A 144179-nucleotide genomic window follows, 5' to 3' on the forward strand; every position below is an offset into this window, starting at 1 on the left:
GCACAGAAAACAAGCAGGGGGAATGTTCACGTAACACCCCCATCAATCAGCCCTCACACAAAAGTATAACCATAAATATCCGTGGTGATACAACATGAAGGCTTGGGGCTCCTGTTGTGGTGCAGTGGAAACAAATCCGACTAGGATCCATGAGGTTGTGGGTTCGATCCCTGGCCTCGCTCAGTGGGTTAAGGATCTTGTGTTGCCGCTGCTGTGGCGTAGGCCGGCAGATGTAACTCCGATTTGACCCCTAGCCTGTGAACCTCCATATGCTGTGGATGGAGCCCTAAAACACAAAAATAAATAAAAATTTAAATTAAAAATTTTTTTTAAAATGAAGGCTTTTCAAATGGCCACACCTCCTAAGATCTTAGAAAGAAATACAACATACATTTAGGACTCACAGAAGTCCAAGGGTCAAAATAGGTCAGAGACAGTAGACCTAATGCCATTATTATAAATTTGAGCTGAGGAAAAATCCATTACCCAATGCACCTGATGAGGAACTGAGGAAGTAGTATGGAAATGTACCATCTTGTATGATAAAACACTATATAAAGGTATTCTGACAAGAGACCAATGACATTTATATTGTAAAAAGTTCTTTTCCTCTTCAGAGAACACTAATTAGAAAGAGATCCACAGCTATGGAGTATATTACCTGAATGAATCAGATAATCTGTTGACCACATGAAATAATAAAATTAACAAAACCTTATAGTTGTTTACAACTCAAATTACTTGTCAAAAAATAAGAAACTTAAATGTTTCTCAAATGAATGTCATTACAACATTAAATGATACATCAAACTCACCAGAACTGGAAAGAGAGATAAAATGTGTGGTATATTAACGGCCTTCTGATCGCTTCTCTAGATTCTACTGAAATAAGTAATGATTCAGTAGGAGAGAAAGAGAGTTTTTCTGAAATTCACCTTAATATTGAGTATCAGGCAATTCCTATATATTTTGTCTTTTATTATTATAGAGATAGGAATTATCATATATGTCAGGTAAATAACCCAATGTAATATGGCTACCTTTTTAGAGGGTTTTTAATATAAGGATTCCTCTTTACTATACACAAAATTCTAGTTGGATTAGGTTTTCTGGAAGAGTTCCCCCCCCCCTTTTCTTTTTAGGGCCACACCTGCGGCATATGGAGATTCCCAGGCTAGGGGTCTAATCAGAGCTGCAGCTGCCAGCCTATACCACAGCCACAGCAATGCAGGACCCAAGGCACATCTGTGACTTACAGCACAGCTCAGAGCATCTCCAGATCCTTAACCCACTAAGCAAGGCCAGGGATTGAAGCTGCATCCTCATGGATACTAGTCTGGTTTGTAACTTGCTGAGCCACAAGAGGAACTCCTGTAAGACTTTTCTTCTGATTTATATCTTAAAATACATGTCCTAAGGGCTTCATAAAAATGGACTTGTAAACCTAGAACAAATGCTGAACAGGATTAGGTTTTAGAGTTTGTTAAATACAATAAACCAAATTCAAATGCTCAAGAAGACAATGGAACAGAAAACTAAGATGTTTCACATCCTGAATTACACCAAATTCTTTTCTGCATATACTGAGGTGATCATTGGAGTGTTCTTCTTTAGTTTATTAATACAATATATAATAATAATTGATTTTTTTGAATGTGAAAACGACCTTGCCCTCGTTAAAGAAACTTTCTTTAATGGCTTTTGTGTCCATTCCCATTTCCCCAGGAACTTTCATTTCTTAATTTGTAGCAGTGGTAGAGGTCCCTCATCCTCTTGAATTCCTTTCACCTTGTTAGAAGTAAACGTGTTGCAATCCAGACATCAGCATTGGATTTCACAGCAGAGGATGCTGAGACCAAAGAAAGGGGCAACTGGAAGACTATGGAGGAGGTCATGGCATATATATTAATAGGACCAGGAACCTTTCATTGCAGGAAAAGTCACATTTCCCTCATACACATAGATACATAACTCAGACAAATATCATAAGCAAAATACAGCATAGTGAAAATGAGAAGATTTTTGATACTAAAAGTAAACACTTACATTGTCTTCAGATCCAATGACAACCTATATCATTTGAAGAGCAAAGACATAAACATAATTTTGGTGACTACTAAGAATTACATATGCTGCAAGTTATTCCATGATCAAATATTTGTATAAACTGGAAGTAAATATTCCAGCATGGACTAATAAGAGCAACATATATACAAGACCCCTTTTGGTAAAACCAAGACTATCTTTTTATCAAGTAAAAGATTATCTTTCCATAATCTATAAGCTTGTGTATAAGAAATTATCCAATTACTACAAAGTTGAATATCCAAGCATTCATATGTACCAAGGAGTTCACAGAATTAATCATTTGTACTCATGAAATGATGCCTAAGACACCTTTCTCCATTAATTTGCTAAAGGTACACACAGAATTCAAGGAAATACTTCTATTTACCAGTTTATTAAAGGATATGACAAAAGATACAAATGAACACCCAGATGAAGAGATACACAGTGTGATGTCTGAAAGGGGTTCAAACTCAGGAGTTCCTATCCCCATGGAGTTGGGGTACATCACTCTCCCATTATGAGGATGTATTCATCCACCTGGAAGCTCTCTGAATTCTGTAGTTGGGGATTTTTTCAGGGGGGACTTCCTCATTTGAGCATGGTCAACCATCACCTCCATTTTCAGTCCTTCTCCCTTCTTAAGAGAATGGGGCGGGGCTGAAACTTTCAAGCCTCCATCATGGTTTGCTCTTCTGCTGACCAGCCCTCATCCCGAAGCCATGCAGAAGCCCACCCAGAGTTACCCCATGAGAAGAAAAAGACACACCTATCACCTAGGAAATTACACGGGTTTCAGGAGCTCTGTGCCAGGCAGTAGTGGCAGAGACCAATGTATAGTCTATTATCTCACAGAAGCATATTGGAAGTGGATTCCTCGCGTGCCTAAGCCTGATCTTCTCGGTCAAGAGGAGCCCCACATCTTCATCACAAGTGCCCTTGCAAAGGAAGCAGAAATCAGGAGCCACCATGATCTCCACTGATGCTACGTGTTCCAATGAAGGACCCTCCACACTGCTCAGGTACCCTAGTGGTCCACACTGGGGACCATAATGCCCCACAGACAACATCCAAAAGGGGGAAGACACTGTATCAAAATCAACAGTAGATGCCAAACATGTGTTCTTGAACATGAATGTTCCTGACAGTACAGCCAAAGGAAGAGTTCACCTAGGAAGAAAAAGTCACCAGGTGGTGATTAAAAATACAATCCCTAAGTGAATACCCAATTCCACCTGCCAAAAGCCATGTCCAATGCTATCACAAGGGAATTTCCTGTAAGAATCAAAGCACCCTTTCTAGAAAGTACCGGCAAGACGTGAGGCTCCAGGAGTGTGGAGGGGTAGAGGCGGGAAGGCAATGTGTCCTCTGAAGAAGAGACGATGCGGAGAACACACCAGCGATGGCAGAAAAGGCTGCTTAAGAGGACTCAAACCCAGGCCCGGGGCCTCCAGCCCCAGTGTCCACTCTAAGATTAGAATTTGCATTCCATTCAACCATCCCTAGCTTCTGGGTGTGCCACAGAGGTTTCTAGACTTTGGAGAATGGAGACTGTCCATCTGGTCAGAGTAAGAAGAAATGTGGACAAGACCATACACACAAAATTTAAAGAACACGTTTAACTTTGGGATTTGAAATGACTGCACTGGTGTGTCAAAATGTGTAGGTGTGTGTGTTTGCATGTGACCAGCATGTCCCAGAAGCCTTTGTGAAGCTTTTTTTTTTGTCTTTTTGCTATTTCTTGGGCCGCTTCCACGGCATATGGAGGTTCCCAGGCTAGGTAGGGGTCGAATCGGAGCTGTAGCTGCCAGCCTACGCCAGAGACACAGCAACGCAGGATCCGAGCCGCGTCTGCGACCTACACCACAGCTCACAGCAACGCCGGATCGTTAACCCACTGAGCAAGGGCAGGGACCGAACCCGCAACCTCATGGTTCCTAGTCGGATTCGTTAACCACTGCGCCACGACGGGAACTCCTGAAGCTTTTCTAACTTCAGCAGTATAAATGCTACTAACACAAACCATGTCATTTAGATGTTTAATTACTTGTCTTTTTTGTATTGTAACTTTTAAGTAATACATCATTTGTTTGAATTTTTGTGTCAGTTATTCTGAGTGAAGATGGCAAAGGTGGATGGAAACAATCACAAATTAAATATTCAATGTTAAGTCAGGATACAATAAGATTCTATTTCTGGGTTGAGGAACGTCAAAAACTTAACACATGGGAAAAACAGACTTAAGATTTGCAACCATGTGGAGGAATCTAAAGGACATCCTGCTAAGGGAGATAAGCCAGACAAAGACAAAAACGGCCCATTAGCACTTCCAGGTGACATCTACAAGGAAAAAAGTCAGACTCATAGAAACAGAGAGGGCAGGGCTTGTAAGCTAAGATGAGGGGAGTTTAGCCAAGAACCAAGTTGTGGTGAAGGTGGCATCTGTCGTTGTCAGCACTTGCCATTGGAAGATGATGTGTGAATAGCAAGTTAAGAAAGAGAAGGATTTCTGTTTTGATGCCAAAATCAGTCACTGGGACACATCACTGGATGTAGAAAATGGACTGAATTCAGCATCTATATCGGTTGAGCCACTGTACACTGTCTAACGTACCCAGTCATCTTCAGCAGGACTGTCATTACTCCACACAGACAGTGATCTCCATAGCAGTGCGGTGGTCAGACATGCTTGTTACGGTGAAGCTGGATGGCAGGGAAAGATTCAGCAAAAGTGTGAAAATCTTGCAACCTGGTCTCAGACAGATGACCATCAAAGGAAACTTTCTCTTTTTTCTTTCTCTTTTTTGGGCTGTACCCACAGCATATGGAGGTTCCCAGGCTAGGGGTCGAATGGGAGCTGGAGCCACCGACCTGCACCACAGCCACAGTAATGCCAGATCTGAGCCACATCTATGGCCTACACCACAGCTCACAGCAATGCCGGATCATTAACCCACTGAGCAAGGCCAGGGATTGAACCTGCGTCCTCATGTATGCTAGTCAGATTCGTTTCCACTGAGCCACAACAGGAACTCCAAAGGAAACATTTCATGATATGAGATGTATCAACACACAATGAAATGGTTAAAAAAAATCTAAAAACTACAAACTTACAAAAAAGGTTGACTGATAATCTCTGGACAAGTACTGTATTTTTAACTTCATCCCACTGGCCTCGTGGGCAATCATGTCTATGTTTGTTTTATTAGGGTAACATTTTTAGCCTTACTCAACATATGGATAATTTAGCAGTGGTTATTTTTTTATATTTTTTTGCTTTTAAGGGCCACACTGGCGGCATATGGAGATTTCCAGGTTAGGGGTCCAATCAGAGCTAGAGCTGCCGGCCTACACCACAGCCACATCAGATCCGAGCCTACACCTACAAGTCTGTGACCTACACCACAGCTCATGGCAACACCAGATCCTTAACCCACTGACTGAGGCCAGGGATTGAACCCTCAACCACATACTTTTTAGTCGGATTCATTTCCACTGCGCCACCAAGGGAACTCCAACAGTGGTTAAATTCTTGCTTATTAAAACACTTTGCATTCAAATTAGGAGCAGACTTTATGGAGAGTTTTTGTAATGGACGACTTCTTGGTTTTCTCTCATTCCACTCTGATATCACTGCACCACTTTCCTAATCAATCGAGCTGGGAGGGGGAGTGATAGGGGTTTAAATCCTAAGTCAAGAGAATCCACAGCTCCAGTCTGAGACAATCCTTACAGGAGGATGGATGAACTGAAATCTGACTGGTGTTTTTAACATTTATGAATGGTACATCAAAATACAACAAATATAAAACTTGGGAGTAGAGGCGTTTAAACAAACCTTAGAAACTACATGCAAGCCAGCAATGTGCTGAATGTGCTTCTTCTGTTCATGTTTCTTCTTCATACATGGAGTGGGTGTGCCTAGAAGACCTGTAGTTTTTCAATGATTGCTAAAATTCTAGAAGGATGTCTTCCAATTCAAGCTAAAAGCCTCCCTCATGCTTCATGTTCCTTATGAGGGGAAAACAAAAACAAAAACAATAGCCTTGCTGCTATCCACAAGTGAGCCTGGACATAAATACCAAGAAGTATCACAGAATACCAACACCAAGTAAGATTACTTGGAGAGCATGATAAAGTGAGACAAAATGACGGCAATTCATGATTGTTTTCTAAGTACAGGGAAAAAAAACAAGGTCACTGTGCCACCCCCCAAATACCAAACACTCCATTCTTTTGGTTAAAATGAATGACAGCTACTTTGTTTCCAGGAACGGCTCTTTCCTACCCATCAGCTTCCCTCCTGTCGGTAAGATTCATTGACAGATGAATCAGAGCTGCCTTGGCTTTCGGCATCTGATCTAAATGACCCACCACTTTCAGGCTCCTCCTCAAATCACCAACCTAAGCCCAAATCCTGCAGCGGCTTTCTTCTAACATCCTCCTCCTGAGACACTCACGGCAATGAGGAATACACCCAACCTGTTCTAGATTCCACTTGTTCTCAGGTGTGTTCCTGCTGGCTTTTGGCTGGAGAACATAGATGCGGGAATGATCTCATCCTAATCAGCTGACTCTGGCACCCCAAGGAGAATACCCCCATGCTTGAGCCTTTTTTCCTAAACACTTCTTACTCCCTACTTCCCCACGGAGGGCTGGCCCCCTGTGCTATGGCTGTCTAGAACCCCTTGCACTTCTCCCCTGTGACAGCCTCTGCATATCTTGAGGTGTTTCTCTAACTGCAATGAAAGGTCTTGCAGGCAAGAGTGAGGAGTGAAGTCAGACCACACTCCCAGTATTCTATTCCCTGATGAAAAGTGTTTTATAAATGTTTGCTAATTACACGGAGGTATATGGAATGATTGGCCAACGGGGACCTGTTGTATAGCACAGGGAACTCTGCCCAATATTCTGGGATAATCTATGTGGGAAAAGAATCTGAATGTATAACCGAATCACTTTGTTGTAGAACAGAAATTATCACAAACTTCTAAGTCAACTATACTTCAAAAAAACTTTAAAAAAGGGGGTAAAAAGTTTGCTAATTCATGGATATAGGAATTAAAAGCTTTCTAACCTACCTTCTGTATAGATCACCACTTGGTAATGACATCTCTCAAGCCACCGACATATTTTGAGAAGAATCTACAAGAATAAAATAGCATTAAAAATTGAAGTTTAGGAGTTCCCATCGTGGCTCAGTGGTTAACGAATCCGACTAGGTTGTGGGTTCGATTGCTGGCCTTGCTCAGTGGGTTAAGGAATCCGGCGTTGCCGTGAGCTGTGGTGTGGGCCGCAGACGCGGCTCGGATCCCATGTTGCTGTGGCTCTGGCGTAGGCCAGTGGCAACAGCTCCAATTAGACCCCTAGCCTGGGAACCTCCATATGCCGCAGGAGTGGTCCTAGAAAAGGCAAAAAAAAAAAAAATCCTAATTATCGAATCTAAGTCACTTATTTTACATTTCAAATATGAATATCCTTGCAGCTTTTTAAATTCTTCACTGCAAAATTTAGGTATTCACAAAGGATTAAAAAGCAAATTTTTTTCAAAATATTATTTCTGTTTTGACACAAATTCATAAAACGAAATCTATTACCAAAGAAGACATGTGATATAATTTAAATATGTAATCTGCAACAGCTACACATATGGTAAAGCTACTGTTCTAAAAATAAGGAGCAATTACCTCTTGTTTGCTTTAGCACTTAGTACGCTAAAAAGTCTGGAGAACCATTGGTTTATTAACAAATATATTTAGGGAGTTCCTGTCGTGGCTAAGTGGACATGAATCTGACTTGTATGCATGAGGACGCAAGTTCGATCCCTGGCCTCGCTCAGTGGGTTAGGGATCCCGTGTTGCTGTGAGCTGTCGTGTAAGTCTCAGACTCGACTCAGATCTGTGTGGCCCTAAAAAGACAAAAAAAGAAAAAAAGAATAGATCTAAAATGAAGCAGTGCAAAAGAACCCCATGTGCACTTTTGCCTGTTTGAAAATTACTTTTAGAATTATCGAAAAAAACGAAAATGTTTTAAAACATTATTTGAAAGACATGTAAGGGAGAAGGTAGAAGATATGCCTGCATACTTACTGTCTAATTATTTAAATTATAAATGTGGGGAGTATAGACTTTCAGTTATAAGAGGGATAAGGTCTAGAAAGTTCATGTACAGCATGATCATTACAATGTATAATAATGTACCATATACTTAATTTGCCAGAATAGATCTGAAATATTCTTACCCCCTCTCTCACACACACACACACACACACACACACACACACACACAGTAACTTTGTGAATTGATGGATATGTTAATTGGCTTGATGATGGAATGGTTTCCTGATTTCATTTCATGAAATGATTGTGGAATCATTTCACATTGTGTATGTCTATCAAAACATTGTGGTGTACAGCCTAAATATGTGCGACTTTTGTCAATCACACCTCAGTAAAGCTGGAAAAAATACAGACACAGCACTGCCCTCTTACCTCACCCTTACCGTTCTCTGCCTTAACCAGTGTGCTGCTATGATCTCCTTTGAACATGCCATGGTCTAGTCTCAGTTCCTTTTTATCTGCTGTTTACTCTGTTTTCAGACTCTTAAGATAGTCATATGGCCCTGCCCTGACTCCTGCTCTGCTAAAAAGGCACCTTGACAGGAAGAACTTCCCTGATTACCTTAAAAACAAACAAACAAAAAACCCCTGGTCCTCACCTCCTCACTTTGCACTCTTAATCCTCCTTCCTGCTTCATTTTAGTTTTTAAATGTTAGTTATATTTTTAAATAAAATAAATTATTTCAAAATTTAGATGTACAGAAAAAATCCAGAGACAGCAGAGACAGCTTCCGTATGTCTGTTACACAATTTTCCTTAAGGTTAACCTCTTATATAACTATACTACATTGGACAAAACTAAACAATTAACATTGGTATAATACCACACACTACACGATAGTTTTTAATTTTACCGCTTTTCCACTCATTTGTCTTTTCTAGCCCAGAAGCCAACACAGGGAGCTAGAATGCATTTAGTCATCAAGACCCTTTCCTTTTCCCAAAGCTGTGACGGATCCTCAAACTATCCTTGTTTTTCATAACCTTGACTCTTGTGAAAAATACTGATCAGGTATTTTGTACAGTGCCTCTAGTTTGGGTTTGTCTGACTAGACTGGGGTTAGTGGGATCCTCATCCCTGCAATGTCCCCTAAGAGTTCTATTTGCCACTTGATGGGGCAAGAGAAATGGGTCTTTTTGAGAGTGTCCTACACAGTGGGGACACCAGGCACTCACTCACACTCTTACTTTACCCCTTGGAAGAAATCATAGGCTGAGAAGATACGGCTTGACACTAAGCTATGCCACCTGGAGGACAGATGACATGTGTTAAGTCAAATTATTCCTCTTCCCCTAATCAGTGTGTCAAACTTGTATGTGTGTGTGTGTACATTTTACATATTACACATATTTTTACATATACACATATACACACTTTTTTGCTCCAGTGCTGCTGGAACTTCCCTAGAAACCTAGACTTCCTCAAAGTCTCTCTTACCCATGAGTGATTGTCAGAATCAGTGTTCTTTAGGGACTTCTGGAGCCCAGCTGAGCAGAGCTGGAGCAGATTCATGGGCTACTACAGTGTCCACAGGCAGGACCAATTCCTTCCACATGGATGGGCAAGACTCCTCCAAGGACCCTTGGTACGTGGTGCTGAAATCTCATCTCCCAGAAAGTCACCTGTGTCTGTGGATGAATGCCAAGTTGTCGTTGGGGGAGGTGGGTAGCAGGATCTGCATTTTGAAATCCTTTTTGTTAGGCGCATACACATTTAAAATTGCTGTCTTTTGGAGAATTGATATATTTATCATTATGAGAATCCTTATCAAAACAGGTGAGGCAAAAGCTGATCAACCTGAAAGGAGAAATACACAAATTCACAGTTATAGGAGGAGGTAAGTACTCTTCACTCAATAAATGATAGAATAGGTAGGCAGAAAATCACGTGAATCATCATGACTTCAAAAAGTCAGGTGAACACTTATGATTTCAAAAACCAACTGGAGATTACAAATTAAAGTACCACTATGGTGTAATTTTTGACTATTTTTTATTTCCATCTGAAGGGCAAGTGCAGTTTAGCCCAGTCTAGGGCTACATGGCATATAAAAGGGTTTCTTTAGCATGTAACATCAGAATGAAAAGAGGGGTAATATGGGAACAGTGGTATAGTACATTTGGGTTAATTGTATATTTTCTTGTGATAAGACTTCTAATAAGACTCATTATTTATGCACATACATAATATTGAGACAGAATTCCTTTTGTTCAATCAACTCTAATAGTGTATTGAGCATTCTCATTAACAAGTTTTCTCACCAGTGTGGAAGGTGTCCTTTGGTTTTGATTTTTGCTTCTAAACTAGAGATAAAGCTTGCAATCCCATCTTGCATTCACAGAAGAATAAGAAATTGTTCAATGTGTCCAATTCAATACTACAGTCATGTTTGCATGTTGAGGTAAGAAAAGCGAAGTGGAGAGAAAAGAGGATGGCAGAGAACAGAAAGCAAGTAGTCTCCTTTTGTTTTTAAAGCTAAGTATGTTGGTATGTTAACCAATTCAAAATCTGAATTAAAAATTCCTGCAGAATTCATTCTGCAGAAAAGGCTAAAGAAATGACAATCATGGCAGCAACGGCATTGTGATAAAATGTTAATCTTTTATTGAGAGCTCAATGGAAACGATGGGGCCACAGAGCCCCTGACATTTGCAATTGATCAGAAGTGGAGAGTCAACATCAAATAGCAGTTACTTCGATCTATAACAGCTAAAATAACTTTTATATAATATACCTCATAGGAGAGAAAAGTGGGCTTGGGTTTATTGAGAAATTGAAATTCAAGGATCATTCCAGAATGAAAACCAGTTCCTAAGGATCGATCTTGGCAAGACAGCTGTGCTTTACGTACTTTACCATTTGGTACATTATTAGAAATTAAGTGAAAATATCAGAGAAATGGATCAATTTTTTCATTCTAAGAAGTTATTGATTATAAGAGACATCATTGAATTTTAAGAAGACTAAAGGAGGAAAAAGAAATATGAGATTAAATATGCACTTTAATTTTAAAATTCATACTATCTAGAGATAGTAAATATGAAAAAACATGTCTAACCATTGAAGGAACACAGCAACAATCTCAACATACTGATCAATCATTAGATTACTTTAGTAGCCTCAATGGGGATGGACACCGCATTACAGAACAACATTAATAGACAAAAGTTAACTCTAGAGGAAAACAAACAGGAGATAAGGAGTCTGAAAACTTACTCTTAGAACTCAATGGACATATCTAAGATTTGCTAAAATAAAAAAATTTAAAACCCCACCAAACTCTAGGGAAAGTGGAAAATCTGGTTTCTCTAGTTTCCATGTTTATCAAATCCAAAAGTCAAATTTTCAATAAAAGGGATCAAGGCATACAAAAAACCAGCAATGTATAGCTGATTCAAAGAAGCAAAATAGGAGTTCCCACTGTGGCTCAGTGGAAATGAACCCAACTAGTATCCATGAGGATTTGGGTTCAATCTCTGGCCTCACTAATTAGGTTAAGAATGTGGTGTTGCTATGAGCTGTGGTGTGGGTTACAGACATGGCTTGCATCTGGTATTGCTGTGGCTGTGGCGTAGGCCGGCAGTCATACCCTGATTTGACCCCTAGCCTGGGAATTTCAATATGCTGCACCTGCAGCCCTTAAAAAGAAGCAGCAGCAAAATAAATCAACAGAACATGTACCTGAGGAAGCCCAGATGTCAAAATTACTAGACAAAGACTTAAAATAATTATTTTAAAGATGCTCAAAGAGCTAAAGGAAGACATGGACAAAAACAGAAAAATAATATGTAGAAAATAATATCAATAGAGGTTAAATTATTTTCAAAAAGAACCAAAAAGAAACTTTGAAGCTGAAAAGTATAATAATTGAAATGAAAAGTATCTCAAAAGGGTTCAAAAGCAGATCTGTGCAAGCAGAACAATCAGTGAACATAAAGAAAGAAATGAAATGATCAAGTCTAAGGAAGAGGAAAAAAAAAAAGAATGAAGAAAAATGAACAGATCCTGAGAGACTTGTTAAATATCAACAAGTGAACCAACATAGGCATTGTGGGAATGTCAGCAGGAGAAGAGAGATAGAAAGGAGCAAAATGAATGATTCCTGAAAACTTCCCAAATTTAAAGAACTGAAATGGCTATAAATGAATCTATATACCCAAGAAGCTAAAAAACTCCAAGTAGAAGAAACTCAAAAATACTCACACTGAGATGCATTATAATCAAAATATTGAAAGGCAAAGATGAAGAGAGAATCTTAAAAGGAGCAAGAGAGAAGTGGCTGACTCATCACATACAAGGGATTCCCAAAGAGATTACCTGTCAATTTCTCATCAGAAACCCTGAAGGCCAGAGGTCAGTGGGTTGATACAACCAATATGCTTAAAGGGGTGGGGGGGGATATCAATTGACAACTTTATATCCAATAAAACTATCCTTCAAAAATGAAGGAGAAATGGCATTCCAAGATTTTAAAAAGCTGAGGGTATTTATTAAGACTAGACCTTCCCTTCAGGAAATGCTAAAGGGAGTTCTTCAGGCTGAAATAAAAGGAAGATAGTAACCTGAAGCCACATAAAGAAATTGGGGTAAAGGTAAGTGCATAGGCAATTGAGAAAGCTACTATTACTGTAATTTTGCTTGTAGGCTGATTTTCTATACTCTAAAGATTTAAATTACAAATGCATTAGAGGAGTTCCCATCGTGGCTCAGTAGTTAAGAAATCTGACTAGGAACCATGAGGTTGCGGGTTCGACTCCTGGCCTTGCTCAGTGGGTTAAGGATCCAGCGTTGCTGTGGGCTGTGGTGTAGGTCACAGATGTAGCTCAGATCTGGCGTTGCTGTGGCTGTGGCATAGGCCGGAGGCTACACCTCAGATTTGACTCCTAGCCTGGGACCCTCCATATGCCATGGGTGCGGCCCTAGGAAAAGACAAAAAACAAACAGAAAAAACAACAACAAAACAAATGCATTAGAAATTATTAATCTATTATTATTGGGCACATAATATATAATGATGTAATCTATGGTATGAATAACAGAAAGTAAGGATGGAGCTGAATATTAGAGTTTTGTATGTTACTGAAGTTAAACTTATCAATTCAAATTTGATTTTTATAGCTTTGAGATATTAAATCTAACTCCCATGGTAACCACCAAGAAAATATCTATAGACTATATATATATATATATATATATATATATATATATATAAAGAATTGAGAAGAGAATCAAAACAATTCATTACAGAATGTCAACTAAAAATAAGGTAGTAATGGAGAAAAATGAGGGACAAAAAACCTACAGGCATACAGAAAACATATTTGTTTTCTGAAAAATGATACAAGTAAATCCCCCATCAGTAATGTTAAGTGTAAATGGATTAAACTCTTTAATAAAAAACACACAGGAGTTCCCGTCGTGGCTCAGTGGTTAACTAATCCGATTAGGAGCCATGAGGTCGTGGGTTCGATCCCTGCCCTTGCTCAGTGGGTTAAAGATCTGGCGTTGCCGTGAGCTGTGATGTAGGTTGCAGACACAGCTGGGATCCTGAGTTGCTGTGGCTCTGGCGTAGGCTGGCAGCTACAGCTCTGATTCAACCCCTAGCCTGGGAACCCCCATATGCCATGGGAGCAGCCCTAGAAAAGGCAAAAAGACAAAAAAAAAAAAAAACACAGATTGGCAGAATAAATAAAAGTTCATGATCCAACTATGTACTGTCTATCAGAGAATCACAATACTTCTAAAGACAAATTTGAACATGAAAGGATAGAAAAAAGACTTCACATAAATGGTGATTAAAATAGGGCTGGAGTGGCCATACTAATATTAAACAAAATAAGATTCTTAAAATCTTATGAAGAGGAGCTCCTTGGTGGCCTAGTGGTTAAGAATCTGGCATTGCTGCAGCTGTGGCTCCACTCATTTTCAACCATGTGGGTGGACCTAGAGAGTATTACGCTTAGTAAGACAAGTCAGAGAAAGAAAAATCCTCTATGTTATCATTTATATGTGGAATCTAAAAAAAAAAAAAAGTATGGGAGTTCCCGTCGTGGCGCAGTGGTTAACGAATCCGACTAGGAACCATGAGGTTGCGGGTTCGGTCCCTGCCCTTGCTCAGTGGGTTAACGATCCGGCGTTGCCGTGACCTGTGGTGTAGGTTGCAGACGCGGCTCAGATCCCGCGTTGCTGTGGCTCTGGCGTAGGCCAGTGGCTACAGCTCCGATTCGACCCCTAGCCTGGGAACCTCCATATGCCGCGGAAGCGGCCCAAAGAAATAGCAAAAAAAAAAAAAAAAGTATGTAACAATACAGAAACAGATTCACAGATACAGAAAATAAACCAGTGGTTACTGGTGGGGAGAGGAAAGAGAAGAAGAGCAAGATAGGGGTAAGGGATTAAGAGACACGAACTACTATGTGTATAAAACAGATAAGCCACAGGGATATATATTACAACGCAGGGACTAGCCATTCTTTTGTAATAATGGTTCTTTCAAAAGATAAACAAAATTGATAAACCAGACTGACAAAATAAAAAAACAGAAGACACAACTAACTAAAGTCAGAATAACGGTGGAAGTATTACTGTAAACCTTACAGGGGTGAAAAGGAATTATCAAAGGATACTATTAACAATTATGAGCTAAAAAATTAGATGACCATTAGAAAAATGGACAAACTTCTTGAAACACAAATGTTCTAAACCAACTCACAAAGAAACAGAAAGCCTCAACAGATGTATAACAAGTACAAAGATTGAATTATTAGTCCAAAACCTTCCAACAAAGAAAAGTCCAGGAACAGGTGGCTTTACCAGAGAATTCTACTAAACATTTAAAGAAAAATTAATATCAATTCTTCTCAGAGTTCCCACTGTGGCTCAGCAGGCTAAGAACCCGATACCGTGTCCATGAGGATATAGGTTCGATCACTCAGTTAAGGATCTAGCACTGCCACAGCTGTGGCATATGTCGCAGATGTGGCTTCAATCCAGTGTTGCTGTGGTTGTGGTGTAGGCAGGCAGCTGCAGCTCCAATTGGACCCCAGACCGAGAATTTCCATACATGCAATTGTAACCAAAAAAAAAAAAAAAAAAAAACAAAAAAAACACAAAAAAACCCTGCTCAAACTCTTCCAAAACACTGAAGAGGAGAGAATACTTCCTAAATAATTTTATGAGTGCTACATTAATTTATATTAAAATGAGAAAAAGAGACACAACTTAGAATAAATTTACAAGGAGATCCTGCTGAGTAGCTTTGAGAACTTTGTCCAGATACTCATGTTGCAACAGAACAAAGGGTGGGGGAAAAAAAATGTAATTGTAATGTATACATGTAAGGATAACTTGATCCCCTTGTTGTACAGTGAGAAAATAAAAAAAATAAAAATAAAAAAAGAGAGAAAAAGCTACCACAAAAAAAATCACAGACACATAGCCCTCATGAAGACAGATGCAAAAATCCTCAACAAAACATCAGTAAATTGTATCAAAAGCATTTTTAAATAGCTATTTACCATGACCAAATAGCAATGTAAGAGCGTTTCTACATAAGAATATCAGTCATTGTAATGTCACTTAATAGAAGGAGGAAAAAAAAAACACATGATCATCTCAGTTGATGTAGAAAAGGCACTTGACAAAATCCAACACCTTTTCTTGATTTAAAAAAAAAAAAATCCAAGAAATCTGGGAATATAAGGAAAATTCCTCAATATCATATTTACAAAAACTTCCAGCTAACATTATAACCAGTGATGGGAGACTGGAGTCTGTCCCCCAGAATAAAGAGCAAAGGCAAGAATGCCCACTACCTCTGCTGTTATGTAACATTCTACCGGAAGTTCTAACCAGAACTACCAGTCTGCATCCAAAACAGAGAGCCCAAACTGTCTCTTCTGCAGATGAAATCATCCAATAGATAGAGTACCCCAAAGAACCCACAAGAAAGCTATTAGAACTAATAAGTTCAATAAAACTGCAGAACACAAAGTTTGTCTGTTTGTTGTTATGGCCACATCTTCTGCATATGGAAGTTTCTGGACCAGGGACTGAGCACCGAATCCTTCAACTTACTGTGCTCACTAGGGGTCAAACCTATGCCTCCGCAGCAAACAGAAACACTGCAGATGGATTCTTAACACACTGCACCACAGCAGGAACTCCAAACTGGCATATGCACACTGTGGTATATGAAATGACAGGCCAATGGGGACCTGCTGTATAGCACAGGCAAGTCTGTCCAATATTCTGTGGTAGACTATATGGAAAAATAATCTGAAAAAGATGGGATGTGTGTACATATATAACTGAATTACTCTGCTGTACAGCAGAAATTATCGCAACAATAAATCAACTATAATTCAGTAACACTTTCAAAAATGAACAAAAGAAGTGGCAAAGTATACACAAAAATCAGATGTGTTTCTGTACACATCTGCTAGAATTACGCTGTTATTCCAGTAACTACGAAAGGATGTTAAATTGCGTCTTGGGCCATTTTCCGTAAATATTGAAATAACTGTAATTATTGTGGCTCTTTTAATCTATAAACAGTGGCTTACAGTAATAGTTTCTAAATGTTTTATCCTTTTTATTTCTAGGACAATCCTTGTTTTTTTCTTTCTCTTTCATTAGGTATTGAGTCTTAAAAATATGCGGCACACCAGGTCTTTCTCAGCATCTATTTCCAGAGAACCCCACTTGTGACAATGTTGGATTACTGAATTGTATGACGTTTTCAAGCCACCTGGTTATGACATTCTTCAACATCCCTAATCCTACTAGCTTCCAAACGTCTTGCCTTGCATTCCCTCTTCTACCACCGTATAATCTTTCCTATAAGTATAGTCCAGGTTAAACACAACATTTTCCACAAGATCTCTTTTTAGCGCCCCTGAACTTTCTTGTTGCACGGCCTCCAATCTGCTGCCAAAATACTTTGTTGTGATCTGTTAAGTTAGATTTATGAAGGAGTAAAAATCGAATAAAATTTTAATCACCATAAATTTGCTTTCAAGTTTTGAGAGACTAGAGAAAATAGACAGGAGAGTGATTGGACCTAGAGGGGAACAAAGTAAACAATGAATGGTAAATTAGGCATCAAAAGTGGAAAACACACTCGCAGACTAGTGGCCTGTAGTGTCCAAACAAGTCACGCAGCCTAGTGAACTGAGAAAAGCAGGACAAGCAGGCATGGTGTGTTAGAACTAAGAACACATTCACAGTTACATCTCTGAGGATGACCACACCTCCTCATACCTCACTGTAGAAATGCATAGGAAGTGGTGTTCCCATTGTGGCTCAGTGGTAACAAACCTGACTAGTAACCCTGAGGATGAGGGGTTCAATCCCTGGCCTCGCTCAGTGGGTTTAGTATCTGGCATTGTCATGAGCTATGGTGTAGCCTGCAGATGTGGCTCAGATCCTGTGCTGCTGTGGCTGTGGCTTAGGCCGCCACCTGCTGCTCTGATTCAACCTCTACCCAGGGAACCTCCATATGCAACACATACAGCCCTAAAAAGCAAAGCAAAGCAAAAAAAAAAAAAAAAAAAAGAAAAAGAAAAAGAAAGAAAGAAGAAGGAAAGGAAAAAAAAAGTATATGAATTAATGCCCCCGAGTAAAAATGTTGGAGTTCATACTCCCTTTAGGTGCTGATAGGCAGTATAGACACCACGTTATTTCTTCCCAGTGGTATTTCTGTAATACTCCTGATTCCATAATCCATGTGTCACTTCTTTGAGCTTAGCATGGCTCTCACTCTGGGACTCTATCTACACTTTAGCTTGAATTCATTTTGCCAGATGTTTTTAAGAAGAGGCATCACAGGAGATAACATAAGAACATGAAGGGACTGGCCAAGAGCACAAAGGAAGAAAGCTCGGAAGGGGCAGTTGGAATGCACGGCCTTGCAGACTAGAGCCCTACTGATGTCTTCTACTCTACCTTGAGACTTCTCTTTCTGTTAATATTACATTTTACTGTACTTGCTGACATGACCATTTTCTTTAGGAATTATGAAGCAAAAATAACAACAACATCAACAAACACTCCTGTCAAAAAATTTTGGTAATAGAGTTTCATTTGAGCATATAGACCCTATTACCTAATTTTAAACTCTCAGTGAATTCTCTCTGTTCACAGTTGGGTCCTCTCTCTTTGGTCACCTTGTCTTGCATTTCTTCCCAAACCCTATGATTAGTCATCTCGAACACTTTGAATATTGCCTAGTGCACTGATTTATGTTGGCTGTGGTTGATTTCCTCTCCCCACTCTGTGCTTTCTACCTTTCTTTGAGGGATAACTATTCTTTTCATCTGGGAAGCCAGTGCTTAGACCAAAACATGTATGTTCTCCCCTGAAGTGCTTTCTGGGGGTCCCTCAATCAAATCGAATGACCACCTCTTCCAGATGTCCTCAGAACTTCCTGCGACCTCTAGGTTTTCTTGGTACACTGCTTATTTCTATTTTCCCCAGTTCATCTGTTACCATCCCCTCTCCACTTCAGCAGCTAACATGGGGTCATGCATATGGCAGACAATAAAGGGAGGCTAAGGGAATGAGTAAGAAGATAAATGAATACTTACTGATACCAAAGCACACTTCTAAAATGATGTATTTACTGTCCATCAAAATCTCTCTCTCACATTCTCAGTAGACAGGATTTTTTATCTATTTCGGAAAAAGAGAGTGGAATTTCCTCTTAGAAGGTATTTGATCTTTTAATTTGTGTCAAGGCTGCAGAATGTTTTTAGTCCTCTATTATAACAGCATTACCTTGTCATCAACAATAACTCAATTTCAGCTTTCCTGACTCCATAGGAAATACTATTCTAAAGTATTACCTCGTCATCAACAATAACTCAATTTCAGTTTTTCTACGAAAGCTGAAATTGAGTTATTGTTGATGACGAGGTAATACTATTCCAAAATCTTAAAGAAATATAAGTGCAACACAAGCCAGAACTTGGCAAGAACACTAAAATAGCTGTGGATATATTATTTATATACAAGCAAGCAAACAAAGCTCTAATATGGACTTGATAGCTTGGTAAAAGGCTGTGGTGTGCATTATACAGTTACATGATTCAGAGCATGAGTATTTCAGAGCCAACAGACACATTTATTGGAAGTCATGTAATTCTTTTTTTCTCTTTTAGAGAAATAGTAAACTTTATTTTATATATATGAAAATCGTCTTGTGGAAGTCATGTAATTAAGCACTTATTCCTAAATTATCAAGTTGCTACATTAAATTTTTACAATATATTTTCCAACTTTACAATATGTTAATTTTAAGATAGTTAATTCTGCTCTGAAGTTTGCTTATAGTAAGTTTGAGCTCATAGGGTTCTGTGATTGTTCTTAAAAATCACATGAGTGACCAATTAAAAGAAAAAAAAACTTAAAGAAGGGATACTAAAATACATAGGTGGATATACATATATATATATATAAATTCATGTTTATATGTATAGGTGTGTGCATACTAGATTTCTGTGTATGAATTTTCCAGTGTTCTGAAGGCAACAGAGAAGGCATCCAGTTGCTATGACTGTGGGAGCTAGAGAAGGTATCTGAGGTGAGGTGACATTTGCATTAATGAGAAACAATGGAGTTTCTGATGGAAAATACATAAAGCGCCTACTCTCGGTTTTTTATTACATGAAAATAATAAGCATCCCATGAAACAAGAACCATCCATAAACTTAAATGACATTAATTCAGAGAAGAATTAAACAAATACCACAGATCTACAAGGAGTGAGGCTCTGAATTGAGCCCTATAAAAAACAGAACACAGGACCTTTCATGGCTCAGTGGTTAACGAACTCAACCAGTATCCATGAGGACGAGGGTTTGATCCCTGGTCTTGCTCAGTGGGTTAAGGATCTAGTGTTGCTGTGAGCTGTAGCGCAGGTCTCAGATGTGGCTCGGATCCTGCGTTGATGTGGCTGTGGCGTAGGCTGGCAGCTACAGCTCTGATTCGACCCCTAGCCTGGGTACCTCCATATGCCACGGTCATGGCCCTAAAAAGACAAAAAGACAGGAAAAAAAAAACAAACAGGAGTTCCCGTCGTGGCGCAGTGGTTAACGAATCCGACTAGGAACCATGAGGTTGCAGGTTCGGTCCCTGCCCTTGCTCAGTGGGTTAACGATCCGGCGTTGCCGTGAGCTGTGGTGTAGGTTGCAGATGCGGCTCGGATCCCGCGTTGCTGTGGCTCTGGCGTAGGCCAGTGGCTACAGCTCCGATTAGACCCCTAGCCTGGGAACCTCCATATACCGTGGAAGCAGCCCAAAGAAATAGCAAAAAGACAAAAAAAAAAAAACCAGAACATAGACACTAAAAGGAAATTTGAAAGGTATTGCCTTGACATTCCATCTAAAGCTTATATTCAATACAATATCTATGACTCCTGGAGGTGAAAAAAAAAGGGCTTTACTTAAATTCATGCAATAAGGAAGACACTATCTTCTTTTTGGAATGATCTATAATAGTGTTACAAAATAAGAACAACTGTGATGAAATTTGCCTCCAAAAATTGTTATTTTCAGAACTGTCCCTAATTTTATTTTATATTCTTCTGTATCTTAAACACATGCAGCTCTTTAAATTAATAATTACTAGACTTTGTTTCTATATAGTCTACTATGAAGGTCAATTTATTCTAGAAATACTCAATGCCTCTCTTACAATGCAGAACAGATGACTGAACCAAGTGCTAGATATGATCTCTTTCTACATAGCTTTTTGACATTCTTCTATTTGTCTTTCCCCACTAATAGATTTTCTTGTATTTTTGATAACATATTTATGACAAACACAGAGAGATGTATTTTCATTTTAAAAGAGTCATGTTCTGTGCGTCTATATAGGTCCCTAGAAGTTTTAAAAGTCCATTAAAAGCCATTAAATGAATATAAAGGTTTAAGTTAAAATTTTGTGTGTGTGATCGAACATCTAATTCACTGGATGCCATTATTGTGAAGTATCATTAAAACTTTACAAAAAACATTCAAATTACCCAAAGGACCTACATTGCCTCAGGCTTCTTTGAGACACTTAAAAGAAAACATATATAAGGAAAAGTGAAAGGAAAGATGCTTCTTAGGAGAATTCAGTGATCACACAGCTTTATTTGTGATTTAAACATCTTACCATGACCTTCAGAAGACACAGTGGGAGCCTCTACAGTTCAAAACCAAGTTCCTGAAAGGACAGCTCCCATGGAGTGTAATGTGCTTGTCTGCGTAACTGTTGATTACCTTTGGGAACAAAGGCAGTAAAAAAGATTTAAAACTGCACAAAGAATTAAAAAGCAAGAAGTTGAAATCTTTGGGTACAGTATACATGGATTTCTTTTCTCTTTTTGGTCAACAAAAGTCTCCAGGTTTGCTGGAACCATTTGCATAAATATAACTTGGAATACCATTAGGAAAAAACAGCTTTTTAGGCAAGTCACTTAACTCAGACTGGAAGCCTATGGTCAATGTATATACGTGTGTATGTACATACCTAGTTTTGGTAACCAACCAAATGCTCCTTCTCATTAAAGTCTACCCTTTGTAAAATGAAAGCAACTTATTGCCCTCTGAATGTAGTCATAAAGAATTAGTGATAGTATAGTCTTGCTTTGAACAATATTGTGGATTGCCTATTTCTTTTGATGAAAACCCTGTAATATTTAAATCATTTCCACCAGAAATTTCCAAAGCAGTTTCTGAAATAAATGGGTTTTTCCTTTTCATTTCACATACAAACCCATCGACAGGTGATATTTTAGGGGGCAGTTGGTGATGAAATGGAAAGGAAGTCCCCGCTTTCCATAACATGTAGATTCTGTTACCTCCAAACATCTCACCATGAATTTACCAGAGGAAAGCAAAGGGACAAATGGGTCATCATTGGGGGAGGTGGAGAGGGAGGAGTGAGTGAACAAATAATTGTCTCTGAATGGTCTTTGCACTGAAAACATCTTCCTCTCACCTAATACTGTAGAAGCGCTCTCATTTTAGGATAATCATCTGTTCATACAGCCTACTTTCCCCACCACCTGTGAGCTCAAGGGGCAAGAATCAGGCCATCCTTACCATTCAATTCCTCCCACACAACACAACAGAAAGCTGACAGATACCAACTGATGAACACATGATAAGATAATGCTGGCGTGGCAGGAAAGTCTTCGGATGAGACTGCAGCGCCAGTCCACAACTTGACTGCTACATCACGAGAAAGCATAACCAAAAAGCACCCAGCTAAGCCATGTCGGCATACCTGTCCCACAATAAATGTGAAATAATAAAGAGGAAAAGCTTTATTTATTTATTTTTTGGACTGCCCTTGCAGCTAGCAGAAATTCCTGGGCAAGGGATGGAACCTGAGCCACAGCAGTGACCCCTGCATCATTTTGCACTCAATGCCACCTTCGCAGTTATTCTCCTTATAGATAAATGCACATGACTGCTGCATTATGTCTTTAACATAGTTATGGCTGAGCATATTTTATTGAAAATGATACATTTTAATTTTTCATTTAGGCACTACATACACTTAAATAAATACATATGAAATGTACGTGTGTATGAGTATGAGAAATGGTAAAAGAGACGTAAAAGACAGTTATCAATTTGATGATTCTCCACTCTATATTTTTACTTAATTGCCTAATCTGAGACAAGAAAGCTAGGCATTTTACATGTTTCCCTTGCCAGCTGGCCTGATTTAAGTTTTGGCAGTAGTGTCCTCCAAGAGATACTACAGAGGAAAGAAGTTTTCTTCATAATTCCTATATGCTCATTCGCCAGGCTCACAGGAGTATGATACTTTTCCTTACTATTTGTTTTCTCCAGTGCTCAGTGCCTTGGAGTGTGGCTGACAACAGCACTTTTTCTCCAGCTCTTGATTCAGGCAATAGCAGAACATCAGGGAGCCCCAAAGAGCAAAGGACTGTCCCAGTCCAGGTCACTGCTCCCTGGCACTCGCTTCTCAGCTGGATAAGCCACACCAAGCTGGCTACCTCATAGGCTAACCACCTGATCTTTACCGCACAAGTGGCCCAGGGCCACCCTGGCCTGAGCCATACACATATGTATGCTTGGCTTCTGCAGACCAAGGTCAATGTAAATCCAAGATTCAAAAGTGTCGACAGCAGTGCCCCAACTCCCTCTGCATGCTTGCCTACAAGCTTCTGCTCATGTGTCCAGACTGTTATTCCTGCTTTTTCAGTGACAATGGACCAGCTCTAGTGTGGGTCATGGAGTAAACGTCTCTCCATTGATGGTCTATAACCACATCTTATTCAACAAGGTCCAAATCCCACTTCCAAGTTTGTCCTCTCCTTAAGCCCTGAGGTACCCTTAGAGTTCACCTTCCATTTTTAGAGTTGTTTTTCTCTTATAACAGGATAATAATTCCCTATATGCCTCCTGTTTAAATCACTGTCTAATTTCTGTCTCCTGATTGGACCCAACTTGATAGCAAAAGGAGTTTCAGAAGATAAACCATAAAGATGGGATTTGGGAGTTAGTTTGCTCATGCTGTTGGGCTTGGCACAGTGCTGAGCTTCTGTCTAATGGAAGATGAGATGCTAGTAATCCATGGCATATAGTGATTTAAAATTTAATTAATCCACACTAACTACTACTATTAGTTGTGATGAAGTGCCAAATGGAACACGTGCTTTAGGAGCCCAAGTGACTGGTACCCTTGACCATTACAGCAGTGATGACAACTGTGGTATGGGATGAATCATTTTGATTATAGTTAAGTGTTTATATATACAAAGAACAAGATCAGCCTCTCTAATTCTCAGCTCAGATAGTCTGAGAACCACATGGCTTCCATGTCATTTTTTAAAAAATCTCCTACCTATTAGGACCAAAAAACTGATATTACTGTAAATTAAACACAAAATTCAACTGTTTACTGAATTACATAGCAGGTGAATTCATAGCCTTACTGTAGAGTTCCCTCAAGGAGTACTGAGAACAGACATTTCCTTGTTCCTGGTCTCACAGGGAGAACATTCAGTCATTAAGTACGGTGTTACCTGTAGGGTCTTTTGTTGATGTTCTGTATCAGACTGAGGATATTACTTCATATTCATAGGTTTTTAAGTGACTAAGTATTGATTATTCTCAAATGGCTGTTCTGCATCAATTGATATGATCATCCTGTTTTTCTTCTTCGGACAGTTACCATAGTAGATTGCATTGACTGATTTTCAAATATGAAGCTAGCTATGACTTACTAGCATAAAACTAACTTAATAGATTTAGTAGGGTCAAATCAAATCCCAGACCTTACACAAATCATGGAAGACTTTTATAAAAACAAACTAAAAGCACTGAGGAATAATTTGAATTAAAAATAACAAATGACACAGGGACTCCATGAAGGAAGGAGAATTAAAGGATTCTGCCGTAAGGAAACTGAAACAATAAAAATTTGAAAAAAATTTGAAACTTGAATGAGATAATAAAATAAATGTCAGAATAAGAAATGAAGTCTAAAGATAATCACAATGAAATAAAACAGAATTTAAAAGAATAACTGAAAACAGACAAATAAGGGAGTTCCCACTGTGGTGCAAAACAAATCCAACTAGTATCTATGAGGATGCAGGTTCAATCCCTGGCCTCGCTCAGTGGGTTAAGGATTGACGTTGCTATGAGCTGTGGTGTAGGTCACAGATGCAGCTCAGATCCCACGTTGCTATGGCTGTGGTGTAGGCCGGCAGCTGTAGCTCTGATTCCACCCCTAGCCTGGGAACTTACACATGCCACAGAGGTGGCCCTAAAAAGCCAAAAAAAGAAAAAAGAGACAAATAGAAAATTTATAGTCAATAAAATGAAAAACTCAAACGACATTCAAAGAAGAAAATAAAAATAACTGAAACAGAACTGGTGTGGAAAGAGTTAAGAAATTTATCTGACGAGTTCCTGTTGTGACAACAATCCAACTAGTGTCCATGAGGATACGGGTTCAATCCCCGGCCTCACTCAGTGGGTTGGGGATCCGGCACTGCCCTGAACTGTAGGGTAGGTCACAGACAGGGCTCAGATCTTACATTGCGGTGGCTGTGGTGTAGGTTCGCAGCTGCAGCTCCAATTTGACCTTTAGTCTAAGAATTTCCATACGCTGCGAATGTGGCCCTAAAAAGTGGGGGAAAAAAAAGAGGAAAAAAAATTTAGCTGAGAACTAAACCTATATAAAAGAATGGTATGTTAGAATGTTAGAGCTTACAGATGTAATGACTGAAATTAGTGGATGGGTTAAATGAACAGACTAGACAGAATCTGAATCTAATGGACACATCTAGGAAGAATACTGTGTCCAATTCTTCAGAATACATATTCTTTTCATAAATGTACAGAGAACTTATGCGAAAATTGGCCAAATGCTAGGCCATAAATCAAGCTTCTACAATTTCAAAGGAATGAAATCATGGGGTACTTTCTATGACCACAGCGGAGTTAATAAGCTAGAAATCAATAACCAAGTGGCAACTAAAAACACTTTTATGTTTGAAAATTGTGAAATGCCAATCTAAATAATCCAATGGTCAAAGAATAAAATGCAACAGATACTTTTAGATATTACAAGCTAAAGATAATAAAATAATCTACAATCAAGACTTGTGGGATGGCTGAGAAGGACATTTATAGCTTTAAATGTACATCTCTAAAAAGAATTGCTTAAAAGCAACAATCTAAGCAACCATCCATGTAAGCTAGAAAGAGAACAGCTAAACCAAAAGAAAGAAGGGAAAAGTAATAAAGCTGAGGGCAGAAATCAATGCAATAGAAACATACACAAAGTTTTAACATTGCTAAAACGAGTTCTTGGAAAGAGTACAAAATTAATAAACCCAGTGGCACTTTGATAAATTCTTCTTATAATCTGGAAACCTTCTACCAAGGGACATTTTCAGTTCAGAACTTAAAGAAAAAATCCCTACCCCCACACCCTATCATGAGACTCTGCAGTGTCCCTCATTTCATGTTGCTTTCCATTCCAGAACATTTACTTTATTTTATTTTATTTATTTAGTCTTTTTAGGGCCACACCCACGGCATTTGCAAGTTCCCAGGCTAGGGGTCTAATTGGAGCTGTAGCCACTGGCCTAGGCCACAGCCACACCAAATCTGAGTAGCATCTGAGACCTACACCACACCTCACAGCAACTGAGCGAGGCAAGGGCTTGAACCCATAACCTCATGGTTCCTAGTCAGATTTGTTTCCGCTGTGCCATGACAGGAGCTCCCCAGAACATTTATTTTAGAATGTAGCTAATAATGGAAAAAACAAACATGCAACTAATGATTTCTGGGCTTATAAAAAGGCGAGTTAGAATGTTTCATTCCATCAAAATATCCAGTTGTGAGGTCAAAAATCTAATTCATTCATTTAATACTTTCCAGCAGATATCACAGGACTGAAGATATTCTCTTAGTGCAAAACCTCTGTCCAGGACATTTTTTCTTGGTTCTGGTTTCAGCAGCTATGGAGAAAAAGCTCTTTAACTCTCTCCAGTAATTGTGTCACTTAACATAAAGACTCTAACAACAAGAAGTAAGAGAAAACATGAATCAGCATACTGATAATGATAGTATGAAGATACTTCTTGTATTTTCCAAACGTGATAACTGGAATACTGTTCACGTTAGTATGTCTTTCAGAATAAAAAATAACCTTTCTGAAGCCACTTAACTGATAAGAGCAAGAAAAAAATGACCTCCATGTCAACAGGAGCTGTCAACAAACAGATTATTGTTAGTCAAATGGTCAAGCTGGATCATTTGTTTTGTAACTTTACATCTTCTAAGCAACATGGTGGAGAAAGCTGAGGTTACAGTATTTGGAAAGCATAAAAAAACACAAAAACCTTGATCCTGAGGTAGCTACCGCATTTGTTGCATTTGTGACGTTTGAATGCATATGCTACTAAACAAAAAGAATTAGACACACACACATCCACACCCACTTACACAGACACGCACATATATACACATGTATATACACATATAAATAGAAAAGCAAACATACACAGAAACAAATACATAGATATATACACACATACATATCCACTTCCATAATGCCCACTTATAGATATGCACATATTTACACACTTAAACTTACAGATACACCTATACATGCATGGACCTACACACAAACATACATACTACACACACACACACGCCCAATCATGCATACACACTCACTACAATACGTTTGCATATGTCCAAAAAATAATTTTTAAAATTGGAGTTTTGAAAATGTGAAAGCATCCCTAATAAGTGCTACATTAAAACCAAGCAAAATATGTAAATGCTCACTTGGACAAGAGAGCTTTTAGCAAAAGAAACGGTCTTGAAAACACAGTGATTACTATGAACACTGAGTACATCTGTACCCTATAATAGAAAGCCCAAATATTCTCATTAGTAAAGCTGTTCCATTTCAACCCAGCCTCTTTTCCTATTCTGTCTCTACCCAATTCTCTCTTCTCCCCCCCATGATGTTTCAGCCCTGACTTGACAGGAGTAGAAGTTTAATGCTGAAAGTAGCCAGCATTTTATAGGCTACTGATTGCCACTGCTGCGCTATTAGGAGGAATAAAATTAGCTTCATAAACTCTAGCATTCCCCTCTTGTTAATGTCATTCCAGGTGTAGGGAGAGATAAAGAATCCCATGTTGTCATTGTAATGATATTAAAATAGACTACTGAGTATTAATTCACACTTGGAAATGAGAAGACACGGCAGCTAGAAACAAGCTCAAGAAACACTGGAAAACTATTTTTTGGCTATTTCATTCAGCTTCTTTTTGAGGGAGAGGGTGTTGTATGTGGAAATGAGCTGCCTCCCAATCCCATCGTGACATACACAAAGACCATCGCTGACTTGCAGTGACTCTCATCTATGCTGTGCAAGAAACAGATGCAGCATGGAGAGGAGATGGAGCAAAGCACTAGGATGGACCACTCCATCCCACTGGGGAAGCAGCAATCCAAAAAAAAAAAAAGCTTATTTCTCTAATATTCAGCAATTCCTAGCCAGGTGTGTTCTACAACTGAACACTATGAGAAGTGAAGCATTGCCAGGAAAAGCACAAGAGTAGATTCCTCGAGAGAAACCTCCTTGGGCTCAGACACATGTGCATTGTCTTGAGTTATTCTGCATTTATCCACAGAGCACAGAGCAGAACACTGAATAGTTAAAAGATAAAAGGCATCTTATTTTTCACTGAAAGATTCTTAAATTCTACCAGTGCAGCATGGCTAATAAATGGAATAACAAATATAACTTTCAAGTAGTATAATCCTCTTTAATAACCTTGAAAAGCAAAATTCTTTCCTCTCTGGAATTTTAAACAGACGATAGAGTCTTACAATCATTTTTAAATACGTAAATGGACAAAAAATTGATTACCAGCTTTGGTTAAAATAACAGTCTACTCTAAATCTAGGATTAAGTATAGATGAAACTTTGGGGCCTGAATTTTGGAGACTGAATTAAGGTAGAGCAGAAGCAGCAAGCATATGGTGTAGGGATGGTGGAAGTGAGGAATAACAGATACTGGGAGTGCAGAGGAGGAAAAGCCAATACCTGTTTCACCGTCTCCCTCTAGTTCTGCTCCAATATTCCTGGCTTGCATATTAATTACCATTTTGCAACCAAATGACTCATCAATCCCATGACTGCCTCCTTAGCGGATGTTTTGTGCCACTGATCTCTTGTACAACAGAGTAGTGGATAAACTCCACTTAGTGTATAACCTTATTGTATTCTTAGCAGTCCTTCATGCAAATCAGCTTATTAAAAGCTTACAACAAACACAGAATTCAGTAACTGTCCTACAAATTCTAGAAGTAAAAAAAAAAAAAAAAGATGTAGGAGGTGAGTTCCTATTCAATGGGCTAAAGGATCCAGCAGCATAGGCCTGCAGCTGCAACTCCAATTCTAGCCCTAGCCCAGGAACTTCCATATGCCACAGGTGCAGCTGTAAAAAAATTTTTTAAAAAGACGTAGGAGGGATGATTCATAGCCCAATTATTTTTTTAAATACTCTTTCTATAAACATTGTATATATTGGAAAAGATAGAATCATTGCCTTAACCCTTCATTAGTATCTGGCTGTGTCTGCTACAGACTGTACATAAACAGGGACACATGTTACCCAGCCCTCTGCTTTATGGGGGTCATGGGACTCCTGTGTCAACCACATGCTGTCACTTGTGGGGAAACAAGATCACACCACTTCAGCGAGGCCTTAGGGCTGTTGTGTGCCCCTTCCCCTGACAGCTCTAGGTTGATGGAGTGGTCAGAAAGAAGTGTTGATGGATATGTTCTTTAAGGACTGGATTAAATATTTTACCACAGTCACAGTACACATTTGGGGCATAAAAGACATAGCTCAAAACATTAAACATGGAAATAATGGGGACTTTTAGCATTTCCAATCATTGCCAAATTATCCTGATCCTGTCTTCCAATGACAGTCTTATTTCCTTTAGTCTTTGGCTGGATCATATCGTAGTTCTATTTCTTAAATGTTTGAGGGACCTCTATACTGTTTCCCATAATTGCCGTACCAAATGCATCCCCACCAACGGTGTACAAGGGTTGTCTTTTCTCCACACCCTTGCCACTTGGCACTTTAATCCCCAAACATCCCTGCATTGTACATATGCAGTGGAAGTAAGGGCACCAGGGAATGGAGAGAACAGCAATCTCCTTAAGTCAGTGTTGCATCTGGAAAGACACGAGGGGGGTTATGCCTGTCATTATTTTTAAGGGGATGGTAGAATGCTGATCACACACAGGTAGGATGCTTAAAGCAAACCCTGGGTGTGGACTAAAAAGAAAGAGGCACTTGCATGGAATATTCTACCTACTCATAAGGTAGTCCTCTTCCTAACCCAACAGTTCTGCGCTGGTTACATGAAGCAGATTAGCTACCACATGCCTTTCCCTATTTCTCATTAAGCAGAAGCCCTTTCTGTGTGAGAAAGGTCCTAAAGTGAAAGAATTTATTCTAAGATAACTTTCTTCATTTATCTTTTTATAGATAAAAACGTCAACACTGCATCAATTCAGCAAGCAAACAAACAAAAAACAGTTCAGGAAGCAGTTTCCCTCTAGTGTCAGGATTAGAGTCATTCTCTAAAATGTGCTCAAGCAAAGACGACTCCTTCCTCACTTACCCAGGAGGTACACAGCCAGCCTTCCTAGGATCCCTTGTAGGTGGCTTTTTGGGCAGCTCCCCGACAGCCTGAAAACCAGAGCAGTCAGAATGAATTTTGATCTCTCACAGTTTAACGGCTTCTAGCTTCATTCAGCCATTTCTTGGTCAAGCGCTTCTGAAAGATGAATTGTAAGCAGCTCCTTGGCCCCTTTTCTATTTGTTCATCCCTTTTTTCCTCAGGCCTTAGTAGATAAAACGACTTGGCAACATCTAACCTAGCTCCTGACTCCTGCCTTACTGAACGTACACAATGTTTTGCCTAACCTGTGGATTCCTGTCATGGATTAGAAGGAGTCAGATGAAGAATGAAGCAGTTGAAGAATGACCAAGGAATTTAGCACCAGTCAAAAGAGGTACAGTTTATTCAAGGTTACAGGTTTTTTCTTCCAGTGTTTTGGTAGTTTGAGTACAAATATTTTCACAAAAAACACTTATACAGTATTTTATTCTTTGAATGTACTCTGTATAAACGAAATCACTGCTAGCTAGCTTCATTGGGATCATCATTTGGGCTATCAAGCAATTGTCATGCAGAATCTAGAGTAGACCAAGCATCAAAAAAAGAGAAGAAGGAAAAGAAGGAAATACTTGTAGGTGTGGGTAGAGTAAAACTGAGGTGGCACTGCTGGTATATTAATGTCCTTGCATTTTGGTAGCAGCTTTTTATTTCCAATAATCTTGAAGTCATGAACCGTTGCTGTAGGAAACCCATGAGACGCAGATAATTAAGAAAAAAAAGACATCAGGGTCATCCCAAGCCCAAGATTCCCCGTGACCTTTGGCTATTGTTCCCCTGACAGAAAACTACGTGAGAAGGAGAGAAGTACCACCATGTGCTGAGTGCCTCTTAAGTCCACGTGTTTTCTCCAGCCACACCCCAGTTAACCTCTCCCCTGTGAGGCAGCTGTTGTGGGCATTTTACAGAGGTTCCTGTGGGTCAAGAAAATGGCCCTGGGTACTCTTCCTTGTGGATCCTGAGAGAACAATGGAGCTCCAAATCAAAGCATAATTCCTCCTCCATGTATGGTCAAGGCTTCAAATGAAATGTGAGACGTGTAACTGTTGTTTGACTAAGGTGAGGGGCAGGTGGGTCCCAAAATTCTCAGCATTACAAAAAGCTGAAGTGGATCCAATTCCAGAAGACTCTCAGAGGGAACCGTGCAAGCACTTGGGCTGACCAGTATCACTGCCCAAGGTGGGACCTGGACATCTTTTTGCCAAGGAACCATGTAGAGAAATGGTATCAACGGCAGAGCCCAGAAAGGCCTGGGTCAGGGGCTCCCTTCCACCCCTGACCAGCTCCCCACGCCATAATGCACGTAAGCCCCTCGCACAAAAACAGAAGCACAAAGAACCTTGGATTCCCACAGCCAAGCCTTGCATTGATGGAGAAATTTCTGAAACAAATTGAGGAATCTGAAATCGACTAATTATTTTCTGCTGTCGAGTGGGAGTGAAATTTTTGTGATGAAAAAAAAAATGAGATATTTTAAAAATTACAATTTTGCCTTCTTTATTGGCTTTTTGGACTGAAACTCTGGTGAAACTTAAGCACGGTTTTAGACTGTTGTCAAAACAGAAATGCTTTCAAAGCCTTATTGAAGTAGAAGTGACATAAAATAAACGGCACATGAAGTGTAGTTTCATAGGTTTTGACAAATGTGCGGCCATGAACCTCTCAGCCTAATTAAGATCGTGTGTACATCTATCGCCCCCACAGTTTCCTTGTGCCCTCTTGGATGCCCCTCCCTCCTGCTCCCCTCATTCCTCCCATTCCCAGGCACCCGCTGAACTGTTTTTCGTAATGACAGATTTATTTGCATTTTCTAGAATTTCATACACGTAGACGCATATAGTATTTTTTTTTTAGCTTCTTTCTCTCAGCATCATTGGGATGAATCAGGCAGTTGTTGTACCAACAGTTCCCTCTCCTCTACCCTTGAGTATTATTCTATTGTAGGGATATATCATATTCTGTTTATCCATTCAATTGTTGGTGGATATTTGGGTTATTTATGGGCTTTGGCTGTTACAAATAAACCTGCTATGAACATCCAAACACAAGTCTTTGTGTGTATATATGATTTATTTGTCTTGAGCAATATCTAGGAGTAGAATGGCTGGGTTCTATGATAGGTTTATGTTGGCTGTTTAAGGGACTGCCAAACTGAAAAAATGGTACCTTCTAAGAATATTAAAATCAACTCAAGGATTTTCACCAACTGCCAAAGGAAAGTATACAATCTTCTTATCCCTTTGTTTTCCGACAAAAATGTATTCACTTTCACCTAGAAAACAGGAGCTCCCTCCCCTCTAATACTAAAAACTTAATGACCAAAACAGGCTTTGTAAAAAAAAAAAAAAATCTCATCCCTTTTAATATTATAAGCCTTTGATTGTTACAACTATTTTTCACTCCTTAAAAAGCCTTTTCCTGCAATTCCAGACCCACAGATGTGGGAATGGGGTACTGTATCAAGCAGCCTCCCAAGCAACAGGACATTAATTACTGAGACAGGAAAAACCATGGCCTAATTATTATTAATCCAAGTCCATTTCTTTTTTTTTTTTTTTGTCTTTTTGCTATTTCTTTGGGCCGCTCCCGCGGCATATGGAGGTTCCCAGGCTAGGGGTCCAATCAGAGCTGTAGCCACCAGCCTACACCACAGCTCAGAGCAATGCCAGATCCTTAACCCACGGAGCCAGGCCAGGGGTCAAACCAGCAACCTCATGGTTACTAGTCATATTTGTTTCTGCTGCGGCCATGAGAACTCCAATCACAGACTTTTTCATGAAGATTTGTTCTTCCCTTTTTTTTAACCCTTAAACTGATATTTATATTACTTTTCTCCCATGGTATGCGTTTTTTAACACACACCATTTGGATCATTTACAGACTTCAAGACAAATCAAGAATCTTAGCTTTAAAATAAGTGTTAGATTTAAATTCCAACTTTATTGATCAGCTAATGGTGGTGATTGTGCAAGTTACACACTTTCTGATTTGTGTTTATTTTTCCATGATATAAGAGTACTACAAATCATAGAGCTGAATGAGGGCAGGTATTTGGGGCCATTTCATTCACTACTGTATAACCAATGCCAAGATCAGTGCCTGATATATGGTAGGCACTAAATAAATACTTATGGAGCATACAGAACAAAAAATGCAAGTATCCATTGTGGCTTAGTGGGTTACAAACCTGACCAGTATCCATGAAGATGCAGGTTCAATCCCTGGCCTTGCTCAGTAGGTTAAGGATCCAGCATTGCCATGACCTATGGCTTAGGTCACAGAAGTGGCTTGGATTCCGCATTGCTGTGGCTGTGGTGTAGGCAGGCAGCTACAGGTCTGACTCAATCTCTAGTCTGGGAACTTCCATATGCCACAGGTGCAGCAATAAAAAGCAAAAAAAAAAAAAAATTACGGCAATTATAACAACATGACCACCTTCACATGATTTGCTGTACTAGGCCAGTGGATAAGCAATACTATTTCACTTCCATTATATACAAAAGTGTTCTATTCTACTAGGAAGAGAGCAGAGTAAGTGATGATTTTAACACTGGAGAATTTGGAGGGAATTATTCCCAGGAATCCTAGACCTGGATATGATTTATTCCTGACATTAATCTTAACTGAAGCAAATGAAAACAGCAGCACTGATGGCCTTTTATTTCTTTCTGAAAGGTAAGGGTACTAGAAAAATGGATCATGACAGACTACATGAAATTCTATGCCAAGGAAGTAAGAGGAGTGGGTTAAGAATCAGACTTCAGTGGCTTGGGTTGCTGCAGAGGTACAGGTTCAATCCTTGGCCTGGGGAACTTCCACATGCTGCAGGTGCAGAGAAAGAAAGGAAGGAAGAATTTTACATGTCACCCTTTCCAGCTGTCACATAACCAAGTGTCACTCCTTAGAGAAATATGCCCAAGTCCATTCTAGTAAAGTGATTAGGGCACTGGAATCCAAACAATGCCCAAGTCACCCAATATGTGGTCAGAACCATATCTAAAATGCCTCCCATTTCACAGTAGAATTGCTTGTAAAGAACAAAAAACAAAACAAACAAAAAAACCCCAAAAAAACAGAAAAAAGGGAGCACAGAGACATACCTAGAAAAGAAAAAGGGAGTTCCCGTCGTGGCAGAGTGGTTAACGAATCCGACTAGGAACCATGAGGTTGCGGGTTCAGTCCCTGCCCTTGCTCAGTGGGTTGACGGTCCAGCATTGCCATGAGCTGTGGTGTAGGTTGCAGACGCGGCTCAGATTCTGCGTTGTTGTGGCTCTGGCCGGCGGCTACAGCTCCGATTGGACCCCTAGCCTGGGAACCTCCATATGCCACGAGAGCGGCCCAAGAAATAGCAAAAAGACCAAAAAAAAAAAAAAAAAAGAGAAGAAAAAGCACTCACTTCTAGGTGGGACTCACTGTGCCTGAGAGTTAGTAGGTAATCATGGTGCAGTAAGATGATTTGTCCAGCATTTTACTGCAAGAGTGACATACCTCAAAAATTCCTGCCAATGCTATAGTTCACATGCAGAGTAGAGGCTCAGAATGTGCAATGGACTCAGCAAGAAACAGAAACTATGGCCCCAAATCATCACCAGAGAACAAGGCAGCAGGTAAGCAGCACCTTGAAAAGTCCAAAATACGTAAAGATAATAAAGACAGCTTGGAATTAACTTCTGATGACGCATATTTTACTATTTACATGTTATCCAGGCTGTGTTATATTTATAAAACCAGGGAAGAAGGACAAAGAAAAAGTATGATGACACAGGCAGGGCCACCAAGTCAATGAGCAGAGCAAGAACTCTGGTTCCTGGGACAAGAACCTGAGGAGCTGCACTGGAAGTTACAGGACAGACTAAGTCTCAGGGCTCCTGGGAGAAATTCTGACTACAACTCCCACAGCTGTCAACCACTTCTGCTCTAAAACTTGCAGTAGCTCCTGCTTGACTTTTAGACGGTCTTTGAACTCTGTAGAACTCTGAGAAAGACAGACGCTCTGCGTAAGCGACATATTATGGAAGGAAGATGGGAATTTTTCTGTCTCCTGAAAAACTGTTATTCCTCCTGCCTCCTCTCATCCTCCATGGATGAAAGAATCTAGTCAGCAAAGGCACACTGCAGGGTTTAACAGTCAACAACATTCTAAAGAAATATAACCCTTCTAGGTTTCCTTCTTCTAAGAGCCCCTCCCGATGTCCCCTCCCAAGAACATCCATTCCTGAGGGAGAAGTGAGGAAAAGTCAAGCCCACTGTGCACACAGTTCTGCGTGTCTGGTCCAGACTGACCCACCTGTACAAACACTGACCACCCATTCAGAGAAAAGCTAATTCCTATGTTCATATCAATCCTAACTGAAGCCAGGCCGTCATTTCTGGAAATGTTTCATCTTTTACTTTGTTAAGACTTCCTTCAAATCCTTAAGAGTTTAGTGTTTCTTGTGTTTAGATACCATGTTTCTTTCCTATGTACATGGGACACTTTTGCAAGGAAAGGCAATTTTTCCTTGATGATTATGTGACAGACTCTTTGAATTGTTTTTGTTAATGGCATTTAATGCATATCAACCCTCCATGGTAAGTGGCATCATTCCCTATTTTAAATCTGCAGAAACTAAAACAGGGAGATTAAGCTGTCAGTGGACACTCCACCAATAAAGAACCCCCATTTTTCAGAGTTCTCTTGTGGTGCAGCAAATTAAGGATCTGGCATTGTCACTGCAGAGCCCAGGTCACTGCTATAGTATAGGTTTGATCCTTGGCCTAGGAACTTCCATATGCCATGGGCACAGCCCCCCCCCCCCCAAAAAAAAAAAATCCTTTTTTCACTATGCTAGGCTCCAAGAACAGAAGGCACATACATTTAACAACTAAATATACGAAATGAGCCATGACATACCATGATTAAGCCAGGACAGAGAATAGGTTATAAATGGACTTTTATATTTATATATTTATATTTTAGATTTATTTTTATAGTTATTAATATATATTTGTTTATTTTATATTTATTTATATATCATCTGAATAATATGGTCATAATTAAGAGAGAAATATTTTCAAAGTCAGAGGAATAGAATTTCCAAGCAACAACAACAACAAACTCATATGGCCAAGTGAGAGTTTTAGAGAAAAATTTTCCTAGCAAAAATATGTTATGTTTCCATTTGGATATTTATCTTCTAAAGAAATCTTGAATGCATGATATTACTGGGGAATGCATGGTTTTGTATTTTATGAAAACAATTAATTTCAGAATTTATAGTCTGTCACAATAGGAAGGGTGCTACCAACACTCACCCCCCCCTTCCTCCTCCTTCCTTTGTTGTTCTTCTTGACAGATATTTGCACTGTGGGCAAGCAAAACCTCAGTACTCTTTAAAAAATGTGCACAAACACTCATTGCTATATGGTTTAAATAATATATCCGATTAAGAATTTTACAAAAAGAGGGAGTTCCCGTCCTGGCGCAGTGGTTAACGAATCCGACTAGGAACCATGAGGTTGCAGGTTCGATCCCTGCCCTTGCTCAGTGGGTAAAGGATCCGGCGTTGCCGTGAGCTGTGGTGTAAGTTGCAGACGCGGCTCGGATCCCGAATCGCTGTGGCTCTGGCGTAGGCTGGCAGCTACAGCTCCAATTAGACCCCTAGCCTGGGAACCTCCATATGCCGCGGGAGCAGCCCAAGAAATGGCAAAAAGGCAAAAAAAAAAAAAAAAGAATTTTGCAAAAAGAAGTATTATGGAGATGGCAGAATTTTGAGTAAAAATTTACATATTAAAAATAAATAAAAGTATTTAAGTATCTTCAAAAAAAAAGAACTCTTGTTTGGTCTTTTCTTAATGGCATATGAGATTTTTTAAAAAAGATAATGATGAGGACATACATAATTACACCTCCTGTCCCTTCAAACTGTAAATCAAGAAGGGTTTTTATCCTGCAAGCTACTAAGTGGAATCATGTTAATGTTGTTTGTTTCCTTGAAGGAAATGAAGGCAAATTTAACAATTTTATCTGCTTCAGCGTTATTATGGGCTAACTAATAAAATAATCTAAAGTATTATTAAAGAGCTAAAGAACCACAGAAATGATGTGGAGCATTAGTGTAAAGATGTCATAGAGAGTGTCTGCAGAAAGTGTACGGTCTGGGTCTCCACCTGGAGTTGAAGATGTTGGTTAGCTGCATGTAAGAGAGCCACACTGGGGTCTAAGAAATTAGATTCAACAGTTCTAGAGACAGCAGAAAAGAAAGAAAATGCCATGTCTTAGCAAGTTTTAAGATATCTGCCGAGGGCAGAGCTTTCCTATTTCTGAATATTCCACAATTTTCTAGTCCGTAAGCCTCTGTGGCATCTACTAACTCCACAGAAGGCATAATCCTCTTTGTCACAGAGAAACTAACAAAAATAAGACTTTGCCTCTGGCCTTGAGAAACCCTATTACCTGGCTGATGAGGATGTAGAGGAAAGGGAATCCTAATACACTGTAGGTAAGAATGTATATTGGTAGAGTCACTATGGAAAACAGTATGGAAGTTCCTCAAAAAGTGAAAAATAGAGCTGCCATGTGATTCCATTGCTGAGTATATGTCCAAACAACAATAACAACAAAAAACAACCAAAAAACCAACACTGGGCATAAATCCTTCAGACAAAACTCTAATGCAAAGAGATACATATGCTTCTGGAGTTCCCATCACGGCTCAGTGGCTAACGAATCTGACTAGCATCCATGAGGATGCAGGTTCAATCCCTGGCCTTACTCAGTGGGTTAAGGATCCAGCATTTCCATGAGCTGTGGTATAGGTTGCAGACACGGCTCGGATCCTGCATTGCTATACCTGTGGTGTAGGCCAGCAGCTACAGCTCTGATTTGACCCCTAGCCTGGGAACCTCCACACGCTACGAGTTCAGCCCTAAAAAAAGAGAGAGAGAGAGACAGATACATACACTCCAATGTTCAGAGCAACATTACTAACAATAGCCAAGATATGGAAGCAACTTAAGTGTCCCTCAACAGATGAATGGATAAAAAACATGTGGTACATACACATATTACAGAATGTTAGCCATTAAAAAAGGATATTTTGCCATTTACAACAGCATGGATGAACCTGGAGGGCATTATACTTAGTGAAATAAGTCAGACAGAGAAAGACAGATACTACATAACTTATAAGGTGGAATCTAAAAAATAAAGCAAATAGACAATATAACAAAACAGAAACAGACTCACAAATATAGAGAACAAACCAGTGGTTACCAATGGGGAGAGAACAGGGGAGAGGGGCAAAATGGGGTAGAGGATTAAGAGGCATAAACTAGGAGTTCCCGTCGTGGCACAGTGGTTAACGAATCCGACTAGGAACCACGAGGTTGCGGGTTCGGTCCCTGCCCTTGCTCAGTGGGTTAAAGGATCCGGCGTTGCCGTGAGCTGTGGTATAAGTTGCAGACGCGGCTCGGATCCCAAGTTGCTGTGGCTCTGGCATAGGCCTGTGGCTACAGCTCCGATTGGACCCCTAGCCTGGGAACCTCCATATGCCGTGGGAGCGGCCCAAGAAATAGCAAAAAAAGAAAAGACCAAAAAAAAAAAAAGGCATAAACTACTCTGTATAAAATAAGTAAGCTACAAGGATCTATTGTACAGCATAGGGAATATAGCCAACATTTTATAACAATAACTTTAAATGAAGTATAATCTATGAAAATATTGAATCACTATGTTGCAGACTTGAAACTAATATAATACTAAAAATCAATACTACTTCAATAAAAAAGAAAAAGATGGCTTTGTCTTTCTTTATGGCCTTCATCTTAAAGTCTATTTTGTCTGATATGAGTATTGCAACTCCTGCTTTCCTGTCTTGTCCATTGGCATGAAATATCTTTTCCCATCCCCTCACTTTCAATCTGTATGTGTCCTCTGCCCTAAGGTGAATTTCTTGTAGACAGCAGATTGAAGGTTTTTGCTTTTTTATCCAATCTGCCACTCTGTGTCTTTGATTGGAGCATTCAATCCATTGACATTTAATAAAAGAAAATCATGGACTTGGAGAATAAACTTGTGGTTGCCAAGGGGAAGGGGGAGGGGGAGGGAATGAGATGGACTGGGAGCTTGGAGTTAAGAGATGCAGACTATTGCCTCTGGAAGGGATTAGCAATGAGATCCTGCTGTGTAGCACTGGGAACTATGTCTAGTCACTTATGATGGAGCATAATAATGTGAGAAAAAATTATGTATACACGTATGTGTAACTGGGTCACCATGCTGGACAGTAGAAAAAAATGTATTGGGAAATAACAATTGATTACAATTAAAAACAAAAAAAAAGATGAATAAATAAATAAATAAATACATTTACATAGCTTTAAAAGAAAAAAAAGAAAAAAGAAACCCTATAACCCGGAAGTGCAGAAACTTACGCATCAATATACTTTCAACTGGTAAGAAGGTGATTACGAAGTGTCATCAGCCCTCCTTTAAGGAAACTACTCTGTTAGAAATAATAGCCTATGATAACAACTGCGTCCAAGTCTCCAAATCACTCAGACATATTGCTTTGTGGTATAAACTGCTGTCAATCCTTCTACAGCTGCCAGCACCAACAGGCACATGTAGAAATGCTCACCATGAGACAGATCAGAATTGTTACTACTGTGTGATTTGGAAGAGCCCCCAAACTGGAAACTATGAGGTGCCCATTAAAAGCATAAAGGAGAGGAATTCTCGTTATGGCTTAGTGGGTTAAGAACCTGACATAGTATTCATGACGATATGGGTTTGATCCCAGGCTTCACTCAATGGGTTTAGGATCTGGTGTCGCCACAACTGGAGCATAAGTTGAAGATGAGGCTCAGATCCAGAGTTGCTGTTGGCTGTGGGGGAGGCCAGAGCTGCAGCTCCGATTTGACGCCTAGCCCGGGAACTTCCATATGCTACAGGTGTGGCCATAAAAAGGGAAAAAAGGAAGAATAAATTGTGAATACAAAGTGGAAAACAATACAGCAGCTAGCATAAATGCTCAGTAACATACATGAATACATAAACATACTATCATGTGAAAGGAACCCCTGACAAGAGAGTGCAAGCTGCACAATCTCACTCATATAAAGGATTAAAACAGGAAATATGAAGCTATGTGCAACTCAATGACCAAAGGACAAACAACTCAATTACAGGATTAAGCAAAGCGCCTGAATAGGTATCTTTCCAAAGAAGATACACAAATGGCCAACAAACACATGAAAAGATGCTCCACACATCATTATTCACTAAGGAACAGCAAATCACAACCATAACGAGATACGACTTTGTACCCACAAGGAGAGCTATAATCACAACAATGGAAAATATCAGCTGTTGGCAAGGATATGGAGAAATCAAACCCTTGTCCAATGTTAATGGGAATGGAAAATGGTACAGTCAGTATGGAAAACAGTTTGATGTTTCCTAAAAGAACTTAGAATTACTGCAAATCTACTCCTAAGTACATATTCCAAACAGGTGTGTATTTTTTAAATTAATTTATTTTATTACATTTTCTTTTTTTTTTTCCTACTGTACAGCATGGGGACCCAGTTACACATACATGTATACATAAATTTTTCTCCCATTGTCGTGCTGCGTTGTAAGTATCTAGACATAGTTCTCAGTGCTACACAGCAGGATCTCACTGTTAGTCCATTCCAAAAGCAACAGTTTGCATCCCTTAACCCCAAGCTCCCCATCCATCCCACTCCCTCCCCCTCCCGCCGGGCAACCACAAATCTCTTCTCCAAGTCCAGGATTTTCTTTTCTATGGAAAAGTTCATTTGTGCTGTATATTAGTTTAATACCAGTTATGAGTTCATGATACCAAACAGATGTGTAAATAAAAACTTTTATATAAATGTCAATAGCAACACTATTCACAATAGCCAAAAGGTGGGAACAAAAAAAGTCTGGAAGGACTATTTTTACTATCAGCGAAAAGCAACCATTTGTGGGATTTGGAATTCTGGTCTATTCTGACAGCTAGGGTCATCAAATTGTACTTTCAAAAAATTGTTGCTTTTGACTTGTATCCCCTCAGTACATGTCAAAATAGGAGCATCCAGCAAACTTGTCATTTTCCTAATTCAGATATCTGGATCTCACAATCTAAGTGAGATTAAATGTATTTCAAACTTATCTTCAGAGCTGGCTTGTTCCCAGGACCCTCCTTCACTGGCCTGATGTTTAATGAATCGCGTGCAAGAGCGCTAGCTGTTTAGGTGGTCACTGGAGCATGCAACCCCCTGAAGAGCGGAGCTGCTTATAGACCCTTCCTAAGTCTCTAACACCAACATCCTTTTTTTTTTTTTTTTTTTTTTAAAAACCTGCTTTAGGGCTGCACCCACCGCATATGGAAGTTCACAGGCTAGGGGTCAAATCAGAGCTATAGCTGCCGGCCTACACCACAGCCACAGCAAGAAAGAATGCAAGCCGTGTCTGTGACCTACACCACGGCTCAGGGCAACACCAGATCCTTGATCCACTGATCGAGGCCAGGGATTGAACCCTCGTCCTCACGGATACTAGTCTGGTTCATTTCTGCTGCACCACTATGGGAACTCCAACATCCTTTTCATCAACTCCAAAGGTTCAACTGCATACATCGTAAGACCCTTAGTGGACCCGTAGTGTGTCACACCTCACTGTCCTCTCCCCCTCAGAAGAGGGTTGTTTTGTCACTTTAACGAATCTAATAGGGAAAACTGAGTAAGGCCTGGGGAAGTTTATTTTTTGCACAAGAGGACACAGCCAGGATCCCCGCTGTTTCTTCCCCAATATTTGGCTGGGCTTCTGCTCCATTTCAGAGTTGAAGTGAGGCAATCTGTTCCCCTATCTCTTTCAGAATCCTTCCAGTCCACGCTACTATCACAGTAGGAGACGGAAGGGATATTGATGAGTACTAAGTAAAACATGAACTGTCAGGCACTGACAGTAAGAGCAGGGAGATCTCACTTTTTAAAGATGGAGCCCACTTGCAATGCCTATTTCACGTTTAAATATATGCAAAAGCTGAAGATTTTAAAAGGTAACTTAACCTTTGCTTGTTCCTGAAATGATGCTCTCCTCACTGCCGAAGTCTTAGAGCACTTGCAGTTACTTCACCATTTAAAAAAGGTCTGAGCCAGGAATTCACTGAAGGTGATAGATTCACACTGCACTTTTTTGGCACGCACAAAAGTGAAATCTTTTATTTTTATATATATCACTTTCCTCTACTTTTCCTTGACTGAGATTAGAGAAATAAGCAAAAGGCATCAATCATTCTCAAGCACTTATTGATTATCTGCCATGGACCAGGCAGTTATCTGGATCCTGGAGTCAGAGAATGAGTTACCTGCCAGCAAAGACCATAGACTCTGGCAGAAGCACAACAAAGATGTACCCAGTCAATAAATAATCGCCCACTGAACAGTACACGTGGAAGGCACTCTGCTGAGAACCGGGAGACTCAAAGATCAACGAATGATAGACCCTTTAGGCTTTCGGTCTACAAAGAGAGGATGCTAGACGGGAAGGAAACGTATGATTAAACACAGGGTGGTAATGGGAGCCATAGAGTGGAACTGGCTAATATACAAAATGCCTTAAGAACAACCAGTTGTAGGTTAATGATGCTGAGCTTTCATAACTATGTAGTATCTTACAACAGAAAACTAGTTCAAGAGCAAGATCGTGAATTCTTAGTCCTTTTACCAGACACAGCCTAGCATGCCAGCATTTAGAAAAAAATATGTTAGTTATCTATCACTGCATAACAAGGTACTTCTCACTTTCATGGTGTAAATATTCCTAATTTCATACAGAAATCTCTAAATACTAAACATGCTAGTTTTATCAAGAAACACGGAGTTCCCATTGTGGCTCAGTGGTTAACGAATCCGAAGGAACCATGAGGTTGTGGGTTCGATCCCTGGCCTTGCTCAGTGGGTTAACGATCCGGCGTTGCCGTGAGCTGTGGTGTAGGTTGCAGACGCGGCTCGGATCCCGCTTTACTGTGGCTCTGGTGTAGGCTGGTGGCTACAGCTCCTATTGGACCCCTAGCCTGGGAATCTCCATATACCGTGGGAGCGGCCCTAGAAAAGGCAAAAAGACAAAAAAAAAAAAGAAAAAGAAGGAAAAAGAAACACGTTTATAGAGCACCTGTGTTAATAACTTTTTTTTTCCCCACTTCATAGGCTAAGAATAACACTCTTCAGATGTGAATTACTAAAGTGGATAATAAGGATAATAAGCATCTTCTTTGTTCCGAAATGACTCCCTGTTAAAAGGGCCAGCATTTGAGGCCTTCTGATTAACATAACACTTTTTGTCTCTGACATTAATTTTAAAGGCATCACTTAAAAGTACAAATCTTCTATAATCAAGATGAAACAGTTTACTTAAATGTGTGACTTTTCATGGAGACCTACCTGTTAATATATTCCCTTCCCCTTCAGATACTTAAGGTAAATGACCATGCAGAAATGAGTAACTCTGATCTTTAGAGTACAATGTGCAGTTTTTGTTTCCTTGACAAGGTGGGTTAGAAAGAAGAAAACACAGAAACAGACTCACAGACATGCAGACATGGAGATCAGACTTGTGGTTGCCAAGGAGAAGTGGGGAGGAAGTGGGATGGACGGGGAGTTTGCAGTTAGTAGATGCAAACTATCACATTTAGAATAGATGGGCAATGAGATCCTACTATACAGCACAGGGATCTATATCCAATCTCTTGGGACAGAACATGATGGGATATGACATGAGAAAAAGAATATAAGACTGGGTCGCTGTGCTGTACAGAAGAAATTGGCACAACATCGTAAATCAACTGCAATATTAAAGAGAGAGAGAAAGAAAGAAGAAAACACTGGAATGAGGTTTTTTTAAATCTCCTAAGTAAAGACAAGGTATTTTTCTTTTGTTTATAACTACAACTGATTCTACTATTTTAAGCATAGTGTATTCGCTTACTTTTTTTTTGCTTTTTAGGGCCACCTTCTCAGCACATGGAAGTTCCCAGGCTAGGGGTTGATTCAGAGCCAGCTTACACCAGAGCTACAGCAATACAGGATCTGAGCTGTGTCTGCAACTCACACCACAGCTCATGGCAATGCCCGATCCTTAACCCACTGAGCAAGGCCAGGGATTGAACCCTCATTCTCATGGATCCTAGTCAGGAGTCAGGTTTGTTAACCACTGAGCCATGAAGGGAACTCCCTTTTTCTTTCTTTCCTTTCTTTCTTTCTTTCTTTATTGATATTCAGTTACTTTTGAACAAGAGATGACTGGCCTCAAAAATAAACATCCAATGTTCTTCCTAGGTAATTTTATCACAATAGTTTCTGAGAGAAAGGGGGGAAAGTCCAGGTGATACACTCAACATTTCCATTAGGAGAGGCAGCCAGAATACTGTCCTGATGATTTTCAAGAACAGGCGCCTTTGCTGCTGTCACCGACTACAAGGTCACTTGACAAGGTTCTGAGACAGCCTTCTCTGATTTCTCTCGGCAGACAGAGGCACTTTTTTCCTACTCTGTGATTGATTGCAGCATTACCTGGGTATTCTTAGTCCAAGCTCCCACGTGAAAGTCTTGAATAATTTGTAACTCCTGCCATAAGCTCAGCACCTGATTTATTACTCCTTGTTATTGCAGCTGCCTGTCTGTGTACAGAGGCAACAGGTAGTAAGAGCACGCAGAGTGCAGAGAAGTCACCATCCCCACCCGGCAGCCTTGACAAGACAGACAACAGACTTAGACTTTATATTATAAAAACTAAGTCCAAAGACCTAGTCGGTGTGGAGCTAGCCAATGCTACCACTCTACCTTCCCCAAGATGCTCCCTTTCTTTTATAGCCCTTACCTGTGCCCTTGCCAAATGCTTGACCCACAGTGAAATCATCCCCTGTTCTGTTCTATCACAAATAACCTCATTTAAAGATCTGAAAGGGAAAGAAAAAAAGCAAATAACCTCATTTCGAAATGAAAGGACAGAACACTGTAAATCAGCTATAATGGAAAAAAAATAAAAATCATTATGAAATGAATGGAATACAAGAGACCATCCAAGGCAATAAAAACATGCTATATTTAAGACCTGTATTTAAACCAATGAAGAATAAGAGCCAACATTCATTTGGAATTATCTATGAAGCATTTCTCACAAAATAGTCTAGGTCTATAGTTCACAGCAGAAATATTACTGTTTCTGAGCTAGATGTGTCCTTGTCACTAATCAACTTTTTTTTTTTTTAAGGGCCACACCCACGGCATATGGAATTCCCCAGGCTAGGGGTGGAATCAGAGCTGCAGCTGCCGGCCTACACCACAGCAACGCAGGATCCGAGCCATGTATGCGACCAATACCAGAGTTCACAGCAATGCCGGATCCTTAACCCACTGAGCGAGGCCAGGGATCGAACTCACGTCCTCATGGATACTAGTCAGATTTGTGACCACTAAGCCGTGAGGGGAACTCCTTAACTCTCTTCATGAGGGAGATTCTCAAACATTCTCCTTTATCGCATCTTTGCGTCATTTAAGAACAGCCCCTCCACAACACTCACCAAGAGATTCCTTTGTTGAATTGTACACAATTGTAAATTGTGTACAATTGCAAATTGTAAATAATTGCATGGTATGTACCAAAAAAGGCCAGAGAGAGAGAGAGAGAGAGACTCCTGCATGCTGCGTTTTCTCTTAGGGCTACTGAACTCTGATTCTCGGTGAGGTTAATCCTCCTCCAGTGTGTAGGAGCATATATGCCTTCAGGAGCCAGGGAGGTGGACTTTATGATTATCTTAATCCAGTGATAAATGTGAGAGGTCACCTGTTATGTACTGAACGTTTATGTACTCCCCAAATTCACATGTTGAAGTCCTCAACTCCAAGTGATTCTATTTGAGATGGACCTTTAGGAGGTATATAAGTTTAGATGAGGTCAGAAGGGTGGGGCCCCATCACGGGATTTAGTGTCCTTGTAAGAAAAGACTAGAGCAAGAAGGTGGCCATCTGCAAGCCAGGAGGAAGGTTCTCACCAGGAACTGAATATGCCAGGACCTTGATCCTAGACTTTTGGCCTCCAGAATTATGAAAAAATAAATGTGCTTTAAGCTACCTGGTCTAAATTTTTTTTGTTAAAGCAGCCAAGCAGATTAATATATCTCTGGGCATTTTTAAAGTGTGTTATCTTCTTTATGCTTCAATAACTGTACCTAAAGTACTGGATATCAGATTGTTAGTAAAGCTTGTGGTACTTGAAAACCTTCCACCCAAAAAGCAAACATAAGACACTTCTGTCTCAAGTGTCTGCACTATTTTGGGATATAGATTTTATACGGAAAAAGCGGCATAGGCTTTTAAGATGTCCTGGGTAGAGTCAGAGAAAAAGTAATTTAAGGTCAAGTTAATAAAGAAAAAAGTTCCTGGAGAGACTTTATCTCATTTTCACAAAACACAGCAGTAACAAAGTATTTAATTAGCTCCTTCTTGATGTACCTTCCCTCTCCACCAACATCAAAAACGCAGCATACTTGAAATAGTCTATGAGCTGATCCCCAAAAGGGCAGAGTTCCAGCCTGACTCAAATTTTGATCTGTAAGCTCATGGGTTATCATCCTACCTGTAGTTATTTAATGAGCACAGAGTTACCTGCTAAATTCTGTTATCTCTAAAGGTTTTTTTCCCTCCTTTTGCCTATAGAATAAAACCATTTCCAAATTTTATAAAAAGAAGCTGCCACATCTACACCCAAACAATCAGGCCTCACAATACTGCTTCTTGCTATTGTATAAAGAGGACCATCACTGCCTGATACTCTCTACACCACCCACACATTGTTTTTATTTTTGAAAAAAAATTAAATTGCCAGTAACAACCAAGGTCTTTTATGAGGACTAAAACATTCTGAATGTTTTATTTAATGAGAAACAAAGGATGTTATATGTGAAAAACCACAAAGACAACCCCGGGAAGAAAATTAATGTAGGTCCTATTCTCTTAATTATACTGTTAATTCTAATAGTGTGAAAATAACACCAGCACTTCCACATCGACATGCTGGGCACAGAGGAGGTCTTTTAACAAATAAAAAGAAGGAGGAAGACAATAGGAGAGAATAACCAGACACCTAAAGTAATTACTAAATGAATACAGTCATATAAAGTGATCATTATAACAGAGTACAAATCTCCCTAGAAAAGACTCATCACAAAGAGCTACTCCAGTATGGGAGAGAGAGAGAGAATTTCTGGCTGTAAGCCCCAGGGAAAAGTCTGTTAATTTTCTAACAGAAGAGAGACAGGAATTTACAATGGCATAGTGCAAAAGTAAAACAAAGAAGCAAGCATATTCGAGGTATCACAGGGGTAGGCAGGTGCCCATGTAGACAGAAAATTAAGGATTTGCATTAGTGGGAAAGCCTCAAGGAGTTGCTGGGGTAGGAAGCTGAAGGTTCCTACAATTAGGAACATCATCCCACACTTAGGACCAGAACCTTGGGGGTGAGGAGCTTAAGCCATGTACCCCCATATCTAGTATTTCTCTTATATACAACAGAATCCTAATAAAGATCATATCTCTGCTTTAGAATGAAAATTCTGCTGATACAGCATAAGACTGCAGAAAACAGAGGACAGAAAATTGTAGCAGCAAGAATGGTTAAGGGTCTCCCTAGAGAATTGGTTGTAACAACATAGAGTAAAACAGCAAAGCAGCCATTAAAAATCATGACCTTAACAAAAAATAATGCTACTTAAAAAAAACCAAAACATGTTTAAGACACTGAAAGAAAAAATTGGAATACTCAACTCTGATATTTCTATTTTTTAAAAGGATTGCAGATAAACGCAAGAAAAATGTTCATAGTCGACATACCATATGAAGTTCCATTTCCAGGGTGACAATGTGAGGTTTATGGACCTATTCATGTATCCTCTGAGGTTTCACACCGCTCCACACTGTAGAAGTAGACTTCACAAAAATATCTTAGCTAAGTCACAAAACAAATAAACAAGCAAATAACAACAAGCCCGGAGGGCAGGGAAGGGAATCAGTGTCTAGAGTTGTTATATTACCAAAAATGTTCAGCTTTCAACATCAGCCACAACAGCACGAGAAGTGCAAAGGAATAGGAATGTTTGACACATACTCAGGCAAAAAAGCAAGCAAAAGAAACTGTCTCTGTCTGAGAAGGGCCAGACGTCAGATTTAACAAAGACTTCAAAATAGCCATAAAGAAATACATTCAAAAACTAAAGTAAATCACGCTTTAAAAGTCAAGCCTGATATAAAGACAATGTTTTATCAAATAGAAAATACCAATAAAAAGGCAGAATTTATACAATTGATGCTAAAAATAAAAGTCTCCTAACCAAGACAAAATTAGTAAGGACAGTGACATCATATAAAAGGAAATATAAACCAGACAATGTTTAGAAAGTTTAACAGTATTGGAGTTCCCATTGTGGCAGCAGCAGAAACAAAGCCGACTAGTATCCATGAGGATGAGTGTTCGATCACTGGCCTTGCTCAGTGGGTAGGGGATCAGGTGTTGCCGTGAGCTGTGGTATAGGTCACAGATGTGGCGTGGATCCTGAGTTGCTGTGGCTGTGGGGAAGGCCAGCAGCTGTAGCTCAGATTTGACCCCAGCCTGGGAAAATTTAAACAGTATTGTCCTCACAAAGGTCTTTTCCTTGCTTATGCCAATGTCCATAGGAAAGTAGGTTCCTACTAACCCATTTCTGATTTCTTCCCATAGTCTTCCTTGAGCTTATCCAATAATTACTGCATCAATGCCATAGCTTTACTCACCCTCCCTATGGAAACTATCAGTTTAAGGTACCCCAATTTCCACTAACTCTGATTTGGAATTGAGGCCTTGTGATTCTCAATTTGTGCTGTAACTGTTTTAATTACGCAGACAGTTGCCTCAGGAAGTAAATCAGGTGTTATTTCATCAGCCTATTCTGCACTAGGAAGTGACATAAATATTCTCTGGTATTGTTGCATATGTTCCAATTTTTCCATTGGAAACAAAGAATCTGATCTCAAGAGCATAAAAGAAAAATCAAGTAGTCACACAGACATCACTACTTCCTTTTGGTCTGGGTCCTGCCCCCTCAAGGTGTGTGTGTTCACCTTCTCAGGGATTCCAACACAAGCTTGTGAATCAGATTCAAGGGACTGGAAACCCTGAGGAATTTTGCATGCAATTGTAGATGAGAACCACAGCCACCCCAACATTCAGCAACCACCACTATGAGCAGTCAGCAGCCATCGACATTAATGCAAGACCCTCCACCAGCAAAAAGATTATGACTGGCTGAAAGTTTAAGTGTTGGTTAGAATTTTTTAGCAACCAAGTTTTTCCTAAAGTTGAGGTATATACATTTTTTAAACATAATGCTAATGCATACTTGATAAACTATAGTACAGTGTAAAGATAATTTCTTATGCACTGGGAAACTAAAAAATTTGCAAGACTCGTTTTAAGTGATATTGTGATATAACCAAACTCACAAAATCTCCAAGGTACATTCATAACCCATTCATGACAGATCCATCCTCAAGACCAATCATCTCTGTGAGGGCTTACCTCCCAATATCAGCACACTGGGGACTGGGTTTCAACACCTGAACTGGGGGGTGGGAGGGGATGAGGGACACAAACATCTGGCTTACAGCACTCACCAAGGAGAAAGAAAGGGACAGAGTATGAGGAGGTAATTAATATTCCTTACTTTTTCAGCACGTCTAGAACTAATCCTGGACTCCATGACTATTCTGTAGGCGCTTCGTTGTTCTCCTCAGCTTGATTCACTTGTATTCGTAAGCACATCAAATTATTTAGAAATACATAACGGATGAATTTCTTATTTAGAAAATTCCTAAAATCAATTTGACTCTCCTTTTAGTTTCATGGGAGGAATTTAATTTTCTTTGTTGGATGTTCAAACATCAAGCATAAAGCTTTCTCCACCAATCCTTCAAAGACCCAAGGGTACACAAGTGGTAAGTTTTCCTACCTTGAGAGCAATAGAGGCCCATAAAGGTGGTCATAGTTCTCTAGGAAGAACTAATACCAAACCATCAGAAGCATAGCTCCATGCTCTAGAGCCACATAAATTTCTTCTCTAAAATGGTTCTGAACTGGTATTTGACGACGGAGAATGACTATCATTTTGTCTTATGACACTTCCTCCCTTGATTTGCTCATTGTGAACTTGATTTTATTTTTGGTCTTTGCAGATGTCTTACTTCTCTCCCTTTTTCATGATCATTTGTCCAAAGTTTAAGCCATTCTATTTTTCTCTCAGTACATCTGTCACCTGTGATTCTTCTTTTTCTCATTTTCAAGTCCGTTTCCCTAATCAGTGTCTCTCTGGCCTTGGCCATGAGCTTTGGTATTCACAAGGAACTTTAGGTCTTTTCTTTTTGACCAGTCTGAAGGCAGGCAAACTCATTATATTTTGCCAAAATACACAGTCACAGAACGAGAGAGACTAGAAGGACATCTATGAAACTCTCTGCCTGTTTGATTCTTTTAAGGATTATCCTTTCCTGTGCTTTTTTGTGAGGTTTTATTTGTTTCCAGTTTCAAAATCTTCAATGACATGTCCATATTCCCTAACATGCTCGCCAATCCTACAGGAATTCAGTAAGTACTTGTTGACCAGCTCACTGATTCTTTAAGAGCACATATGGTAAGAGAAAATTTATCTTGACATCTAACTCAATATTGTTTCTCTATTCAAGATTCAATTATTTTCCCTCATTACCTTGAGTTTCCTTCACAATAATCTAGTACTTGGAGCTCTAATTCTCCATTGTCTTACTCTCCTTAGTTTGTTGTTCAGTTAAATATATGTGTCTCATAATCTCATGATGTAATTGATATGCTTTTACTTTTTATTTTTACGCTGTTGAATGTTCTAAAGATCTACCTTTGTAAACTGCCATATGTCTAGTTTCCTGAAAATCAGCTACATGTTAGCATGGCAGGGAGGAGGGAGTGCAGGCTTAGGGAGGCAGGAGACAGGGAGAAGATAAAGCAGGGCAGGAGAGAGAGCAAATAGGAAGGGAAGTATTACTCATCATACCAACACTTGGCAGCAAGTTCAGCCAATTGCTCAATCACACAGGATAATTTTAGAGATGCCAATTGTACCACTATGGAGACGGTATGGAAGAAGAACCCATCTGCTGACTCCTTACTATTTTCTTTCTCTCACTGGTGTTAACTCACCCAAACTTCCAAGTTACAGCATCCAGATGCTAAAGGCAGCCACAGGAGCTCAGAGCCCGCATAACTACTGAATCAGTCCTGCCAGCATTCAGCAAAGTGATCTTCCTTGCCCAGCTGGCATCATGGTACAGAGTTTCTCCATCTCTGGTGATGAATTATGGTGGTGGCATCAGCAACCTGGACTATCACCCTGGGGACCAAACGAGCCATTTCAAAACAATTTTCTCAGCAAGCACGGTTAGTGCTCATTAACTGGGTCCTACATAGTACTCTTTATAGAGAAAAATAATTTAGTAGAGCCTTACATGCTGCCTTTTTCATTTTCCATGGAGAGCTAGCGTGTTCTTTGGCGCATGTTTTTTTTTTCCCTCGCCCATGTAGCCCTGCCCAGGGGAAGCCCCTCCTCCCTCTTCTGTCATAACTCTCAAAAGCATCTCCTTTGAAGTCACTGGCTAATTGATACTTTCCTTTCTCCATTTAGTTTGTTCTGACTTCCTTTCACAAAACACTGAAATGTTTTCCTGCATTTCTGTCTTTCACCAGCTGATTCAGTTACCCTGTGCCCAGTTATGCCCCTGAGGAATCAGAACATTTGCCTGGATTACCTGCCCAACACTCCATAGATCAGTCTGCTATTGGTGGACACTAGGGTCAAATACTGTATTTCACTACTATAAATAATACCTAATATCTGCACATATCTACAGTTATTTCCTTAGGATGTGTTCCTAAAAGTGAAAGTGCTATGCCACTGGTTACCTGCTGCTGAATTCTCTCAAAGGCAGTAAAGCACATTTATTCACATTCTTGACAATATGAAGTATTTTAAATGACCTTGTCCAAAGCATTTAACAACATAGAAAATAAAATAGAAACTACATAATATACATCTAGGTAATACTAACAGATACTCGATGCTATGTAGTACAAAATAGTATGAGATCCTATTCATTCATTTATTGCCTAGCCTTCATTTTTCAGGTTTTTTTCTCTAATAAACTTAACTAAGAGACCGTTTTTGTTTTGTTTTGTTTTTTAGGGCCGCACCAGCGGCATATGGCAGTTCCCAGGCTAGGGGTCCAATCAGAGCTACAGCTGCTGGCCTACACCACAGCTACAGCAATACAGGATCCAAGCTGCATCTGCGACCTACACCACAGCTCACAGCAACACCAGATCCTTAACCCACTGAGCAACGCCAGGGATTGAAACCTCAACCTCATGGTAACTAGTTGGATTTGTTTCCACTGCACCACAATGGGAACTCTGCTTTTTTGGTTTGCTATTTTGTAAGTGACTTTTAGATACACCCAACAAGCAACATACAAGTCTAAAATTACATATTGTATTTCCAAGAGGTACTGGAGGTTTGCTTCATAAATAAGTAAAACTGTGAATTTCTCATTAGTGAATGGGATTGAGAGCATTATCAACTTTCTATTAGGAGAGAAAGGTTTTATAACCTAATTTTCTTTTTTGGTGCTCAAAAAAGTCCATAAAGATTCTCCTTCATAAAAATTTACTCTTTTGGGGTCATGAAGCTACCCTCTGTGTAATTTCAGAATTCTCTTGATATACTATGTTTACTATATCATACAACAGATGTGCTAGTACCTAAAGCTGGCAGTGAATATGTATCCTGTGGTTTTAAATTCTTTAATTTTTAATATCAAAGTTTTAGTTTATGTTTACCTTCTAGCAAAGAGGTATATACCAGATGTTTGCCATAATTCCATTTCATTTTGCTTTTTTTAATCTCTACAATATTTTAGTATTAAATTGCACATGATCTGTAACTATTTTAACCGCATTAGACCTATTTTTAAAAAAATCTAAGTCATAAAGAACAAATGGGTTATCTAAGACATAGCAATGAGTACACAGGTTTAACTATGTTGAATCTGAAGTCTTCTATACCAAATGGGTCACAATACAATCAGATAAGTTCTTGAGAAATTACTGGAAGGTGTTCTATCATAAATGATTTTTTAAATTACTATTTCCCATCTTACTCAAAACTTTAATGTCTGACTGTAAACTCTTCATGTTATCTCAGACTAGCCTTTGTTCCATATTTACTCAGTAAGTGTAAAAAGAAAGCTTATTTTTCTTTTTGTAACATTTAATAACATAAAACAAAGAATATGTAGTAAATTATCCTGGCAGTAAATTATTGAGCCTGATTGCCATAAGACTCTTTCTCCTATCTAGTAATAGGAATTATATTAATGTGTCTACACAATGGATTAAGTAAATATGAACCAAAATAATGCTGAGACTTCTGGTTTTAAAATGGTGGAATAAAATGACTCTGTCTCTTCTCCTCCAAATATATCCCATATAAAAGGGAACAGAAAGCAGAAATATAAATCTGGTTCAATAAAAATAAGAGACACCTATGGAGTTCCTGTCATGGCTCAGCAGAAATGAATCTGACTAGCATCTATGAGGACACAGATTCAATCCCTGGACATGCTCAGTGGGTTAAGGATCTGGTATTGGCGTGAACTGTGGTGTAGGTCGCACATGCAGTTCAGATCCCACTTTGCTGTGGCAGTGGCATAGGCCGGCATCTACAGCTCCAATTCAACCCCTAGCCTGGGAACTTCCATGTGCTGCAGATGTGGCCCTAAAAAGACAAAAAAAAAAAAAGAGAGAGAGAGAAAGACATCTACCAAACTGAAGCACAAAACATGAGGACTTGCCAGTAAAGGTAGTTAAAATCAAGCCAGAAAAAATAAAGAGCCGGGGAGTTCCTCTTGTACTTCAGTGGTAATAAACACAACTAGTATCCATGAGGATACAGGTTCAATGCCTAGCCCCACTCAGTGGGTTAAGGATCCAGCATGTCATGAGCTGTGGTATAGGCTGCAGATGTGGCTTGGATCCTGTGTTTCTCTGGCTGTGGTAACAGGTCGGCAGCTGCAGCTCCAATTCAACCCCTAGCCTGGGAACCTCCATATGCCACAGGTGTGGCCCTAAAAAACAAACAAACAAACAAACAAAAAATAAAACCATCTCTACAGCTGCAAATCTCAGACAAAGCTGACACAATTCAGATCTCCAAAAAGAGGTTATTCAGCATGGGTGGGAAAACCATCAAACTCTTATTCCAGACAAAAGGAATAGAATAAAGAGGCTAAAAGCATACATTTCCTTAGGATTGGTCTAATGCCACAAAGTAGCAGAACAGAAAAGGCTAAATGAGTACCTACAGATATGCCATATTTGCAGGAAGCAATCTGTCCTTGAGGGACTTTGAAATTTGAGCAGCCTGACAGTGTCAATCTCTGTTGGCTTGGCAGAGTATCAGGGTAGAATGACTCATAAAGAAACTGAATCTTGTATCATATGGAGCTTCCAGGAAGAAGTGAGATGCCTACAAAAGTGAAATAGTGCCTAGTCCAGGAAGTACTGATCTCCTTCACACATAAATAATTTTCAAGGGAGCAAGCATCTGTATAACCATATAACAAGTTTTAGATGAAAATAGGGAAAACAAAGGAAATTGAATTGTACTGACAGGAAAAATAAAGTAGATAAAAATAATGAATAAAATATAACTATGGAATCAAAGGAATGCGTGAAACCAAGAGTTTAAAGCAGAGATATAAGAAAGAAAAACTTAGCAGCTAAGAAGGTGGAAATATGAAGTAACCAGCTCAGGATAGTTGTAAAGGAAAAAATTAAACTATCACAGACATAAAGGTCCCCCTGAAGGAAGCGCAAAGAAAAATTGACACTGCTGAAAACACAGTGAGAAATCTAGGTTTATTAGTAAGAAATGATAAAAGGGAGCAAAGTGAAATAAGAAAAAATCAAGAGTTGAATGTACTAGAGCATTCCAGTTCCAGAAATGAAAGAAACTGATAGTCTAAAAAATCACTTGCTATAAAAGATCTGGAGACTGACTACATTGTCCTATCTCAGAAGATACTTGCAAACTGAACACACACACCCACACACACACTAATACCAGCAAATGTGAAACTATAAAATATCTCTCTCTCCTTCCCTCCTTCCCCCTCATCACTCACTGTGAATAAAGTAGACATATTACAATAAGCCCTACAGAAAGGTACGTATGTTAAGACACCAAAATCTTTGGCCACAGCCAGTGGAGAACTGAGGGCTGTTTACCATCATGTGAGTGAAACTGAAGTGGATTTGCCAGCCTTGGTCAAGCCTGGAGATGACTGCATTCCCAGATGGAAGGTTGGTGGAATCTCAGGGGAGACTGTTAGCCTGAACCATCCAGCTAAGCCACTTGACACACGTTATCCATTTAAAGCTTTTAGATTTTGGAGAAATTTGTCATATAGTTGCATATAACTAATACAACTGCAAATGGAGCAGAGAAAAAGACAAAGTCAACAAATATATCGAAGAGAAATTATCCAAAATAAAGCATGAGGGTAAGAAAGTGAAAAAAAAAAAATCCCCCACATCTTCAAACAAAGTATGAGTGACATGTAGGAAAACATTAAGTAACTATAAGTAATTTGGAGCCACCAGAAAAACTGGGCAGGGAAGTAACAACAACAAAAAAAAAGTCAATAAATACTGGCTGAAAATATGAAAAATTTCAGGAAAAAACATATCCTCAATTTGAAGAAGGTCAATAACTACCACATACTTTTTTAAAAATCTGTAATTAAGCCATTCATGCCCCAACTGATGAAAAAGCAAACAGAAAAATTCTAAAAGCAAATATAGAGGAAAAAGATTTAAAACACAGGGAAACAAATATGAAAGTGGTAACTGAACATCTCATTAGAAACAATGCAAGTCAACAGAATATTACATAGCAATGAAAAAGAAACTACAGTCATATGCAACAACATGAATTAATTACTCTTACAAACTTAATGTTGAGTAAAAGAAATAAGACAAAAAAAGATTTACTGTATGATTCAGTTTATCTGAAGGTTGGCATAAGACAAAACTAGTTCATGGTGACAGAGGTCAGAATAATGGAGTGTTGAATAAGCGAGCACAAAGAAGACTTTAGAGGTAAAGAAATGCCCATTATCTTGATCTGAAGGATTTATTCACATGATCTTCATCTTAATCCACCCAAAAATTCAACAGTCATGGAGCTATACACTTAAGATTTATATGCATTACTCATATGTGAATTATTACTCAATACAAATTTTATATTACAAACTTTTAAAAAGAATGCAAGTCAGGAGTTCCCATCATGGCTCAATGGTTTTGGAACCCGACTAGTATCCACTGAGGATGCGGGTTCGATCCCTGGCCTCACTTAGTGGGTTAAGGATCCGGTGTTGCTGTAAGTTGTGGTGTAGGTCACAGACGCAGCTTGGATCCTGCATTGCTGTTGTGTAGGCAGGTGGCTGCAGCTCTGATTGGACCCCTAGCCTGGGAACCACCATATGCCACGGCCCTAAAACGACCAAAAAAATGCAAGTCAGGCGGCAAAAGAACATTTCTAAAATAGTAAAGAAAAAAATCAACTTAGAATTCAATTTTCAATGCAAATATTCTTCAAAATTGAGTTGAAATAAACATTTTCTTTTTTTTTTTGCTTTTTAGGGCCGCACCCACGGCATATGGAGGTTCCCCAGGCTAGGGGTCTAATTGGAGCAATAGCTGCCCGCCACAACCACAGCAATACCAGATCCGAACTGTGTCTGCAACCTACACCACAGCTCACAGCAACACTGGACACTTAACCCACTGAGTGAGGTCAGGGATCAAACCTGCAGCCTCATGATTCCTAGTCAGATTTGTTTCTGCTGCGCCACAACAGGAACTCCTAAACATTTTCAAATAAATGAATTTTCCGTTGGAAAATCTGCTTTTTTAAAAATTATAAAGAAGCTCTTCAGACTGAAGTGAAAGTATATCAACTGGAAACATCTAAGAATGATAAATAAGCAGATACTTTTTTTTGTTTGTTTGTTATTGTTTATTCGCTATTTCTTGGGCCGCTCCCGCAGCATATGGAGGTTCCAGGCTAGCGGTCCAATCGGAGCCGTAGCAACCAGCCTACGCCAGAGCCACAGCAACGCGGGATCCGAGCCGTGTCTGCAGCCTACACCACAGCTCACGGCAATGCTGGATCGTTAACCCACTGAGCAAGGGCAGGGATCGAACCCGCAACCTCGGGCAGGGATTGAACCTGCAACCTCATGGTTCCTAGTCAGACTCGTTAACCACTGCGCCATGACGGGAACTCCAGCAGATACCAAACACAGAAGTAAACTATATGGCCCAATGGCACACAGGACTAGAGTGTAAGCAAAGAGTACTATTTTGTTTTACGTTTACAATGTTACATATAAAGTCACATAATATTATTTAAAGATAAACTGTAGTAAGTTAAAGATACATATTGTACTCTTTGCAGCTACTAGTACAAAAAATGTAAACAGTATAAGTAAAAATCCTATAGTTTAAGTGAAATGTAATACTAAAATAATGCTCAAATAATTTACTAGAAGAAAGAACAGAAATCAGTGAAATGGAGAAGAGAGAAAGCAATTAAAAGATGAGACAACACAACCATATGAATAATTACACCCAATGTAAATGGAAACAACATTCAAAATACTCCAAATTATTTTTTTGGCCACCCCTGCAGCTCCTGGTCTAGGTATCGAACTTGTGCCACACCAGAGACCCAAGCCACTGCAGTGACAATGCTGCATCCTTAACCCACTGTGCCACTAAAGAACTATTCCAAAACCTTTGTAAAAGATGATAGATAGCTGATTTGATTTTTTAAATTCCAACTACATGTTGTTTACCAAAAATGTACTTTGAATACAAAAGCACAGATGGTTTCAAATTAAGAGAGAATAACATGTACCATGGAAACACTAGCTATAAGATATTGTTGATATATAAAAATCAAACAATTAAAAATGGAATATTGCCAGGCATAAAGAGAAATATGTCATATTGATAAAAGGGTGTGTTTTGTCAAAAAAATGTGTATGTATCTTATAAAAGAATTTTATAATAACTGAAGCAAAAATTGATAGGACTAAAGAGAGAAATAGCAATGTATAGAGGTGTAAATTTCAGAAGATACTGGTGAGGTCAAAAATGGTTGCCTCTGAAGAGAAGGCTGGGAAAATAAAGGGCATATTCTAATTATTTCTGTTCTATACAAACACATCTATAGATGATAAAGAGATAATGAGAGGGATTTTTTTAGTATTTATTTGCAATATATAATTGTTCTTGTAGTAATGCAATTTTTTTAAAAACTAATTTCAGAAAACTATTCAAGGATCAGTCATAGGTACCAACAAACATCATTTCTATTCTAACTGATAAACTGATCCTGCTCAGTGAAAAAACACAACAAATCTATATATAAATCTATACATAAATCTCTCATAAATAATTACATAATATTACATAATTACATAAATATTACATAAACTACATAATATTACATAAATAATTACAAGAGAATATCATCCAGAATTGAAGAGGAAAAAAATCAGACATTCTCAAACAAAAACTGGAAGGATTTAATTCAAAGGATATCTAACCTATAAGCAACATTAGTGTAAGGTCTTTAGATGGCATATTGTTCGGTTTTAAAAAAAGATTTGGATCTAGAGAAAAAAATAAGGCCTACTAGGAATGGAACAAATGAAGAGAATATGTAATTTTTCATTTTAATTGTTCTACTTGATAATTGCTTAATGTAATAACTATAAAATATACTTTTTTTTTTTTTTGGTCTTTTTGTCATTTTCTTGGGCCACTCCAGCGGCACATGGAAGTTCCCAGGCTAGGGGTTGAATCAGAGCTGTAGCCACCGGCCTACGCCACAGGCACAGCAACACAGGATCCGAGCCACATCTGCAACCTACGCCACAGCTCATGGCAACGCCGGATCCTCAACCCACTGAGCAAAGCCAGGGATCGAACCCGCAACCTCATGGTTCCTAGTAGGATTCGTTAATCACTGAGCCACGACAGGAACTCCAAAATATATTTGATATTTTTACAGTGTATATAAAAGTAATATATGACACAAAGAATGAGAGCTATAAATTTGGACTATACTGTTATAAGACACAATGTGAAAAGTCATATGGCATTAGTGGGAGGTAGATGTAGAATACTTTAAAGTATATATTTATAACCCTAAGACAACAATAAAAATGTTTTAAATGAGTTATAAATTATGAGTAAATAGAAATACTAAAAAGCACTCAATTGAATCCAGAGAAAGCATAAAAGGAGAAAATAAGGGGAAATGGATCAAACAGAAAATAGCTAGCAAGAGGGTAAATTTTAATTTCACTATTTAATAATAACTTTAAATGTGATTCACACACATTAAAGACAATCAGATAAAATAAAAATGCAAGACCCAACTACTCACTGTCTATAAGAAACCCACTTTAAATATAACCTAGGAAGGTTAAAAAGTTAAAGGAGGAGTTCCCGTCGTGGCGCAGTGGTTAACGCATCCGACTAGGAACCATGAGGTTGCGGGTTCGGTCCCTGCCCTTGCTCAGTGGGTTAACGATCCAGCGTTGCCGTGAGCTGTGGTGTAGGTTGCAGACGCGGCTCGGATCCCGCGTTGCTGTGGCTCTGGTGTAGGCCGGGGGCTACAGCTCCGATTCAACCCCTAGCCTGGGAACCTCCATATGCCGAGGGAGCGGCCCAAGAAATAGCAACAACAACAACAACAACAACAACAACAAAGACAAAAAAGAAAAAAGTTAAAGGAGTGAGAAATATATACCATGGAAACACTGATAAAAAAAGAAAGCTGGTGTAGACATATTAGTTTGAGACAAAGACTTCTCGAACAAAAATAATCATGGATAGAGAAAGCCATTAAATAACAGTAAGGAGGTCAATTCTCCAAAAGACACAAACAATCTTAAATCTGTAATAATAGAAAATAATAGAAAATTATAATAGTAGAAAATAAAACACAGGCGGATATCTGTGAAAATGGTGGAGTAGCTAGCTTTAAGAGCCCATTCCTCCACAGAAACATAAAACAACCAAGAAAAACTGTCAGAATCGAACTCTAGAAAACAGCCAAAGGTTTACAGTAACCAACCAAATAGTGAATTAAAAAACTAATTAAATAAATAAATTGCAGTAAAATTTAATTTAATTCAAAGGGCAACCTTAATAGGCTGGGAAAGATTTTTAGTTTTTTTTAACCTGCTCTTTCCCCAAATCCCATCTCTGGCTTCATCATGGTCTCAAACATGGCAACCCATGTTCTCAGTGTGGGACTCTGGTCCCTAGTTCGGAAGGGAGTAGAAAACTATATTACCAAATTATTTTTGTCTGTTTTAACCCGAAGGACTGACAAAAGCACCTGTCCTTGTTTCATCTAACTCAAAAATCACTCAGAGGAGTTGCCTGGTGGCTCAGTGGGTTAAGGATCTGGTGTTGTCACTGCTGTGGCTCAGGTCACTGCTATGGTATAGGTTCGATCCCTGGCCTGGGAACTTCCACAAGCCATGGGCGCAGCCAAAAAAAAATCACTCAGAGTAGTAAAGTAGCAAGCATTACTTGAAAATTCAGTAAGGTAAATGAAAAACATACAACCACCCAGGGAAAAGATTTAAGACATGAAATAAAGAATGGACAGCCCAAAAGGAAAAGCTGGGAAAAGAGTTTCTTTGGGAAACCCAGACATTCAATAGCACCCAAGTATAAATGGATATAAAGAAAGACATACACATGCTTAGGGCAATTACTATGCTCAGAAAACACCTGAAAACCCAGACACCTATGGTCAATTAATCTTCAACAAAGGAGGCAAGAATATAAAACGGGAAAAAGACAGTCTTTTCAGCAATTGTTGCTGGGAAAACTGGACAGCTGCATGTGAAGCAATGAAACTGGAACACACCTTCACACCATGCACAATAATAAACTCAAAGTGCCTTAAAGACTTAAATGTAAGACAAGACTCCATTAAACTCCTAGAAGAGAACATAGGCAAAACATTCTCTGATATCAACCTTACAAATGTTTTCTCAGCTCAGTCTCCCAAGGCAACATAAATAAAAGCAAAAAAAAAAAAAAAAAACAAAAAACCCAATGGGACCTAATCAAACTGATAAGCTTCTGGACAGTAAAGAAAACCATAAAAAAAAAAAAAAAAAAAACCCTTACAGAAAGGGAGAAAATAGTTTCAAATGATGCAACAGACAAGGGTTTAATCTCTAAAATATACAAACAACTTACACAACTCAACAGCAAAAAAGCCAACAACCCAATTGAGAAATGGGCAAAAGACCTGAACAGACATTTCTCCAAAGAAGATATACAGATGGCCAAGAAACACATAAAAAAAAATGCTCAACATCGCTGATTATTAGAGAAATGCAAATCAAAACTACTGTGAGATACCACCTCACACCAGTCAGAATGGCCATCATTAATAAGTCCACAAATAACAAATGCTAGAGAGGCTGTGGAGAAAACAGAACTCTCCTGCACTGCTGGTGGGAATATAAATTGGTACAACCATTATGGAAAACACTATGGAGGTACCCTAGAAAACTATACATAGAACTACCACATGACCCAGCAATCCCACTCCTGAGCATATATCCGGACAAAACTGTCCTTGAAAAAGACACATGCACCCGTATGTTCACTGCAGCACTATACACAATAACCAAGACATGGAAACAACCTAAATGTCCATCAACAGATGACTGGATTAGGAAAATGTGGTATATATACAAAATGGAATACTACATAGCCATAAAAAAGGAACGAAAGGGTGTTCCGATTGTGGCGCAGTGGAAACTAATCTGACTAGGAATCATGAGGTTGTGGGTTCGATCCCTGGCCTCACTCAGTGGGTTAAGGATCTGACATTGCTGTGAGCTGTGGTGTAGGTCACAGACGCAGCTCAGATCTGGCATTGCTGTGGCTCTGGCATAGGCTGGCAGCTACAGTTCTGATTCAACCCCTAGCCTGGGAACTTCCATATGCCATGAGGACGGCCCTAAAACGACAAGACCAAAAAAAAAAAAAAAGAATGTCATTTGCAGCAATATGGATGGAACTAGAGACTCTTATACTAAGTGAAATAAGTCAGAAAGAGAAAGACAAATACCATATGATATTATTTATATCTGGAATCTAACATACAGCACAAATGAACCTTTCCACAGAAAAGAAAATCATAGACATGGAGAACAGACTTGTGGTTGCCAAGGGGGAGGGGGAGGGAGTGGAATGTACTGGGAATTTGTGGTTAATAGATGCAAACTATTGCCTTTGGAATGGATAAGCAATAAGATCCTGCTGTATAGCACTGGGAACTGTATCTAGTCACTTACGATGGAGCATGATAATACGACAAAAAAGAATATATACATGTATGTGTAACTGGGTCACCTTGTTGTACAGCCAAAAACTGACAGAACACTGTAAACCAGTTATAATGGAAAAAATAAAAATCATTATTATAGAAAAAAAAAAACAAAAAAACACCTGAAAAGACCCTGAACTCTTACCTCTGGCTGAAGTGAAAGCCAGAAGTTAAAGCTAAGAAAAACTTATAAACTGGCTAAGAATCAAAGGGATGCCCCAGTCCAGAGCCAATTTATTTTTTAAAAAATAAGAGTTTTTCTTATTTTTTTCTTTATATTCTTTTTCCCTCTCCTCTATTTTTCCCTCCTCATCTTTCTCTTCCTCCTCCCCTTCCTTTTCCTCTTCTCCTCCTCCTGTTTTCCCTCCTTCTTCTTTCTCAAGGGTTCTGAAGAAAATACTATAATGTGCAAAAAATGGGGTTTGAGACTGACTTGAGAACTACAAGCAATTTTCAGAAGACTCAGAATGGTTCCTTAACAGAAACTGACCAGGCAGTTTATAAAGTCAAATGATCCAAGATGTATTGAATATTTTGTACAGGCTAAGAACAAAATTTTACATCTGAAAAAACACCATCTGAAATGATGTGTTTTAATATTAAGTAAGCATTAGGGAAATGATTTGAATTTCAGTGACAGGAAAAAAATGATTTTAAAGCATAAAAAATTTTAAAGGAAAACACTTTGCATGTGGAAACTGACTCTTAAGGGTAAGAAAAGAAGAGAAGGGAAGTAAATAGTCTTCTAGGGACATTCTCAACATTACTTAAGTATAAGTGCTCCATTGTGGGGTGTTTTTTGCTATGTGACTTCTACTTATTGATAAAAGTTGGAGAAGCTACCTAAGGTAAAAGTCCTTGACCAGACTTCATTTAATAATAATAATAATAACAATAATGATGATAATAACATATACAAACAGCAAACTTGTTTTTAGGCAAAGAAGCCAGAAAGAAATAATTACTAATTGTGATTCTCCATCATTACTGACCAGAAAACCATGGCCATGCCGCTGAGCCCCTTCCCTGACAGCCCTCCAGCCTTCTTGGCTCTGCTTGAATCAGGCTCAAGCATACAGGAGCCGCAGTGAACACCACTGAGATTTGTTAGGCAGCACATGCCTATACACCACACAGAGCATAGACAAATCCAAAATAACCCAGGAATTGAATCTGAAGAGTCAGCCGACCATCATTTGAGGCTCATAAGCATCCGGCAAGCAGATCAACCAGTGACAGCACATCTAACAACAGCTGTCACCTGCTGTCATTATTCTGAAAATATCTTTAAATCTTTAAGAACTTACACTGACTGACCAATGCAATCTTCTATGACAGAATCCAAGAGACAAATCCCATGCATTTTGACAAGAAATACCACTCTTTACACTGAACAGCAGTGGCCACTGGCACCCACCCAACAAAGCTCACTCATCCTTCAACTTGAGGAAGAGACACTGGACAAAGAAAAGTCTCTAAACTGTTTTTGTCAGTTCTGCACATTTTGCCCATCACCAGCCCAGCCTTCAGCCCCTCTCCTTGGGGTTAATCTGTTCATTCCATTCTCCACAGTGACAGGATAAATGACTTTCTAGGACCACACAATAGAGGTGATGACCACTCACTACCACTTTTTTATCAGAACTGTCTGTCCCTTGTCTCTGAGCTATGCTCAGTGGTGCACATAATATGCACAGCCAAACCACACTTAGCACATGAGGATGTCTACTTGAATGACGCCTGCTAACCCTGGCCAAGTCCCAGTATTAGAGCATGGCTCATCTAGGGATGTTGATGATGGCTATGCCAAACTCTTCAGATCTTCTGGAATCACACCATTCCTCGAGTCCTAGTGTCTTCCTGGTCTTAGTCCAAAACATGTTGCCAGTCCTCCCAGGTAACAGTCCCTAAATACCTGTTGATCTGTACAGACTATCATATCCCCCAACACTTCATTTGTGGCACTTATATACTTCTGTTGGCCCTTATAGGTACAAACTGTTCTTTAGAACACAAAGAAATTGCAAAAAGGAGGTTAGCATGGAGTAAACATCACACCTTAGAAAACACTTTCAACATGAGATACAGCCACAGTGGACTTGGAAGCAGAGAACAATTGCAAATGAGCTGCATTTATACTCAGGCAAAGTCTGCGATGGCCTACACGCTTGTTTTGGCTGAGAGTGTAAGAGAGCAGTCAGAAAATGGGGGAAAAATATATATATATGCACATATATATTTTATTCCATTCTCCACAGAAATTTTTTTTTCCCCTTTACCTAAAGAGCCCAGATCCATGAGTGACCCCCTTGGAAAAGAAGTACCAGGAATCAAGTCACTTGGTCACTTAAATAGTTAAGAGTCTGAAACATGAGCAAAACATACACTTTAATTGTGTTACCTCTAGAGACTTTGGAGTTGCTTGGTAGAAAACAGCAATACCAGTGATCATGTGTATGATGTTCAGAGCCTGGCATGTGTGAGAGCACATGGCAATAGTCTTATGTCTTTACTGATTACATCTAGAAGAAAACTGCTGTCAAGGGAGGGTACAAATTTATCCAATTTAAATGCTCTGGGCCAAAAACTGTGGTTTCCTGTGAAATAGGAGTGTTATGGATCTACTCCTATTCTGGAATATCAAAACAACTGAAAGGCAAATCAATAGAAATTTTGTAAATTATAATTTGTTTCACATTATCTGAAGATTTATAACCATGACTTTCTCAAATAATTTAAACATGCATGTGTGGTCACAAGCATGGATTTTGGGTTTGGCAAATACTACATTCAGGCTACATATGTATGAGTTGGGTAAATGGTTAAAATGAGGTTAATACATTATTAGGGTTGACTTAGAAGACTGGAGAACACAGATTGTGTCTGGGACATAGAAAGCACTACATAGATATTGGTAATTCTTATTCTAGAAAACACTGTCTTAATTAAAATGCACTGAACCTACCCCTCATCTAACATGGGTAGATAAAATAAAAATTATCAAGGGGCTAGTTGACAGGGAAATATACTCAAGATTCTATAATTGGGAAAAAATGGATATATGTGTATGTATGGCTGAATCATTTTGCTGTACACCTGGAACTAATGCAACATTGTAGGCCAATTATTCTCCAATAAAACTTAAAAAATAAAAAACAAAAATAAATGCAGGAAAAAATAAAATAAAACCAGAGGAATCTATAAAAATAAGTTCCTCAAAGTTTGATTTTACAAGACAAAGCCATTTTTTCCATTTTGCAGAATCCACTTTTTTCCATTTTGCAGAATAATCATTTAAAGCTTTTGAAAGAATGACTATACGAACATAGACAGAAAATCAATGAATTTATTTACAAGAAATAAATGTGCCAAAATTTGGAAATACAAAAAGGGAACATACCAAAAATATAAGCTTGTTAAATTAGGAGTTCCCCTTGTGGCTCAGCGGGCTAAGGACGCATCACTGTCTCTGTGATGCTGCAGGTTCAATCCTTGGCCTCACTCAGTGGATTAACAATTCAGTGTTGCCACCAGCTGCCAGGCAGACCACAGGTGCAGCTCAGATTCAACCCCTACCCCTGGAACTTCCATATGTTTCAGGTGCAGCCATAAAAAGAAAAAAAAAAAGTTAGTTAAATTATGAGATTCTTATTTCGCCTAAAAATAGATTCTTTTTTGCCAATCTAGTTATCATAGGTTATCTTTTAAATTGTTATTTATGTCAGTGCATTTTTATGTAGCTACAGATATAAACTCCTTGCTGGAAAGTTCTAGGAGCAGAAAAAATACATAATTGAAATGTTAGAAGCTTTTGTCAATCCAAATTCTAACCAAAATTAATGTAAAATTTCTCTAAAACTGTAATCTGTTAGTGAGCATAACCCTACTTCCCAAAGTCCACTTAAGCATAAGCTGTAAAAAAATCACATCTAGTGTTGATTTTAATGTTAGGTTCACAACAAATTGCACTGTTCACCTGTCCGCAAGTCTTTTTCTGAAACAACTCTGCACCCTATTCACACTATTCTATTTGGCACCTTGTTCAGCCTCTTCAGCAGAACTGTACCTTCTTTCATCACTAGGAAGCTGCACAGGTCAGATGAGAGAACCCCTGGCTTCACCAGGGACATAGCTATTCTTTTCAATACTGTTTCATTGTTCAGTGAATCTTTTTGCATCTTTTGGGTTTTGGGCCCCCTCTTCTGGACAATATGTTTCACAACTGTACTTTGCTTCTGTAAAACCTGAGCTGAGCACATAAATGACTGAAATGTTCTAGGAAAAATGTAATCAAAAACATAATTTCTACCAGTTAAGGCTAATTCTATTACTATGCTTTGGGGAAACTTGCTTGTTTTTCTAAGTAACAAATTGCAAAACAGGAGTCAGTTGTTTCTAAGCTTGAGCCTATTTTTACAGAGGTCCAGAAAGCTTGAGCTCCCCTGCAATCAGAGAAGGTCGTGTGTACTTTAAGCACACGGGTATCTGAAATACAGCATGCTGCTAACTTTCAGCCTAGAACTCTTAAGTACCAACTATGAGCCTGGGTGTCTGTAGATAAGCACTCTCCTACAGAGAACACAGAGAGACAGACAGCAAAGAGGGTGCAAAATCAGTGTGTCACACAGCTGAAAGTAGCGCTCCTTAGGGACATGAGGTCTGGTGATATAAATCAGGCCATAGTGAAATCCAAGTTCATCAGAGCCCTTGGAGGGACAATATATACTCCATCATTTTTACAATCACACAAGAGCTTCCCAGCATACCTGAGCAAAGAGAGGCATCATGTATTGCATGCTAGAGTAATGAGGCTTTAGGGAAATGACTGGGGGTAGGGGCAATTTGGTCCCCAGATCAAGGTACTAGATTCTGCTTCAGACTCCCTACCACCTGAGTGCTAGACCTTGGGTTATGTCTAGGCTTCCTCATGTGTAACGTAAGAGAATTGGGTCTTAAGTGGTATCTTAGGTTGCTACTGGCTCCTGCTGTCTCCAGAATGATTAAGCAGATGATTGACATAAAATGAGCTGTGAACCTGGACCATAGCAAGCATTTGTCCAGGGTTCACATGGCTCCTAACAACTGGACACATCTGTGTGAATAAACCAAAAGCAACAGAGCCCAATACAGGACATCTCACTGCATGATGAAATGTGCTTATCATCAACCTCTTAGAAATGATTCTAAAAAAGTGGCCTAAGTATTGTGGGTGAAACCGCAAGCTTTGCTACCAGGATGAGAAGCCCAGTGCTGCACTTTGGCTCTGCTGATTTGGGCAGATGCTCTCAGATATCAGAAGCCAGGTGGGGCAGTGGAAGGCAAGGAGTGTTAATGTCAACATCACATCTTCATTAACAGTTGCATCATAAGCATCTTCATTGTTCTTGTCAATGCTATTTGCTAACAGATTGTTTTATTTTGACAGAATGGTGAATTTTGACAAAAAATAGCCTTTTATACCCAGGAGGATCTTTAATTCTTCAGAAACCAAGTAGAAAGACAGTTTAAGATCACCAATTTGAGATAGAAAACTAGAGCACCAAGGTTGAGGCAATCCATACGAAAAGAATAAATGAAGTTTCTTTCTACTGTTCATTTTTTTAACACCACAAACTCTCACCTAAAGACAGCCAAACATTTTTATTCTAAACTTATTCTATATTTACTTCATTCCGCTTAAGGGAAAGAGCAGATCAAGCATTGGATATGCTTCTCAACCTGAGGCATATTTACTGCTTCACTGTGCCCTTTCAACTTAACCAGTCCTTGAGCATGAAACCAAGACTTTCAAAAAATACAAGGAAACATCTTTACAAAAGCTTTCCATAATCCAGAATTCACTTAGGTAATTTTCACACAAGACAAAAGCTATATGAATTTCGAGTGATGGAAATGAAACATGTCATGCATCTATTACCACCTCATTCTACATGCTAGTTATATTTAAATATCACTCACATAATTTTGACAGCAATTAATCCTAATATGACAGGAAGTATCCTTTAAATAATTGTTTCTATGCAAAGGAGTTTTTGTTTGTGATGCTAAGTTTTATAGAGCAAAAGCTATGTGGTGGTAGTTTGTCTTACTGTTGTTTAGCAGCAGTGTGTGTTAAAAGTGTGTCCCATATAAATTTAGCCACAAGGAAATCCAATAGTATATATGCTGAGGACAACATTGAAGGCAATTTCTTACTGGGTCTGATTCTTGGCTGAAATCTGTTTTGACCATGGCTGATACAGTGCCACAGATGTGCAACCACTGCAGTTGCAAAGTAGTGGTGCTGCATTTAGAGGCTTAATAATTGCTTGATAATGATGATGATGATGAAGACAATGCCAACAATGCTTTTACTGCTTCTGCCTTGGGAGAATGCCCTAAGAAAACACTGCATTAATTTATGTCAGAGAATGTTTTGCCTATGTTTTGCTTAATCACCAGTGTCATGTAGTATATTTAAGTCTTTAAACCATTAGGAGTTTATTTTTGTGTATGGTGTGAAGAAATGTTCTAACTTCACTGATTTACATGCAGCTGTACAGCTTTCCTTATACCACTTGCTGAAGAGATGTTTTCCCATTTTATATTCTCCTGTACAAAAGAGGTTTATTTCTGGGCTCCCTCTTTCATTTCATTGATCCATATGTCTGTTTTTGTGACAATTCCATGCTGTTTTGATTACTGTAGTTTTGTAATAGTGGCTGAGGTCTGGCAGGGTTATGCCTCCAGCTTTGTTTTCCTAAGGATTGCTCTGGAAATTATGGATCTTTTGTGGTTCCATATAAATTTTCATTATTCGTTCTAATTCTGTGAAAAATGTCATGGACAATTTGATAGAGATTTCATTAAATCTATATATGGCTTTGGATAGTATGACCATTTTCACAATATTAATTCTTCCAATCCAAGAACATAAGCTGTCTTTCCATTTCTTTCAGTCATAGTCAATTTCATTTATCAATGTTTTATAGTTCTTAGCATATTTCTTTCAACTCCTTGGCCAGGTTTACTCCTAAGTTTTTTTTTAATGCAATTTTAAAAGGAATTGTTTCTTCACTTTCTTGTTCTGATAGTTCATTCTTAAAGAAATGCACATGATTTCTGTATGTAAATCTTGTACCCTGCTACCTTGCTAAATTCACTCAACAGTTCTAGTGGATTTGGTGTGGAGTCTTTAGGTTTTTCTATATGGTTTCATGTCATTTGCATATAATGACAATTTCACCTCTTCCCTTCCAATTTAGAAATCTTTTATTTTTCTTGTCTGCTTGCTATGGCTAGGACTTCCAATACTATGTCGAATAGAAGTGTGTTAATTATGTATTTTTTTAAATTTTCTATACTTTATAATGCATTAATATCCTGAGGCCCAGAGAGACTGTCCCTGCCAAAGCTAGCTAATTTCTTCAGATAGTAAACAATTTGCCAGGGAACACACCTTTTATGTGCAAACCAACCAACCTAAAGGCCATATTACAAACGACTTCTTTTATCTAACTTTTACACAACAAGACAAATATTTCCCCAGCCTTGAATCACTGCAGCTTCAGGTTAACAGGCAGCTAAAAACCATCCCTATAGAACAAAGTCCTGTGAAGTTTTCAAACTATTCAATCCTAAACTTACTCAAACTTGCCTATCCTGCTTTGTCTATTCTTTCTTCAAAGCAAAACAAAACAAAACACCAAAGGCTACAAATAAGAAAATAATTTATTTGAGGTCTTAGGAATCACAATTGGGAGACTCAGATTCAGGTAAAACTGAAAGAATGTTCTGGAGAAGAAAAAGAGCCAAGGGCTTATAAAAGTGAAAACCATGAGGCTGTACACTTGACACAAGAAAGGAAATATCTGTTCTTAAGGGATGGCTATCACAAGTTGTGTTAGGGTAAGGCTCTGGTAAGTAGATAGGCTGTCATGAGTTACATTAGGAAAAAAGTACATTATGTATCTTGAGTTTCTGGCAGATGTTCTGAATGCCTTTGTTAGGACAGTAAGTGGTAAAAAGATCAGATTCTATCCAGGCTGAGACATGCATAAGACACATTTCCTCAATGGCATCCTGGCTCCATTTTAGAAAGCTCTTAGCAATACTGGCTCCTATTTTTTCTTTCACACTTGCTATGGAAACTATAATAAAGGCTCTGAGCCATGTTCTCTCCTTGCTCCTCCTCTCCTCTGAGTAACCCTAGTGCTCACCCATCTAGCCCTGCCTGGCACAGCATGCACCCTGATCTTGGGAACTGTGTAATAAACTCTTTTTTCAAAAGCAGTTGTTTCTGAGTCTGTTACCTTATTATATCAAATTTTTAAAAATTATGGGTAAATCATAAAAGATTCTTAGGATGTTAGGTCAGGAGGATGAAATATGGTTGGTTCAAGCTGTATTTTGTTGACAAGACTTCACTAGCTATGGATTCAGCAATGAACTTGTTGCTTGAATCAGTGGGAATAGCTTTAACAGTTTGCTTAAGTGGTCTATTAAATCAAGGATTAGGAGTTCCCGTTTGGCGCAGCAGAAACGAATCCGACTAGGAACCATGAGGTTGTAGATACGATCCCTGGCCTTGCTCAGTGGGTTAAGGATCCATCCAGCCTTGCTGTGAGCTGTGGTGTAGGTTGCAGACTCAGCTCAGATCTGGAATTGTTGTGGCTGTGGCGTAGACCAGCAGCTGTGGCTCTGATAAGACCCCTAGCCTGGGAACCTCCATATGCCGTGGGTATGGACCTAAAAAGACAAAAGCCAAAAAAAAAAAAAAAAAGTTTAAATGTTGATCTACAGTACATAAGGTTGATATTCCAAAATGTTGAATAGAAACTTAAAGGAAGAAAGCTGAGGGCTACTGCAATTCCCCCAAAACTTAAAATAGAACTACCATACTATCAAGCAATTCCACTACTGTATATTTATCCTAAGAAAATGAAAACACTAATTTGAAAAGATACACGAATTACTATGTTCATTGCAGCATTATTTACAACAGCAACATATAGAAGCAACCTAAGCAACATACATATTGGAGTATTACCCATTCACAGAAAAGAATGAAAACTTGTGATTTGTGACACGTGATGGACCTAGAGGTGCTATGTTAAGTGAAATAAGTCACACAGAGAAAGACAAATACTCTATGGTTTCACCTACATGTGGATCTAAAAACAAACAAATGAACAAATATAACTAAACAGAAACAGAATCATAGATACAGAGAACAAATAGGTGGTTTCCAGGGGGGAGGAAGTGGGTGGGGAGAGATATAGATGAAGGAGATTAAGAGGTACAAACTTTCAGGTAGAAAATAAATGAGTCACAGCTATGACATGTACAGTATGGGGAATAGTCAATAATTATGCAATATTGTTGTATGCCAATAATTACGGTATTATTGTTGTTGACATATGACAACTGGACTTAAGCATGGTAATCATTTTGATCAACTGCAGTTGGCCTTGGGCACAGGACGGTCAGGGTAACCAGCTGTCTAACCTGGATATCCCATACTTGGCCTTCCTGGGCCAGGAATCTAACGTGTACCACCAGCAGTGACCCAAGCCACAGCGGTGACAATGCTGGGCCCTTAATCTCTAAATCATCGGGGAACTCCTGAAACATCTTTTATGCACGTGACTTTAAAAAAACATTACATTCAACTGAAGGTGGTCAAAGAAGGTTTTCCTTCTAACACTGTTCTTCATATATAAAACTAGAATTATTTGAAACATCTTTTATACATCTGTATTTACATAGTATGTTTCATACAGAACAGTGTCGTAAGAACATACTTTCCTTGAAGTAAAACTACTTGGATGAAAAAAAAAATTCTGTCAATCTCAGAGACATTTCATTTATAACAGAATGTATTTCATGCACCACACTGAGGTAAAATAATTAAGTCTTTATTCACATATATGATTTTGTTTATTATAAACATCTTTTATATGTGTCTTTATATAGTTCCTTGTAAAGATTGTGTTGATTACATTTTCACTAAATAACAAGGTACTTGCTCACATATACAACTCCCATTCTGATACACCTTTTATAATGTGTCTGCAACATTTCTAGATATTGCATCACTGGAATAACACTACCTAGAGGCCCGTAACCACTAGCACAGCTAGAAAACATATTTTATACTATGCTTCAGCACCGTATTTTGCTATACATACATATTCACTGAAACATCACTTTCATTATTCACATACATATACTTAGCATTCTTTTTTTTTGGTCTTTTTGTCTTTTTAGGGGTGCACCTAAATGCATATGGAGGTTCCCAGGCTAGGGATCTAATTGGAGCTGTTGCTGCCAGCCTATACCAGAGCCACAGCAACGCAGGATCCAAGCAGTGTCTGTGACCTACACCACAGCTCATGGCAATGCCGGATCCTTAACACAGTTAACGAGGCCAGGGATCGAACTTGCATCCTCATGTATACCAGTCGGGACCGTTACCACTGAGCCACAACAGGCACTCCGAGAAATGTTTTTAGATTGTGCTCCAAACAAGGGAAAGCCAAGAGGGCTTAGGATCGGTGGTAGTGCAGAGACATGAGGATATATCCATGATAGATCTTTAAGGTTATGGACTTCAAGGCATCTAAGAGATACATGCATTTTAGAAGCTGACAGTAACAATCCAGAGCCCATTCCAAAAACCTGTAATAGTCAATCGTTTCCTAACTCCTTCCTGCTGAAGAAATGTTTTAAGGATGTTTTAAATCTAAAATATAGTTTTAAGTCTGTGTTTAGTATGTGAATTTTCTGTTACCTAAACCTAATACGCCGTTACTAAAAATTTTTGTGAAGGATTTCCTTTTAAGTCTCTGTGTAAGTGGCTACCTTCTTTTCCAGGGTGTATCATCAAGCAATTAATAATTAGGGTCTGCCTCCACTAGTGTCTTCTACTCCTAGTCTTTGGAAAAAAGCCCCAAGGCCTCTGGAGAATAATAACAAAAGCCTGGTGTACTGGTAAGCTATGGTATCAAGCAATGCCTAGAAAGGGTCCATGGGGGTTTTAAATTTATCAAGGAGTTGCTAGACTTCCTCCCGAGTTTTAGAAGGCACTGGGACAAGATGTTCAGAACATTTACAGTTGCCCATTCATTTTTTTTAGCAACACTGTCTTAGGGAACCTACTGTTAACAGGGCCCAGCAGTACACTCAGGTAAGAATCACAAGATTGAAGATATATGAAACTAGAAGTTCCCATCGTGGTGCAGTGGAAACGAATCTGACTAGGAACCATGAGGTTATGGGTTCGATCCTTAGCCTTGCTCAGTGGGTTAAGGATCTGGCCTTGCCGCGACCTGTGAGGTAGGTCACAGACACGGCTCTGATCCTGCTTTGCTGTGGCTGTGGCATAGGCTGGCAGCAACAGCCCTGATTAGACCCCTATCCTGGGAACCTCCATATGATGCAGGTGCGGCCCTAAAAAGCCGAAAACAAAAACAAAAACAAACAAACAAACAAAAGATATGTGAAACTAGCCACTCCTCAACTAGCCAAACAGCTTCTTGCACACATAACACAGGTTAGTCAAAGCAGGGAATATCCAAATGGATAATGAACCACACCAGGAGCAGTCTATGAAAGAAGCATCTCAGCACCAGCATCAGTCTCTGATGCAGCAACAGGGTCCCTGAGGACAACCATGAGTGAGAGGTTGCCTTCTGTTCCCATAGATTCTGCAGCAGCATCTGTCTGAAAAAACTCTCAGCAGCACAAAGTTGGGAACTCCAGCAAAGAACCTTCAAGTTGCTGGGTTCACTGGTCAAATCTAAAGGAATCTGCCAAGAGGTTATAATGGTTACACCACAGGGGGTCTTGGCTCCAATCAATATTTATAGAATACTTTGTTCTACAACATATTTTCAAGCTCAGATGGAAACTTGAGATAGACAATATTGTGGGTCAGAAAACACAACTCAACAAATTTAAGAGAAGAAATCATACAGAACAATGTTCTCAGAATACAAAAGAATGAAGCTAGACATTAATAAAAGATAGCAAAAAATATGAAAATATTTGTGGATCGAACACATTTCTAAAGAACACTGTTGCTCAAAAAAGGTCCCAGATAGTCTTTGCTGCATAAATTAACAGAATAAATTAACAGAATATCACAAATTGTCTATAATAAAAATTTTGTAAAGTCCCAGATAATTTTATTTGTTTATTTTTGTCTTTTTGTCTTTTCTAGGGCCGCTCCTGCAGCATATGGAGGTTCCCAGGCTAGGGTCTAATTGGAGCTGTAGCTGCCAGCCTACACCAGAGCTACAGCAGCGCCAGATCCAAGCCACGTCTTCGACCTACACCACAGTTCATGGCAATGCCGGATCCTTAACCAACTGAGCAAGGCCAGGGATCGAACCCGCAACCTCATGGTTCCTAGTCGGATTTGTTAACCACTGAGCCACAACGGGAACTCCAAAGTCCCAGGTAATTTTAAAATAATTTCAACTAAAGGAAAATGAAAATACAACTTTTTTCTGTTTACAAGAAAAATATTAGGTATCACCATTCACAGCAATTCAATGGAATCAGATTTGTTCTCCAAACAAGTGTACATGTGACCTTTCCCTATGGAATATATTTACACTAAAATGCACTGCCAACCCTGAGACAAGTCTTAGAAAAAACACTGTTTGGTTACTTTCCTGAAGAGGCAATTCAATAACAATGTTCCTTTTTTTTTTTTTTTTTTTCCTTTTTAGAACTGCACCTGCAGTATATGGAAGTTACTCAGCTAAGGGTTGAATCAGAGCTGCAGTTGCTGGCCTATACCACACCCACAATTACATAGGATCTGGGCTGCATCTTCAACCTTGAGGCAACACCAGATCCATAAACCAATGAGTGAGGCCACGGATTGAACTCAAATCCTCATGGTCATTTTGTTGGGTTCTTAACCCACCTAGCCAAAATGGAAACTCTAGTAACAGTGGTCTTCCTTGTGTAAACTGACCACTGGACTATTAGAGAAAATAGGAATATGTGGTATTTTAACCATGCAAATGTATCCTCTAACCTGTTTATATAATGATAGTTCTTACATTCAAAGTGCATAATTCATACTACACCCAGACTGGATTCCAGTACAATAAAACGAAACATTGCCTTGCAATAGAAGTTTTCTTCATCCATTACCTTCACAGGATTTTTGTAAATTTCTAATACTCACTAAGTAGTCTAGCTGAAATCATAAGCGATTTCAAGGATTATCTCTTCTAATAACCAGTGACAGCTGAAATCTGGATGAAACTTTCCATATACAATATAGTGAGGGGTTTTTCTGGGAGTTTTGTTAATTGATGATTGATATCCTGTACAGAAACTTTCCCTGTGTTCTATTCATTGGTTGTTCCTTGAATTCTTGGATACTTCACTTCCAGGCAGTTTCCACCACATCCATTACATCCTCAACTTATCCCTTTTTATCCCAAGACCTGCCTTTTGGCTAAAAGCTTTCCTATACTCATTATGTTAATGAGATTTCTCCCCTGTAACTGTGACTTTTCTAATATATTCTTAGATGTGGGTGCTGTAACATCTATTACAGTTTTTGAAGTTCCCATTATGGCACAGTGGAAATGAACCTGACTAGTATCCAAGGGGATGAGGCTTCAATCCCTGGCCTCTCTCAGTGAGATGGGGATCCAGCACTGCTGTGAGCTGTGGTGTAGGGTGCAGACGGGCCTCGGATCCCATGTTGCTGTGGCTGTGGTGTAGGCCAGCAGCTGCAGCTCTGATTCAACCCCTAGCCTGGGAACTTCCCTAAGCCACAAGTGCATCCCTAAAAAGGAAAACAAAACAAAACAAAAAAACCTGTAAAATAAAATTTATTACATTCACAGGATTTCTCCATTTGTCGACTGTCTGATGTACTAAAAGATTCAAATTGTAGGTAAAGATGTTCCATATTCATTACTCACAGGATTTTGCCCCAATGAGTTCCTCCAAGTATTTTAGGGCTGACATCTGGATAAGAGCTTTGTCACATTCAACACATTCATGGGACTTCTCCCTTGTGAATTCTCTCATACAGATGTAGATGAGAATTTTTATGGAAGGATTTTCCATTCTTACTATACTCCTAAGGTTTCTGTTCTGTGTGAATTCTCAAATCCTGAATGAGACCTCATAAATTTTGCAGTTACTACAATCATAAGATTTCTCTTGGGTATGGACTGTGCTATGTATCCTGAGGTTTAATTTGTAGGTTAAAAATTTCCAATATTCATTACATCCATTGTTTCTCCCCAGTGTTAGTACTCTGATTATTATTATTTTTTTTTTTAAGGAATGACTCTGGCCTAAAAGCATTCCCACATTTAACACATTCCTAGGGTTTCTCCCCTTTGTGAGTTCTCTGATGCAGTGAGGTTAAATTTCCTATAGGAGTTTCCACATGTATTACACTCACAGAATTTCTCCCATATGAGTAATCTGATGTCTAACGAGGTGAGCCTTTCCAAAGGATTTTCCACATGTGATACACTCACAGTTTATCCCCTGTATTCCGATGCTTAGTGAGGTGATCCTTTCTATAGAAGGATTTCCCACATTTATCACACGCATGGGATTTGTTCCCTATGTGCAGAGTCTGATATTATTTTTAGGATTGATTTCTGGCTAAAAGCTTTCCCACATTCAATGTATTCATAGTGTTTCTCCCCTGTGTGACTTCTCTGATGCCTAGTGAGCGTAGCCTTTCTATAGAAGGATTTTTCACATTATACTCATAGGGTTTCTCCCCTGTATGAGTAATATGACATTTTGTTAGTGTTGACTTCTGGCTAAAAGCTTTGCCACACTCAGTGCATTCATAGGGTTTTTCCCCTGTGTGTCCTCTCTAATGCCAGGTGAGTTTAGCCATTGTAGTGAAGGACTGGATACATTTACTACACTCACAGGGTTTCTCCCCAGTGTGACTTTGATGATAAGTGAGGCAACTCATTCTAGAGAAGGATTACCCCCATCTATTCCACTCACGTGGTTTCTCACCTGTATGAGTAGTCTTACTGTATTTTTAGGGATGACTAATGGCTAAAAGCTTTCCCACATTCAATACATTGATGGGGTTCTCCCTAGTGTGAATTCTCCACTGCTCAATGAGGTTAGGCTTTCTATGGAAAGAACACTCATACAGAGTTTCTCCTCTGTGTGATAAATCTGATGTCTAGTGCGGTCAGCCTTTTTCTTTCTTTTTTTTTTTTTTTTGTCTTTTATCTTTTGTCTTTTCAGGGCCACAACCATGGCACATGTAAGTTCCCAGGCTAGGGGTCAAATTGGAGCTACAGCTGCTGGCCTACACCACAGCCACAGCAACATGGGATCTGAGCCCCATCTGCGACCTACACCACAGCTTACAACCCAGATCCTTAACCCACTGAGCAAGGCCAGGGATTGAACCTGTGTCCTCACGGATACTAGTCAGGTTTGTTACTACTGAGCCACAACAAGAACCTCCCCCTTACATCTTCTTTAGATAAATGTCCTTTAGATAAATATCTGAGCCCCATCTGCGACCTACACCACAGCTTACAACCCAGATCCTTAACCCACTGAGCAAGGCCAGGGATTGAACCTGTGTCCTCATGGATACCAGTCGGGTTCCTTAACCACTAAGCCACAACAGGAACTCCGAGATCAGCCTTTCTGTAAGAGGATTTTTGACATTTGCTACACTCATAGAGTTTCTTACCAGTGTGAGTAAGTAATCTGATGCTCCATGAGCTGAGCCTTTCTATAGAAGGATTTCCCACATTTATTACACTGATGGCATTTCTCCCTTGTGTGAGTACTCTGATGTATTTTTAAGTATGACTTCTGCTTAAAAGCTATACCACATTCAATACATTTATAGTGTTTCTTGCGTGTGTGAGTACCTTGATGTCTTCTGAGGTGACGCATGTAGGTAAAATTTTTGTAACATTCATTACATGTATAACGCCTCTCACCTATCTGGGTTCTCTGATGCAGACTGAAGTATGACTGAGTACAAAAAGTTTTGCCAAACTCATTATATTCAGAGATTCCCCCCATGTGAGTTATCTGATAATAGCCGAGGTATGACATGTGGATAAAAGTTTGCTCACATTTATTACATGCTTAAGGTCTCTCCCCACTATGAGTTCTCTGATGTCCAACGAGGTATGCCTTCTTAGAGAAGGGTTTTCGGGGTTCCTGTCAAGACACAGTGGAAATGAATCTGACGAGGAACCAAGAATGAGGTTGCGGTTTTATCCCTGGCCTCATGCAGTGGGTTAAGGATCCAGTGTTGCTATGAGCTGTAGTGTAGGTCACAGATGCGGCTTATATCTGGTGTTGCTGTTGCAGCGGTAGCTCTAATTAGACCCCTAGCCTGGGAACTTCCATATGCCGCAGGTGCAGCCCTAAAAAGAAAAAAAAAAAAAAAGGGATTTTCAACATTCTTTACATCCAAAGGGTTCTACTCTTGAGTTTTCTGAGGAACACTAAAGGTAGTCTGAGAGTGTGTAAGATTTAGTTTCATATGATGTCATGACAGAAGTCTCCTTTTGTGTCAAGTTTATGGGATTGCTAGGGCTGAATTAGGGCTTAAGGTGCTTTCAGTTTCAAAGGGCTTTATTTCTAAGTGAGTGCTCTAATGTTCTCTGCACTGTAACATCTGACTGAAAGTTTTCCCACCTGTTGCTGTATTCTGAAGTTGAGTAGAAAAGTATTGCCGCAAAGGTTTTCCTTGACTTGCCAGGCTTTTCTCTAAGAGGATATCAAGGTTGAACTCTTATCAAAATAAAAAAATATAAATGCTTTATGAGCCTTAAACAACTTGTTATAGGATGCAGCTTTTATATATATATATGCCCTATATTGACTACTTGGTTTCTACCCACCAAGTCTTCCCAAATAAACAAATTGCAAAGGTATGTTTCCTATACTCCATGAGAAAAAAGAAACAGCGAAATAATCAGGATGAACACTATATGGCTGGCATTTTTGAGATAAGGACATGAACAGTAAATAGATTACAGATGACTCTCTAAGTGGTTCACTCAAAAAACTGCAAAATGTACCAATGTATTGTTACATCATGATTTAATTTTAAGTTCACTAGCAAATAAGTATTCCAGTTCTTTCCAAATTTTTGGCTTCTTACAAATGTTTTATGAAGAGAGTCTTATTTTTGTCTTCCAGTGAAAATGAGTAACAAACTCTAGAAAATAAACCTGGGAGTGAAACTGCTGAGTCAAGGGGAATAGGAATATTAAATGATTTTAAAGACAATGCTATTCTGCTTTCCCAAATAGTTCATTAATTAATACCACTCCCTACTTGTAGATCCTTCACTGCATGGTATCATACTCTTGGTATCATAAACCTTTCACATTTTTGAAAACTGAGTGCATATAACATCATACAACACTGTAATATGAATGTGTACTTCCCAGATAAATGAGATTAAGAAATTTTTTATATATGCTTTTAATTACCTTCACTGAGAAATGCCTGTTTTTGGCCCTAACTCTTTTTATGGTTGCTTTTCTGCACAATAGTTTAAAGCTTAACTTATATTTGAGTCTCAGGTTTCTGTCTCAGGGACTGAATCAGTTAACATAATATTTTAAATATCTGCTCTCAGAGACCTTATATTCCAATGGAAATTAACAGAAAGGAAAATACCTAACAGTAGTATATTAGGTGATGACTGGTTTTGAGAGAAATAAAACAAAAGGAAGGAACAGACTGTTTGAGACAGAGGTAATATTTTAAATAGGAAAGTCATGGAAAGGCATACTAAGAAGATATATCGTCTTCAGATCTAAATTCTTTATTTATTATAGAAACTCAAATCCTTTCTGAGGTATATTTGTAATAAATATCATTTCCCAATATTTGATTTGTCTCTTCACAGTTAAAAAAATATTAACCTTAGCATAAATATACATACATACAGCTCTCCTGTCCATAACAAATACAACAGAGCAACTACTCACAAAACTATCATCCACCTCAAGAAACAGAATATGACTGAATCGGGGAAACATCAGTCTTACTTAAGCACAAGTTTCTGCATCATGATAGGTCACATCACTCATAAAATTTACAGTCAGGGAAGTTCCTATTGTGCCACAGTGGAAACAAATCCGACTTAGTATCCATGAGGATGCGGGTTCTATTCCCGGCCATGCTCAGTGGGTCAGGGACCTGGCATTGCATGAGCTGTGGTGTAGGTCCCAGACATGGCCTGGATCCTACATTTCTGTTGCTGTGGGACAGGCCGGCAGATGTAGCTCTGATTTAACTCCTAGTCTGGGAACTTCCATATGCCGTGGGTGCGGCACCAAAAAGCAAAAACAAACAAACAATTTATAGTCAGTATTTAAACTTATTTCTGTACTGTTTTACAACTCTCTTTTTGAGGCCTTTGGAATTTGATCATGAAGAAAAAATCTATCCATATGTGGAAGAAGATCTAACAAAAGCAATGAGATATAATCCTAATGTTTTTCTCATCTTGAAAAAGAGCTCAAATACATAATTTAATGCCGACAAATCAAGTAATAGACATATTTGACATTCGAAAACTAAAATCTAAGAGAAATTAGCTTTAAAGTTGAGTATTAAAATATGGGAAAGAAGAGAAAGTGACCATTTTAAATGTATAACTGGTTATACATGAGGTAATTAGGAAATACTGTCAATAATAAACAAATAACTGAGCAACTGAGTAAGGTTACTGCTTAAACCAAAGCAGATCCTAACTAAATTATTAGAAGCAAAACACACTTTTTTTTTTTGCCTTTTCTAGGGCCACACCTGAAGCATATGGAGGTTCCAAGGCTAGGGGTCTAATTGGAGCTGTAGCTGCCAAGCCTATGCCAGAGCCACAGCAATGCGGGATCTGAGCCGTGTCTGCAACCTACACCACAGCTCATGGCAATGCTGGATCCTTAACCCAGTGAGCAAGGCCAGGGATCGAATCTGAAACCTCATGGTTCTTAGTCGGATTCGTTAACCACTGAGCCATGATGGGAACTCCCAAAGCACACTTATTTTAAAAAGCAAAATAAACAGGCTATCATTCAAAAGTTGCTATAACATTTTACACACACACTCACAAAAAAAAAGTACAAAAGTAACTGCCAATCAATCAATATAATGGGCTACTGTCAACTATTTAAATGCTATTATACTACTACAACGTCCATGACAGTGTAAGAGAATAATGAAATATGTAAAACCACTGGAAATCCTACAAAATCAATGAAATAATGACTTTTAAGCATTCACACAAAATACTGACACTGGAAGACAAGGATCTCTGAGAGGAGGAAAAGAAACAGAATTTCTACATTATGGTTCAGAAAGAAGACATCAACTCACAGCCTGTTGATCTCAGGAACTATGAAGGCAATGTAGGGAGTTCAGGGCAGTTCAAACAGAGGAAAGAGGAGTTCCTGCTGTAGCAGACCAGGTTAAGGACCCCAAAGGGTTTTGCTATTAGGATTATGAATATGTACATTAGAAATTAAAACCAACAAAGATCTTTTTAATAAGACATCTAGGAGTTCCCGTCGTGGCGCAGTGGTTAACAAATCCGACTAGGAACCATGAAGTTCCGGGTTCGATCCCTGCCCTTGCTCAGTGGGTTAACGATCTGGCGTTGCCATGAGCTGTGGTGTAGGCTGCAGACATGGCTCGGATCCTGCACTGCTGTGGCTCTGGCATAGGCCAGCAACTACAGCTCTGATTAGACCCCTAGCCTGGGAACCTCCATATGCCACGGGAGCGGCTTAAGAAATGGCAAAAAGACCGAAAAAAAAAAAGACATCTAGGAGTTCCCATCATGGTGCAGCAGAAACGAACCCAACCAGGAACCATGAGGATGCGGGTTTGATCCCTGGCCTCGCTCACTGGGTTAGGGATCCAGCATTGCTGAGCCATGGTGTAGGTTGCAGACCGGGCTCAGATCTGATGTTGCTGTGGCAGGGGCATAAGCAGGCAGCTGTAGCTCCAACTGGACCCCTAGACTGGGAAATCCATGTGCCATGGGGGCAGCCTTAAAAAGCGGAGAGAAAAAAAAAAAGACATCTAGGTTCTCATGTGCTTCTGTACTCTGCATTCTGTTATGTTCCAGTAATGTAGTTACTTGGAAACTAAGCTGTCTCTTTGAAAATAGTGAAAAATGCTAATACCTCATTATAACAACAAGCTTTGACTTCAAAGTCTCTGAAAAAGTCACTGGCCTCCCAGGTGAAAGGACTGTACAGTCTTAATACACCTACCACACTCAGTGCCTTCAGGAATTCCTCAGAAATTTCAATGGGCACCCAGCCAAGTGAGCACTTTATTACTCCAGTGGTTAAGGTGTGGTGTGTGTAGATGTGGTAGATATATACAAAGATGTGGTAGATATATACAATGGGATATTACTAAGTCGTAAAAAACAATAATGCCAGAGTTCCCATCGTGGCGCAGTGGTTAACGAATCCGACTAGGAACCATGAGGTTCCCTGGCCTTGCTCAGTGGGTTAACAATCTGGCATTGCCATGAGCTGTGGTGTAGGTTACAGGCGCGGCTTGGATCCTGTGTTGCTGTGGCTCTGGTGGAGGCCAGCGGCTACAGCTCCGATTAGACCCCTGGCCTGGGAACTTCCATATGCCGCAGGAGCGACCCTAGAAAAGTCAAAGACAAAAAAAAAAAAAAAAAAACCAATAATGCCATCTGCAAGTACACAGACAGACCTGGTGATTATCATACTAAGTGTAATCAAGACAGAAATGCAAACATCTAATAATATCACTCAAATGTGGAATCATAAAAAATGACACAAAACTATCAGTTTTGTATTGCTCTCTTTGAAGTATCACAAGGAATTAGAAATTACCTTTTTACAATCATTACTAAATGCCTCAGAACAGTAATAAACTAGTCTATCCTGCTAGATATTTGAGACTTTCTCACGCTGCCTATGAATACATCTGTTCAATACTTCATGCACTCTTTTGTGACAGAGTTTAAGTATATATGCCTCTCTTGATCCTACGATATCCCAGTCTAGTTGTGAACAACCTTTTTGCTTTCCTAATGCGGCACTAAAACTCAGGTTTGTGGTTTCTCTCTTGCTGCAGATTCAGGCAGGCTTTCTGCACATGCTCACTGGCATCTACCAAAGCCTGCTCTTGCCAACACCCTGCAGAAAACATACAAAGAGCTAGTCACAAGGTGGAAGAATGTGTGGGTGAGACACAGGGATGCCCATGGGTCAGTTGGAAAATTCATGTGAGGCATTCTCAGCAGTTCAAGGAAAGGCTTCTCGATGGAGGCCACAAGGTACTAGTACAATCATCACCCTTCAGTAGTTTCTGTGGCATGGTATCTTTAGGTATGACTCCAAAAGCTTTCCCACATTCAATACATTCATGGTGTTTCTCTTAGTGTGAGTATTGTATTTTTAGGGATGACTTACGTCGAAAAGCTTTCCCTCACAGCATACATTCATAGGGTTTCTCCTCTGTGTGAGTTCTCTGATGCCGAGTAAGATTAGACTTTGTACCGCAGGATTTCTTTCCCTGTGTGCGTAATCTGATGTCTAGGAAGGCCATCATTTTTATACAAAGCTTTCCCACACAGCATACATTCATAGGGTTTCTCCTCTGTGTGAGTTCTCTGATGCCGAGTAAGATTAGACTTTTGATAGATTTCCCACATTTCTTACACTCTTACGGTTTCCCCCTTGTGTGAGTTCTCTGATGCATGTTTAGGGATGACTTATGGCTAAAAGCTTTCCCACATTCAATACATTCATGGGGTTTCTCCCCTATGTGAGTTCTTTGATGTCTAGTGAGGTTAGACCTTTCATAGAAGCACTTCCACATTTATTACACTGATATGGTTTTCCCCTTGTTTGAGTTCTCTGATGTGTATTTAGGGATGACTTAGGGCTAAAAGCTTTCCCACACTCAAGACATTCGTGGGGTTTCTCCCCTGTGTGAGTAACTTGATGTCTAGTGAGATGACCCTTTGTATAAAAGGATTTTCCACATTTGTTACACTCATAGAGTTTTTCTGTGTGAGTAATATGATGTCAGCCTTTGTTACACTCATGGCATTTCTCCCTGTGTGAGCACTCTGATGTATTTTTAAGTATGACTTCTGACTAAAAGCTTTCTCACATTCAATACATTCACAGGGTTTCTACACTGTTGCAGTTCTCTGATGTCTTCTCAGTAGATACCTGTCGGTAAAATTTCTCTCAATTTCATTACATGCATAAAGTCTTTCTCCCCTGTAGAAATTCCCTGATGCAGATTGAGGTATGACTTAGTACAAAAAGCTTTTCCAGACTCATTACATGCACAGGGGTTCTCCCTATGTGAGTTCTCTGATGATAACTGAGGCATGACATGAGGGTAAAGGTTTGACTACATTTATTACATGCATAAGGTCTCTCCCCACTATGAGTTCTCTGATGTCACATGAGGTACGCCTTCTTAGAAAAGGATTTTTGACATTCTTTATATCCAATGGAGTTCGAGTTTTCTGAGGAACACTAAAGGCAGTCTGAGAGTGTGTAAGATTTCGTTTCATATGATATCATGACAGAAGCTCCCTTTTGTGACAAGTTTCTGGGATTCAGTTAGGGCTGAATTAGGGCTTAAGGTGCTTCCAATTTCAAAGGGCTTTATTTCTGAGAGAGTGCTCTGATGTTCTAGGCACTGTGGCATCTGGCTCAAAGTTTTCCCACTTGTTGCTGTATTCTGAAGTTGAGTAAAAAAGTATTGCTGCAGGAGTTCCCGTCGTGGTGCAGTGGTTAACGAATCTGACTAAGAACCATGAGGTTGCGGGCTCGATTCCTGGCCTTGCTCAGTGGGTTAAGGATCCAGTGTTGCCATGAGCTGCGGTGTGGGTTGCAGACGCAGCTCGGATCCCGCGTTGCTGTGGCTCTGGTATAGGCCGGCGGCTACAGCTCCGATTGGACCTCTAGCCTGGGAACCTCCATATGCTGCAGGAGTAGCCCAAGAAATGGGAAAAAGACAAAAAAAAAAAAAGTATTGCTGCAAATGTTTTCCTTGACTTGCCAGGCTTTTCTCTAAAAGGATATCAAGGTTGAAGTCTTTTAAAATAAAGAAAATAAAAATGCCTTTGAACCTTATATGCATTTGTTACAGTATGCAGCCTTTCCGTATATGCCCTATATTGACTAATTGGTTTCTACCGACCAAGTCTTCCCAGATAAACAAACTGCAAAGGTAATTTCTCTATGAGAAAAAGACAGCAAAATCATTAGGATGATCACTACACAGCTGGCACTTTAGAAATAAGAACACGAACAGTAAACAGACAACAGAATTCTCAAAGTGGTTCACTTAGGAAACTGCAAAATGAGAGACTGGGATGACTCATTATGACCAGCATGTAGAACTGCAAGAAAAATCAGTCAATAGGGTTTTCAAACAATATACCAGAGAAGGGACTGGGTTGAGGAAGAAATCAATGTCTGGGTCCTTTCATTATAGCGGTAGGAATCCTATTAGTCTACAGCCCTCCCAGTGCAGGTGCCTCTTTTCTATTCTAAACATCAAAACTAAAATTAATTCATAAGTTCCCTGATTTTTCTCTTGATTAAAGAAACAACTCTATACCCGAAGATCTAATTTTCCTGGAGTTATTCATAGGAATACAAATACACAAGAAGTGTGACGGAGATAAGTGGAAAAATCATATTATTAACTGGAATGAATTTACTTCTATAGATTCTAATGCATTCCTTTATCAGAACTGTTATAACAAACTTCTCCTTAGTATCAAGTCATAAGTTTCTCCTTTCAATATGATTACTTATTCTGCTGAAATCAGCCTTAACCAGGACTAGTCTATATGTAAGTATTCCATCTCTGGAACTTAAAAGTTTCTATTAATGAGATCCTTCAATACTATGTTTCAACCTGTTTCTAAATACTATTTAGAAAGATGTTATATACATTTCTCGTAAAAATTTCTATCGTTTGACTCCTCATACATAGGCTATTTTCACCTATGTTAAGTGCAAGCACTATGCTAAAATCTTAAGCTGGCACCAAACACACCACACACGTTAGCATCATCAACCTTGTCCCTTCCCCCAACCCCAACTTCAAACACATTAGATATTCCAACCGCCATTCCACAAATTCACAATATAGTCCAGTCTTCCCTGGCCAGAGTATTTGTCGCCGATCAGTGGTTCCTTAACAATGACATTTTTTTTTCACTTTCAACAATTCTCTTCTACCCACATCCTTTTCTCTGAGCAAACCTACAAAGACTAGTCAGTCATCTAGATATTTTCTGAGGTAATGCTATTCTCTAAACTTAACCAAGAAAATACTTTCTTAGAGTTTTCCACCACTAATTTATACCCACAATGACCACTCATCTTCACAGTGAATACATGAAAAGAACACAGGTACAATGAGGCACACACATTTTTAAGCAAATTACTACCACTCATATCAGGTTGTAACTTCAAATTCATGGCATGTTCACAAATGTTTAGCTATTCCTAAAATAATGGTTTTGTCTTTAAAGTGAAGCCATTTTAGAACATATACATATATATATATAGGTTCTATATATATATATAAAACTCAGGCAGCTTCGTAAACCTTAATTTAAAACATTACTATGACTCTGCGAGTATTTTTGCAACCCTCTGTGATATAAACTAAATTAGTAGTCCTTAAAAACATAGTATGCTTGAGAGTCACCCAGACACTCTTGGTTACAGTGGCTCAGATTAAACACCAATATACGTGATGACTCAGAACTTAAAGAAATGTGACTGGTGCATCAATAAATATGCAATACCTCTCTGCTATCTGACTCTTACTGTCCATCCAATGTAACTGTACAGTATTAATTATATATTACTTCTAACAGGAGACAAGAATAAAATAGGGAAAAATATTTACATAATACATACACACAAGCACTAGTTTTATTTATATCTTAATTTGGGTATGTTTCAATGTTTTAGGATACTTACTAGTCAACAAGCATCCAGCTGGAGTTTCCTCTTTTCTATTTTAAGCATCAGCACTAAAGTTAATTCATAACTGCTCTGATTTTCTCCTGATTAAAAAAATAATTCTACACCTCATGCTCAAATTTTCCTGGAGTCATTCACAAATTACAAATGCACAAGAAGTCTAACAGTGATTAAGTGGGAAAACCGTATTTTTACCTGGAAAGTATTCACTTCTATAGGCTATGATGCATTCCTCTACCAGAACTATTACAACAAACTTCTCTTGAATATGAAATCATAAGTTTCTCCTTTCAATATCATTTTTCATTCTGCTGAAATCAGCCTTAACCAGGACTAATCTATACATAAGTATTCCATCTACTTCTGAACATATAATTTCTATTAACTGAGATACTTTAATATGTTTTAGGTTGTTTTAAAGACCTATTTAGAAATACCTGTTATATGAATTTCTCATAAAAAGTTCTTTCACTTGTTTGACTACTCTTACCTAGGCTATTTTCAACTTCTACGTAAAATGCCACTTCTATGCTAAAACCTAAGATGGCACTGAACCCACTGCTCTAAATACCACAGTGCCATCATTTTGAAAAACCTACCCCTGCCACCCAATTTCAGACACATTAGATATTCCAGGTACCATGCCACAAATCCACAGTATACTGGAGTCTAACCTGGCCAGGTATTTGTCTCCTGTCAGTGGTTCCTTAACAACAATATTTTTCACTTTCAACAATTTTTTCTACCCCACACCCTTTTTCAGAGTATCCCTATATTCCAACTTAAGAACTAGTCAGTCATCTAGATATTTTCGAGGCAATGCTATTCTCTAAACTTGACCAAGAAAACACTTTCTTAAGAGTTTCCCGCTAATCTACACTTGCAATGACTTCTGCCTACAGCATTCACCTTCACGATGAATAAATGGAAAAAAACAAGTACAATAAGGCACACACATTTTCAAGCAAATTACTACCATTTAAATCAGGATTCATCTTCAAATGGATGGCATGTCCACAGATTTTTAGCTATCTGTAAAATAATGGTTTCATCTTTCAACTGAAACCATTTTAGAACATGTATCCACTTCACGCAGCTTTGCGTTCCTTAATCTAAACCAGAACTCTCACTCTGTGACTCCTTTTGCGCCCCTCTGTGGAATATTTAGTATATTATTCCTTAAATATTTAGTATACTTCAGAGTGACCCAGGCCACTCTAGGTGACACTAGCTCAGATTCAATGCCAATATTCCTGATATTTCAGAAATACCTCTCCTACCTGACTCTACTGCCAATTCGGTATAACAATACAGTATTAATTATATGACATCTGACAGGAGGCAGAAATAAAACAGGGTCTATTATTTTTGAGTGCATTAAGACACACCAAATAATTTACACACATGCACACAGATTTGTGTATATCTTAATTTGTGCATATGTCTATACTTCAACATTATGGTTTCAAATAAGAAAATACTATTCAGTTTTGAATGTTTCTGACCATTATTTATATGAAATTTTTCTACCTGTAGACTTTTGTTGATTTCCTATGCATCATTTTCATAGAACATGGTTGCCCTGCACTGTATAATGAATGTTCCATTATATTGCTATATCATGATTTCATTTTAATTTCACTAGTAAATAAGTATCCAGGTTCTTTCCAAATTTTTGACTTTTTAAAAATGTTGTATGAAGAGAGTCTGATTTTTTCTCCCAGTAAACCTGGGAGTGAAACTGCTGAGTCATGGTGATCAGATATATTCAACATCTTTAAAGAAAACGCTCCTCTTGTTCCCAAATAGTTATACTAATTAATACCACAGCCTGTCTTGTAGATGCTTTCCTGCCTGATATCCTCTTACTTTTGGTATCATTTGACTTCATGTTTGAAAACTGAGTGGCTATAACATCATACTACACTGTGATATGATCTGAATATGTACTAGCCAGATTACAAATATTAAGAATTTCTGGGAGTTCCCATTATGGCTCAGCTTAAAGAACCCAACTAGTATCCATGAGGATGCAGGATGGATCCCTGGCCTTGTTCAGTGGGTTAATGATAATGGCTATTTTCACCTGTGGTGTAGGTCAAAATGCAGCTCAGGTCCCACACTATTGTGACATGGGCTGGCAGCTAAAGCTCAAATTCAACCACTAGCCTGGGATCCTCCATATGCCATAGGTATGGCCCTAAGAAGAAGAAAAAAAGAATTTGTTTCATACATGCCATTAATTCCCTTCACTGAGAAATGCTTGTGAGCTCCCACTGTGGCTCAGCGGGTTATGAATCTGACTAGCAACATGAGGATGTGGGCAAGGATTGTTTTTACAATAGGAAAGTTGGGAGCTTCACCATGGCTCAGTGGTTAATGAACCTGATTAGCATCCATGAGGACTCAGGTTCGATCCCTGGCCCCGCTCAGTGGGTTATGGATCCAGCGTTGCCGTGAGCTGTGGTGCAGGTCCCAGATGTGGCTCAGATCCCGAGTTGCTGTGGCTGTGGTGTAGGCCAGTGGCTACAGCTCCGAATCAACCCCTAGCCTAGGAACTTTCATATGCTGCAGGTGCAGCCCTAAAAAGACCAAAAAAAAAAGATAACTTAAGATCTAAATTCTTTATTTGTTACAGAAACCCAAATCCTTTCTGAGGTAGGTTTGTAATAAATATCATCTCCCAATATTTGATTTGTCTCTTCATGGTTATAAAAGTATTCACTCTAGCATAAATATACATACAACTCTTTTGTCCATGATAACAAACACCAAAGAGTGGCCACTCATGAAAATATCATCCATCTAAAATAATAGAATATGACTGGATCAAGAGAAACATCAGGCTTTACTTAAGCACAAGTTTAAGTCACACTACTCATAAAAGCTATAGTAACTATTTGCTCTTACTTCTGTACTGTTTTACAACTCTCCATTTGAAGCCTTTGAAATTTGCTCATCAAGAAAAAACATATCCATATGTGGAGGAGGAAGATCTAACAAAAGCAATGAGATATAATCCTAATTTTTTTCCATCGTGAAAAGAAAGATATCAAATACATAGTTTAATGTTGACAAATCAAGTCATATTTGATATTCAAAAGCTAAAACAAACTATTAAAGAAACTAAAGTTGAGTGTTAAAGTGTGAGAAGGAAGAGAAAGTGAGCAATTTAATTTCAGAACTGGTTACACCTCAAGTGATTAATAAGAAATACTATCTAAGGAGTTCCCGTCGTGGCGCAGTGGTTAACGAATCCAACTAGGAACCATGAGGTTGCGGGTTGGGTCCCTGCCCTTGCTCAGTGGGTTAACGATCCGGCGTTGCCGTGAGCTGTGGTGTAGGTTGCAGACGTGGCTCGGATCCCACATTGCTGTGGCTCTGGCGTAGGCTGGCAGCTACAGCTCCGATTAGACCCCTAGCCTGGGAACCTCCATATGCCGCGGGAGCGGCCCAAGAAATGGCAAAAAAAGACAAAAAAAAAGAAATAGATGATTAAGCAATGTTTCTGTAACATTTTAAACATACAGCATTACAGAAGTAATTGCTAATGAATCAATATAGCATTTCAGAGTATCTGCCAATCAATCCATATGAATAAGCTAATGTCAACTATTCAAATAAAATCCTCTTAGGAGTTCCTGTCGTGGCTCAGTGGTTAACGAATCTGACTAGGAACCATGAGGTTTCGGGTTCAATCCCTGGCCTTGCTTAGTGAGTTAAGCATCTGGAGTTGCCATGAGCTGTGGTGTAGGTCACAGACTCAGGTTGGATCCCACGTTGCTGTGGCTCTGGCATAGCCTGGGAACCTCCATATGCCACAGGTGTGGCCCTAGGAAACACACAAAAAAGACAAAACTAAAAAACAAAGAAAATACTATTAGACTGTATCAAGGATATGGCTAAAATTGAGATAAAAGAATGTATACATGTATGTGTAACTGGGTCACCATGTTGTATAGTAGAAAATTGACAGAACACTGTAAACCAGCTATAATGGAAAAAAATAAAAATCATTATATAAAAAGAAATTGGAAAATTAAAAATCTAAAATTGTAAATTAAGTAAACATTCAAAATAATTCAGGATTCACTGATCTTAGTGAAGGTCAGATTCAATTTTTCAAAGCTAAAAATCAACGTTTCGTGTAATACCAAACAAAATCTCATGAGTATTTTTTGGAAATTATCACCTCATTATTTGAACTTGTTATAAAGGTGCTGTAATCAGTATGATATGGTACTAGTGTAGACCTCATTAAACAAGCTACAGAAATAAGAGAGAAATGAGTAAATACATGATTTACTGACTCTTAACTTCTAAGGGAGCAGGACCTAAAGTGAAGAAAATCATCTATGTGAAAGATCATTAAGTTGCCACATTTGAATGGAAAAGTTTATATGATTTATATGTAAAGTTACTATCTATGTATTTGGATTTCTATCTTCCATTTTACTCTTTGTAAGGTGAGAACATCAATGGGCTTATATCCCTTTATCTAAACACCCCCTTACTACATTAGGACTACTCTTTCTAAATTTCAAGATGCACTCTTAAATCAGAAGAGTGTTTAAACTACTGGATGGTGTCCACCTCTAACTGACCACTTTGGATCTAATTTCCCCTAGAGACCAGTCTACAGTATTTAACTCACCTGCATGACTCCTGCTTGGAAATTCTTCCTCTAATAACAATGGACCTTTCCATTGCTCCAACTTGAAGACTACCTCTGGTTTTGTAAAACTGCATCCTGTAAATGGGAAGTAATTTAGGACTTAGATTAGTTGCACTGACTTTAATGCATATGAATTTGAAGGACCAAGTAGTTATAGGAACAGCATAGTGATGGTGGTCATTTGACGTTTCCTTTGGAGAGCAAATAACAAAAACATGTTTTTTTCAAATCTCAACATACACTGATCTCCTTAAACTCAAGAATCATAAAAACACATTACCTGGATTCTCCATGTACAGGAGTTTAAATAAGACTCTGAACAGCAACTTCCAATCATGGCCATGACAGTGTAAGAGGAATAATGTAATATGGAAGAAAACTGGAGATCCTACAAAATCAACAAAATAATGACTTTTGGACATTACACACAAAACACTGGGAGTGGACGACAAGGATCTTGGAGAGAAGGGAAAGAGAGAATTTCTAGATTATGGTTCAGATAGAAGACACAAAATCAGAGCCTTCTGATCTCAGTAACTATGAGGCAATGGTGGGAGTTCAGGGAAGCCCAAACAATTAGACTTTCAGGGGAAAGTGAAGTTCCTGCTGTGGCACAGCAGGTTAAGAATCTGGCATTGTGTCTGTGGTGGCACTGGTTCAATCCCCAGCCTGGCACAGTGGATTAAGGATCTGGCACTGCCACATCTTTGGCATAGGTCACACATGCAGCTTGGATTCACTACAAGGCCAGGGAACTTCTATATGCTGTGAGTGTGGAAAAAAAAAAATTAAATTAAAAGTGAAGTAAAAAATTTCACTGATAGAAAGCCATGAAGTTTTAACAAAAAAAAAATCACCTTGAGTAAAAGTGGTATATTCCCATAAGAAAACTTCTAACAATGGAGGAAAAAGAACCCCAATGCCATACATTGAAAAACTCCTAAAGCATACACAAAGACATAATGTTTGGAAAGAGAGAAAGATAGAGATGGACTTAAGATGGTGGAGTAGGAGGGCCAGAGCTCACCTTTTCTCATAAGAGCCACAATATTACACCCAACTGCTAAACAACCTTCAACCAAAAAGACTGCAAACCATCAAAAAAGACATCCTACTCCAGAAGATAAAGACCGTAGAAGGTGCGATTATACAATAAAAGCAATCCCATATGCACCACATGGGTGTGGCCCACAGACTGGAAAGCACCTGTACCTCAGAGGCTCACCCATGGGAGTGAGAGTTCTGAGCTCCAAGTCAGAACTTTATACCTAAAAAGAGAGAGGGCTCAATAAAATTAGAAATGAGAAAGAAGTTACGGAGTTCCCGTCGTGGCACAGTGGTTAACGAATCTGACTAGGAACCATGAGGTTGCAGGTTCGGTCCCTGGCCTCGCTCAGTGGGTTAAGGATCTGGCGTTGCTGTGAGCTGTGGAGTAGGTCTCAGACACGGCTCGGATCCCACATTGCTGTGGCTCTGGTGTAGGCCAGTGGCTACAGCTCCAATTAGACCCCTAGCCTGGGAACCTCCATATGTCTCAGGTGCGGCCCTAAAAAAACAAAACAAAACAAAACAGAATATGATTGGATCAGGGAAAATTCAGGTCTTTCTTAAGCAAAAGTTTCTGGATCATTACAGGTCATATAACTCATAAAATTTATAGTAACTATTTGCCCTTATATCTATAATGCTTTACAGACTCTCTTTTTGAGGACTTTGTAATTTTATCAGGAAATAAACACACTTATTTTAAAAAGCAAAGGAAACAGGTCTGTTATTAAAAAGTTTCTAAACAATTTACACACAAACACACACAGATACAGCAACAGAGAAATCATGGCCAATCAATATGAATGGGCTAATGCCAATTACCCCCCCCCCCAAAAAAATGCAATTAGACTGGACCAAGGACATGCTTGAAATTAATTTGGAAAATTAGGCTTAACTAAGTTATAAATTAAGTAAACATTCAAAAATAGCTCAGGACTCACTGATCTTAGTCAACGTAGATGCAATTTTTCAAAGTTAAATTTTAGCATAATACTAAACAAAATCTCACAAGAATCTTTTGGAAATTTGGTCAGCTCATTATTAAAATATGTTATAAAAGTGCTATAATCAGTATGAAAGGCCACTAGTGTAGAGGTCATTAAACAAGCTAGACAAAAGAAACAGAGAAACGAGGAATAAATACATGAATCTTGTCTTAAAAGGGAGCAGGGCCTAAAACTAAAGATCACCTACATGAAAGATCAGTAAATCACCATGTTTGAATAGAAAAGTTTACATCATTTTTCATGTATGTATCTGGATTTCTAGCTTCCATCTTACTCTTTGTAAAGGTGAGAACATCAATGGGCTTACATTTTATTCCTTTTCTTGCATACTCTCTTCCTACATTATATTAGGAAGACTCCCAACTTCAAGATACAAGTCCTCAAAAAAGAGAATGTTTAAACTATTTCATGGTGTCCACCTCTAACTGACCACTGTGGATCACACTTACCCTGGAGACCTGTCTACAAGTACTTAACTCACCTGCAAGGCTTTTGCTTAGAAATTCTTCCTGTAAAAACAATGGTTTTTTCCTTGCTCCACCTTGACAATTACCTCTGGTTTTTTTTTTTGTCTTTTTTTTGTTGTTGTTGTTGTTGTTGCTATTTCTTGGGCCGCTCCCACGGCATATGGAGGTTCCCAGGCTAGGGGTCTAATCGGAGCTGTAGCCACCAGCCTACGCCAGAGCCACAGCAACGCGGGATCCGAGCCGTGTCTGCAACCTACACCACAGCTCACGGCAACGCCGGATCGTTAACCCACTGAGCAAGGGCAGGGACCGAACCCGCAACCTCATGGTTCCTAGTCGGATTCGTTAACCACTGCGCCACGACGGGAACTCCCACCTCTGGTTTTCTAAAACAATATCCTGGAGTTCCTGTCATGGCGCAGTGGTTAACAAATCCAACTAGGAACCATGAGGTTGCGGGTTCGATCCCTGGCCTTGCTCAGTGGGTTAAGGATCTGGCGTTGCCGTGAGCTGTGGTGTAGGTTGCAGACGAGGCTCAGATCCCGCGTTGCTGTGGCTCTGGCGTAGGCTGGCAGCTACAGCTCCGATTTGACCCCTAGCCTGGGAACCTCCATATGCCGCGGGAGCAGCCCAAGAAATGGCAAAAAGACCAAAAAAATTAAAAAATTAAAAAATTAAATAAAATAATATCCTGTAAAAGGTAAATAATTTAGGACTTGGATCAGCTACATTGGCTTTAATGCATATGAATTTCCAGAAAGGAATAGTTATAGGAGTAGCACAGTGATGCTGCTCACCTGACCTTTCCTTTGGAAAACGACCTACAAAAACATTTTTTACAAATCTCAAAAAAAACCTGATCTTCTTAAACCCCAGAATCATAAGGATTCTTCAAGTATAGAAGTTTAAATAAAGCTCTGCAGAGGAACTTCCAATCATAGCCATGACAGTTTAGGAGGAATAATGTAATATGTGAAACACCAGAAATTCTACAAAATCAATGAAATAATGATCTTTAGGTATGACTCAGTAAACACTGGCACTGGAACACAAGAATCTCCAAGAGAAGGGAAAGAAACAGAATTTCTAAGTTATGGTTCAGAAGGAAGACACCCAAGCACAGCCTGCTAAGGGAGTTAAGGGGAGGCCAAGCAATTAGAATTTCAGAGCAAAGTGGAATTCCTGCTTTGTACAGCAGGTGAAGGATACTGAGTTGTGTCTGTAGTAGCACCTTTTCAATTCCAAGCCTGTACAACGGATTTAGAATCTGGAGTTGCTGCAACCATGGCATAGATCCCACTTTCGACTTGGATTCAATCCTTGCCCAGGGAAATTCCATATGCCCTGAATCCAGTTAAAAAAAAAAAAAATCACAGTGAAATAAAAAATTTCGCTGAAAGAAAGCCATGAAGATCTAACAAAAAAACATGGCTTGAGTAAAATTTGTACATTCCTCGGAGTTCCTGTCGTGGCTCAGTGGTTAACAAATCCAACTAGGAACCATGAGGTTGTGCATTTGATCCCTAGCTTCACTCAGTTGGTTAGGGATCCAGCATTGCTGTGACCTGTGGTGTAGGTCGCAGACGCAGCTCTGATCCCACGTTGCTGTGGCTGTGGCGTGGGCCAGTGGCTACAGCTCCGATTAGACCCCTAGCCTGGGAACCTCCATATGCCATGGGTGCGGCCCTAGAAAAGAAAAAAAAAAAAAAAAAGTACATTCCTATAAAAAAACTTCTAACAACAAAGGAAAAAGAATCCCAATGCCACAGACTAAAAAACTCTCAAAGCACACTCAGACATGATTATCCGCAAGAGTGAAAAGATATTCTAATAAATATTAAATGCTTTGTTCTCAAGAGTATTATTGTCCTACTAATGTGACCCAATAATTCCTAAACTAAAGAATACTCAAGGCCTCAAATAAAATAAAAAGTAAATACTGAATTAATCTAGTTAATTTACTTAAATTACAAGCAAAGAATGAAATTACACCAAGTCATTTCTTACACTCCCCAAAATGCCCCAAGAGCATGTAAACAAACAGTACAAAACCTAGCAGCCAACAATGTAGAGTTTACAGTTTGAAGCACACTATCAAAAATGACCAAGTATGGAAAGAAGGAAAACAGGAATCATTACCAGGAGACAGGTCAATCAATGGTTCGAAAAAACAATGATAACCTGGCATTAAATTAGCCTCCAAGGCCATTAACACAGCTATTATAATATACTCCACACGATAAAGAAGATAAAGGAAACACAAACATGGTGAGAATGTTATACAAGACTCAAACTGGAAGTCAAGGCAAGACAAAATACTACCGGGGAGGGGTGGGAAACTGAAAGACTCCAAAGGGTTTTGCTACAAGGATTACCAATATTTACATTAGAAATAAAGACCAACACAGATCAATTTAATCAGACATCTAGGTTCTCATGAGCTTCTGAGTTCTATTCGTTGTTATTTTCCAGGCATGAACTTACTTGGAGACTATGCTGTCTCTTTGAGAATGGAAAAAAAATGCTAATATCTTACTGTTATTATAACAAGTGTTTTTCTCTTCTTTTTCTTTTTAGGGCTGCACCCGTGGCACATGGAGGTTCCCAAGGTAGGGGTCAAATCAGAGCCACAGCAATGCAGGATCCGAGTTGAGTCTGCCACCTACACCGCAGCTCAGGGCAATGCCGAATCCTTAACCCACTGAGCAAGGCCCGGATTGAACCTGCAACCTTAAGGTTACTAGTCAGATTCATTTCCACTGCGCCACAATAGGAACTCCTATTGTGACAAGTTTTGACCTCAAAGGTATTCGGAAAAGGTCACTGGCCTCCCAAGTCAAAGAACAATCTGGTTTTAATATACCCGCAGGAGCGGCCCAAGAAATGGCAAAAAAAAAAAGAAAGTAAAGAAAATGATAGACTGCATTTCATCAACATGAAAACGTTGTGCCCAATTTTTCAGCAAATAAAAAGGCCATCCATAGATTAGAAGAAAAAAATTTACAAAATTTGCATTTTAAAGTCTTCAATCTAGATCGTGTCAAGAACTCTTTTAGTTGAATTATAAGATGAAAAACTCAAAAAAAAAACCCACATGGACTAAGTAGCTGAACATAGTTTTTAAAAAGATAAACGGACAAACAGCAAAGAAAATCTGTTCACCGTTATTAGTCAAAGAGAAATGATAAATGAAATACCCAAAGTACATACAACAATCTCCCATTAAAAAGAGCAAAACTCAACAATTTTACAATACAAAATAATAATGATAAGCATTTGGCACGTCTTTTTCTTTTTCTTCATATATAGGCATATCTCAGATACGCACTTCAAACGTGGGTCCACAGCTGCACTAAGGTGAATATCACAACAAAATTGAGTAGAAGTTTTTGATTTCCCAGTATATATCAAATTGTATATACACACTGCTTAGACTACTAAGTCTGCAATAGCACTATATCTTATATAAATAATACAAAAACTTCACTAGGAGTTCCCGTCATGGCGCAGCACAAGCGAGTCCTACTAGGAACCGTGAGGTTGCAGGTTCGATCCCTGGCCTCGATCAGTGGGTTAAGGATCTGGTGTTGCCATGAGCTGTGGTGCAGGTCACAGACGCGGCTCAGATCCTGCATTAATGTGGCTATGGTATAGGCTGGCAGCTGCAGCTTTGATTTGACCCCTAGCCTGGGAACCTCCATGTGCGGCGGGTGCAGCCCTAAAAAGCAAAAATACATACATACATACTTACATACAAACTTCACTAAAAAACACTACTGCACCATAAGTTCCCCTCTAGTGCAGTGAGTTAAAATCCCAGCTTTGTTAGAGCTGCGGTGCAGGTCCCAACTGAGGTGTGGGTTCAATTACTGGCCTAGGAACTTCCACAGGCCAAAGGTGAGGGCTTTTAAAAAAGAAAAAAAAAAACTTTATTGAGAAAAAATGGTAACCATCATATGAGCCTTCTGGCCTAAATCTTCTTGCTGGTGAAGAGTCTTGTCTCAATGTTGATCGCTACTGACAAATAATGGTGGTGTTTACTGAAGGATTTCACATCAACAGACTCTTCATGATTTCTCTGAAAAATGCAAAGCTCGCTGACAGCATTTTAACTGTCAACTTCTTTTCATACTAGAGTCTATCCTCTCAAAACCTAACACTACTTTATTAACTTCATGTTATATTCTAAATGCTTTGTTGTAATGTGAAGGATCTTAACAGTGGCTTCACCAGGAGTAATTCTATCTCAAAAAACTACTTTCTTTGCTCCTTCAAGAAGCGACTCCTCATCTATTAAATTTTTATCTTGGGATTGAAACAACTGAATCACATCTTCAGATTTTACCTCTAATTCTCTGCTTCTTAGACTACATCTACAATTCCTAGTAAGTGAAGTTTAGAACCCTTCAAAGTTATCCATAAGGGTAGGAATCAACTTCTCCCAAACTCCTATTCAGGCTGATAATGTGACTTCTCCCCAGAAATCACAATGGTCTTCATGGCGTCTGTAACGGTCAACACTTTCCAGAAGGCTCTCAACTGACATTGCCCAGATCCATAGAAGAATCACAGGGCTTTCTACAAGCCTTCTATTTCTGTTTTGTTTTGTGGTTTTTTGTTTTTTTTTTTTGGTTTTTGGTTTTTTTTTAGGGCCGCACTCAATGGCATATGGAAGTTCCCAGGCTAGGGGTCAAATCACAGCTGTAGCCACTGGCCTACACCACAGCCACAGCATCACGGGATCTGAGCCGTGTCTGCGACCTACACAGACAATGCTGGATTCTTAAAACCCACTGAGCAAGGCCAGAGATCAAACCTGTGTCCTCATGGATGGTAGTCAGATTCGTGTACTCTGAGCACAGCGGGAATTCCAAGCTTTCTATTTCTTAAAAAAAAACCCCGAAACTGCCAGGAAGTGGAAAAAAAATTAAAGTACAATAAAATGAGATACTCCTATAAGTATAAATACTTACCAAGAGGCCCAGGAAACAAACTCTAACTAAGGTCTTCACACAAGGGAATGAAAATACAGCTATACAGACTTGGATTTACATATTCATAGTACCCTTACTTATAAAAGTACCAAACGGAAAAGGAATTCAATGTCTTCTCAGCAACTGGAAAGACACACATAGAACAAACATTACTTGTTGATAAAAGGAATAAATACTGATACACACAACAATATCCATGAATCCTAAAAGAATTACACCAAGGGAAAGAAGCCATCGGGAAAAAGAGAACACAAAGTCTGATTCCATTTATATGAAATTTCAAAAAAGAAAAAAGGATTGACCTAGAATGAAGATTGGTGATTATCAGAAAACAGGGATTTAAAAAAAGAAAAAAGAAGAGAAAATGGGTGGGAAGAAAAGAATGATTAATCATTGTGCACACACACTGTGCATACACTTCTCAAGAAAGGCATAAGGAAAATTCTCATGTGATAGAAATCATCTGTTTCTTGATTTTGGTGAAATAGCTAGACACATTTTTCAAAATTCATTGAATTGCATACTGAATCTTGCTGCATTTTACTTCCCTTTAATTATACCTCAATATAGGTGATGTTTAAGTAGAAACAGAAAACCAACTGCACTCTAGGCAGAGTCGAATGATACAGCAGGCTCACCCGATGACACAAGGTGGCTGTAGTTCTCCCGCACCACATCTCTGTACAGGGTCCTTTGAGCAGGGCTCATCCGCTGCCACTCCTCCTGAGTAAACTCCACAGTCACATCCTTAAAGGACATGATATCTACGAAAGCACACCCCTTATCAATCCAAAGATTTAGGACAAGGGTGACATGGAAAATAGCTTTGGAACTAATTCCAATCAAATTTATGTTAAGAATGTAAAACAAAATCTAAAAAGTTTTTTTTCACATTATAAAAAAAAAAAAAATCAAAAATGTCTAGAGTTCCCTGCTGCTGAAGCAGGTTAAGGATCCAGGATCGCCACTGCAGTGACTTGGGTCACTGCTATGAAGCAGGTTCAATCCTGGGCCACTCATATACCACAAACACAGCCAAAAAAACACAAAATTTAGTGTCCGACAGTACATTCTTTATTTGCAATGTTCTACGGAAGCTTGGCTCTCTGCCTTCACGATCCATCCAATATTTGATCCTTTCTAAATACAACTGCTAACATCATCGTTTCTTGAAAGAAGTACTGAAAGAGCCTGCAACACCAACTGTTGCCACCACTGTCCCAATAGAGTCCACCCTCAAGAGTGGCACGTGTCCCTCCTCAGCTTCAAGTTCTCTAGATAACCTGGTAAACAGAGAGAAACACTGAATTCCTAGATTAGGAGACTTAATAGGATGGAGATGTCAGTTCTCCACATAGAGATCTATGGATTCAATGCAATCGCAATCAAAAGCTATCCAGGCTTTTTGAGAATCATCAGCTGAGTCTAATATTTATGTCGAAAAGCAAACAACCTACAATCTAAAAACAATTTTGAAAAGAACAAAGTTGGAGGACTGCTATTACTTGATTTCAAGACAAATCATACAGCCACTCATCAAAACAGTGTGTGCTACTCACAAAAATGAAACATCAAAAATGACAGATGTGACAAAATGTACACACATTTCTTTAACTGAAGTGCTCAGGCAATTCAGTGCAGAAAGTATATTCCGAGAAAAATCATACAAGACTAAAAATGTCCATTAGAAAATAAATTAACAGCAATTCCCTGGATTCATACTTTGCACCACAAACAATAAATAATTAATTCAAACTGGTCACAGAATTCAATGAGTCTTTCTATTTAGATTGTTTTCTTTCTTTTGGCCAACCCATGTGGAGTTTACATGACAAGGATCAGATCCTAACCACAGGTCAGAACCTTGAACCCACTGTGCCCAATGGGAATCCAACTTGTGTCCTGATGCTGCAGAAAAGCTAATCCCATTGTACCACAGTAGGAACTCCTCTGTTTAGATCTGAGTGTCTTGGACTTCTCATCATGGCTCAGTGGAAAAGAATCTGACTAGCAGCCATGAGGACGCAGGTTCCATCCCTGGCCTCACTCAGTGGGTTAAGGATCTGGTGTTGCTGTGAGCTGTGGTGTAGGTCGCAGATGTGGCTCAGATCTGGTGTTGCTGCGGCTACAGCTCCGATTTGACCCCTAGCCAGGGAACTTCCATATGCCATGAGTGCGGCCCTAAAAAAAAAAAAGATACATTTGAGTGTCAGAGGAACATATCGCTTACATAAAAAAGAACTTGACAGCTGGTGTACTGAGGTGGGAACCAGTAAAATGGCTTAATCTATGCTCCCTCAATTCAGTATTTAAAATATACTACCAGTAGAAATTTCTAGCTCATCCTCAGACCCTGAGTATCTAGATTTCTGACAGAGCCAACCAGCAACACATTTGGCTGGCTTCTGATCACCATTCCCTTCATTAAATAAATTACTTAAACACCTGGAGACAGAAATTATCAACATAACAACAGATTTAAAAGGATACTATCAACAAGGTTCCGAAAATACATTTCCTAGCAGATAAGAGTGTACAATTTTCTCTGAAAATGTGGTAATAATAAAAAATAGAGGACTTCCCATCGTGGCTCAGTGACAACAAATCCAACTAGCATCCATGAAGATGCAGGTTCAATCCCTGCCCCTGCTCCATGGGTTACAAATCTGGCGTTGCTGTCGCAGTGGAGTAGGCTGGCAGCTACAACCGTGATTTGATCCCTAGCCTGAGAACATCCATATGCTGTGGGTGTGGCCCCAAACATCCAAAGATGAATAAAAAAAAAATTAAAATACAAGACTACACCCAGGATTGCTTAAAGTGACTCAATAATCTATATTTACACATAAAAAGCAGATGTACTCACAAAGTCCAATGTTAGGGCTGAGTTTCATGAAATTTGTAATAGGTTATTTTCTTATATGAATGAGAGAAGGCAGGGTAGGAAAAAGCAAGGGGAAGGGAGGAGGGGGAGAGGAGAAGAAAAAAGAGCAGGAAAGGGAGTTCCCGTCGTGGCGCAGTGGTTAACGAATCCAACTAGGAACCATGAGGTTGCGGGTTCCATCCCTGCCCTTGCTCAGTGGGTTAACGATCCGGCGTTGCCGTGAGCTGTGGTGTAGGTTGCAGACGCGGCTCGGATCCCGCGTTGCTGTGGCTCTGGCATAGGCCGGTGGCTACAGCTCCGATTCAGACCCTAGCCTGGGAACCTCCATATGCTGCAGGAGCGGCCCAAGAAATAACAACAACAACAACAAAAAAGACAAAAGCCAAAAAAAAAAAAAAAGAGCAGGAAAGTGCCCCAATAAGTATAATCAACATATCACAGTTGGGCAGGGACACAAGAAAACACAATTATAGGCAAACTTACTTGGTCAATACGATTTGAAGAAAAATTAAAATATATTCACAAAAAGATGGCAGTTACAACCTTAAAACAAAAGTAAGCTGCTATACCTTTACTCCAACAAATGCAAAAAAGAATTCAATATAATTATTTCCGAGTACCTCCGTGTCTCAAATAAAATCTCAGCAAACTGATTATAAATTGTAAATAATTTTCATTCATAAAGGATGAGAACAATCGGAAATCAAAAGTGAAATCCAGAGTCCCCGTCGTGGCGAAGCGCAAGCGAATCCGACTAGGATCCATGAGGTTGCAGGTTCAATCCCTGGCCTCGCTCAGTGAGTTAAAGTATCTGGAGTTGGCATGAGCTGTGGTATAGGTCACAGATTCGGCTTGGATCTGGCATTGCTGTGGCTGTGGTGTAGACTAGCAGCTGCAGCTCTGACTAGACCCCTAGCCTGGAAACCTCCACAATCCGCAGGTACAGCCCTGAAAAGACAAAAGACAGGAAAAGAAAAAAAAAAAGTGAAAGCCATCACAGCACAAAGAGGAGGAGAAAGAGCTCACCTCAAATAGATTCATTTTCTGGAGCACTTCAGACATTAGAGAGGCCTGTGAAGATTCAGCTGAGGGGACAGAGAGATGACAGGGTCAGAACACCTGGGCTGCCCGACAGCTCCTACCTTCACCTCCCAATCTACCTCAGTAGCCCAGCCTAAGAGCAGCCTCCCTACCTCCTCTCTCTAAACCCTGAACTGGCAAGGGAAGGACCCACTGGAAGCGCCCTCTATTTTCCAGTTTGAAATGATCACTGCTCATGGAGTAAAAATCAGCTTGTCCATTAATTGAAACAATACAAACAAAAAACTAACAACAGATGCTTAAAACACCAGAGGATGACACTATTTCATGGACATGAATGCAGAAAAAAGACACAGGCTGCATTTTTTTATCTATTTACCAAGCAAAGTGTTTACTCCTTGAGTAAGAGAGACCACAGGAAGTCCAGTAAAGAAGTATGGAGTGCTCTGAGACAATTTTCAAATTGTTTTCTTTTTTTTCCTTTAAGCGGGTTACAATTTCTCAAAAGGGACTCCTGATAAGATTCTTCTGACTGGACAGTCTGAATGCCCTGTTCAGTCCTGGCTCTGTCCCAATCTGGGTAAGCCTGGAGAAGTCAGCTGCCCAGGTTTCTGTTCTGTGTGTGTTTCATGCAGGTGCTCATACCAATTACCAGGAGAGAGCCTGGACGCCTCTGTAAACCACCCAATGAAAAGAAGGAAAGTGTCTTCTACATACAACAGCTGTCCACACTTCTTTAGCGGTTAGTACCTGGCACTTTGCTAACTCCTTCCACACACAAATGACACCAGAGTTTAGCGCTAGAGTTTAGGGCTCTCAGCTTTCACCACAGACGCCCAGGTTCAATCCCTGGTCTGGGGACTGAGATTCTACATCAACCCCCTGCAAGCTGAGGCAAAAAAAAAAAAAAAACAAAAAACACACCGCATCCTATCCTCAGATCAACTGCATGAGGCAGACATCATACATAGCCTCCTTTCCAGACAACGGACCTGACTCTTCCAAAGGTTACTTCCCCGGCCATAGGTCAAAGATGACACAATAGCAAATGATCAGGTCCCTCTGTCCCGAAGACCCGCAGCCCACCCTCTCCTCCAGCCCACGCAGCGTGACCGTCGAACTTTCGCTCCCGCTACCTCCCCATTACCCTGCGAAGCTGGACGCAGGGCACAGGATCCCCACACGAGCCAAGCGCCCGACCCTAACGGGTTTCAGCTCCACCTGTCCCCAGACCACAAGACCCCAACACGGATCCCACACGCACCTTTCCCGGGCGAGGTCCAGGCCACACCCAGGCACTGCGGAGTCCCTGTGGGGTCCCGACTGGGTGGCAAGGCTTCCTAAGACGTCCACCTTCTGCCCCCTCCACAGAAACACCACTCTCAGCAAACGTGCAGGCCCGAAAAGTCCTGGGCCTCGTCCTGCTGCTTGCGCACTGGGGACAACCTGAAGGCTCCAGAATCTCCTCACGTGGCCCGCGCGGGAGGAAAGGGAGAGGTGGGGCCTATGCCACACATGCGCAGACGGAGACCATAGAGATCAGGCGGGTGAGCAGTCTAGAGAGTACAGGGGCTGAGAAGAGGTGGGGCCTACGCCGCACATGCGCAGAGGGAGACCATAGAGATCAGGCGGGTGAGCGGTCTAGAGAGTACAGGGGCTGAGACGAGGTGGGGCCTACGCCGCACATGCGCAGACGGAGACCATAGAGATCAGGCGGGTGAGCGGTCAGAGAGTACAGGGCCTGCAGCGTTCGTGCCGACCCGGTGAATGAGTGAATCAAGCAATCCGTTTTAGCGATGCAGGGTAGAAATGCTAGAGAAATGTTTGTCCCAGGACTTGGGTGCCCTCAGATCTGGGGTCGAGTGTGTCCCCATACTGTGGGTCTGAAAGGATGAAAATGCGACCTAACCCTCCCAGAACCCAGAAAGTTAATAAAAAGCTCTAAATGCCCTCGAATTCCAGACCCTGTTCCCTATAGGTAAAAGACCATACTTCTTGCTGTTTTAGGGCTTGCTCTCTGTTCTGTACAAAACTATGTGGAAGGGAAAAACAGGCCCCTGAGTACGTGCCTCTAGGCATGAAACTGCTTGAGATAACAGGGAAAAGGGTCCCTAACTGCTTGTTTGGCTTCTGTAAAGCTGCTCGCATAAGATAAAAGGAGGAGAAGTTAATCGCTAAACTGACCCCAGTAAGATCGGTTGCGCCATAAAACGTTGAAAATCCTGGTAAACATATCTTGGCGACAATATGTCTCCCCCGCCCAGGAACAGGCGCAAACACGTAACTCCAGAACAACTTAAAATTAATTGGTCCACAAAGCGCGGGCTCTCGAAGTTTTAAAATGACTGGTTTGTGATATTTTGAAATGATTGGTTTGTGAAGCGCGGGCTTTGTTGTGAACCCCGGGTTTTGTTGTAAATCCCATGAGAGCTGTCCCGACTCCGCACTCGGGGCCGCAGTCCTCTACCCCTGCGTGGCGTACGACTGTGGGCCCCAGTGCGCTTGGAATAAAAATCCTCTTGCTGTTTGCATCAAGACCGCTTCTCGTGAGTGATTTGGGGTGTCGCCTCTTCCGAGTCCGGATGAGGGGGATTTTCCTTCTACTGGCCTTTTCATTTGGTGCGTTGGCCGGGAACCCCGCGACCACCCCTCACACCCGAGAACCGACTTGGAGGTAAAGGGATCCCCTTTGGAACGTGTGTGTCGGCTGGCGTCTCTGTTCTGAGTGTCTGTTTTCGGTGATGCGCGCTTTCGGTTTGCAGCTGTCCTCTCAGACCGTGAGGACTGGAGGACTGTGATCAGCAGACGTGCTAGGAGGATCCCAGGCTGCCGCCCTGGGGGACGCCCCGGGAGGTGGGGAGAGCCAGGGACGCCTGGTGGTCTCCTACTGTCAGTCGGAGAACCAAGTTCTGTTGTTGAAGCGAAAGCTTCCCCCTCCGCGGCCGTCCGACTCTTTTGCCTGCTTGTGGAAGACGCGGACGGGTCGCGTGTGTCTGGATCTGTTGGTTTCTGTTTCGTGTGTCTTTGTCTTGTGGGTCCTTGTCTACAGTTTTAATATGGGACAGACGGTGACGACCCCCCTTAGTTTGACTCTCGACCATTGGACTGAAGTTAAATCCAGGGCTCATAATTTGTCAGTTCAGGTTAAGAAGGGACCCTGGCAGACTTTCTGTGCCTCTGAATGGCCGACATTTGATGTTGGATGGCCATCAGAGGGGACCTTTAATTCTGAGATTATCTTGGCTGTTAAAGCAATTATTTTTCAGACTGGACCCAGCTCCCATCCCAATCAGGAGCCCTATATTCTTACGTGGCAAGATTTGGCAGAAAGCCCCCCGCCGTGGGTTAAGCCCTGGCTAAATAAACCAAGAAAGCCAGGTACCCAAATTCTGGTTCTTGGAGAGAAAAACAAACACTCGGCCGAAAAAATCAAATCCTCTCCTAGTATCTACCCCGAGATTGAGGAGCCGCCGACTTGGCCGGAACCCCAACCTGTTCCCCCACCCCCTTATCTGGCACAGGGGGCTGCGGGGGGACCCTCTGCCCCTCCTGGAGCCCCAGCGGCGGAGGGACCTGCTGCCGGGACTCGGAGTCGGAGAGGCGCTACCCCGGAGCAGACAGACGAGGTCGTGACATTACCGCTGCGCACCTATGGCCCTCCCATGCCGGGGGGCCAATTGCAGCCCCTCCAGTATTGGTCCTTTTCTTCTGCAGATCTCTATAATTGGAAAACTAACCATCCCCCTTTCTCGGAGGGTCCCCAACGCCTCATGGGGTTGGTGGAGTCCCTTATGTTCTCTCACCAGCCTTCTTGAGATGATTGTCGACAGCTGCTGCAGACACTCTTCACAACCGAGGAGCGAGAGAGAATTCTGTTAGAGGCTAGAAAAAAATGTTCCTGGGGCCGACGGGCGACCCACGCAGTTGCAAAATGAGATTGACATGGGATTTCCCTTGACTCGCCCCGGTTGGGACTACAACACGGCTAAAGGTAGGGAGAGCTTGAAAATCTATCGCCAGGCTCTGGTGGCGGGTCTCCGGGGCGCCTCACTAATTTGGCTAAGGTAAGAGAGGTGATGCAGGGACCGAACGAACCTCCCTCGGTATTTCTTGAGAGGCTCATGGAAGCCTTCAGGCGGTTCACCCCTTTTGATCCTACCTCGGAGGCCCAGAAAGCCTCAGTGGCCCTGGCCTTCATAGGGCAGTTGGCCCTGGACATCAGAAGAAAACTTCAGAGACTAGAAGGGTTACAGGAGGCTGAGTTACCTGATCTAGTGAAGGAGGCAGAGAAAGTGTATTACAAAAGGGAGACAGAAGAGGAAAGGGAACAAAGAAAAGAAAGAGAGAAAGAGGAAAGGGAGGAAAGACGTGATAGACGGCAAGAGAAGAATTTGACTAAGATCTTGGCCGCAGTGGTTGAAGGAAAGAGCAGTAGGGAGAGAGAGAGATTTTAGGAAAATTAGGGCAGGCCCTAGACAGTCAGGGAACCTGGGCAATAGGACCCCACTCGATAAGGACCAGTGTGCATATTGTAAAGAAAAAGGACACTGGGCAAGGGACTGCCCCAAGAAGGGAAACAAAGGACCGAAGGTCCTAGCTCTGGAAGAAGATAAAGATCTGGCCAACTTCAGGATCCAACACCCCCAGGTGACCCTCCTCCAGTACGTGGATGACCTGCTTCTAGCGGGAGCCACCAAACAGGACTGTTTAGAAGGTACGAAGGCACTACTACTGGAATTGTCTGACCTAGGCTACCGAGCCTCTGCTAAAAAGGCCCAGATTTGCAGGAGAGAGGTAATATACTTGGGGTACAGTTTGCGGGACGGGCAGCGATGGCTGACGGAGGCACGAAAGAGAACTGTAGTCCAGATACCGGCCCCAACCATAGCCAAGCAAGTGAGAGAGTTTTTGAGGACAGCTGGATTTTGCAGACTGTGGATCCTGGGGTTTGCGACCTTAGCAGCCCCACTCTACCCGCTAACCAAAAAAAAAAAAAAGGGGGGGGGGAATTCTCCTGGGCTCCTGAGCACCAGAAGGCATTTGATGCTATCAAAAAGGCCCTGCTGAGCACACCTGCTCTGGCCCTCCCTGATGTAACTAAACCCTTTACTCTTTATGTGGATGAGCGTAAGGGAGTAGCCCAGGGAGTTTTAACCCAATCCCTAGGACCTTGGAGGAGACCTGTTGCCTACCTGTCAAAGAAGCTCGATCCTGTAGCCAGTGGTTGGCCCGTATGCCTGAAGGCTTTCGCAGCTGTGGCCATACTGGTCAAGGACGCTGACAAATTGACTTTGGGACGGAATATAACTATAATAGCCCCCCATGCGTTGGAGAACATCGTCCGGCAGCCCCCAGACCGATGGATGACCAATGCCCGCATGACCCGCTATCAAAGCCTGCTTCTCACAGAGAGGGTCACGTTCACTCCACCAGCCGCCCTCAACCCTGCCACTCTTCTGCCTGAAGAGACCGATGAACCAGTGACTCATGATTGCCATCAACTGTTGATTGAGGAGACTGGGGTCCGCAAGGATCTTACAGACATCCCGCTGACTGGAGAAGTGCTGACCTGGTTCACTGATGGGAGCAGCTATGTGGTGGAAGGTAAGAGGATGGCTGGGGCGGCAGTGGTGGATGGGACCCGCACGATCTGGGCCAGCAGCCTGCCGGAAGGAACTTCAGCACAAAAGGCTGAGCTCGTGGCCCTCACGCAAGCCTTGCGGCTGGCCGAAGGGAAATCCATGAACATTTAGGCGGATAGCAGGTATGCATTTGCGACTGCACACGTGCACGGGGCTATCTATAAACAGAGGGGGTTACTTACCTCAGCAGGGAGGGAAGTCAAGAATAAAGAGGAAATTCTGAGCTTATTAGAGGCCCTACATTTGCCAAAAAGGCTAGCCATCATACATTGCCCTGGGCATCAGAAAGCCAGAGATCTCATCTCCGAAGGAAACCAGATGGCTGACCAGGTCGCCAAGCAGGCAGCCCAGGGTGTTAACCTACTACCTATAATAGAGACGTCCAAAGCCCCAGAACCCGGACGGCAGTGCACCCTAGAAGACTGGCAAGAAATAAAAAAGATAGAACGGTTCTCTGAGACCCCAGAGGGGATTTGCTGCACCCCAGAAGGGAAGGAAATCCTGCCCCACAAAAAGGGTTGGAATACGTCCAACAGATGCATCGTCTAACCCACCTAGGAGCTAAGCATCTGCAGCAGTTAGTCAGAACATCCCCCTATCATGTTCTGAAATTACCAGGAGTGGCTGACTCGGTGGTCAAACATTGTGTGCCCTGCCAGCTCGTTAATGCTAATCCTTCCACGATACCTCCGGGAAAGAGACTAAGGGGAAGCCACCCAGGCGCTCACTGGGAAGTGGACTTCACTGAGGTAAAGCCGGCTAAATACGGAAACAAATATCTATTGGTTTTTGCAGACACTTTTTCAGGATGGGTCGAGGCTTATCCTACTAAGAAAGAGACTTCAAGCGTGGTGGCTAAAACAATATTGGAGGAAATTTTTCCGAGATTTGGAATACCTAAGGTAATAGGGTCAGACAATGGTCCAGCTTTTGTTGCCCAGGTGAGTCAAGGACTGGCCAAGATATTGGGGATTGATTGGAAACTGCATTGTGCATACAGACCCCAAAGCTCAGGACAGGTAGAGAGGATGAATAGAACCATAAAAGAGACCCTTACCAAATTGACCTCAGAGACTGGCATTAATGATTGGATAGCTCTCCTGCCCTTTGTGCTCTTCAGGGTTAGGAACACCCCTGGACAGTTTGGGCTGACCCCCCCGTTGGTAGAAATTGCCTCTGTACATAGTGCTGATGTGCTGCTTTCCCAGCCTTTGTCCTCTAGGCTCAAGGCACTCGAGTGGGTGAGGCAGCGAGCGTGGAAGCAGCTCTGGGAGGCCTACTCAGGAGAAGGAGACTTGCAAGTTCCACATCGCTTCCAAGTTGGAGATTCAGTCTATGTTAGACGCCACCGTGCAGGAAACCTTGAAACTCGGTGGAAGGGCTCTTATCTCATACTTTCGACCACACCAACGGCCGTGAAAGTCGAAGGAATCTCCACTTGGATCCATGCATCCCACGTTAAGCCGGCGCCACCTCCCGACTCGGGGTGGAGAGCCAAAAAGACTGAGAATCCCCTTAAGCTTCGCCTCCATCGCCTGGTTCCTTACTCTAACAATAACAATAACTCCCCAGGCCAGTAGTGAACACCTTGTGGACAGCCCGACCTCCCATAAACCCTTATCTCTCACCTGGCTACTCACTGATTCCAGCACAGGTATTACTATTAACAGCACGCAAGGGGAAGCTCCCTTAGGGACCTGGTGGCCTGAGCTACATGTCTGTCTTCGATCAGTAATCCCTGGTCTTAACCACCAAGCCACACCCCCCGATATACTCCGTGCTTACGGGTTTTATGTTTGTCCAGGACCCCCAAATAATGAAAAATATTGTGGAAATCCCAGGGATTTCTTTTGCAAGAAATGGAGCTGTGTAACCTCCAATGATGGGTATTGGAAATGGCCAACCTCTCGGCAAGATAGAATAAGTTTTTCTTTTGTCAACAGTTATGCTGATAAAAACAAATTAAGGCGATATGGCACTGTGTTTGGCCATGGGGAACAGTTTGATTGGAAACAACGGATACAAAACAGGCAAATAAGCTGCAACTTATCAGACCTAGATTACTTGAAAATAAGTTTCACCGAAAAAGGAAAACAAGAAAATATTCGAAAGTGGATAAATGGTATGTCTTGGGGAGTAGTGTACTATAGAGGCTCTTGGGGTGGAGAAGGATCTATTCTAACTATTCGCCTCAGAATAGACACTCAGATGGAACCTCCGGTTGCTGTAGGACCAAGGTATTAGCCAAACAAGGAGAAACTGACCTTTAGCCTTCCCAGTTCTAAGATTAGAACTATTAACAAGAGAAGAAGTGGGGAATGAAAGGATGAAAATGCGACCTAACCCTCCCAGAACCCAGAAAGTTAATAAAAAGCTCTAAATGCCCTCGAATTCCAGACCCTGTTCCCTATAGGAAAAAGACCATACTTCTTGCTGTTTTAGGGCTTGCTCTCTGTTCTGTACAAAACTATGTGGAGGAAAAAAGAAGAGAAAACAGGCCCCTGAGTACGTGCATGAAACTGCTTGAAACTGCTTGAGATAACAGGGAAAAGGGCCCCTAACTGCTTGTTTGGCTTCTGTAAAGCTGCTTGCATAAGATAAAAGGAGGAGAAGTTAATCGCTAAACCGACCCCAGTAAGATCGGTTGCGCCATAAAATGTTGAAAATCCTGGTAAACATATCTTGGCGACAATATGTCTCCCCCGCCCAGGAACAGGCGCAAACACGTAACTCCAGAACAACTTAAAATTAATTGGTCCACGAAGCGCGGGCTCTCGAAGTTTTAAAATGACTGGTTTGTGATATTTTGAAATGATTGGTTTGTGAAGCGCGGGCTTTGTTGTGAACCCCGGGCTTTGTTGTAAATCCCATGAGAGCTGTCCCGACTCCGCACTCGGGGCCGCGGTCCTCTACCCCTGCGTGGCGTACGACTGTGGGCCCCAGCGTGCTTGGAATAAAAATCCTCTTGCTGTTTGCATCAAGACCGCTTCTCATGAGTGATTTGGGGTGTCGCCTCTTCCGAGTCCGGACGAGGGGGATTTTCCTTCTACTGGCCTTTCAGGTCTTAGGCCATCTCCATCCCTTAGATGGGGTTCCAGGCTGCAGCTGGGAAACCTCATGGCTGACATCACAGTGTCCAAATTGCTAAAGCTCTTTAGTCTTAAGAAAATGTCCTCCTAATGGAATAGAATTTTCTGTCTAGTTTACCTAGTGGGCTACACGTGGGCTTCTTTGGGGAAGGACAAATAGCCTATGTTCTCAAAATCGAGCTCACTGGTTTAGTCGTATTCAATGATTTCTTTTTCCACTGAGTGCAATTTTGAAACCATTCAGAATCCTGAAGGGCCCTGCTAGGAACAAAATCTCACCCAGTCCCCTTCCAGTTTGATTTGGCCCGTTGGAACTTAAGATTTCTCCGAGTTTCAAAGGGCAGATTCAAGGAGTTAACTAATGGAAAAGGGGTGGACCTGAGAAACAAAGGAGGAGCAGTTAAGAAACAATAGGCCTGCTGCAAAGCGGAGACCAGGTTCTTCCGGAAGGGATACACATTAGAATATCTTTGAGTTCTTCCTCAGAAAGGCCCCCCACTCAAGCGGAGAATAGTCACTTTGGATGGAGTAAGATTTCCTGACCACCACTCTGTTAGCTACCCGCCCCCAACAGAAATCACGCACCCTGAGCCCTTGCCCCCAATTTTTGCCTATTAAAACTGTTCCCCAAGGGAGTTCCCGTCGTGGCGCGGTGGTTAACGAATCCGACTAGGAACCATGAGGTTGCGGATTCGGTCCCTGTCCTTGCTCAGTGGGTTGATGATCCGGCGTTGCCGTGAGCTGTGGTGTAGGTTGCAGACGCGGCTCGGATCCCGCGTTGCTGTGGCTCTGGCGTAGGCCAGTGGCTACAGCTCCGATTTGACCCCTAGCCTGGGAACCTCCATATGCCGCGGGAGCGGCCCAAGAAATGGCAAATAAATAAATAAATAAAACTCTTCTCCAAAATAGGAGCGTTCCAGTCTTTCCGGTCCCATCGACAAGTTCTTGCTTATTATCCTTTTCAATGAAACTTTATATGCTCAAACTCCAACATTTAGGTTTGTCTGGCCTCACTATGCATCAGGCACAGGATCTTGCCTTTGGCCATGATTCTCTGTTAGGAGACTACTGACTGAAACCAAACTGCCCACTTGGCAAGCACAGCAATTGCCACTTGCATTAGCTGTCTCGTAACAGGAGGCTCTGATGAGGAACATGGCGATGCTCTGGAGACTAACCAGGAGAATTTGGAATGTGCTAATAGCAGGGAGACAACCAGCCTCCCAGGATTGTTGGTGCTGGAATCTGTCTTGGCTGAGAGAGGCAAGCCACCAAGAAGGACCCTGGGTCAGACCTAGTATTGGCCAAGTGAGACAACTGGCCAGAGAGAACACAGAAACTAACCCATTCCCATAAAACCTGAGGCTGGGAGCCATGTGGCCGAGGAGTTCTCCTGGGTTCCCTTACCCTGCTGCTCTCTCCAGCAACAGAAATGTGTTAAATGCTACAATATATTTTTCAGCGGTTACAGTAATATTCAGTGACTTTACTCCCAAGTCTTGTAACAGAATGAATCAACTAGGATGAATTATTTAACCAAGTCCATTAATTAATTAAAAGTATTAAGTTCCTAAGTGAAATGGACCTTATTTAATGAATAAATAAAATTACGATGGTTTACACTGCATTATTGTTGCTTCACATAATTTACTGCCAAAACTAATTAATACAGGAAAACAGTACATTTTGAGTTTTTTTCCCAGTTTTATTGAGATAAAATTGAGATACATCACTGTACAAGGTTCTAGGTGTACAGCAGAATGATTTGCCTTACATACATGAAATGATTACAAGGTTAGTGAGCATCCATTATCTCATAAAGATACATTAAAGAAATAGAAATTTATTTTTCTTGTGATGAGAACTCTTAGGATTTATTCTCTAAGCAACTTTCATATATAATATAGTGTTCATTATATTTATGATGTTGTACATTACATCCCTTGCACTTATTTATCTTACAAGCAGAGTTGGTTTTTTCTTCACCTTCATAAATACTCCCTCTTCCCACATTCCATCTGTGATAAACACAAATCTCATCTCTTTTTTATGATTTTGTTTGTTTTTGAAGTATAATTGACCTAAAACACTACGTTTTTTCCTGGTATAAAACATAGGGATTAGATATTTCTATATATTTCAAAATGACTACCACGACAAATTTAGTTTTCACCTGTCACCATATAAAGTTATTAGATAATTATTGACAGTATTGCTGACATTGTATATATCTGTCACTCATTTATTTTGTAACTGAAAGTTTGTACCTCTTAGTCTCTCTGTATTTTCTCTTCTCCCCAATTCCCACTAAGAATTTTTATTAGTATTTAATCTGAGGCTAAAACAGATTATGGATAGTAAAAGCGTGGAAAAATCCTGAGGGACATCCAATATAGATAACATATATTCTCAAAAAATTGATACAGGGTAGGATTTCATGTATTCAAATTTAAAATGAGAAAGACTGGCCGTCTCTTCTTATTGGACAACTCTTCCCTAGAAACTCATTAATAATACTACATCGAATCTAGGTGTCTCTTGTCCCTCACTTTTCATACGGTGATAAAACAAATCTTTATAATTTTTTTGTCATCACACTTTTTTTTTTTTTAGGGCCACACTTGTGGCATATGGCAGTTCCCCAGGCTGGGGATCTAATTGGAGCTGCAGCTGCTGGCCTAGGCCACAGCCAGGGCAACAACTGATCCATGCCCAATCTGCAACTTATGCTGCACCTTGCAGCAACACCAGATCCTTAACCCACTGACTGAGGCCAGGGATCCAACCCACATCTTCATGTATACTAGTCAGATTCTCAACTTGCCAAGCCAAAACAGGACTCCCTCTATAACTTTCTAAAGTTCTTCTTCTGAAATACCAAACAATTCAGTCTTTCTAACTTGATTAAAATTCGAGTTATTCCTGGGATGTGACAATGAGTGCCCCAAATAAAATATCTCATTACCTGTCAAATCAAAGTAATAAAACTTTGAAAAATAGTTGTACACAATATTTCTGGCAATACATCAATGTCCTTTCAACCAATGTTATTTCTTCTTTCACATTCCCAATCTTTATTTATGAATTGATTAATTTACAAATTTAAAAGTATGCAATACAGGAAAATGCATTAAAAAATTTCTCACTACCCCTCCAAAAAGCCATACACATTAAGCATTTTCTTCTCATCCGTAGTCCTCCACTCCTCTACAACCAACCATCTGCTTGCTGTCTCCATGCTTTTGCCTGTTTTGGATGATTCACATAAATGGAATCATAGAATAGGTAGCCTTTTGTGTCTGTATTCTTCCACTCATAATGTCTCAAGGATTGTCCATGATGTGGCAGATACCAGTATTTTATTCCTTTATGGCTGAATACTACTCCACTGTTATGTATACACCGTAGTTGCTATACTCATTTGTTAGTTAATAAATGATTGGGTTGTTTCCGTCCTTTAGGTAATGTGAATGCTGCCACTAGATGATTTATGTAAAAGCGTTTACCTGAGAAACTATTTTCAATTATTGTGTGTATACAGAGAATTGTTGGGTCATAAGTTAACACCATGTTTAACTTTTTGAGGGACGATCTATTTTGTTTTCCATAGCATCTGAAGTATTTTACATTCAAACCAGCAATACCCAACAGTTCAGATTTCTCCATATCCCCACTAAAGATAATGTAGGTATCCAATTACATGTAATTGTGAAAGAGGCAAAACTTTGGAGACAGTAAAATAATCAGTGGGTGCCACATGGTTAACAAGAATCAGGGAGGGCTGAGTAGGGGAAGCCCAAGTTTTATTTTTAATCACAGTGAAAGTAATTTTTATGATACTAATTAGAAGGAATGTATGATATTGTGCACATGTCAAAACCCACAGAACTCCACACCAAAAAGAGTAAACATTAAAGGGCAGTAAATCAGCAAAATGCTGCAAGCGCCAAGCTATTGCTTCCTCAGAGAAACTCACACATAAAAAAGCGCAACTGGAAAAATATATTATATAGGTACAGTATGCACAGGAAAACAAAGATGTGCACCAACCAGTCAACATCCAAACATCAGAAAAAAAAAAATTCACATCAACAAAAATTCCTGGCACCTTAGCTCGCACATATCCCAGCCCCTCTATGTAAGGCATGGCACAACTCAATATGGAAGAGATGGCATCCAGTTCTCAATTTCTTGCCGTGAACTGGAGGAAACAGAGCAAAGCTTATTTACAACACTGTACCCTGCCTCGGAGCTATCTGAAGAACTGGTCTCCGTCTTATCTAACTCAGAACTCAGATGGGAAGAATAAGTGGGCACTGAATAGGAAGGCTTTGAGGATCCTGAGACCCTGTTTCTTCATTCAGAACAAATTCCTGTCTCCTTATTTTGCCTAAGTCTCTCAGTGCCTTTCTATGTATTACACAGTAAGTTGACCAATCTTGGAGAATTGGCCTCATTTAGGACATAAGACTGATCCTTCAGTGATGTCAGGTTCCTAAATTGCTTTTTATTTTTTTTTCTTAGTTTTGTATTGATCTCTTTGAAGCAATACAAAGAAGTAGAAGTTACCTTTTCCAGTCTTTACTAAGTGCCTTGGGATAGTAATACCTTTTGTCTGTTGAGCTAGGTATTTGAGACTTTCTCAGACAGCCTATGAATATACCTGCTCCATACTTAATGCTCTCTCTTGTGATGCAGTTTAAGCACATACACCTTCTCTTGATCCTGTAATACACCAGACCAGTTTTTGACAACCTCTTTTTGTTTTCCTAATGGTGGCACTAAATCTCAAGTTTGTGGTCTCTCTCTTGGTGCAGATTCAGGCAGGCTTTCTGCACAAGCTCACAAGCATCTCCAAAAAGCTTGTTCTTGCCAGCACCCTAGAGAACACATAGAGCAATTCACAGAGGTGGAGTATGTGTGGGTCAGGACATGGTTTCCATCCCTGGCCACACTAAGTTGGTTAAGGATCTGGTGTTGCCATAAGCTGCATAGGTCACAGGGGCAGTTCAGATCTGGCATTGCTGTGGCTGTGGGGTAGGCCAGCAGCTGTAGCTGTTTCCACCCCTAGCCTGGAAACCTCCATTTGTTGTGGGTACAGCCCTAAAAAAAAATGATTACATAAGTAGTTAAACAAAATCTTAGAGGAGACATTGCAAAGGATATCAAAGAAATACAAAAGATCATGAAAGATTACTGTGAACAGTGATTTGCCAAACTGAATCATCTAGAAGAAATGGATAAATTCTTAGAAACAGAACCGAATAATACTGGATCATAGAGAAATAGAAAATCGGAACTGACCAACAATTAGAAGATTTAATCAGTAATCACAAACTTGCTGAAAAAGAAATGCCCATGGTATTTACTGGTGAATTAGACCGAGATGACTTAATACCATTCTTTCTCAAACTCTTCCAAATAAGAAGAGAGTGCACTTTCAAACTCATTTTATGAGGCCCATATTACCATAATATAATATAAAAACCAGATAAGGATACAAGAAAAGAATTATGATCCAGTTATCTCTAATGGACATAATTGCAGAAATTCTCCACAAAACACTAGGAAGTAAATTAAAATGCACTTTAAAAGTTTCATATACCATGATTGAGCTGGATTTATTTCTCTAATGTGAAAATAATTTAAACACACTAATTGACTGGGCGCCGTCCGCGCCCGTGAGCGCGCCTGCGCGGGGTTGGCGCGGGACTGGCCGGCAAGGCCATCCGGCAGGCGCTGCAGCTAGCGGCCTGCGGCCTGGCTGGGGGCTCCGGCTGCGGTGCTTTTCTCCGCCGTGGCCAGCTGCGGGGTCGGCGGGTGGAGTCCTGGCAGCCCTTCACGGCCGGCGTGGGAGCCCTCCTGGGCCCTGGCGACTACAGTCGGTCGATGGGGTCGGATCCGCAGAGGGGGAGGCAGGGTAGGCGAGACTGGCTCGAGCGCGGCGGGTTTCTCTTTCGGTTCTGGCCGCAAGGCTGCCTGTGGATGTGGGCCGCCCCGACTTCTTCTGAGCCCCAGTTTCTTCGTCTGTCCCGCCCGGCCCTACTTCTGAGCCTCAGCACCCTCTCTACCGGAGGGTCCTGGCACAGTGATGCCAGGAACAGTGCCCGGTACACGGGGAAGCCCGAAGCGGCTATTTGCAGTCCTAGACGGAGGGCTTGGACTTCCTTAGGGCTCTCATCCTTGTTTCTTCTCTCTCAACTTGGGAATCCTCAGATTGGATAATGGTTCCCTGGTCAGTCCAGCTGAGGAGGTGGATGTGAGTCCTTAAAAGGAAGGCAATCTGGAGGGAAGATGTAGAAGGATGAGGCCTAGCAGCCATCCTGAATAGGAACCTGCGCCTCCCGGGGTCTTGGGCCCCTGCCTGGCCACTCGCTGTCACCTGTTCTTAATTGAGCGCTTGAAATGTGGCACCTGTGACTAGGAAACAATATTTAGTTTTACTCAATGTTAGTTAGATTGGAATAAGATAGTGATGCCCACTTTCACCTCTTCTTTTCAACACAGTACTGAAAGTCTACACAGAACAAAGGCAAGAAAAAGAAATTAAAGGCTTCAGGGGAGTTCCCATCGTGGCGCAGCTGGTTAACGAATCCGACTAGGAACCATGAGGTTGCAGGTTCGATCCCTGCCCTTGCTCAGTGGGTTAACGATCCGGCATTGCCGTGAGCTGTGGTGTAGGTTGCAGATGCGGCTCGGATCCCACGTTGCTGTGGCTCTGGCGTAGGCCGGTGGCTACAGCTTCGATAGACCCCTAGCCTGGGAACCCTCCATATGCCGTGGGAGCGGCCCACAAGAATAGCAAAAAGACAAAAAAAAAAAAAAGAAATTAAAGGCTTCAAATCAGAAAGAGGTAAAACTGACTATGTAAATGACAGAAAACCATAGACATCATAGGAAAGCTGCTACAACTAATAAATTCAGTAAAGTTATGTGTATATGTGTGTGTGTGTGTGTGTGTGTGTGTGTGCGTGTGTGTGTGACTGGGTCACTTTGCTGTACAGTAGAAAAGTGACAGAATACTGTAAACCAACTATAATGGAAAAAATAAAAATCATTTTTAAAATTTTTTTTTAATTTTTAAAAAATTTTTTAATTTAAAAAATTTTTAAAAATTAAAAAAAATTAAAAAAATTAAAAGTTGAAGAATATACAATCAACATACAGAGATAATTGTTTCTGCACACTAACAAACTATCAGAGCGAGAAATTAAAATCATTCCATTTAACAATAGCATCGAAAAGAATAAAATTCCTATGAAAAAATTCAACCAATGAAATCATATGGTATGTGTTATTCATCTTATTTCACTCAGCATAATGCCCTCAAAGGCTATCCATCTTGTCACAAATGGCAAGATTTCACTTTTTTAAATGGTTGAGTAATACTGCATGAATATCCATCTTCAATAGACACTTCATTTGCTTCTATATCTTGGCTTTTATAATATTACTGCAATGACATGTGTATTGTATATATATTTATTTTTATCTTCCTTGTTTTCCTTTCATATGCACTTTCAGACACATCCAGAGTCGGATGCTTTATAAACTGCTCCTATGCTTTTTTGCCTTGTCTTTTTTTGTTTTTTGTCTTTTTAGGGCCACACCCATGGCATATGGAGGTTCCCAGGCTAGGGGTCTAATTGGAGCTGTAGCTGATGGCCTATACCAGAGCCACAGCAATACCAGATCTGAGCCGCATCTGCAACCTATACCACAGCTCATGGCAACACCGGATCCTTAACCCACTGAGCGGGGCCAGGGATCAAACCTGCAACCTTATGGTTCCTAGTCAGATTCATTAACCACTGAGCCACGCAGGAACTCCCACTTTTTTGCCTTGTCTGTTAAACTTAATTTTCAAAGGAAATCTACAGTAGGATCAATTAATTGCTAATTAAAATTGGTCAAATATTAGAAAGACCCTGGAAATAATCTTGTTTTAATTTCCTCCTTTGCAGATGAAAAAAACTAACATTCTGCTGCCCCTCAAAACACATACAAAAAGTTAAGTGACATTTACAAATCTTACAACTAATAAGCATGAACTGTCCAAGTCTTACTACTAGTAAGAATTACAGCCATGAGAACTGAGGATCCATGTCTTTTATTTGTCCACTCTACCTAGTAAGTTGACTAGTTACATTTTTTTTTTGTCTTTTTGCTATTTTTTGGGGCCGCTCCCGCGGCATATGGAGGTTCCCAGGCTAGGGGTCCAATCGGAGCTGCAGCCACCGGCCTACGCCAGAGCCACAGCAACGCGGGATCCGAGCCGCGTCTGCAACCTACACCACAGCTCACGGCAACGCCAGATCGTTAACCCACTGAGCAAGGGCAGGGATTGATCGAACCCGTAACCTCATGGTTCCTAGTCGGATTCGCTAACCACTGTGCCACGACGGGAACTCCTAGTTAAATATTTTTAAGGGATGGAGACTTAAGGGCTATTCTAAATTTCACAACTATCAGTATTTTGACAAATAAGTTCCAATTAACTTATATTTATATCATAACTAACTAGAACTGAGGTATATAAAGGAGGGTGAATGCTTTTGCCAAAGAAACTCAAAACATTTCTTAAGACTGAAAAATGCTTTTGTCCATGGAAAACAAAGTATATAAAACCAGGCTTTAGCCTAAGGAATAAGCAAGAAAATATTTATATAGTCTGCTATGTTCTTTTATAGAAAGTTTATGTAATTAGATCGTTTTGGTTTTTGTCTTTTGTTTTTTTCCTTCACTCACGGCATATAGAAGTTCCTGGGCTTAGGGATCAAATCTGAGCCACAGCTGTGGCCCGTGGCAACACCAGATCCTTAACCCACTGCACCAGAGTGGGAACTCCTTTAATTAGATCTTTTGTCAAAACGTTTTATAGAATTGTTTAATAAACTTTTTTGTGTGTCTTTTTAGGGCCTCATCTGTGACATATGTAAGTTCCCAGGCTAGAGATCCATTCTGAGCTGTACCTGCTGGTCTATGCCACAGCCACAGCAACACCAGATCCAAGCCACATCTGTAATCTACACTGCAGCTCCTGGCAATGCCAGATCCTTCAACCCACTGAGCAAGACCAGGGATGGAACCTGCATCCTCATGGATACTAGTCAGGTTCTTAACTGTCTGAGCCACAATGGGAACTCCTGACAAACTTTTATGAACCATTAGAACATCCTTAAATGATTTTTAATTTTTATTGAAGAAGAATGTACATATTAGTATTTTCAAATTAAAAGCTTTTGTTTTGTTTAGACAAATGCCTAGAATTGGAGGTTGATAAGTAGTCTACTTTGATTTTTATTTTTTTCAAGTGTGGCTTTCCAGGCTTCTCAACACCATTTACTGAATAGGATGTTTTTAACCCATTGTATATTTTTACCTCCTTTGTCATAGATTAATTTATTACATCAGCAGTATATTCTATTCCATTTATCTATGTGTCTGTTTTTGTGCCAGTACCATGCCATTTTGACTGCTGTAGCTCTGCAGCAGAGTTTGAAATCACAAAGTGTGTTACCTTCAGCTTTTTTCTACTTTCTGAAGATTGTTTTGGCTATTCATGAGTTTGTGTTTCCATACAGATTTTAGAATTATTTGCCTTAGTTCTGTGGGAAAATATCTTTGGTATTTTGAGAGAGATTGTACTGAATCTTTGGATTGCCTTGGGTAGTAGAGTCTTTTTAGCAACATAAATTCTTCCAATTAATGGTAGACCTTTCTATCTGTGTTATTTTCAATTTCTTTCATCAGTAACTTTAATTTTTTTGAGTTCAGCTATTTTACCTCCTTAGATTTATTTTAGGTGTTTTACCTATTAAGGTAATTAGAAATGGAATTGTTTTTGTAAATTTTTTCCTTTTTTTTTTTTTTTTTGCTTTTTATTTTTTTAGGGCCACTGCTACTGCAAATGGAAGTTCCCAAGCCTAGAGGTCAAATCACAGATACAGCTGCCAGCCCAGGGATCTGAGCCGTGTCTTTGACCTACCCCACAGCCAATGCCAGATTCTTAATCCATAGAGCAAGGCTGAGAAGTGAGCCTACATCTTCATGGATACAGATTTGTGCTGAGCCACAATGGGAACTCCTCTTAATTTCTTTCTGATAATTCATTGTTAGTGTAAAGAAATACAACAGATTTCTGTAGAGTAATCGTATATCCTGTAACTTGATGGAATTCATTGATGAGACCTAATAGTTTTTTGGTACTTTTATTTTTTCTTCATGTAGTGTCATGTCATTTAAAAACAGTGACAGTTTTGCTTCTTCCTTTCACTTTGGATGTCTTTTATTTATTTTTCTTATCTGATTGCTGTGACTAGGACTTCAAATAGTATGTTGAACAAAAATAGTGAGCATGGGCATCCTTGTCTTGTAGTTGATCTTATAGGAAATGCTGTCAGCTTTTCATTCTTGAGTATGATGTTAGCTCTGGGCATGTCATATGACCTTTATTACATTTATTCTACACCCACTGTCTTGAAAACTTTTATCATAAGAGGATATTGAATTTTGTCAAAAGCTTTTTCTGCATCTACTGATATAATCAAATGGTTTTTATTCTACAAGTTGTTAATGTGTACCACACAATGTATCACATTGATTTGCAGACACCAAACCCTACATTCACTCTGGGATGAATACCTTTTAATGTACTGTTAAATTTAGTTGGTTAATATTTCATTGAGGATGCTTGCATCTATGTTCATCAGTTATATTGGTCTGTAACATTCTTTTGTGTGTGTTTGTGTGGTATCTTTGTCTGGATTTGATATCAGGGTTATGCTGGCCTCAGTGGAATGAACTCCTTCCTCTTCAATGATGTGGAATATTTTGAGAAGGATAGGTGTTAACTCTTCTTTAAATTGTTGGCAGAATATATTTGTAGAACTATCTTCCCCTAGACTTGTTAGGTGGGAGTTTTAAAAAAAAAATTACTACTTGGTTGATTTCCAACCATCTGTCTCCCAGTTTGCTAGATGTTCCTCTGGAACATCTAATCTTACTATTCATTCTTTTTAGTGTATTATTATTACATAATATAAAATATATAATATTATTTTATATGATTATATAATATCTAATGTATTTTTATATAATTATCATTCTTATTTCAGTTATTGTATTCTTCAGCTTTGTTTGGTTCTTTTTATGTTTTCTAACTGTTAAAATTCACACTGATTCATCATTATTCTTTTGAGTTCACCGAGTGTCTTTATGACCACTACCTGTCTACTCTTTATGGGGTAGGTCTCTTATTTCCATTTCACTCTGTTTATCTTCTGGGGTTTTGTCTTGTTTCTTCATTTAGAACAAATTCCTCTGCCCTCTTATTTTGCCTAAGTCTCTCTTTTTCTTTCTATGTATTACATAGGTAAGTTTACCAATCTTGGAGAATTGGCCTCATGTAAGACATAGGATCAATCCTTCAATGGTCTCAGGATTCCTGGATTTGTTTGTTTCTCAGTTTTCTGTTGCTCTTTTTGAAGCAATACAAAGAAAATTTTAATTTTTTTTTTTTTTTACCAGTCTGACCAGAATTTACTAAGTACCTTGGGACAGTAATACCTTTTATCTATCCTGCTAGACATCTGAGACTTTCTCACACTGCCTATGAATACACCTGTTCCACACTTAATGCTCTCTCTTGTGATACAGTTTAAGCATATATGTCATCTCTTGATTCTGCAATACACCAAGCCAGTCACTTGACAACCTCTTTTGCTTTCCTAATGGTGGCACTAAAACTCAAGTTTGTGGTCTCTCTCTTGCTGCAGATTCAGGCAGTATTTCTGCACATGCTCACTAGCACCTACCAAAGTTTGCTCTTACCAACACCCTGGAGAATATATACAGGGAGCCAGTCACAGAATGGGAGTATGTGTGAGTGAGGCACACTGAGTGCTAGGGGTGCTGAGGGTCAGCTGGAAAATCCATGTGAGAGGCATTCTCAGCAGTTCAAGGAAAAGTTTCTTAATGGAGCCCACAATGTAGTTAGTGTAATCCTCACCCCTTTAGTACCTTCTGTAGCATAGGTCCCAGCTGTATCTGATTCCACCCCTAACCCAGGAACTTCCATATGGCTTAAGTGCAGCCCTAAAAAGAAAATATAATAATTAATAAATAAATAAATAAATAAACTAGGAACAGAAATTGGTATAACCAATGGGGGTAAAAGTAAGAGAAAGCTAACAGAAAATATTACAAATGAAAATATTATCAATGAGGGTAAAAGTAGGAGAAAGCTAACAGAAAATATTACAAATGAAAATATTATCAATGGGGGTAAAAGTAAGATAAAGCTAACAGAAAATATTACAAATGAAAACGATAATCAAGGAAAAGCAAAGAGAATAAGATGATAATTTGATGTTATACTAGGAGACTCATGAGAAAAGAGTAATGTAATACTGTAATATAATTTAACAATGTAAATCCTGACCTTATGTAACTAAAAATTTCAAACTAAATGTTTAGCATGTTAGGAGCCGGGAAAACAGTCATTTACAATAACATGAAATCAAAAGGTAATGTGTAAAATGAAAAGAGAAGCATAAATGTAAACCTATTATTAAAATGATGATTGAAAAATGAATATAAAAGACATAGCTAAAAGATTAAAAAGGGCTTATGTCTCCATGAAACAGGATGGGGAAAATAAGAATGAGACTGAAGTCTGTCATTTTGTTACTTAATTACACTTGCTTTTAAAAATATGCTCCATGCTTTCTTAATTTAATTTTTCTTTTCTTTCTTTTTAGAGATGCAACTGCCCCAAGTGGAAGTTCCCAGGCTAGGGGAGGAAACAGAGCTGCTGCTGCCCGCCTACACCACAGCCAGGGAAACACAGGAACCAAAACCACAGCTTCAACCTATTCTGCAGCTTTGTGGCAATGCCAGATCCATACCTCACTAAGTAAGGCCAGGGATTGAACCTGCAACCTCATGGATAGTAGTCAGATTCATAACCCACTGAGCCACAATGGGAAATCCAAAAACAGTATCTTTTTATTGTCCCAATTGTCCACCAAAATTATATATGAGTGATTGTCCTCAGGAGATGGGAAAAGCCTGCAGAAGCCACCAATTTTCTAGGATAGGAACTTTGGCACCTGGAAGCCCTGGAAGTTAGGAAAGGGCACAGATGGAGTAATAAGACTGAGTAGGGAGCCAAAGGGGTTGAAGGTTTGTGGCAAGACAATGGATGCTACAAATGGTGCAGCTGGGAGAATAAAAATGTTATGGACTGAAGTGTAGGAACTAGCTGTTAAGAGATAAAGTGGCTATAATTCCTGAAGTTTTCTATCTCCCAGTAGCGGTTTGCTATGTTTTCCCTTCAAGGGAAAAATCACGATGGGAATATATAAGGGAGGAAGTGGGAAGAATTGTTCACTGAGGGTAATAGTATACTTGAGGGAGACCCCTCTAGGGCAGTGGGGGCACAGGGGCATAAGCCTGAAGTATTTGGGTGTCCAGGTGCAAATCTTCCCTCCATGTCTAGCAACCAGGTTCATGTCCTCCAGGGCCTTTCGAATGGTTTCTTCAGCCCCAATAAAATGGAATTAGAGGGAATGTATTGTAAAATTGCAGTGGAGTGAGGGTCAAATGGGCCCTCTTCCAGTTTAGAAATAAAGAGGGGTTTGTTTGAGTCACTCACTATAGTCATAGGAATGGTAAGCCTAGTGGGCCAGGCCAATTTTATGCATTGAGAGGCCGCATCTGCTTTCTATTCACTAAACTTAGCAGTCATCAGCAGGAAAGGTGGGCTGCTGGTGGTGCCAGGCTATACATATGCAGGTGAGGAGGGAGGGCTGCGGTACACATATCAGAGGCTCTGACCTTCTCTTGTCCTCCACCCATTTTCATTAAGGGCCTTAATAATCTGATCAGCTTTGTCCCTGGTAGCAGGGCTATCTCATGAGGCAAATTTTTGAATCTGCCCCATTCAGGGGAAAGCCAAGAGGGCTTAGGAGCAGTGATAGTGCAGAGACATGAGCTTGTATCCCAGATGGACCTTTAAGGTTATGGGTTTTAAGGCATTTAAGAGATAGGGAGTTCCCGTTGTGGCTCGATGATAACAAACTCAACTGGTAACCATAAGGACAAGGCCTTATGGTTCAATCCATAAGTTGGATTCCTGGCCTCGCCCAGTGGGTTAAAGATCCAGCATTGCCATGAGCTGCAGTGTAGATCTCAGATGCAGCTTGGATCTGGGATTGATGTGGCTGTGGCCAACAGCTACGGATCAGATTTGACCCCTAGCCTGGGAACTTCCCTATGCAATGGATATGGCCCTAAAAAGACAAAAAAAGAAAAGAATGGTAAGGGAAAAAGGAGGGAGGGAGAGAAGATGGATAGGAGGGAGGGAGGGAAGGAGGAAGGAAGGAAGGAAGGAAGGAAGGAAGGAAGGAAGGAAGGAAGGAAGGAAGGAAGGAAGGAAAATAGATAGATAGGGGCTAGCTGGTGAATTTCAGTAACTGACAGTCACAATCCAGAGCCCATTCCAAAATCCATAAAAGTCAATTAGCTCCCTTATCTCCTTGCTGCTGCTGGAAAATTTTAAGGAATTTTAAATTTAAAATGATTTTAGGAGTTCCTGTCGTGGCTCAGTGAAAACACATCTGACTAGTATCCATGAGCTTGCAAGTTAGACTTGCAAGGCCTCGATCAGTGGGTTAAAGATCCAGCATTGCTATGAGCTATGGTGTAGGTCGCAGATGTGGCTCAGATCTGGTACTGATGTAGCTGTAGTGTACAAAAAGAAAATACATATGTGTGTGTGTGTATATATATATATATATTTATGATTTTCGATCTCAGTGTTTACTGTCTGGATTTACTTCTGTTACCTAAATCTTTTTTTTTTTTCTTTTTGGTCTTTTGTCTTTTTAGGGCCACACCCTCAGCATATGGAGGTTCCCAGGCTAGGGGTATGAATTGGAGCTGTAGCTGCCAGCCTACACCACAGCCACAGCAACATCAGATCCAAGCCACATCTGCAACCTACACCACAGTTCATGGCAATGCAGGATCCTTAACCCACTGGTTGAAGCCAGGGATCGAACCCACTTCCTCATGGATGCTAGTTGGGTTCATTAACCACTGAGACATGATGGGAACTCCCCTATTACCTAAATCTTATATGTTGTTACTGGCAGTTTTTGAGGAGGACTTGTATTTAATCCTCTTTGGGGCAGCCTCCCTTTCCAGGATGTCTCAATCAATCACTCAGTAATTAGGATCTTCCTGCACTAGTGTCTTCCATAAAGGGTCTTTGGAAAAAAGCCCCAAATCCTCTGGAGAATAATAAGAAAGCTCTGGTGTCCTGGTATGCTATGGTAACAAGCAATGCATAGGAAGGATTCATAGGAGTTTTGCATTAATCAAGGAGTTGCTGAACCTCCTCCTGAGTTTTAGAAGGCACTGGGACAGATGTTGAGAACACTTATGGTAGCTCATTAATTTCTTTGTAGCAACACTTGTGTGTTAGGAATTAGACTCACTGTGTTGTCACAGGGCCCAGAAGTAAGGTCAGATAAGAACCACAAGACTGAAGACATATGAAACTAGCCACTACTCAACGAGCCAATCAGCTTATTGCACACAAACAGCCGCAACAAGGTTAGTCAAAAGCAGTGAATATTCAAAGGGGATAATGAACCACACCAAGGAGGAGTCTAAGAAAGAGGAGTCTCAGCAACAGCAATAGTCTGATGCAGCAACAGGTCTGACGAGAAGCTATCAGAGGGAAATTGCCTCCTGCTCCCATAGACCCTTCCAGCAGCCTCTGTCTGAAAAAGCTCTCAGCAGACAAAGTCAGGAATTTCAGCAAAGAGCCTTCAAGTTGCTGGGTTCACTGGCCTTATCTGAAGGAGTCTGACACTAGGTCATAATGGTTACATCCCATGGGATCTTGGCTCAAATCAGCATTTACAGAATACTTTATTCTACAACACCAGAGTACATATTTTCAAGCTCAGATGGAACCTTGATTGAGACGGACAATATTTTGGGTAGGAAAGTACAAGTCAAAAAATTTAACGGAAGAAATCATACAAAGCATGCTATCACAACACAATAGAAGTAAGCTAGACATTAATAAATGATAGCAAAAAAAATCAAAATATTTGCAGAGTGGGAGTTCCCGTCATGGCGCAGTGGTTAGCGAATCCGACTAGGAACCATGAGGTTGCAGGTTCGATCCCTGGCCTTGCTCAGTGGGTTAATGATCCAGCATTCCAGCATTGCCGTGAGCTGTGGTGTAGGTTGCAGACGCGGCTCTGATCCTACGTTGCTGTAGCTCTGGTGCAGGCTGTCAGCTACAGCTCTGATTGGACCCCTAGCCTGGGAACCTCCATATGCCACAGGAGCAGCCCTAGAAAAGGCAAAGAGACCAAAAAAAAAAAAAAAATTGCAGAGTGAACACATTTCTTTCTTTCTTTTTTTTTTTTTTTTGCTTTTTTAGGACCACATTTGCAGAATATGGAGGTTCCCAGGCTAGGGATTGAATCGGAGCTACAGCTGCCAGCCTACACCACAGCCACATGAGATCAGAGCCATGTCTGAGACCTACACCACAGCTCACGACAACACCGGATCCTTAACCCACTGAGCAAGGCCAGGGATCAAACCCTAACCTCATGTTTCCTAGTCAGATTCATTTCCACTGCACCACAACAGGAACTAAAGAACATGTGGCTCAAAAAAAATCCCAGGTAACTTTAAAGTATTTTCAACTAAAGGAGAATGAAAATATAATTCTTTTCTGTTTATAGTACAAATAGGTAGGTACCACTGTTCACAACAAATCAATGGAATCAGATTTGTTTTTCAAACAGGTGTACATGTGACCTTTTCCTGTGGTTGCTAAATGCACTACAGACCCTGAGACTATAAAAGTCTTACAGAAAAGATTGTTTTGCTACTTTCCTGAAAAGGCAATTAAGTAGCATTGGTCTTTCAGTTTTTTGCTGTTGTTGTTATCGTTAATCTTTTTTTTTCTTTGTTTTTTCTTCTTTTTAGGGCCATACCTGCAGCATATGGAAGTTTCCAGGCTAGGGGTGAATCCGAGGTCCATCTGCTGGCCTAAGCCACAGCCACAGCAACAATGGATCCAAGTTGCAACTTCAACCTGCCCTACCTTGCTGCAATGCCAAATACAGAACTGAACCCACATTCTTATGGACACTATGTTGGGTTCTTAATCCCCTGAGACACAATGAGAAGTCCATTAAGAATGGTGTTTCAGGAGTTCCCGTCGTGGCGCAGTGGTTAACGAATCCGACTAGGAACCATGAGGTTGCGGGTTCGGTCCCTGCCCTTGCTCAGTGGGTTAACGATCCGGCGTTGCCGTGAGCTGTGGTGTAGGTTGCAGATGCGGCTCGGATCCCACGTTGCTGTGGCTCTGGCGTAGGCCGGTGGCTACAGCTCCGATTAGACCCCTAGCCTGGGAACCCCAAGAAATAGCAACAACAACAACAACAAAAAAGACAAAAGACAAAAGACCAAAAAAAAAAAAAGAATGGTGTTTCATATGTACACTGGCCAATAAGCTTGTTAGCAAAAACAGAAACCTATGGTATTTTAACCATCCAAACATATCCTCTAACATGTTTACATAATGATTGGGCTTTTACATTAAAAGTGCATAATTCCTACTACATCATATTGTATTACAGTGCCATTCAGTGGAAGGTTGCCTTGCAGTAAGAAAGTTTTCTTCATTAACTTCACCAAGACTTTTATAAATTTTGTTTTGTTTTGTTTTGTTTTGTTTTTGCGTTTTGGGGCTGCACTGGTGGCATATGGAGGTTCCCAGGCTAGGGGTCGAATCAGAGCTGCGGCTGACAGTCTACAACACAGCCACAGGAACGTGGATCCGAGCCACGCCTATGACCTACACCACATCTCAGGGCAACACCGGATCCTTAAACCACTGAGCAAGGCCAGGGATCAAACCCGCATTCTCAGGGATATCAGTTGGGTTCTTAACCACTGAGCCACAACGAGAACACTGACTTTAAAAATATCTAACACTCACTGAGAAGAAGTCTGGATGAAAGACTAAATGATTAATTTCAAGGATTTATCCATGTGACTCACACAGATAAGTCTCACAGTCTTTAGAAGACTTACACAGTCTTCTAAAGTCCACTGAGGGCTGAAAGCTGGTTGAAAGCTGGTTGAAACACTATCCATACAAAATAAATGTCAGATTTCTCTGTGAGTATTGTTGTTTGATGCCTGATATCTTGTAGAGAAATTTTCCACATTTGTTCTATTCACTGGTCTTTCCTTGAGTTCTCTAATACTTTACTTTCAAAGTTTCCCCATATCTATTACATTGACTGTTTCCCTATATATATCCTAAGACCTGCTTTTAGGCTAAAAGCTCTCCTATATTCATTATTTTTATGGGATTTCTCTCCATTAACTATGACTTCACTGACATATTCTTAGACACGTTTGCTACTAAAAGATTTCTATATTTTATTACATTCACAGGGTTTTTCCCATTTGTAGACTCTCTGATGTACTCTGAGGTTTAATTTGTAGATGAAAATGCTCCCATATTCATTATTCATAGGCTTTCTCCCCAGTGTGATTTTTCCCAAGTCTTTTTAGGACTGGCATGTGGCTAAAAGCTTTCTCACATCCATTCATGGGGTTTCTCCCCCATGTGAATAATCTGATGTTAGTGAGGTGATAACTTCTATAGGAAAGATTTTCCACATTTGTTACATTCATAAGACTTTCTCCTGTTATGTGACTACTCTGATGACTAGTGAGATAACTCTTTCCAATGAAGGATTTCCCACATTTTTAACACACATTGGATTTCTCCCCTATGTGACAACACTGATGAATTTTTAGGGATGATTTCTGGCTAAAAGGTTTTCCACATTCAATGCATTCAAGTGGTTTCTCCCCAGTGTGATTTCTCTGATGATAAGTGAGGTACCACTTTGTAGAGAAGGATTTCCCACATTTACTACACTTATGGGGCTTCTCCCCTGTGTGAATACTGCAATGGATTTTTAGGGATAACTTATGGCTAAAAGCTTTCCCACATTCAGTACATTCATAGGGCTTCTCCCCTGTGTGAGTTTTCTGATGCTCAGTGAGGTTAGTCTTTCTATAGAAGGATTTTCCACATTTGCTACACTCATAGACTTTCTCCCCTGTGTGAGTAATCTGATGTCTAGTAAGGCCATACTTACTATAGAAGGATTTTCCACATTTCTTACATGCATAGAGTTTCTCTTCCTTTGTGAGTACTCAGACGTATTTTTAAGGATAGCTTATGGCTAAAAGTTTTCCCACATTCAATACTTGTATAGGGTTTCTCCCCTGTATGAATAATCTGATGGCTAGTGAGGTGAGCCTTTTTATAGAAGGATTGCCCACACTGATTACACTCATGGGGTTTCCTTCCTGTGTGAACACTCTGATGTATTTTTAGGTATACCTTATGGCTAAAAGCTCTCCCACATTCATTGCATTTATAGGGTTTCTCCCCAGTGTGACTTTGATGATGGTAAGTGAGATACCACTTAGTAGAGAAGGATTTCCCACACTTATTACACTTATGGGGTTTCTTCCCTGTGTGAGTATTCTGATGTGTTTTTAGGTATGACTTTTGGCTAAAAGCTTTCCCACATTCATTACACTTGTAGGGTTTCTCCTCTGTGTGAGTAATCTGATGACTACTGAGGTGAGACTTTCTATAGAAGCATTTCTCACACTTCTTACACTCATAGGGTCTCTCCCTTGTGTGAGTACTCTGACAGTCTTTTTACGGAGGAGTTTCGGGTGAAAGCTTTGCCACATTCAATACATTTATAGGGTTTCTCTCCTATGTGAGTTCTCTGATGCATTTTTAGGGATGACTTATGAGTAAAAGCTTTCCCACATTCAAAACATTCATAGGGTTTCTCCCCTATGTGAGTTCTCTGATGATAGCTGAGGCATGACATGTGGGTAAAAGTCTGACTACATTTATTACATGCATAAGGTCTCTCCCCACTATGAGTTCTCTGATGTCCAATGAGGCATGCCTTCTCAGAGAAGGATTTTCCACATTCTTTATATTCAAAAGGTTCCACTCTTACTTGAGTTTTCTGATGAACACTAAAGGCAGTCTGAGAGGGCAAGGTTTGCTTCCACATGATGTCATGACAGAAGCTTCCTTTTGTATCATATTTCTGGTACTCAGTAACAGCTGCGTTAGGGCTTAAGGTGCTTCCGATTTCAAAGGGCTTCATTTCTGAGAGAATGCTCTGATGTTCTCTGCAGTGTGACTTCTGGCTCAAAGTTTTCCCACCTGTTGCTGTATTCTGAAGTTGAGTAAAAATGTCTTGCTGCAAATGTTTTCCTTGACTTTCCAGGCTTTTCTCTAAGAGGATATCAAGGTTGAAGTCTTATAAAATCAAGGAAATAAACTGCCTTATGAATGCACACTTCTTACAGGATGCAGCCTTTCTATATATGCCCTGTATTGACTACTTGGTTTCTACCCACTAACTCTTCCCAAAGAAACAAAATGCTGAGGTATGTTTCTTATACTACTTGAGAAATTAAAAAAAAAAAAGGCAAAATCATCATGATGATCACTATATAGGCTGGCATTTTAGAAATAAGGACAGGAATAGTAAATATATAACAGATGACTCTAAACGTGGTTCACTCAGGAAACTGCAAAATGCGAGACTGGGATGACTGATTATGAGCAGTAGGAAAATTCCAAGAAAAATCAGTCAATAGGGTTTTCAAACAACATATTAGAGAAGGAACTGGGTTGAGGAAGAATATCAGTGTCTAGGTCCTTAAAATTCCAAAAAGAGATTTACAGTGGTAGGATACTTATTAATCTAAAAGCTTCCAGCTGGAGTTGCTTCTTTTCTGTTGTAAATATCAACGCTAAAATTAATTCATAATTTTCCTGATTTTTGCCTGATTAAAGAAACAATTCTATAGCTCAAACTCAAGTTTTCTGGGAGTCATTCACAGAAATACAAATGTACAAGAAGTGTAAGAGTGATAAGTAGTAGAAAAATCATATTTTCACCTGGAATGAATTCACTTCTGTAGGCTCTGATACCTTGCTCTATCAAGGTTGTTACAACAAACTTATCTTGAATATCAAGTAATAAATCTCTTTTCATTATGATTACTCACTCTGCTGAAATCAGCCTTAACCAGGATTAATCTATACACAAGTACTCCAGCTACTTCTGAACATACAGTTTGTATTAAATGAGATCCTTTAATATCATGTTTAAAGCTCTTTCTTAAGACCTATTTATAAATATCTATTTATATGCCTGTCTCAAAAAAAGTTTCTATCACTTGTTTGACTACTCTTACCTAGGCTATTTTCACCTTATATGTTAAATGCCAGCTCTATGCTAAAACCTAAGTTGGCACTGAACAAACTGCTCTAAAATACCACAGTGGTGTCTTTTTAAAAAACAACCTTTCCCCAACTTCAGACACAGTCTATATTCCAGCTACCATTCCACAAATCCATATAATATTGTAGTCTTAGCCCAGTCAGATATTTGTCTCCTGTCAGTGGTTCCTTAACAACAATATTTTTCACTTTCAACAATTCTCTTCAATCCACAGCCTTTCTCTGAGTAACCCTACATCCCAACTTAAGGACTAGTCAGTCATCTAGATATTTTTTAAGGCAATGCTATTCTCTAAAGCTGACCAAGAAAAAATACTTTCTTAGGGTTTCTTGCCAGTAATTTACACTCGCAGTGACTACTGCCTATACCACTATTCTTCACAATGAATACCTGGAAGGAACACAGGTACGAGGCACCCACAATTTTAAGCAAGTTACTACCACTTGCATGCATCTTAAAAATAATGGCATGTCCAACGTTTTGTAGCCATCCCTAAAATAATGGTTTTGCCTCTCAAGTGTAAACATTTTAGAATATATATATATATATATATATTTCATGAAGATTTCTGCTCCTTATTCTAAAACAGAATTCTAACACTGTGAATATTTTTGCACCCCTTTGTGATATAAAATTTAATTATGATTCAGTGTTACCCAGACCAATCTTGGTTACACTGGCTCACATTCAATGATAATGTTCCTGATGACTCAGAACGCAAAGAAATTTTTTTTTTATCTCTTTGTCTTTTTCTTCTTTTTTTTTCTTTTCAGGGCCACACCCACAGCATATGGAGGTTCCAAGGCTAGGAGTCCAATCAGATCTGTAGCTGCTGGACTATGCCAGAGCCACAGCAAGGCGGGATCCGAGTCGTGCCTGCAACCTACACCACAGCTCATGGCAATGCTTGATCCCCAACCCACTGAGCGAGGCCAGGGATTTAACCTGCAACCTCTTGGTTCCTAGTCGGATCTGTTAACCACTGAGCCATGACGGGAACTCCTCTTTGTCTCTTTAGGGTTGCACCCGTGGCATATGGAGGTTCCCAGGCTAGGGGTCTGATCGGAGCTGTAGCCACTGGCCTACACCACAGCCACAGCAACACCAGATCCGAGCCACGTCTGCGACCTACACCACAGCTCACGGCAATGCCGGATCCTTTAACCCACTGAGCAAGGCCAGGGATGGAACCCACAGATTCAATCCACAGATTTGTTAACCACTGTGCCACAACAGGAACTCCTGAAATCAGTTAATATTTTAAATACCTGCTCTTGGAGACCTTATATTCCAGTGGAAATTGACAAAAAAGAAAATACCTGACAATATACCAATAGTATATCGGGTAATAATTGCTTGGGAGAAAAATAAAACAGAAGAAAGATACAGACTGTTTGAGACATGGGTGACATTTTAAATAGGAAAGTCATGGGAAGCCATACTAAGAAGATACTTAGACCTGAATTCTTTATCTATTGTAGAAACCCAAATCCTTTCTGAGGCATATTTGTAATAAATATCATCTCCTAGTATTTGATTTGCGTCTTCATGATTATATTAACATATATATGCATACAACTCTTTCTCCCATGATAACAAATACCACAGAGTGACAACATATGCAACTATCATCTATCTCAAAAAACAGTCTGGATCAAAGAAACATCAGGTCTTTTTTTTTTTTTTTCTGTCTTCTTAAGGCTGCACCCGCGGCATAGGGAAATTCCCAGGCTAGGGGTCAAATCAGAGCTGCAGGTGCTTGGCCTACACTACAGCCACAGTAACTCTAGATCTGAGTGTTGCCTGTGACCTGCAATGCAGCTCATAGTTAACACCAGATCCTTAAGCCACTGAGAGAGGCCAGGGATCAAACCTGAGTTCTCACGGATACTAAGCAGATTTGTTTCCACTGAGCCACGACAGGAATTCCCAGGTCTTTCTTTAACACAAGTTTATGCATCATTATAGGTCACATCACTCAAAATTTATATTAATTATTTGCTCTTATTTCTGTACCGTTTTACAAATCTCTTTCAGAGGCCTTTGGCATTTGGTCAAGAATAACTAGGAGTTCCCGTTGTAGCGCAGTGGTTAACAAATCTGACTAGGAACCATGAAGCTGCGGGTTCGATCCCTGGCCTTGCTCAGTGGGTTAACAATCTGGCATTGCCGTGAGCTGTGGTGTAGGTCGAAGACGTTGCTCAGATCCAGCGTTGCTGTGGCTGTGGTGTAGGCCGGTGGCTACAGCTCCAATTAGACCCCTAGCCTGGGAACCTTCATATGCCACGGGAGCAGCCCTAAAAAAGGCAAAAAGACAAAATAAATAAATAAATAATAATAATAAACACTTAAAAAAAAAAGAATAACTAAAGTTGAATGTTAAAATATGGGAAGAAAGAGAAAGTGAGCATTTTAATTTCATAACTGATTACACATCGGGTGATTAGCAGATACTTTCCAAATAAGTAAATGATTAAGTAATTGCCTAAGGTCACTGCTTAAGCCAAAATAAACCCTAACTATATTTCTAGGAGAAAAACACACTTACTGTAAAAAGCAAAGAAAACAGGCCTATTATTGAAAAGTTTCTGTAACATTTTACACACACATACAAACACAGAGAAATATAGAAGTAACTGCCCATCAATCTGAATAGGTTAATGTCAACTTATTGAAATAAAATGCTATTAGACTGTATCAAGGACATATCTAAAATTAATTTTGAAAATTAGAAATACAAAATTGTAGGAGTTCCTATTGTGGCTCAGCCGAAACAAATCTGAGTGGTATCTGTGAGGACACAGGTTCGATCCCTGGCCTTGCTCAGTGGGTTAAGGATGTGGCTTTGCCATAAGCTGTGGTGTAGGTCACAGATGCGGCTCGGATCCTGCATTGCTGTGACTGTGGCTGTGGTGTAGGCCTAGTGCCTACAGCTCCAATTCAACCCCTAGCCTGGGAACCTCCATATGTCATAGGTATGGCCCTAAAAAAAAAAGACCCACAAAAAAAAGAAAAAGAAAGAAATACAAAATTGTAAATTAAATAAACATTCAAAAATTGCTCAGGATTCACTGATCTTAGTCAAGGCAGATTCAATTTTTCTAAGTTAAATTCAAGGTTTAGCATAATATCAAACAAAATATAATGAGTAATTTTTAGAAATTTGATCAACTCATTATTAGAACATGTTATAAAGATGCTGTAATCAGTATGAAATGGTACTAGTGTAGACCTCATTAAACAAGCTAGAGAAACAAGGAGTAAACACATGACTCTTGACTTCTGAGTTAAGGGACTGGAGTCTAAAACTGAAGAATATTGCAATGTAAAAGATCAGTAAATTGCCAAGTTTGAATGGAATAGTTTATGTCATTTATATGTAAAGATATCATCTATGTATTTGGATTTCTATCTTCCATCTTACTCTTTGTAAAGTAAGATCATCAATCTGAATGTAACTGCCCATCAATCTGCTTACATTTCATTCCTTTTCCTGCACACTCCCTTACTACATTATATTAGGACTACTCTTTCTAAACTTCAAGATATAAGTCTTCAGAGTTCCCATTTTGGAGCAGTGGAAATGAATCCGACTAGGAACCATGAGGTTGTGGGTTCCATCCCTGGCCTCACTCAGTGGGTTAAGGATCTGGCATTGCCGCGAGCTATGGTGTAGCTCGGATCCAGAGTTGCTATGGCTCTGGCGTAGGCTGGCTGGCTGTAGCTCCAATTAGACCCCTATCCTGGGAACCTCCATATGCCACTGGTGTGGCCCTAAAAAGACCAAAAAAAAAAAAAAAGATATAAGTCCTCAAAAAGAAGAGTGTTAAAACTATTTCATGGCATCTACCTCTAACTGACCACTTTGGATCTAATTTCCCCTAAAGACCTGTTTACAATAATAAACTCACCTGCATGGCTCTTGCTTAGAAATTCTTCCTCAAAAAACAATGGATCCTTTCCTTGCTCCAACTTGATGATTACCTCTGGATTTTTAAAACAATATCCTGTAAATAGGAAATAATTTAGGACTTGGATCAGCTACATTGGCTTTAATGCATAGGAATTTGAAGGAATAGCATAGTGATGCTGCTCATTGACCTTTCCTTTGGAGAACAAACTACAACAAAAACATTTTTTCCAAATCTCAAAAAAAAACCTGATTTCCTTAAACCCCAGAATCATAAGGATACATAACATGGATTCTCCAGTACAGAAGTTTACTTAAGGCAATGCATAGGAACTTCCAATCATGTCATGACAGTGTAAGAGGAATAATGTAATATGTAAAACAACTGGAAATACTACAAAATCAATGAAATAAAGACCTTCAGACATTACACACTGAACACTGGCACTGGAACACAAGAATCTATGAGAGAAGGGAAAGAAATAGAATTTCTAAGTTATGGTTCAGAAAGAAGACAACCAATCAAAACCTGCTGGTCTCAATAACTATGAAGGCAATGTTGGGAGTTCTGAGAAGCCCAAACAATTAGAATTTCAGAGCCAAGTGGAGTTCCTGCCATGGCACAACAGCTGAAGGATCCAGCGTTGTATCTGTGGCAGCACTGGTTCAACTCCTGGCCTGGCGTAGGGGGTTAAGGATTTGGCATTGCTGCAACTGTGGCATAGGTCCCACTTTCAACTCAGATTCAATGCCGGGCCAGGGAAATTCCATATGCCCTGAGTCCAGCCAAAAAAAAAAAAAAAAAAAATTTACAGTGAAGTCGAGTGAAAAGATCTTCTAATACAAGAAGTATCAGACACTTTGTTATCAAAAAGAGTATTATTGTTCTACTAGTGTGACCAAATTATTCCTAAAGAATGCTAGAGACCTTAAGTAAGTAAACATTAAAACTAGTTTATTTACTTAAATTACAAGTAAGCACTGAAAGTAGTGAAATTATCCAGACATTTCCTATACTCCCCAAAATGCTCCAAGAGTATATAAACAAAAATTAGAAAATCGAGCAGCCAACAATGTAAATTTCACAGTATGTAGCACACTATCAAAAAACGACCCAAGTATGAAAAGAAGAAAAACATGAAAGATGACCAGTAGATTAGTCAATCAATGGGACAGAGAAAGAATTGTAACCTGGAGTTAAATTAGTCTTCAAGGACATTAAAACTGCTATTATAATACACTCCACATATTAAAGAAGATAGAGGAAACAAACATGATAAAAATACAAAGTTACAAAAAAGGAGTCCAAATATGTAAGTCAAGGCAGGACAAAATACTACCTGGGGCGGGGTGGCACACTAAAAGACACGCAATGGTTTTGCTATAAGGATTACCAATAGTTACATTAGAAATAAAAACCAACACAGATCTTTTTTTTTTTTGTCTTTTGTCTTTTGTTGTTGTTGTTGTTGCTATTTCTTGGGCCGCTCCCACGGCATATGGAGGTTCCCAGGCTAGGGGTTGAATCGGAGCTGTAGTCACCGGCCTACGCCAGAGCCACAGCAACATGGGATCCGAGCCGCGTCTGCAACCTACACCACAGCTCACAGCAACGCCGGATCGTTAACCCACTGAGCAAGGGCAGGGACCGAACCCGCAACCTCATGGTTCCTAGTCGGATTCGTTAACCACTGCGCCACGATGGAAACTCCTGATCTTTTTAATAAGATAGCTAGGTGATCATGTCCTTCCATATTCTATTCATTCCATTATGTTCCAGTCATGTAGTTATTTGGAAAATAAACCTGTCTCTTTGAGAAGGCTGTTATTATAACAAGGTTTGACCTCAAAAGCACTCTGAAATGGTCACTGGACTACCAGGTCAAAGCCAGATGTGCTCTTAACAGACCCACCATATTCAGTGTCTTCAGGAATTCCTCAGAAATTTCAATGGGCACCCACCCAGCTTAGCACTTTATTAATGTAGTGGGTCTTAAGCTGTAGTTCTGGGTAGACCCCAATTCTAAGATGATTCGAAAGTCTAACCATTTCCAAGATGCTTCAAAACCCTTTTATATTGGAATAACAGACATGGCTATTCCCCTTTGATTTATTCAAAAGAGCAGCTTTAAAGAAAAAAAAAAAAGTTACTATGCCCAAACATAAACTGTTCGTGCTTAACCTATAAATTCTGTGTATCATTCACCTTAACAGCTTTCTCACCTAAATAGATTTCAAAATTAAGTACTATCAAATGTCCCCAATACTAACTAAGGCTCCTCTTCTTTGCACAAAGCAGTTATTTAGAATCCTGAGCAGAATTCCAACAGATGTGAGTGCTAGTATTTATCCAAAAAAAAAAAAACAAAAAACAAAAAAACGACTTTGTAAGACAAAAAAGTAAAATTCATTGGCCAGATTACCTGATGTAAAAGAAAAGTTGGGAGTTCCCATCGTGGCTCAGGTGTTAAAAACCCGCCTAGTATCCATGAGGATGCAGGTTCGATCCCTGGCCTCATTCAGTGAGTTAAGGATCCGGCGTTGCTGTGAGCTATGGTGTAGGTTGCAGATGTGACTTGGATCTCACGTTGCTACTGGCTGTGGCGTAGGCCAGCATCTGTAGCTCTGATTCGACCCCTAGCCTGGGAATTTCCATATGCCAAGGGTGCAGACCTAAAAAAAAAAAAGAAAAAGAGAAAGAAAGAAAAAAAAAGTTAGTGAATTCCCATTGTGGCTCAGCAATAATGAATCCAAAGAGTATCCATGAGGACTCAGGTTAGATCCCTGGCCTCGATCAGTGGGTTAAGTATCCGGTGTTGCCATGAGCTGTGGTATGGGTCACAAACGCAGCTTGGATCCTGCTTTGCTGTGTCTGTGGTATAGGCCAACAGCTGCAGCTCCATTTCAACCCCCACCTAGCCTGGGAACTACCATATGCTGCACGTACAGCCTTAAAAAGAAAAAAAAAAGTAAAGTTTAAAAAAGTCATTTACATTTAAAAAAAAAGTGTAAATGTGAATCTACACAAAGAAATAAAGAGAACATAAATGGACAATATGTACATAAAACACACTTTCCTCATTTAAAAAAGCTACTAAAGTAGAAATACCATTACATGCTAACAATTTAATTATAGAGAATTACAAGATATGTAGAAGTAAAACAAATAACAATAACACAAAAGATGAAAGTCAGAAAATGAAAATATTCTGTTCTAATATCCTTATTACATAGTTGAAGTACAAGATATTATTCAATGGCATCCCCACCCTGGGGACCTTAAGAGGGCAGAGCAGAGAGAGAGCCACACAGACCAAGGGTACCACTGACCTAGCCACCACAGCCTGAGACAAGCAGCAGGAAGCTGAATGCTGAGGCTCAGGCTTCAGAGGTCAGTTCCAGGGAAAGAACTAGGGTTGGTTGTGTGAAGAGACTAAGGTGGGTGTGGAGCTGTGGTTCACAACTGAGGCATGGGTTCAATCTGTGGCTAAAGAACTTCCATATGCCACAGGTGTGGACTAAGAAAAAAAAAAACAAAACTCTTTATTGCTAATAAATGGTAACCATCATCTAAGCCTTCCATGCCTGATAATCTTCTTGCTGGTGGAGGGTCTTGCCTCAGTGTTGACTGCTGCTGACTAATAACAGTGATGTTTACTGAAGGATGAGGTGACTGTGGCAATTTCTTAAAAGAAGACCAGTTCATCACATCAATGGACTCTTCCTTTCATGATTTCTCCATAAAATGCAAAGCCAGTTGACAGCATTTTAACAACTACCAACCTCTTTACACACTAGAGTCTGTCCTCTCAAACCCTGCCACTACTTTATTAACTAAATGTGTGTTATATTCTAAATCCTTTGCTGCAATGTGAAGGATCTTTTTTTTTTTTTTTTGTCTTTTTGCTATTTCTTGGGCCACTCCTGCGGCATGTGGAGGTTCCCAGGCTAGGGGTTGAATCGGAGCTGCAGCCACCGGCCTACGCCAGAGCCACAGCAACATGGGATCCGAGCCGCGTCTGCAACCTACACCACAGCTCACGGCAACGTCGGATCGTTAACCCACTGAGCAAGACCAGGGACCGAACCCGCAACCTCATGGTTCCTGCAATGTGAAGGATCTTAGTGGTGGCTTCACCAGGAAGAATTCCATCTCAAAAAACTTTCTTTGCTCCTTCAATCATGGGATTGAAGCAACTGAGTACATCTTCAGATTTTACTTGTGGTTCTCTATTTCTTCTACCACATCTGCAGTTCCTTACTACACTGAAGTTCAGAACTCCTCAAAGGCATCCATAAGGATGAGAATCAGCTTCTTCCAAGATCATAATACTAAAACTGTGACCTCTCCCAGGAATCACAAAAATTCTTATGGCAGCTAGAATGGTCAATCCTTCCCAGAAGGCTCTCAACTGACTTTGCCCAGATCCACAGAGGAATCACGTTCTATGGGAGCCATAGCCTTACAAGATGTATTTCTTCATTAATAAGACTTGAAAGTTAAAACAACTCCTTGACACAAGAGCTGCAGAATGGATGTTGTATTAGCAAGCATAAGAACAATACAAAACCCACTGTACATTGCCAGCAAAGCTCTTAAGATACCAAGGGCATTGTTAATGAACATATTTTCAAAGGAAACTTTTGTCTGAGCAGTAGGTCAGTAGGCTTTAAAATACTCAGGTAAACCATGTTGTCAGCAAATGTGCTGTCACTCAGGCTTTGTTGTTCCATTTCTAGAGCACAGGCAAAATAGACTCAGCAAAATTCCTAAGGGCACTAGTATTTCTGAAATAGTAAACGAGCAGTGGCTTCAACTTAAAGTCACCAACTGCATCAGCCCCTCACAAGACTGACTGTCCTTTGAAGCTTTGAAGCCACGAACTGACATCTCCTTTCTTCCTATGAAAGTCCTAGATGGCATCTTCCTCTGACAGAAGAGTATTTAATCTATACTGAAATCTGTCATGTAGTTACCTTCATGAATCATCTTAACTAGATCTTCTGGATAACCTGCTACAGCTTTTCTATCAGCACTTGCAGCTCTGCCTTGCACATTCATCTTAGAGACAAAATCTTCCTCTCTCCATCATGAACCAACCTATAGCAGATTCAAGCACTTCTACTCTACGTCCCTCAACTGTCAGCCTTCACAGAATTGAAGAGTTACGGCCTTGCCCTGGATTAGGCTTTAGGTTAAGGGACAGTTGTGGCTGGTTTGACCTACTCAGGACACCAGTTGCTTCACTTTCTAATCATTCATGTATTCACTGGAGTTAGCCCTTTGACTTGCCTCCAAGAACTCTTCCTTCACATTCACCACTTGGCTAACTGTTTGGTGTGAGTGGCCTAGCTTTTGGCCAGTCTTGGCTTTCAACATGCCTTCTTCGTGGATAATTTATAGCTTTTAATTTAAATTAAGTGACATGCAATTCTTCCTTGTCTTGAACATTTACAGGCCACTGTGGTGTTATTAATTGACCTAAGGTCAATGTTACTGTGCCTTGGGGAATACTGAGGCCTGAAGAGAGAGACAGAGATGGGGGAATGGCCAGTCAGTGCAGCAGTCTGAACACCGACAACATTTATCAATTAAGTTTGCCATCCTCTATGGGCACAATGCACGGTGCCCACAAACAATTACAATGCAACATTAAAAATCACAGATCACGGGGTTCCCGTCGTGGCGCAGTGGTTAACGAATCCGACTAGGAACCATGAGGTTGCGGGTTTGATCCCTGCCCTTGCTCAGTGGGTTAATGATCTGGCGTTGCCATGAGCTGTGGTGTAGGTTGCAGACGCGGCTCGGATCCCATGTTGCTGTGGCTCTGGCGTAGGCTGGCAGCTACAGCTCCGATTCGACCCCTAGCCTGGGAACCTCCGTATGCCGCGGGAGCGGCCCAAGAAATGGCAAAAAGATAAAAAAAAAAAAAAA

General features: G+C 40.1%; 1 protein-coding gene, 2 long non-coding RNA genes and 1 pseudogene across 13 annotated transcripts; 1 reads left to right on the forward strand and 3 right to left on the reverse strand.

Annotated features, from left to right (window-relative positions):
• Positions 1-1671: 1671 nt before the first annotated feature.
• LOC125116052 (uncharacterized) lies at positions 1672-7886 on the reverse strand. 3 transcript variants are annotated; one of them, XR_007132240.1, is made up of 4 exons: positions 7755-7886; positions 7149-7212; positions 4682-4770; positions 1672-3237 (listed from the first exon to the last, which is right to left on the reverse strand). It is a non-coding gene; the product is annotated as an uncharacterized LOC125116052 (long non-coding RNA). The 3 variants fall into 3 exon arrangements; XR_007132241.1 differs by lacking the exon at positions 1672-3237 and adding an exon at positions 5906-6078 and having other exon boundaries at positions 4010-4770; XR_007132239.1 differs by lacking the exon at positions 1672-3237 and having other exon boundaries at positions 4010-4770.
• Positions 7887-7944: 58 nt separating this feature from the next.
• Positions 7945-105746, reverse strand: LOC125116456 (uncharacterized). Of its 9 annotated transcripts, XR_007132331.1 has the most exons (11): positions 105455-105746; positions 104176-104234; positions 93031-93138; positions 92730-92825; positions 51704-51893; positions 48334-48448; positions 30397-30464; positions 21347-21453; positions 18775-18859; positions 9626-9985; positions 7945-7975 (listed from the first exon to the last, which is right to left on the reverse strand). It is a non-coding gene; the product is annotated as an uncharacterized LOC125116456 (long non-coding RNA). The 9 variants fall into 9 exon arrangements; XR_007132330.1 differs by lacking the exon at positions 93031-93138 and having other exon boundaries at positions 48334-48429; XR_007132327.1 differs by lacking the exon at positions 93031-93138.
• A 1111-nt stretch (positions 105747-106857) lies between these two features.
• On the forward strand, positions 106858-111034 carry LOC125116671 (uncharacterized). Its single transcript, XM_047762114.1, is given in 7 exon segments — positions 106858-108077; positions 108079-108235; positions 108238-108625; positions 108627-109182; positions 109185-110343; positions 110346-110690; positions 110693-111034. Coding segments are annotated over 7 exon segments (3477 nt in total). The 5' UTR covers positions 106858-107246; the 3' UTR covers positions 110734-111034.
• A 19880-nt stretch (positions 111035-130914) lies between these two features.
• LOC125116407 (zinc finger protein OZF-like) overlaps positions 130915-144179 on the reverse strand; it is an 18535-nt pseudogene continuing 5270 nt past the window's right edge.

Source organism: Phacochoerus africanus, chromosome 15, assembly GCF_016906955.1.
Source record: "Phacochoerus africanus isolate WHEZ1 chromosome 15, ROS_Pafr_v1, whole genome shotgun sequence".
Lineage (NCBI taxonomy): Eukaryota > Metazoa > Chordata > Mammalia > Artiodactyla > Suidae > Phacochoerus > Phacochoerus africanus.